A 144179-nucleotide genomic window follows, 5' to 3' on the forward strand; every position below is an offset into this window, starting at 1 on the left:
TGGCTGGTGGGCATGGCTTTGGCTGGTGGGCTTGGCTTGGGCGTAGTGAAGGTGCGGTCAATTTGCATATTACTATTTTACTAGGTAGAATTGATTTCAGAGAGGAAGGGAGAGGGAGAGAAAGAAACATCAATGATGAGAGAGAATCATTGATCCTGCATGCCCTCACACTGGGGATGGAGCCCACAACCTCAGGCTTGTGCCCTGACCAATAATCGAACTGTGACCTCCTGGTTCATAGGTCAACACCCAACCACTGAGCCATACCAGCCCAACCAAAGTGGGGCACTTTTAAAAGTAAAAGTGAGTGCTATTGATATTTATGCTGAGTCAACATGCATAAACTGAGCTAATCTCAGGTAAATTGGATGTATATAAACCTACATATGGGCAGAACACTGTGAAGCAGTCCTCTCTGAAAAGACTGCATTAGTGGTAATTTTAATTGCTGTTTGTATGGCTCTTGCTGATCAAGCTTAGAGTTGGCCCTTGAGTTATTAGAATATCTCGATTCAAGGGGCATTTTGTAGTCTATGTTTAGAAGTTTTCTTGTAATACTGTCTTCATGAAAACTAGGTCAAAGAATTGTGATCTTCTCATTAATTTTATCACCTACTAGAGACCCAGTGCACGGACTCGTACACTGGTGGGGTCCCTCAGCCTGGCCTGTGGGGATTGGGCTGAAACCAGCTCTCTGACATCCCCCAAGGGGTCCCAGATTGCAAGAGGGTGCAATACAGGCCAAGGGACCCCACAGGTGCTCAATTGGGGCCAGGGAGGGACCGTGGGAGGGTTCCAGAGCGTGTCTGGTCCATCTCGCCCAGTCCTAATTGGCCAGACTCCAGAAACAAGCTAACCTACCAGTCGGAGCATCTGCCCCCCGGTGGTCAGTGCACATCATAGCGACTGGTCGAACGGTGGAACGAATGGTCGGACACTTAGCATATTAGGCTTTTATTATATAGGATAATATGTTAGACATTGCCCTGAGTTAGAATTATAGTGTAGAATTATAGAATGAGCATTAATGGATTTCTGCTGATAGTTTGATCACAGATTATAACTTCTCCTTTCCCTTTCAAGTTCTTAAACATTTTAGGAAGTTTTAGGAGAAAATATTGTTTTTAATCTGTATCTCTTCTAGGAGAAAAGAAACCTTTTAAAAGGTTTTCAAAACATTGTCTAAAATGTTAGGCAATCTACTATGACCAATACTAATAACATAATGGCAAATTTTATCCTCCCTCCAAGAAGTTAATTTTATTATTGAGTGAACAGGATTTATTATACTTTTTGTTGTTGTATAAAGTCTTCTCAACTATCTGTGGTAAAGGACCAGACTATTTTACAATTCACTGCAGTCTGATACTTTTGTAAAATTTAAAAAAAAAAGAAAGAAAGAAAATCCATGGCAATGTCAAAGTGCTATAAAAGTTTCTAAATTCTTGCTCTTAATTTCTATACTTATGACAGACCAGCAATAAAGTTTTAGGATCAGTACCAAACCACAGACAATGTTTTAGCAATGGCTAGACTGTCAGAGTTGCAAAATAGCCTTATTTTTGTAACATTGGTTTTTATCGAGGTATAATTTACATAAAATAAAATTCAGAAATTATTAATGTTCAGTTCAATTATTTTGGACAGTTGCTGCTATGGACAGAATGTGTCCCCCCAAAATTGACATATTAAAGCCCTATCTTCCAATATGATGTGTTTGAAGGTGAGCCTTTAGGAGATCATTTTATTTAGATGAGATCATGACGGGGAGCCCTCAGGATGGAATAAATGCCCATATAAAAAGAAGAACTGACCGGGAGCTTTCTTTCAACCATCCCTGTAAGAACACAGCAAGAAGGTGATTACCTGCAAGCCAGGAAACGAGTTCTCACCAGGAACCAGGCATCTTGGTCTCAGACTTCTAAGCCTCTTTGACTTAGAGAAATAAATATTTCTATTTTTTAAGACATCAGTATATGGTATTTTGTTATAGCAGCCTGATCTGACTTGATTGCCATGCGCCTGGGTATCCACAAACCAATACAAGTTTTAGAAGATCCAAAATGGCTTTTAGACTCATCCATACTTTGTGGTATATCAATATTTGCTACTTTTTATTGCTGATTTTTATTCCATTGTGCCACACACACACACACACACACACACACACACGCTCACACACACACACACACACACACACACACACACGCACGCCATTTCCATTACTTGTGACTTAGATGCCTTCAAGGCCCATTCTTCCCATTATTCTACTATTTTATAATTTAAGAAGAATTCACCTTAACTGTAATATTGGTTTCTTATACTTCAAGTTGCTCCATACTACAAAATTAATACTGAGTAATTTAAGGAAAAAGAAATAAATCACACATATTTAACCTGGTACTTGAAATCTCTCATCCTCTATCATTAACCAGAAATCATATGCCCCCAAATCACCATCTTGGTTGTCCAATAGCTTATCCTGGTACCCATTTCTATCACCTTACTAGATTTTCTTCTTTGCGTGTCTACCTTTTATGGTAATACTAGAGGCCCAGTGCACAAAATTCGTGCACTCAGGGGGGTCCCTCAGCCCGGCCTGTGTCCTCTCACAGTCTGGGAGTCCTTAGGGAATGTCCAACTGATGGTTTAGGCCCGCTCCCCATGGGCCTAAGCTGTCAGTCAGACACATTCTTAGTGCTGCCGCTCCTGCCACCACCACTGTGCTTGCCAGCAGTGAGCCTGGCTTCTGGGTGAGTAGCACTCTCCCTGTGAGAGCGCACTGACCACCAGGGGGCAGTTCCTGCATTGAGCATCTGCCCCCTGGTCATCAGTACACGTCATAGCGAGTAGTTGAGCTGCATTAGCATATCATTAGCATATTCTGCTTTGGTTGGTTGAATGGATGACCAGTCGACTAGACACTTAGCATATTAGGCTTTTATTATATAGGATACTTCTGTTTTCTCCTGCCACTTCCTAGGCATCTTCTATTAATTTGTTTAAATCAATACTAAGTAACTGTTCTTTGTTAAGTTTTTTATAGATGTCAGTCTCAGAAAAATGGAAAACATGAAGATACTTATTGCCCTATCTGCTACTCACAATGACTGGAAGTTATTATAAAATGGTTTAGATGATGTAAATAATTTTTATTCTTTTTTTCACACAGATATTAATACAAAATAATATTCAACTATCATTTCTCCCCACAGCATTGAAAATCTGAATAATGTCCTATGAGATGGAATCATAGAGCTCCTTCTTCAAATGTGAAAGTAGCACTTGTGAAGAAGTATCATCGATACCCTCTGCTGAGACTTGCCCAGAGATGCAAGTGACAGAGATGATCCTTGGGTAACATTTGAACCATGGAGTCATTTATCCTTTATCAACGGACCTTCTGCATATTGTTTTTGATTTTATAACATGACAAAGTCTCTACAGAGTTTGGTTTAGGGATTGGTATGCTCATGATAAATATTAGAAATTATGAAACATTTTGTGTCATTTTTTCCTCCACATAGTATGAAATAATTGCCTTGATTGTGTTTTCCTCTGAGCTCCCACTGTAATTACTGAACCCAGGAACACTGCAGTAGCTGTGATCCGATAGAAATATGTCACTTTTGCCCTTGCAAATAGAGTGCTACTACAGAAAAATGTTATGTCCTCATTGCTTTGTAAGCCAGTAGAAATAGCTGGAAGCATGTGAAGATGGCCCCTATCTCCCTTTCTCTTCAACATTTTACACAGTTGCATCTAAATGAGGGAACCTAAATATTATTCAGAATCTTAGGTGCAAGGAACCCAGAGAAAGATGCTGTTCTGCAGGAAAAAAAGCGCATAACAGAAGGCTGAGTTGCAATTCGAACACACCAGTCTGTAATCTTTCCTATCGGGAGAATATAGGAAAGAAAGCCAGCGAGCCCAGGATTCTTAGAAGAAAGCGAGGTTAAGATTAGACAGTTCTAGTCTTTTGAATAAATAGGGGGAAACATGTTCCAGGGCTGAGAAACCATACTTAAAAGATTCTTAAGTGAACGAGGATGTCACATTAAAGAGACTTAAAGTAGTCTGGAATGCTGAGACAGTAGAACAACCAGGGAAGGGACTAAAGATGAGGTGAGAGAGATAAGCAGAGCCAGATGGCTAAAGGCCTGGCAATCATCAGCTCATTAAGAAGTGTTAACTCTTATTCTGTAAATTATGGAGATTCACCACAAAGTCTGGTAGTTCTCAGTTTCATCTCCTCCTCATTATGACTAGAACAGGAATTTCTTCTCTTTCACTTTTAATTTCTTGTTTTGGAATGAATTTGGAAAGATGCTCATGGCACCAGGCCCAGCGGCACAGAACCTAGGAACATTAAACGTTTATTCCTTCCAAGCCACCAAGAAAAATGCAAAAAAGTGAACATATTCCTACCAAACTGAAGCAAACTAAGGCCCTCGTGTCATTAGGGAGCCATTGATACTGAATTGTGCTCATTTAAGAGTTTATAAACACAAATAATATACTACCTTTTGCAAAATGTTGGTCAAAAGAATGATAAAAGGATGGGATGTTTTTCACATCCCCTAAGGTAGTAATAAAAATGGCCCAGCCAGCGTGACTCAGTAGTTGAGCATCGACCTACAAATCAGGAGGTCACGGTTCAATTCCTGGTCAGGGCATATGCCCAGGTTGCGGGCTCGATCCCCACTAGGAGGCGTGCAGGAGGCAGCAATCAATGATTCTCTCTCACTGATGTTTCTCTCTCTCCCTCTCCCTTTCTCTCAGAAATCAATAAAAATATATTTTTTTAAATGTTTGAATTTTTGCAACATTTCAACTGATTAGAAGGTCGTTAAGGCCACCAAATTTTTTTAAAAAGAGCTTATTAATGTAACAACTCCTAGGTGCACTCCTAAACAAGGATTAAATTGGAATGACCCAATAATATCACCTTCCTCTCAAGCTGAATGGTTATTTGCTGTAACTGAAAATAAGGGTACCAGTAATTACTCTCAGTTCCCTACCCTCAATGCCAGGCAGATCTTTCCTATATCTATCCTAAGTCCATGCTATGTAATTCAAACACATTTTACATATGTATGTGAATAATAAATACTTGCTTATCCGTGAATGAACAATAGCACTTCATGACCTGGCACTGTTATTATCACCTTAGCTTTCTTTTTCTCAGAAAATACCTCACTTTCATATCATTTCTCTAAATCCATATTGTTATCTTTCTCTAACATTTCTTCACAGTTGATTTTAAGGGTTTCATCTTGCATAGACTGACATTAATGCAAATCCTTTTCTTTAGAGAATAATGTATGTTAATAGGCCATTTAAAAAATAATTCTAAGTAATATGCTTATTCCCAGGAATACGGAAAAGTTAAAATCAACTGCCATTTTAAAAACATTTTATATCAATTAATAGAGGGCATATAAAAGAAAACGAATATGCCAAGAGGCTAAGTAACGTCTTCACGAGCCTCGCTTTGATTACAGCCTTATCAAAAAAGGGAATTGAGGCCACTTTTCTTCCAGCTCAGTCTTTTCCCTCAAACTCTGCTCTAACCCCAGGAAAAAGTGCTGATTTTTACCCTTCTGTATTCAATTCTTCAATTAAAATATGAACTTTTAAACCTAAAAATTTCAGCGGAGCATTGGTAAATAGCAGGAGCAGCACATATCCAAGGGTGTTCACGTTTCTGGCATGTGAAGGCCCACAGAAGAGGGCTTATTTTATATTGGTCTTTTGTATTTTTACATTTGACTGATTGAGTCAATGAAAACCAGCCCTAATTGTTGCTTTATAGGCGAACGATGTTTTCCATCACTGGCACATACTGAACTAAACCTTCGGGGAGTAAAACAGGGCCGGGCTGCTGTTTTCTGTTACTCTGCAAATCAGAAAAAGATTGGTAGTTCTGATTAATCTTTTATTTTGTTTAGTTGCCTACACAACACCCTGCCAAATTACTTTATAATAAATAATAAAAGTCACTGAGAACTATGTGTTTATTCTCACCACCAATCCAAATAAAAGACTTTCTGTAAATGAGTTATTTCTAATAAAGCACAAAGCTAGAAGAAAAATATTAAAAGCAAATTTGCTGCATGGTTTTCTGTTAACAGAAGGCACAAAACTGGAGAATATGTTCAACGAATGGTTATGTGGTTTTAAAGGTTCTAGAAAATCTAAAGGCAGAAAGCAATTCCAAATATATCTCTTCATCTTATAAAATGACATTTAATGAGTAAAATTTACTATTAGAATAAAATGCAATGCTATTCAGATTCTCCACAACAGTAGACCTCAGAAATATAATTTGTTGGGTAAGATAGAATAACATTTTTTTAAGTGCGCTAAAATAAAACAACCATTAGCCTCTAAATGAAAAAAGGACTGCATTTAAAAGCAAACAGAACGCAATGTTGCCATACAGACTTTCTCAATGGGAAAATGAGTTAATGAGATCATTCTTATGCAAGAACATGGTGAACATCAAAGTTTGATTACTACTAAGCACATGTACAATTCTTTGCAGAACACAGAATTGCTTATATTTATTTTTGTCATTAATGTGTCCTTAGTACCACCAATCGCTGCTCTCATTTTTACAGATGAGAAAGTCAAGATGTAAAATGATTATTTTTTTTTAACCCAAGATAGCAGATGAGTCCGCAGCCAGGCCGAGAGTCAGCTCATCACCAGAGAGATTCTTATATGGGACAACATGACTGCATCTGCCTGCGTTCCTAGCTGGAGGGATACAGCCAACTCACTGAAACATGATGACCAAAGGATTATTAGCAAATGTGACATCTGGAAGTTGTTTCAATAGTGCAGGATGTTAAAGCAACTTGTGGGGGTAATTAATTGATTTAGCACATTTAAGGGAAGTTTCTTCTCAATTACAATACTTACTGGGAAATAATGGTGTACTAAAGAAATAGCATTTTTTCCATGGCTAGAGTTACCAACATGCCATTTCTTTCTCTCTCAGTGGACGAGGTAGGCACTTAAGTTGAGGGTTGGAGCTATAAAATGTGTCTTAAAACACTGGTCAATAGGATATTGGATAACTTTCTGGAAATTTTCATAAGATCTGCTCCTAATACATTAAATTATATGGCTTCAGATGTATTTAGTTATTTTGCTTAACTGTTACAGTGACTTCCCTCACCTAATAACTCAAACACCTCTTAAACTACTGAACAACCATTAGGATATGCATTGATTCTATAAGCTGCTGGTTACAAGTGTATTTTACACAGTCAAGAATTTTTAGAACTCAAAGGCTTCCTCTATTATTTATTAAATGGCAACTTTGCTGAGGGACAAAATGGTGCATAGGGTTGAGCCCAGTGGCATTAAAGGCAACAAACCAAACCCAGACAAAACAAAACAAAGAAATAATAATCACGATACATCTTGTGGCGCAAAGAGTTATTTAAGCATGCTGTGTGGGCTGATATGTTTAATTGGAGTTTAAAATAATTGGGAGATAAATGAATGCTATAAAAAAAGTTTCTAAAAGCGCTTAGCTCTGGGTGAAATTAGAATAACTTCTTGACCAAATTGTAAAAGACTTATCGGATAATGAGATCAGTCTTGGTTCCTGAGAACTTATCCTACTTTGTGTGCAGGCTAATAATTAAAGGGAAATAAGGACAAAGAACTGAACAAAAGGCCTGATGCTGAATTAGTTGCTGAAGTGAATATTTTTGTGAGACAAAGATAGTATCACCTGGAAATGCTATCCTAGTCCTTCTTAATATTTTATCATCTTTATCCTGGGAAATTCACCATATTTTGGTCTAGACTCAGGGTTGCAGATTTAATAATTTAGTCTCTTTAGTGTTCCAGACTTGGTCAACATAAATTCAAACCAGCAAATCTCACAAAATATAATGTAAAGAGCTGGAATGTAAATTTATTCCCTCACTATAAAAATTCTAACTCAATTGGAGGAGATTCTTGTGCCATCTCTCCCATGTAAAAGACTAGATTGCCAAACAGATAGATGTGGATAAGGACAAGAAAATCAAAATGCATTCGAACCCTTACATTTTGATAAGATGATGAATCTGTCTCTGTGTTAGGGATGTCCAGGCTCACAGGACACCCTCTCCTTACACTAAATGTGCCTGTGTGATTGTTGTTAAATTTATTTCCTTTTGCTTCAACTCTTTCAGATAGCCCCCTACCCTCATCTTGCCAGTTTCTTTTGACTGGCCAATTTAGATATATGTAGTCTTTCAGTTGAGTTACAATAAAGTGGATTTCTACTTTTATATTGGATTTTGTACATGTCTTTTCAAAACCATTTGTATTAATTTAATTATTGAATACTTATTGGAAAACCAGTTTTCAGTGTTTTGGGAATTAGGAGAGGTTCAAACACCTGAAACATAATACGCTTGGGGAGGAATGGTGATCATTGAGGATGTAAAGTTGGGCAGAACTGGCTGATCAAGGGCCATTTATGTCTTGCTGCTAAGATAAGTCATATCTTATAGGCATTCAGGAAAGGAGGTGGGAAATGGAAGATTTAAGTAAAATGTGATTGACATAATCACAGAGAAATAAAAGAGAACAAGGTGGGAGGTAGCTGAAGACATTCATGGGCATATAAACATTGATTTTTTTTTTCACTCTGAGCAAAATATGCATATTCTGTGGCCTAAGGAAAAAAGCAAGGAGGAACAGGTAGGAGTCACATCATGAGGGTCTTGTACAATGTGCTAAAATAACTTGAGGTAACATTAAATAAGTTAATTATCTTAGCAGATTTGCCTTTTAAAAGATATCTCTAATGTCAATTTTAAAAAAAGGTATATTAGAGGGATGCAAGGAAGAAGGCAAACAGATGATTTAAACAGCTTCTATAGTATCTTACATTATAATAGAGTAACATGCAAATTGACCGCACCTCCGCTATGCCCATGATTGGACCTGCGAGAGGCAGGGGGCGGGACTCCGGGTGCCTATATGGCCATTGAGAAAACCAAGATGGCGGCTGCCAAATCCTCTTAGTTCCCCGGGTCCTGGGGAGCGATGGCAACCCTAGAGGGGCATGGTAGGGAAAAGCCAGAAGCCTCCCTGGGTCCCCGGCTGGATTGAGATGGGGGGGCGTGGCTGGGCACGGCCAGCAGCCTCCCAGGGGTCCCGGGACCCATCGCGACCCGGGGGGGCATGGCCGGGCACAGCCAACAGCCTCCCCGGGGTCCCGGGACCCATCGCGACCCGGGGGGGCGTGGCCGGGCAAGGCCAGCAGCCTCCCGCGGGTCCTGGGCTGCATCGAGACCCGGGGGGGCGTGGCCGGTCACGGCCAGCAGCCTCCCCGGGGTCCCGGGCCCCATCGCGACCCGGGGGGGCGTGGCCGGGCACGGCCAGCAGCCGCCCCGGGGTCCCGGGACCCATCGCGACCCGGGGGGGCATGGCCGGGCACGGCCAACAGCCTCCCTGGGGTCCAGGGCTGCGTCGCGACCCGGGGGGGCGTGGCCGGGCACGGCCAGCAGCCTCCCGGGGGTCCCGGGACCCATCGCGACCCGGGGGGGCATGGCCGGGCACGGCCAACAGCCTCCCTGGGGTCCCGGGACCCATCGCGACCCGGGGGGGCGTGGCCTGGCACGGCCAGCAGCCTCCCCGGGGTCCAGGGCTGCATCGAGACCCGGGGGGGCGTGGCCGGGCACGGCCAGCAGCCTCCCTGGCGTCCCGGGACCCATCGCGACCCGGGGGCGTGGCCGGGCACGGCCAGCAGCCTCCCCGGGGTCCAGGGCTGCATCGCGACCTGGGGGGGCTTGGCCGGGCACGGCCAGCAGCCTCCCGGGGCGGGGTCCCCGGCGATCGCCACCCTCGCCTAAATGGCTGGTGCTGAGAGGGATCAATGGGGCCAATGGAAGGAGCAGGTGGTAGTTGACCACGGAGGCCATCTGCAGCAGCTGGATGCAGAGTTCGGGTCCACGTTCTCCAGGTTGGCCTCCATGGGGCCCGTGTCGCACCCATTGTAGCCGAGTGGGCATGCTGGCATAGTAGCCCCAGCATGAGGCCAGCTTCCCAAGCCAGGCTGCGGAGGGAGGGAGGGCCTCTGGGCTGGGAGCACTCCCCGACCCCAGTGGACAGGGCACAGAGCAAGCAGCAGAGAGCTACTAGGGTTGGTGGGTGTGGTGGCCTGGCTTCCAAGAGGCTGGCTTCAGCTGCTGTGGCCTGCGCTGAGGTGGCTGGTGGTGGGGGCAACTGCGTGGGCGCATACGTGGCTGGGGCACTGGGAGACGTGGGACTGCAGCCCAGAAAGCGAGGCTCCGGAGGACCTGGTCACCGACCCCGGGCATTGAAGCCGCCTCCTACAAGATGGATCCTAGCCTAGGTGTGTGGGAAGCAGGTTCAGGAACCTCTCCCTTTGCGGCGCCAGAGCCCAGGCCTGCCAGCGCCCCAGAGGAGACCCCCACCAGGATCGGGGGCTTGACCGGTCTCTAAACCAGGGTGGCCATTAGCCCAGGCCTGCCAGCACCCCAGAGGAGACCCCCAACAGGATCGGGGGCGTGACCGGCCTCCAAACCGCCAGTGACCCTAACCCAGGCCTGCCAGCGCCCCAGAGGAGATCCCCACCAGGATCGGGGGCATGACCAGCCTCTAAACCGCCCTCAGCCCTAGACCAGGCCTGCCAGCACCCCAGATGAGACCCCTGCCAGGATTGGGGTCATGGCCAGCCTTCAAACTGTGGCGGCCCCTAGCCCAAGGAGGCCTCCTGGCCGACGCCTGAGTCTGTTCTTGACCTAGGGCCGGGCTCTCCCCGCAAGGGACTCAGAAGCCACCAGAGTCTAACTGCCAGTCTCTGGGAGTGCATCCACTGTCCACCAAAAAGTAGGGCCATCAAACCATTCAGTCGCAGTGCAGGCACAGGTCCGTGGCTGACGGGGTGGAGGCCAGACCAAAACAAAACAGCAGAAACACCCTGCCCACCTGGGCAGGTACTGCTGTAGTCCACGTGGCCTGGGCAGTGTAGAAAGCGCTACCTTCTCCCAGGTCCTGTGCTGGCACTGCCGCCTCGCTCACCCTCAAGCCCCCCTGAGTCCTGACAGCAAAGTGTGTGGGGCATTCTGCAGGAGTTGTACCGTTCTGAGTGCTTTTGCCCAAAGACACACTTTGGGATGAATTCAGAGCCACATCTCATTTCCCATGAGATTGGAAGAACCATGTGAAAGGATTTTGACAAAAGCTTTCCACATCTCTGTTTATTCTTTTGAATCCATAAAATGACCTTAAAAAAAGCATCCGGGCCACCTAAGAAAGAATGCACTTTCTGGCCAGAGCATGCAGGATTCTTTTGCCCAACAGGTTAAAGGGAGCAGAGCTGGCCCAGTGGGAATGGCCCTGGTGCCCTATGAGGAGACCGGGGGAATGGGGTTGCCGAAATTCCATAAGCCTCTTGCCACCTTCTCCTTTGCAAACCACACCATCCAGATCCACCAGGAGTGGAGGCAACTGGGAATCACAGCCGTGATTTGGGACATGGTGAGCAAATCTTGAGGGGCCTCTGAAAACATCTGCAACTGATTATAAGACTGGTCTTTATTTAAAAAGAAATAAAAGAACAGCTTTGTTGAGATATAACCCATATACTGTACATGTCACCTAAAGTGTACAATGAACTGGTTTTTTAAAGTAAATTCAGAGTGGTACAACCATCACCATGCTCAATTTTTAAATATCTTCATGACCCATCCCCTCCAAAAAAAACTTCTACCCATTGGAATCACTTTCCTGATCATCTTCCCCAAAATAGATTGCACTTTAAAGGTGGGTAAAGGAAAGTTGAGGGAAGTTAAAACACTGCACAAAGGATATTGTAAGATGACAAAGCCCAAAGTGAAGATGATGTGTTTTCTTTAAAAAAATATATATTTTTAAAATTTCAGAAAGGGAGAGGGAGAGAGAGATAGAAACATCAATGATAAGAATCACTGATCAACCGAAACCGGTTTGGCTCAGTGGATAGAGCGTCGGTCTGCAGACTGGAAGGTCCCAGGTTCGATTCCGGTTAAGGGCATGTACATTGGTTGCTGGCACATATCCCGGTGGGGGGTGTGCAGGAAGCAGCTGGTCGATGTTTCTCTCTCATCGATGTTTCTAGCTCTCTATCCCTCTCCTTTCCTCTCTGTGAAAAATCAATAAAATATATTTTTTAAAAAAAAAGAATCACTGATCAGCTGCCGCCCCAGGCCCCCTACTGGGGATTGAGCCCGAAACCCAGGCATGTGTGCCCCTGATCAGAATCAAACCTGGACTCTTCAGTCCACAGGCCGATGCTCTCTCCATTAAGCCAAACTGACCAGGGCCATGTGTTTTCTTCAAGTTCTGTGTGGTTGTAATGGTCCCCAAATCTATACTAATAAAAGGGTAATATGCTAATTAGAGTGGTTGTCTTCCGGACATCTTTCCAGACAAAGCCGCAGTGGCTACAAAGGCCAAGGCTCAGGCAGCCATAACCAACTGCAGTGGCAGCAGCATTGGGTTTATGGGGGTGGTGCCTCCAGAGGGAGGCCAGATGGGGGGCCAAGGCACAGGCAGTTTGGGGTGATCAGGCTGATAGGGGAGTGCAAGGTAGGGGCAATCAGGCTGGCAGGAGATCAAGGTAGGGGCGAGCAGGCAGGCAGGCAGTGGGGTTAGGGAAATCAGGCAGGCAGGCAGGTGAGTGGTTAGGAGCCAGTGGTTCCGGATTGTGAGAGGGATGTCCAACTGCTGGAAGTTGGATATCCCCTGAGGGGTCCCAGATTGAAGAGGGTGCAGATTGGGCTGAGGGGCACATCCCCTCACCCCCCCCAGTGCACGAATGTGCACCGGGCCTCTAGTTAGCAATAAATGTTGATAGCCTGGACTTGAGGCAGTAGTCATGGAAGAAAGGACACACATTTGAAAGATCCTAAAGAAGTATGGTGAATAGGACTTGATGTCCAAGGTTGATTGGAGAGGGGTAAAGAAGGGAATAGAGGATCGTTTGGGAAACTGGGTACACGATAATGTTTTTCATTGTCATGGAACCTGTAGAGTGAGCAGCAGGATGTGAGAAGATGCTATTTGTTTTGGACTTGTACTTAAGACACCAGTTAAGTATTCATTTGGAGGGATTCAGTAGAGAGCTGGAGTTTTGAGTCTGTCCCTCAGAAAGGATGCATTTTGTAGGTAGAGATTGAAACCCAATATTTACAAGGTTGTTGAAAAGGAGTGTGCTGTGATAGAGAATGTGCAGACTGAGAAGATCAAAGCATCAAGTGTTCCAGAGAAAAAGCTCATATGTAACAAAAAATTGGGTGAAAGAATGAGTGTCTGCAAAGGGAAAATAGATAAGAGTAAGAAGTAAATGCTGAAAAGTGTACAGTCATGGGGGGTTTAAGGAAAAGTGATCTATAGAAGAGATTGATAGGGATGAAGAATTGGGATGACAAGTGGTAGCTACTGTTTTAGAAGATAGTCAGTGAAGGAAATTATGAAGACATGACATTGATTGACAAAGAGACAGCTCTCCAATGAGCTTTAGCAATGCTTGTGTATGGCCACATTTTAGCACATTTGCCTGCAATTGCTGACCATATGCAAAGCTCCTTGAAGGCAAGGATTGCATGTAATCAGATAATGACCTTTGAGTGCATTTGACATATTTAAAGTGCTCAATAAATATGTGATGAATGAAGGATGCAGAACTGAGGAAACATTCTTGAAGAGCTGAAAGTAGTTAGTAGAAAAAGGCTACATGTAACTGACAAAGCAGTAACTGACAAAGTAGAAATGCTGATTTTCTTCTAGGATGGGATCCAGATCATAGTTGGAAGCTTTTCCTTTTGAACAAAATACTTTTTTCCTGGCTCTGAAGTACAAAAAAATTTTTTTTAAAAAATGAGGTGAGGTAAGGTAAGGTTGATATGTGAATTAAATGTGTAGATGTGGGGCCGGAAAGCCAGGAAATTTTTTTATTCTGGACAGTCTTGCTTATTTAGGGATATAGGATGCATTTATTGAGTGGCTAACAAATGCCCAGCATATTCATTTCTTCTTATTGATTCATTTGTGAATCTATATTCATAGTAGAGATCTGCCTTTACTTTTATATTTTTGTATAATGTTTGCCAGGTTTTGATGTCATAAAATAGATTTAATTGCTTTCCATATTTTTTCTATGATCTGCAACAAATTATATAGCATTGACTTTACTAGTTCCTTTAAAGCTTTAAATAATTCACCAGTAAAACAAACCCTGGAGAATTTGGAGTAATTTTTTGAAACGTTTTCCATTATGCCTGTGGTTATTATTCAATTCAGAGTTTTTTAATTTTTATAAATTTTTATTATTTATGTTTTTCATAAAAATCATCCATTTCATCCAGTTTTACATACTTAGTATATACATTGGGTCTTGCATATTGTAATCGCAATGCATTAAGGTTACATTTTATTCTATTTGATTTTTATACCCTTTCTCTTTCTAATTCTATTTATTTGTTTTCTATTTTTTCTTAATCACATTTTCTAGAAATTTACTTACTCTTAGTTTTATTGCCAATAATCCATGGGCTCATGCATTCTATTTTTTCCTGATTTTAATCCATTAAACATTGCTTTTAAAATATAATTTTATTTTATTCCTAGTAATTTTATTTTATTGTTTTGCTAATTCTTTTTAATAATGTGTATGTTTAAAGTCATTAAATTTCTTCTGAATGTTGGCTTTTGTCATCTATTCCTCCAGAACTACTTTCTATTATTTTGTTTTTTTCCAATAAGTCTTGGATCATCTTTTTATTTTAATCTATATCCTATATCATTGCAGCTATTATAAAGTAGCAAAAAAGTTGACTTTTTCTACCTTGATCTGAAAAGCTTTAAATATGAGAATTTAACTGGTTCATTTTCAGATTCACAGGTGATATTTGACATTTCTTTGTCATTACTTTACATGTTTATTAACATCTCCTTTAATTTTCATTTTTGCTATATGAGCTATATCTGATGTGTTTTTAAAATTCTTTTCCATGCATTTAAAAGTTGATTAGAACATTCAAAGTTTCATGAAAATTTATTTAAAAAAATATTTTTATTAATCATATAAAGGAAGGGAGAGGGAGAGATAGAAACATCGATGATGAGAGAGAATAATTGATCGGCTGCCTCCTATACATCCCACACTGGGGATCAAGCCCGCACGCAACCTGGGCATGTGCCCTGACCAGGAATCAAACCTTGACCTCCTGGTTCATAGGTCGACACTCAATTTGAGCCATGCCAGCTGGGCAAAAATTGATTTTTAAATTCTAATTATTTTTAATTCTAATTGTTTTAATCATCAAAAAATGAGCCTGTACTTTTCCTTCTAATAAAATTTAGAGTAAAATAATTAGATAAAATGCAAGGCGATACTGAAAATAGTTATTAGAATTTATTAGAAGTAATATGGGAAAAGTAGACTATTTTTTTTCACACAATTTTTTCTTTTAACCTCTTTTAACACTCATATATTAACTATAAAACTTTGTTAAAAAGAAAAAAGTGTAACAGCAAAAGAACAATATAAGTAAAATAAAAATATAGTGATTTTATTATGCTTACAACTACCACTTGGTAACCTTGCAAATAATATCTAAGATGATAGAACTCAGTTCTTCTTGTTATTAAATTATATTTTTATTTTACATATAATATTTTCAAAATGATTTTTCTTTGGATTCACTAATACTCTATTTATAAAACATGTGTTAGAGTTTTCATATAGGGTGTCCCACACACTTTGAATAATTAGAAAAGCAGTATTTATTAAAATACATTTCATTTTCAAATTTGAGCTATCAGCTGTTAAAGTGTGTATACATTTTGGGGGGGCACCCTGTATTTTGTTAGGGTAGTGAATGCAAGACAATGAGGAGGGGATAGATAATCACTTTTGCAACCTATGAGTCAGCTAATTATATTTTAAACTTCTTACACAATGCACTTAACTTTCTTCCCCAAGTTCTCTCATGGCACTGATTGTGAATTCACAAATTCCTTCATATAAAAAGAAATATTAATATCATTCCTTTGCCAAAGATACCTAACTGCCTTTTCCTAAATACTCCATTCTCTGATCAAGAATTTTCCCCTCCTCTGATGAAGAATGACTCTTTTTCCTGCCTTTTTTACTTTGGCTGCTCCTACCTTAGGATAACCTTTGACTCCTGTGCTTACTCCTGCCCCCTCTGGTCAACAATCTGTTTATCTTTAGGCTCTTAGAATTTATACAAGCACAAGATTTTAAAGAACCGAGAGAGAGAGAGAGAGAGAGAGAGAGAGAGAGAGAGAGAGAGAGAAACGAGAACCACATCTTCCAAAGTACTTGATTTGAACCTAACCATTAAAAAAATACTTAATTGCTCTTCTGGATTATGAAAAATGGACTAGTGACTATAGTTTGAATTTTCATGGACTATTCTCCTTGCCCATGTACACACACACACACACACACCACCACCACCACCACCACCACCCTGAAACATAAAGCCATAGCCATGTTCGGACATGTTACAAGGTACTTTTACCTATACTATATTACCTTTAGATTAACTTGTTATAATTATCCTACATTTACTAATGAAGGATTTGGTTCAAAAATGTCATGTGGCTTTTCTAAAGAAAATTTTATGATTTAATATATGTGACTTATAAGGTAAGTATAAAGGAGTTTTTCAAAAATTTGTTATATAATTGTGAATAATGTAGAGAAAAAAAATGATAGGTATGTATTTGGTAACATCTTTTTAGAATAATTTTGAAGTTCTATGGTTGAAGTGCTTAAAAAGAACACAGATACGGAGAAGAGAAGCATCGATCAGACCATCAAACATCAGAGGTAAGGTAGGGGAGGGTGGGGGTAAGGAGGAGAGATCAACCAAAGGATTTGTATGCATGCATATAAGCCTAAGCAATGTACACAGACACCATAAGGGTGAGGGCATGAGCGGGGTGTGGGGGGCAATGAGAGGATAAGGACACATATGTAATACCTTAATCAATAAAGAAAATAAAAATAAAAAATAAAAAAGAATATTGATCACTGTGAGATAAATTACTTGAATGAATTATGGAGACTAGGTCTGACTTGGTGCAAGATGTGCATTCTAAACTGAGGCCACGTTTACTGAAATATCTGAAATCAAACACATGCCCCTAAAACCGGAGGGCTGATTTCCTTCTGAAGACCACCATCTCATCTACATGAGGAATTCATAGTCCCTCAAGTAACATTACCTTGATCCTATATCAATGAAACTAGTAACCTCAGCCTTTGTTGTTGTTGTTGTTGTTAATCCTCACCAGAGGATATTCTTCCACTGATTTTTAGAGAGAGTGGAAGGGAGGGAGAAAGAAAGGGAGAGAGAAACATCAATGTGAGAGAAACACATTGATTGGTAGCCTCCTGCACACACCCTGACTGGAGCCAGGGATCCAGCCTGCAACCCAGGTACATGCCCTTGACCCAAATTGAACCCATGACCCTACCCTTCAGTCCTCAAGCCAATGCTCCATTCGCTAAGCCAAACCAGCTAGGGCATTTTTGTTTTGGGTTGTTGTTGGGTTTTTTTTTTTTTGTTTGTTTGTTTTTACCTCAGCCTTTTTATGCTAAGAGAGTTTCCTTAAGCACTTTTCAAAGATTCTCTACATTGACTATCAAATGATGTTTCTTAATTCCCTAAAGTTGGGAAAACAGGTGGTGAATTAGCAACAGCCAACTCTCTCTCTGAGTGCTTCACATACAGCTCATTTAATGCTTACAACGCCCCTGTGAGAACAAGCACTCTTTTTACCCCATTTTACAGATACAGTACTGAGGCATGGAGAGGTTAATCTGCCTTGGTTTACCTAGTAGATCATAGCTGAGAGAGACCCAGGTATTGTGGCTCCACCCATTGTCCAATGCCAGAGTGGGGAAGATCTGGGTTTGTTCTCACAGAGAAGAGGTTATTAAGGCCCAGATTGGAGAGACAACATAGGAATAAAGAGTAAACAAAAAATGCAAAAATCAGTTTTTTTTTTTAAATTAAGACAAACCCTGGAGACTGGCAACTTACATGAAGAGGGAGGAAGCCAGTGTTTCTTGTTTGGAAATGGGAATGATAAAGGGAACACTGATTAAAATGGGGTACAAATGTCTTATGAGGAAGAAAAGAATGACAAAACAGCTTGCTCCTCAAGCATATTTTGAGTATATTCTATTTCTCTTTTCATTAGAAGAAATTCAATCTAATAGATGAATGGAAGAGAGGGGAAAGGAGAATGTTTCAAAGAATAAGGTTAAAGTCATCACAGCTTGACTGAATCTTAAAAATCAAAAAGTATGCCAGAATAGCAGGTATTTGAGACTTACTGCTAGAAACAATTTTATTTTAAACACATGTGCTTTCTTAATGATACTGCTAACATGGTGGCTGTACAGCCCACCTTCAGCAGGAAGTGCTGATTTGCTTAATTTTATTAAGCCCGTAAGAAAGGTAAATCTGTCTCCTGAACTTAAGGGGCCTCTGCTCCAAAGTAAGTTTGACATTGGCCAATAATCGCTCTGACATTCCTGTGGCTTTGGCTGCTCTCAAAGCTGCTGAGTGGCACCAACAGCAGCGGAGTGAGAAAGCTTCCTTATAGCAATGGCCCATCCTGTCAGAGCTGGGAAGGGATGATATTCTTAAAACAGCACAAGCAGAGAGACTACACATTGTACTCCACCATGGTGGGTGCCCCTGTGGAGAGAGTTGGGAAAGTTCTCAAAGCCAACAGTGGCAGAGGGAATGATGTGATTCCTGAAGCATGTCTGTACCAAAGGAGTTAATTTTGAATGACCTTTGGAAACTGCATGCTTTACAAGAGTGCACTATGCAAACTGGGCATATGCAAAGAGTAGGGACTGTATTTTGGTCACCATTTTATCTCCAAAATGCCATAGGTCCTAGCCCTTAGTAAATGGTCCCTAAACATGATGTGCCATTGGAAGCTTGCTGGGTGGTCATCCCAGGTTGCAGAAGAGTCTTAGTTTACCTATTGATCCAAGGGCCTGTTCAGTTGGCATATGTCCCAGTATTTTATTTTTTCCAAGTATTATTATTAACTAGAGGCCTGGTGCATGAAATCTGTGCACTGGAGGGGGGGGGTTGTCCCTCAGCCCAGCCTGCACCCTCTTCAATCTGGGACCGCTCAGGGGATGTCTGACTGCTGGTTTAGGCCCCCACAGGGATCGGGCCTAAACCGGCAGTCCAACATCCCTTTCACAATCTGGGACTGCTGGCTCCCAACCACTCACCTGCCTGCCTGCCTGATTGCCCCTAACCACTTCTGCCTGCCAGCCTGATCACCCCCTAACCACTCCCCTGCCTGCCTGATCAATGCCTAACTGCTCGCCTGCTGGCCGGATCGCCCCCAACTGCCCTCCCCTGCTGGCCTGGTACCCCAAACTGCCCTCCCCTGCCTGCCTGGTTGCCCCCAGCTGCCCTCCACTGCAGGCCTGGTCACCCCCAACTGCCCTTCCTTGCCTGCCTGGTTGCCCCCAACTGCCCTCCACTGCAGGCCTGGTCACCCCCAACTGCCCTCTCCTGCTGGCCATCTTGTGGTGGCCATCTTGTAACCACATAGGGTGGCCATCTTGTGTGAGGGCGTGACAGTCAATTTGCATATCACCTCTTTATCATATAGGATTAGAGGCCCAGTGCATGAATTCGTGCACTGGTGGGGTCTGGCTGGCCCACCCTGATGGGGGCCCATTGGGCTGGGCCAGCAGGGGAGGGGCCGTGGGCAGTTGGCCAGCTGGCCCTACCCCCAATAGGGGTGTTGGGGCCTATCAGGGGCCAGGTCGGCTGTGGGGAGGGGCCACGGGTGGTTGGCAGGCCGGTCCTGCCCCCAATCAAGGTGTTGGGGGCTGATCGGGGGTGGGGTTGGCCATGGTGAGGGGCGATCGGGGCCCGGATCAGGCTGGTTGGCTGCTGCAGTGCACGTCATAGCCTCCTGTCATTCTGGTTGTTCTGGTCATTCCGCCCTTCAGGTAACTGGACTTGTATATATACATAGATAGCTGTATAAAAATGAAGTGGTATAGGTCTGATAGACCTCTATTTCCAGCTACTGTCATTTTCTTACTGGCAGTAGGTATGAGACACAAATTCACTAAAAAATGACATGCAATACCCCCTCTCTATCTCTTTTTATTTATTTCTTATCCTTCCAAGATCAAAGAGAACATGCAGGGCATTCAGGTCTGAGCAGTTAATTCCTTTAGTCTTGGGGATGGCATTAGGTGCTTCTCCCCCACCAGCCACTTGGTATAATAGCCAATTGTGTTGCAGCCTGTGGGGTCCGCAAATTCATGAAGTCATTAGGGTCCTAGAATAAAGAGTCATTGATAGGTGATATAGATAGATAGATAGATACTAGATAGATAGATAGATAGATAGATAGATATATAGAGATAGAGATAGAGATAGAGATAGAGATAGAGATAGAGATAGAGATAGAGATAGAGATAGAGATAGAGATATAGCCCTATATGTAGAAAATAGAGCCTGAGCAGTCCAGTCTTAAAAAATATAGTAAGTGGTTTGAATGCTCTTACTGCAGTGACGTAATCAACCAATGTAGATCTATAGCTATTTATCATGTTTGTTATTACTCTTTGAATTTTGCAATAAATCCTTCTGTCATCAATGTCCTTAAAATGAAAGTACATACTTAATTTTTTTTTAAAGTACTATTTTGCATTCATCACAATGACCATAGTGGTATCACTGACCAGGTGAAAACTAGAGGATGAAAAAATCAGCTAGGAAGTCATCAACATCAACCAAAAATTGTTATTTAGGAACACAGTGGCCAAAAGGACAAGTTTACATATGCAAACACAAAAAGTGTGCCTACATTTCACTCTTTGAAGCATGAGTTTTCATTTAGATCAATTGACTGTTGGTTTAATTTACACTGCTCATTTTCAATTCCATTTATTTTTGTTCATGCATAAAGCAGGAAGTGAGAACAGCAAATACAATGGCTTCTTTAGCAAAACTTCTCAGGTTTAAAGATGTCAGTTTTGTACCAGCAGATGCTCCAAAGTAAAAATCTGTTAATTCCAATAGCATTTATTTTTTCTTTTTCACCATATAGTTGCTGGAATCAAACTAAAACTTCAAAAATTTATTCTTTCAAGAGTAAAATATCTAATATCATTGTGAATGCTAAAAGTGCACCATTGAAGTTATAGCATTTGTTGTGGCGATAGTATGAGTAGAAAATTTTGTGGAGCACATCACCATGGTAACAACAATGTTGAGAAACCTACGGAAAAGGAATGTATATGGAATTGATTGTGGTGTACACAATAATTCATAATTTCATCCAAACAAACTGTACTAGTCTACAAGTTGAAATAGAAGCGATAATTGCCAAAATCTACAAAAATTTTAATGTATACAATTGGAATAACTAAACTGTCATGATAAAACTAATATTGAATTTTTAAAGTCTTCAGCTGGCAGTATACTCTTTCTCTCTTTGCATCCTCTGATCGGTAAGACTTTAGGAATGTCTGAGCCTTTGAATAACTACTTTATAAATCAACATTAATGTCTTACACTGAAAGTGATGTATTTTTGGTAAATGATTTCTCTAAATTTCTATTGTATTTTGTTTAAAGATAGCTGGAACTGTCTTTTTAAGTATTCAACAAATGGTTTGGCAAGAAAAGCAATGTTAGGTTGAAGCTTTTGTGAATTGAAATTGTTGAAGACAATATCTTGCAAACAGGAAGACATTTATCTCTACAAAAGCAATAGAGAGCTGAACAAATTAAAGGAGATCACAGACAGTGTATAAAATTTGGTTTTGGAATTGCACAACAGCTTTGGAACATCTGACTTGTGGCAAGAATTAGTTGATAAATATCCTATTTTTAATTAAATAAATTAAATAAATTTATATCCTGTATTGGAATGGAATAAAATCAAGAAAGCCTACAATTTTGCAACATGTAAATTGGGTGAAACTTTCAGGGAAATCATAAATAGAGACAACTTATTTGAGAAATGTTGTATTATAAAAATATTTGTTGAAGAAAGCAACTCCAAATGGAAGCAAAAAGGCAGTGCCTGTGAAAATATTTGGGCTGAAATATTTATCCATTTCAGTATAAAATGAATTGGAATTTAGAATATAGTTCATCTAACAAAATTTATTTGGAGATTACCAGTTATCTCACTGCATTTAGAGAGAATATTTTCTTACCTTTTACAAAGAAATATTTAATGAAGATATCAATTATTTAAAATGTTTAAACATAGAATTCTAATTCAAAAATAGTGCAGACAATTTCATAGAAAAAATAAAAATAGTAAGTCCATATATTTAAAAAATATACATCCCTCTGTTTCTGGACATGGTTTTAGAGACAGATTCAGCTAAGAAACTAACTAAAGTATGTGAATATGTGACAAGACTATTCCTTTTGTAATAGTTCACATGATTAATATACTGTAGTCTTCTAAACTTCTTTAATATGTACAAATATATATTCATTTTATCTTTAAGAAAAAAAATTTGTTTTGAAAGTCATTTTTAAAAATATCTTCACCCACGGAAATATTGTTTAGAGAGAGAGAGAGAAACATCGATGTAAGAAACATTAATAGATTGCCTCCAGCATGTGCCCAAACTGGGATCAAACTCACATCCTAGGTATGTGTCCTGACCAGGAATTGAATCCACAGCCTTTTGGTGTACGGGATGACACTCCACCAACTGAGCCACCTGTCCATGACTTGAAAGTAATTTTTAAATAAAATTGCTTTGTAGGTCCATGAACATAATACAACAATATTTTCAAACTATAAACTTTCCAAAAATTACATAAACTTGTTTTGGTACTTTCTTTCACTCAAATGTCTCCCATACATTTTATGGCCATCCTTGTTTTAAGCATCCAAGTCCGTTTCCTAAGCCTGAGAAAAAGCTATAAGTTGTCTTCTTACAGATACTGGTATTTAATTTAAATCTAACATTCATATTAATCTCTAAGAGAATATTGTGACCACGGAAGAGTTTCTAAAACTCCCAGAGAGAAGAGATGACCACATTAAGCCATGTTTCAGTCCATGAGAATTTAGTGGCCTCAATGTTGTGATAGAGGCATATTCATCACAGAAAATGCAACAGTTAGTCAGTATAAACTCTTGGTGGCTGTTGATTGTGATTGGGTAAAATTTATGAGGTGCTGTTTCCCCACTTCCTGTTCAATCTTTGTTTTTTTTTTTGTTTTTTTTTAGGACAGGTCACCAGTGCCCCAGCTGCTACCTTTCAGTGACTGCAGTGTAGTGTAGTTTTGAGCAGCAGTGAAATTATAACAGTATTGGGCAGTGATATAGTAGCGCACACAGTGGTGATGAATCAAAGTCTAAGATTTTTTCTCACTCTATCAGATTACAATGACTTCACAGAATTCTAAGATGATTTATTCCTTGGTGGGCTTGTGGGATTCCCGGAAAAGACAATCTTTTCACTTGCACAACTGTTTATAATAATTGAGGGGATAGTTTGATTCTTATTTCACATTTTAATGTAAGGAGTGAGACAAAGTTATTCTATACAGTAAAGAGCAATTACAGGCTTTGATATACTAGTATACCCCTTCCCTTTGCCTGGTGGGACGAAAGGGTACATTTACTAGGCTATCTCCCACCTCCCCTTGCCATGTTTCCTTAGTAAACACAATCCCCCTTTAAAATCATGGTGACAACGCTATCTCCAAATCTACCACCAGATTTTGGAAGCTAGCTCACCCACCATTTTATTTCCAGCTTTCCCAGTGAATTGCAAAATCTTACCCCTGAAGTGTACTAGTCAGTATATTATGATTGCAGTGAATCATAGGGCAGAGGCATGGATGTACCCCAGAGCTTTGATTTTGCCCATACTAGACTCAACCATGAGCCATGAATGAGTCACACACACTACCTACACTACCTTAAGGAAAAGCTTTCCTGGGCGTGTGAAAAGGAGAACATTGGAAGTTGACATATTTTCACTTATTATATAATACACAATACCTCTTTAACTTTTTGTATTCAATTGTTAATCAAAATAACCTAAAACAATACTTCAAGCAATATTACTATATTACTGCCCTGGAATAAAAATCTGACAGTGATACCTTCTGAGATTATTAAAATGATAATGATAGAGATAAATACTAATAACAACAATAATAGTAACAGTGCTACATACCAGGCACTATGCTTAGCATATTCCATATCATTTAATTTTCTCAACTGGCTCTCTAAGATCAATACTATTATTATCCCCGTTTTACAGTTGAGAAAAGGCACAGAAAGGTTAGTAATCCACTCAAGGTCACACATCCACTAAGTGAGAAAACGGAATGAATCAAACTGCCTGGATCCCAAGGTCATGCTGATGACCACAGGCTATACAGTCTTGTATTTCATCAGGTTTGCATCCCTAGAAGACATACTGCTTGGATATGATGAACTACCTTTTAAATATTTTAATTAGGTTTGCTGGCACTTTATTAATGTTTTCTCATTGCAGATAAATGATATTGCTCTCATTTTTGTGTGTTTTGCTTTTTTTGTGTTTGTACATGTATGTAATAATTTGTTTTCTTTCTTTTTTATTTTCTCTTTTTATCAGATTTTATTACTTTTTTACTTTCATAAAATAACTAGGAAATTTTCCAATTTTTCTATGTCCTAAAATAAAGAAAAAAGCATTTAACTATTAAAAGACTGAAAAAAATCTAAGCATAAGACTCTTTGAAGCTGAAACTTTTATTTGAGTTAGTGAGTACACAGCTGTATTAAGTGTCCTCTTACAATTTTTAATATCTTCTATATTCATTCATTCTATAAATATTTATTAGAACCTGCTACACCTATGAGGTGTTAGGTTATGGATGTGCTAGGTTATGTATAAATAAAATGAACAAGACAAAGCCCTGAGAATTAAAAAGGCTTACTATAAATTTGTTTTTATTATGTTCCCTTTTTGACTTCTAACTTTACTTGAGTTGTTTTTTTAATTTCTTGACTAGAATTTAAACAAAAGTTTGTCTATTTTTTATTTTATTTCAATTTCCCCAAAGAACAGTTCTCAAATTTATTTATTAATTGCATGTTTATACTTATATTTTTATAATTATACATTAAAAAGGAAAATAGAAAAGTATTTTCCTACTTTCTAAGTATTTGAATGGAATTGTTATTTTCTCCAAAAACAGAACATTTTTTAAAATTTCAAAATTTTGTTGAATGCTCAAGTGCCATTTTTTTAAAACAATACAATCCCTTAAGTCTACAAGATTATCTGAATATAACTTTGGTTGCATCATATATACCTTGATATTAATATCCTTATTTTTTATTGAAATTAGATTGCACTTATTTGCTTACTGAGCCATTATTATCAAATAGTCAACTTTTTGAACCATTCTGTTTTTCACATAGCTCTTGCAAGCAGCAAGGAGTTGAAAGTTTTGTTAAACAGATTGCCTTGTATTTCTGTTAATATGCTGATAGTTATATTATTTTAAACTTTTAAATATTTTTCTCATTCCAGCTTAAACTGCATGGCAATTAGCTAAGAATTAATTACTTCATGACATATTTTTATTAGTGTTCTTCTTTCTTTAAAGAAACTCTATTTACTAAAAACCCAAACAGGTAATATGTATTTTTCCATTTCCACAGGTAAACTATCTTAAGAGTATGATTTTCCTGAGTGTCATCAGGGTAATAATTAGCATCTGGCTCTATGAATATGGGGAGTAGAATTTAGAAATCTAATAATTTTTTACTTACTACTTTTATTCTTTCTATAAAATTGTCTGGACATGGTATTATTTTTATCTTAACACAACATAATGGTTTTGCTGCTTAATTGGATATTACCCTAAGAATTCACCAAAGAACTGAATTTATAAGAGGTTGACTAGGCAGTAAAACAATGTCAGGAAGTCAACTGGTCAGAGTTCAAGTCTCAACTGTGATTCTTTCTAAAATATATTTTTATGATTTCAGAGAGGAAGGGAGAGGGAGAGAGAAATAGAAGCATCAATGATGAGAAAGAATCATTGTTCAGCTGCCTCCTGCATGCCCCCCACAGAGGATCCGGCTTGCAACCCAGGCATGTGCCCTGACCTGGAATCGAACTGTTCATAGGCCGAGCTCAACCATTGAGCCATGCCAGCCAGACTCAATTATGATTTTTAACAATTGCGCAAATTGTGAAATTTTCCTATCCTCTCCAAATGGGGACAAAATTCACATCTCAAGGTGTTGTGAGTACTAAATAAAATGAAGGAATTTCCCAGCACATAATTCATTGTAATAATTATTCTTTGGGGATTCAAAAAGATACCTTATACTATAACTAGTCTAGTTCTAGCCTCAAAATTCCTCACAGTTCATTGTTAGAGATTAATTCTTTTGAATTAAGCATTGTCATCTCTAGTTACCAACATTTTTAAAGCAAAGCCTCCTGACGACTCAATACACCAAGTGCTAATAAATCACAACCTTCAGGGCCCATGGCTGGCATGGCTCAAGCGTCGACCTATGAACCAGGAGGTCACGGTTTGATTCCTGGTCAGGGCACATGCCCGGCCAGGTTGCTGGCTTTATCCCCAGTGTGGGGCATGCAGGAGGCAGCCAATCCATGATTCTCTCTCATCATTGATGTCTCTCTCTCTCTCTCTCTCTCTCTCTCTCTCTCTCTCTCTCCCTCCCCTCTCCTTTCCTCTCTGAAATCAATAATAAAAATATTTTTTAAGTCACAACCTTTGTGTAAATGTATCTCCTTGAAATATTTCCGAGCTGAGAAGAGTCTGAGGAGCGTGCATTCTGAGCCCACGGTGAGCCAGTGGGTAGGCACAGGAGACACAGTGTGGAGGAAAGGGTAAGAAAGTTGAAGAGCATGGATCGTGGGACAGGAGGGCAGCTCTAGATTTTTGCTAATAGAGCTTTAAAGGCTTTGGTAGGAAATAGAGCTGGAGGGAAGGACAGAAGAAAAATAGTGTTAAAAACAGTTCTTCTAAAAGATTGGTTAAGTGCTCAAACAAACCACTCCAAAGATGGAGACATTTTCAGATTCGTGGAATGTCACAGCATTCTGAGCCTCCAGTCACCCCTAAGAAGTCCCTGAATGTTCAGTATCTGAACTCTCTTGAGGTCTGAAGTTGCAAACCTCTGTGAGGGCTGGGGGGCATGAGAGCGGTCTTTACAGACTTGACTGTCCTCTTTGTGAATGCTCTCTGTTTTTAGATCCCCAGAAGAAAGTAAAAAACCAATGTGTTCACATTACAAGCATTTCCTCAAAACATTTCTGGAGTCTCTTGGGCGTGGAGGGTCAGAAGGCAGTACATGTGGTGGTTAGACTGCCTGGGCTCAAATCCCAACCCATCACTTACTAGTCTTGTAATTATAAACACATTGATTAGTTCTTTCTTGACTCAGTTTATTCATCTATAAAATAGGAACAATAGTACTACTTCATAGGATTGCTGTGAGGATTAAATAAAATATAACCAACAAGGCTGTGATCATTAGTATACATTTTTGTTGTTATTTTTTGACATGTGAGGCACTATGATAACTATAGGGGATATAAGAATAAATAAGACACAGAGCCTAACTCAATTCAAGTCCATCCCAGATTCAAGTCTGAGTCAAAGCTGTGCCTATCAGTGGGATTTAGACCTGACTGATCAGTTGGTGAGGGAGGCGATCCCAGAAGTCCATTTGTAGGAATAACTCCGGAGCTGCCAGTGTCACAGCCTTAGCCATTTCAGGGAAGGAGACTTTCTGAGTGCAGTGTTGTATCTGTGACTTGCACTAATCTTCGCACTAGGCTACCTTTGGAGAAATCTGTCCTGTGAGTGGAGATGAGGCTTGGTAGTAAATTAAAAGCCCTGATTGACACTGGGTTGGGGAAGGATGGTACGAGACACGCAAGCAGCTGCAGAGCACACCACAAACATGGGAGTGACGGTCTCTCCCATTGTTCTAAAGACTGCTGCACCACTCAGGACTGCCCCAGCTTGTCAACCCCAGTGAAGAGCATGGATGGTGGCAAGTCACCAGTGTCAGACAACCACGCTTAGCAGAAGTGGCAGGTTCTGCATAACAATTTACTGGACCATTGATCTGACCCGTTGATCAGTACTTATAAGACATTTTCTAGGACAATTAGAAATACAAAGGGTTGGGGAGGCATTTTCTAAAGAGTCAGTTTCCTATGTGAGCCAGCGGAAATACAGATATTGCTTTCAATGGGGTCCCATTTGAATCTACAGACTGGCGCGTATGGTCTTGGGTGAGTCAGTTTATACCGAGGGAGAATTTAATGATTAGAGATGTTTCAAAATAGCATGTGGCATCCATGACTGGAGTTGGTCAAGCAGAGCCTGATGAGCCCCTCAGTGAAGATGTATTCGATTCACGACTAGCTAGTTTGAAGTGTAGGAATAAGATCATTTCTTAAGATCATTTCTAACCTTGAAATGCTTGGACTCTAAAATTCTTTAAAACTTTAGAGAAAAGTTATTTCTGCTCCAAGATTGCCTGCTTCGTTTGCAGGCATTTTGCTGAGGGTGTTGTCAATTTTGTCCACAGATAGAGTTGGCCTGCATTACAATAATGGCCTGTTAGGATATGAGATGCTCCATGATAGAGACTAGATCTCATTCACTTTTTTATCCTCAGCAGTGAGGACCATGCCTGGAGCATGGTGGTGCAGAATTGAACGGAAGAATCTTGGCTCTTAATATTTTTTCTTCTGAATCCATATGTTAATGGTTTTGCTAGTTGGCTGTTTAGTGATGTTATTAAGGTCAGAAAATATTTTTTGATAGTGATATATATAAGTACTAAAGGAATAGACAAGTATTATTTGATAGTACATTAAAAACTGTCATATATGCTGTGAACTGACCCTTGCACATTACTTTATATATATAGGGCAAAATATACACACATATTTTTTTTAATGTAGTTCAGATATTTAGGGAATCTGACACTTTTAAGTCACTTCCATTTGATATGATGGTTAAAATAACTTATCACACAAATTGTTCTTTTTCTTTCCTTATCTAAGAAGCTGCTTTGTGACATCATTCTACAAGCGCAGAGATTTCTAACTTTCAGAACTAGAAAATCTGGATCCCCATGCTTCCTCGACCTCCTCTACACATGAAATCACTTTGGAGCAGGCACTTAACCTTTCCAGGCTTCAGTTTCCACATTTACAAAGTGGGGATATTTAACTGAGGGGTTGTTAAAAAAACTTTTTAGTGCTAGTATCTTATGCTACTTCAGTTTCACCTTTTCTTCTTTACTTTAGTTCATTATTTTCTGAAGGCATCAATGACAGAATAATATTCTTTTGCACATTTATATGCTTTTTATTCTGAACACTGGATAGTTCCTTACTTGAAAAAGGCAACAAAAGAGAGGAAAATGTACAGAGAAGCAAAGGAACAAAGGAGAAACAGAGTGGATGCAGAGGTAGTAATGCTTGTGAGTATGGTATTTTATCCTTTGGGTTTTAAAGAGAAATTAATCATTTTCTCTTGGAATGCTCATTTCAAACACATGTGAATTGTGACCAAATTTTATCTCCTGCCACTGACTCCACTGGGAAGCTTCTGGCAATAAATCTCATGTCAGTATACACTGTCTCCCAGAATTACAAACATGTCGGAATGAGAAAATCGGGGCACAGTGGAGATAATGTAGGCAGTTCAGGGTCATGCTGCATGAAACAGTTTTTATTCCACTGAAGAGAAACAGCAAGCTTTATGTATGAAATCAGAGACAGTGTTTTGGGGACTGTGATGATAGCCACTTCAGGTCTAACTACAGTATGGACCAACCGTATTTTAAAATTTTGTATATTTTGGTCATTCTGTCTTTAAATTGAAAGGGGAAGCAAGTGCAAATTTCTGTGAAGTGTTGATATTCTGGGGAACATTAGAGGGTACACTAGGCCTTAGAGGGCTCAGTGTCTTTTTGGGTGACAGACCTGGGAACCAAGGGGCACGCCTTGATTCGTTTTCTGCAGTCTTGTGCAGAGATGTTTACTTGATGTGCATGGCTGGATGCCAGTCTACTATTTAGGGCAAAAATGAGGTTTCTTGAAAAGGACCATGTCCTATGATGGCTTGGAGTCCCATGTTATGTATACCTACTTGGCAAATGTTATTAAATAATAATGATGAACCTCTCTGGTAAGAAAGGGCAAGGGACGGATATCTATATGTGTGTGGTACAAGGGAGTAACACACTGGAGATCAGTACAAAAACAGACTATCTAGAGATTTGCTCTAGGTCACGGGTATAACTGAAAAACTATCTCATGGAGTCAAGGCAAAATCATTTAGGTGACTTTTTGAATTTATTATAAAGTATTTAAGGCACTACAATGATCACTCATGGAGCCACCATCTATTTCAGAAGTGAGATGTCACTATGCATTTAAAATTGATACATAACCCTCCCCAAAAGCATTCTCCTCCATGCCTCAAGAGTAAGTATTATCTTATAGTTGGTGATTGCTGTTCTCATAGATTTTATATTAATGTACATATATGTGTGAATTATATATACAGATATATGCATATATATATACACATACACATGTATACATATATAAACACATATATGTTCCTTATTGTAATTGTTAAGGGCATATTCTTAAACAATAAATAATATTCATTGCAAAATTTTAAGCTATACATAAAATGTCCTTATATTCTTCTGCAACCTGCTTTTTAAAAAAACTTTCTGCTCAATACTATTCTTGACAACCCCACATAATCATTCACGTTTGTTTAGTTCCTTATTTTTTCACACATATTTCATTGTGTGAGTATATAGTAATCCATCTATCTATTTTCTTATTGAGAGATATTTGGGTTGCTGCTAATTTTTGCCATTGCTAACAATATTTCTATGAGCATCTGTATTTCTTGTGTATCATGGAACATAGGTTTGGAAACATTGCTTGATTCATAATTCCTTCTGTAAGAGTCATGCTTCAATTCAGACACATCAAAGCTTCAGGACTATTTGGCACCAAAAGATTTTATAGAAAGTCTTCACAATAAATAAGTAATATGTGCCTGCTGTAATTAATAGAACTTATTTTTCTGATCTGATCTCCTATTTCTGTTTTTTTATTTAAAAGAAGAAAAATATACCAGGATTTCACAATTTTGCAATAAGATAATATGAAAGGTTAATATGAAAACCTATGGCTGTCATTTTCCTAATATGAAGGAAGTATTCTCAGGCATAACATTTGTGCTGCCTATTTTCGAAGTACTTTGAGGCATGACAGCACTTGGAGAATTGATTCATTTATTCATTTAGCCATCAAATATTCACAGTTCCTGATCTCATCATCTCCCACATAAGTAAGTAAATAGATAACCAAAATGCAACGTGATGTATCCATATTTCACGGGACTATAAGAATAACATCCAACATGGATGAGAATGAAGTTGAGGCTCATGTTTATGGTGAAAGAAGTACCAACTAGGGTTTTATCTATTCCTTTTTCACCATCTCAACCTCACCCTGCTCTCATAAGGGCTCACCTTAGCAGGCTATTCCCAGCCTCCCAGGCTAGCTGATCTAGAGGCTGTGGACATTGGTTGACAAGAAGGGAGGGAAGTAAGAAGGCAGGTTATTGTTGAGACTCTGGTTCCTACCAGGCACTCTCTGCTAGGATTCCAGCTGACTAGTAATGCCACCTTCTCCCTTCATCTCTCAAACTTTTAAGTGTAGTTTTCTGCTTTCCCTAGTCTCAGAGTTGACCCACTCTGCCTGATTGGATTCTTAAACTCTTCCTTCATATGCAAAGTCAATTTCCTGTGCTAATTTCCTGTGTTTTAAATACTCAGAGGGTTTTGTATCTGTTTTTCTCTTTGGATCCTGACATAGAAGACTTCCTAAAGCAGGTAAAGTATGAACTGAGTCTTTTAGGGTTATTAGGCAAGCAAATAGGAGAAGCAGAGCATTTGTTCTAATTTAATGATAGTCTAATTTGGAGCATGTCATCTCAGTTTTTAAAAACTAGGTAGTGTTTAGTATATTGCAATGGCCTCACTATTTTCTCCAAATTCTACTCTGGAGAGCCGAATTAGCATATTCTAAAGGCAAATTTTATGTAAAATGTTAACAATAGAAACCTATTTTTAATTCCTTGTTATTTCTTTGAGCAAGATGGCAAATGCAATTTTTTTTGGTATTGTGTGAGTTTGAAATAAATTTACGATATTCTAATTGTACATTTTTATAGATATAAAAAGGAACTAGTTGGCATATTTTCCTGCCAGTTAATCTCATTAAAAATTCTCTCAATTAATTAAGCATTCCAAAATGTTCAACTATAAAGGGAAGAAGTCTTGTTTGTTTGTTTTTTGTTAATCCTCACCTGAGGATATTTTTTCCATTGATTTTTTACAGGGAGTGGAAGGGAGGGGGAGAGACAGTGAGAGAAACATCAATGTGAGAAAGACACATCGATTGATGACCCCGATCCTGGCTGGAGATGGAGCCCGCAACCAGTGCACAGGGTGATGCACTGGGCCTCTAGTGTTATTATAGATGCAAAAAGACAGACAGGCTCAGTTAAGGTAAAGGTTGACCTTGTCAGTGAAGATACCAGTCTAGGATGTAACTACCCACATAGTAAACGTTGCTTTTAGTTAAAGTTTAATTTCAGACCATCCTTTGTGGTTACTTTGGGTCTCTGAGTTTGTAAGACGGCCATGCAGGCCTTCCCTGAGCTTGTCAGGTACTACTCTTAATAAAATTGCCTTTTGCATCAGCCCTCACAGTAAGGCAGCTTTGATCTCAAGGAAGACCATGGACTCTGAATCCAAAAGAAATTTTGTTTAGAATTATAGCTCCTTTACTTATTCTATGTATGATCCTGGGCACATTTCTCAATCTCTAAGACTCTTTTTCTTTATTGGCGAATGAGAATAATAATGCCTACCTTTTGGAGTTTTGTGAGAATTACATAATGAAATATAGCACATAGTGGTAATCAATAAACGCTAGTATCCTTAATTTTCCTATGACAAGTGCAAGTAAAGTTTTTCAACATGTGATAAATGTTGGGAAGGCCAAGTATGTTTCCTGGGTGGAATGAAAATTAATGAGTGAAAAACAGTAGTAGTCTGTGTAACTATGTCAGATGAGAGAATCAATCTTTCCATTGATTGATTTTAGATTTATTTATTTATGTATTCATTAATATTTATTTTCTATTACATGTCAACATTATGCTTGACCCTAGGATTTTAAAATGAACAAGACATAGACCTTAAGGAGTTCAAGATCCAGAGGAGGAAAAGAAATTTAAAAAGCCATACAGGGAGATGTACTATGCTAGGAAAATGGACTAAATGACATGAAAAAATATCAAAGGACAACTAAGTTTTAGGAGTGAAGGGAAATCTTTCTGGAGATGTTACCCAGGCAGAATTAACCATATAAAGACAAAAGAGAAGGAAATTTTATAAAAGGAAGCAGAAAATGCAAAAGCCCAAGTGTGGGACAATAAGACACCACATTTAATTTTCACATGAAGTTGAGTAAACAACTGTAACTCTCTTGACAGTTCTTGGAGTAACCTTTTCCAAATCTTGCCAAACATGCTATTTTAAATGATTTTTCCTGGACATATTCTAATTGCTCTATATTCCTCTGAAAATAAGAAAACAAGAATATCTAAAAATCTAATGAGATAACCAATACTAATTATAATACCATGTTTGTTAGCCATTACAGTGAGAATTCTCTTCATTGAAAAACCATCGCATTGTTGGCAGATACTCAATTTATAATCAGTTGTATTCTCATTTGTTCTGTTGTGTGTGCCTACATTTTGCACACTGGTAGACAAGAAGCCTGATGTGATTCAAAGCTGTGTTTTTTGGCCTACACAGTTTAAACAAATGGAAAGAACATAAAAAATCTAGAAAATTCATGTAAAATATGAATTTATAATTTCTTGTGAATAGTTAAAAGTTCTAGCAATGCTGGATCCACATTCTTGCATGGCCAGGCTAGCAGGCCTTGAGGAAGTCTGACCTCTTAAAGCTGGGCATGAGCCAGGTTGCTGCAATCCCCAGCAGGTAGGGGCTGCAAACCCCAAACCTTATGCCCTGCAGGTTTCACTGGTTTATAAAAATTCTGCCTGGCTGCACAAGGCATTTTATTCAACCTTGGCCTACATTTATCTAGGGTGTTTTTGAAATCTTTTTCATCCATTTTTTTTCTTCAATTTACTACCTTGTGTTTATCTCTGATGACTTTATCCTGTTTCCGTCAGCCTCTTTTAAGTAAAAGAAGTTATATTGGCTTTTAAAATTTAGACATTAACTCAACCAATAAGGTAAATAATAAATAGCTTTTATATTTTAAATGTGTTTGTTTTAACGGGCATTTTACCTGTGTTAAAAATGCAAATTGGGGCTGGGATTATATATTGCAGAGTGTATGGGCACAAATGGACTTTTTACACAGTGCGAACCTTTTCAGAAGTATCATGTTGCACGACTCCTAATTTCTCCAAAGATAACATTACTGTTTGCCGCACAAAAAGGAAAACCAAGGGTTTGGTTTGTATAAGCAACATCAACTAAAAAAATCTATCTATATATTTGAGTTAGAAATGGTCTCAGTTTAGATACAGCTGTTTGATGGAATACTTGACTTATGTGATTCTCTTAAGTGAATACTTAAGCAACATGGGGATTTTAAGATTTATAAAGCAGATTCAACCAAAAGGAAACATCAAGTTAAACAAACTTTTAAAACATACAAGGTAAAAAAATATAATTTTCTCATCTAAATATTAGCTATCTATATATATAAAACCCTAATATGCAAATAGAATGGCGGAACAACCAAACAACTGGTCACTATGACATGCGCGGAATGTGGTGGGCATCGGCAGCAAGTGGCAGAGTGCGGAACATGGTGGGTGTCGGCCGCAGCAGGATGGTGGAGCAGGTGACCGGGGGCACCAGACCAAGGCTGGGTGCTGGTCGCTGTCATTGGGGTGAACCTCTGGGTGTTACTAAAAATTCTTTGATCCTGCGTGCTGCGGTCCCTCCCGACACTCGCACCTGCTGCTGGCACCGGCCCCATTGCTGGCACTGGAGCCACTGCTTGGCGCCAGCCCCAATCGCTTGGCGCCATCAGTAGGTGCGAGTGGTGGCTGCTGACCCCTATTGCCACTGAGGGCTTCTCCACCTCCCCCTGCTCCTGAGGGGCGATCAGGGCAGCAGCTGTTGCTTGCACCCGCTGACAGCACCGGCCCCAATCACTCCATGCCGTCAACGGGTACAAGCAGGGCTGGTGCTGTCAGTGTGTGGGAACGGCGGTGGCGGGAGTAGGGACCAGGGCTGTGGTGGGAGGGGCTGGGTGGGGGTGCGGAGGATGAGCCGAGATCTTCCCCTGTGCCCACCGCAGCCTCGTGGCCCTCAGTTCCTTTCAAGGTGCATGAATTCGTACACTGGGCCCCTAGTAGAGTAATATGTATATATAACTTAAAAGAGGCTGTGTGATTGTATTATTTCATTTGAATCCTAACAACCATAGTTGATTGGGTGGTTATATGATCGCCCATTAGCAGGTAATGAAAACCAGGCTTACTTAAGATGAGCCATCTGTCAAAACTGTCAAAAATCAAGTAGATAATAAGTAGATCTGGAATTAAAACCCAGGTTTCTGAATTTAAGTTAATTTATACAAGTACTATTTATTGAGCATATGCTTTATGCAGGCTTTCTGCTAAATTCTGGGGCTAGTGTAATGAATAAAGCAATTGCTGCCCTCAAAAAACTTGCAGATGCACAAATAAGTAAAATAATACAAATATTTATAGTGTATGAATGAATACTCACAAGGGCACTTAAGATTTCTTGGGGTAGTAAGGCCTGGTCAGGGAGCATGACTTCAAGAAGGTGGCAACTACAGAAAGACTTAGGGAGAAAAGGAATCTGATGAAGCTTCAAAGAACAAGTAGACTTGATTTAGACAAAATGGGCATGCGAAATGGTACAGAGGGCAGAAAGGGGCAAAAGAGAGAGGATATGGAGGGCAAAAGCAGAAAACTATAAGCAGTTCCAAGCAAGTTTGGTGTTCTTGGAAAGGAAGCCAGGAAGGCTTTTGGAGTGCTGACAAAGATACTTTCTTGATCTGGTTCTACTTGTATCACCATATTCATTTTACAATGAGTCATAAATACATTTGTGATATGCATCCATTTCTGTATGTTAAATTTTGAAGATATAAGAAAATCAGCATCTCTTGCCTTAAAAAAAGATGAAGTTATTGCTAAGGTAGTAACACAGAGGGACATTTTACCACATTCTTTGTTTAAACATATGAAGCTTATTTGGTCTCACTTGTCATCCAGACGGGGAAAGGAGTTTGAAAAAGGATGAAAATTATAGATAAAAGTGATTATTGTTCTATTTCTCCCTTCTATAGTAATTGCACTGTTTTTATTTGATGCATTCAACTAGAGAGCATCCAATGCTAGGGAACTAATTGGGAAAATACAGAAGAAGGCACCAAACTGACTAGCCACTTTTAGTATTGTATTTATACAAAAGACATAAACGTCATTTAAAATAATAGTGGGAGCCAAGGATGGAGAAAGGTCAGAAGATTAACACACTCATAGAAGAAAAAGCCAAAGCTTGAAATTGGCCAGATCCTTGAGTGGGCCAGATCTGTGTGAGAATGCTGTATCCTCCAAGAAAATTTTTTATTGCAACATATATCTTATTAAAATCCTAATTGTTTTCAGTCTCCAGCAGAGGAGTAATGGCATGACAATGTTTTTGTATTTCTTTAAGAAGTTTTTTTCCTAGATTTCTCTTGGAGAGCTAGTTGTCTTTAACATTTGGTTTACTTTTATAGTGGCAATATTTTTTCCATTGTTTTTGCATGCTAAGACAGCAATTGATTAGTATAGAATCCTTGGGCCAAGTTCTGCCCTAGGATATGTATGTGACCCCCACTAACTTCAAATAGAGTTGCATGCACATATCCTGGAGTGGAATTTGGCTTTCTTCCATGGTAGTCATGAGAGTCATTGAAGTCAATGGGAGCCATACATGGATAACTGACAGCTGAAGTTGGCCCTTAGGAACTGAAAATCAGCATTTTCTTTGGGGAAAAAATATCAAAGGCTAAGATGTATAATAAATCATAATTCCTTAAATTGAGTATTTTTATCAACCAGTTGAAATCTTACAGTATGTATCTATTAAAGCACTCTAATGATACGAAGTAAGAGAGGATTATAATTTATTTGTCCTATAATCCTTTGTTTATATAATAATAATTGAAACCAGAAAATAAGAGTCATTTATTTTCAGGTGATTTCACAAAAAGTACATTGATTGTAGTAAGAGGAACTGCTACTCTTTTACAACCACTCTAGAGAATATGTAAAAATTTCTATTTATTAGACTCCTAAATGTTTGTGACTGAAAAAAGGAGTAATTATAGTAGAGTTAATTTTATAAAGTTGGTTCAAGAAATTAATAAAAGATTAGCTAACTTCCCTTCTTATTCTCCTGTCTTGGTATTTATTTGCTTAGGAACACTCTAAAAAGAATACTGTGAGGAATCGACTTGATCTTGACTTGAGCTTATTTCATTACTACACTAGCTATTATAGACAAGGGCAGTATCTTCTGAAGGTAGCAGTTATTCTCCTAGCCTTGATTTATAAGACATTTTTTTCTCAAATTCTCATTGAAATATTTTAAACATTCAAAAAGTATAAAATAATGTAAAATATACATACTCCTATAACCTCCATCTTATTCTACAATATTTTATATTCCCATTCTCTTGCTCTTCTTCCCTTTCCTCTCTTCCCTCCCCCTTCCTTCCTCTCTCTCTCTCTCTCTCTCTCTCTCTCTCTCTCTTTCTTATTTTCTTCCTTTTCTTTTCTTTCTCTCTTTTCTACTGTCCTATTTCTAATGCAAAACTACCTGTAATATTTCTCTTAGTGTGTGTCAGCTTGTGACCAACTATCTTAGTTTCCGTTTGTATGATTTATCTTTATTTCATCTTCATTTTTAAATGAATATTTTAACTTAATATACAATTCTAGGCTTGAAGTTATTTTCTTACAAGATTTTAGGATGTAATTATGTTAGTGTCTGGCTTCCATTTTTTCTGTTATAAAGTCAGCGATTGGTCTTTTTGTCACCCCTGTTTATGCCTGCTTTTAAGATATTCCCTGGTGTTTGGTTTTCAGTAAATACTATAATGTTCTTAGGTGTGGTCATCATTATAGTTATCATTTCAAATTTTTGAATCTATGCTTGATTCCAGTCATCAGTTTGGCAAATTTCAGCCAGGATCTGTTCAGATAATCCTCCTTCATTTTCTCTCTACTCTCCTTCTGTGATTCCAATTATGTTATACCATTTTACAATGTTTCATGTGTCTCTTGCGCTCTGTAATGTTTTTCCAGTCCTTTTTTCTCTCTGTGTTTTAATCTGGCAATTTTCTACTAAGTTATAATATAGTTCATTTATCCTCTTTTTCGCTGTGTCTAATTTGCTGTTAAACACATTATTAAATTCTTAATTTCAGCTATTGCATTTTGCCTCAGGGTGATATTGCTGTGGCTCCTCATTTTCTGTTTTCCTAGCAGAGAGTGACTATTTTGAGCTCTAAGCAGCCACATGCATCCCTATGCCCTACAATCTGAATCAGCAAGTTCTCAAGAAGAAAATCAATGGCTTTCTTGGAGGATTTATCTAAATGCACTTCCCTCCTCTCCAGGATCTTGCAGCATAGCTGTCATAGATTTTCTCAATTGCCTTCAACAGCAGGAGGCAGGGAAGGAGGGTTTAGTGTGTGTTTTGTCCAAACTTTATAATCATTCTTGGGAGAAAGAATCATCTAATAATAATTTCTCATAGTTAGAAAATATAGTATGAAGACAGCATTTATATTTTAAAGATGAAAGCATTTAACTGAATTGAACCTCTAATGCATGGAATTTGGGGAATACAGAGAAAAATATTTTTTGACCACGTCGGTTTTTAACATTTTAGTGTCTTCTACGTCTCTGACCCCTTTACACACTCAGACTCAGTTTCCCTTTAGGTAGTCTAGATTAGAGGGAAGCAGGTGGACTCAGCATTGTTAGCATTTTGTCCTCCTATCTCATCCTTATTTTCAAGTAGTTCTGCATTTTTCCCATGATCACTTTTTTAGAGGAAGCAGGCTACAGTAAATAAATAGACTTATTCTTAACATAATGAACTTTAAATTTTCAAAGCTTGAATCTTATTCATAGTTTTGCTGAGTCTCCTTTCTAAGACTTTTCTTTTAACAGATTTCCTCAGTTTTGATGCTAGGCAAGAACCCTCTAGGCTTGTGTTCTTGATTCATAGATCAAAAAAACAAATGTATAACTTCTGTTTATTACAGTATTAGTTTTCAACCAACACCCCAACCAAAAAAAAAAAACAACTTTACTTAGTTCCAAAGGGCTATTTTCTTAGCTACAAACACATGCTTTGAAAATGCATCCCTGTCCAGGCCTTTGTTGCCTGAGTACATAAATGGCTGCTGCAGACAGTGCTATAAAAGAATTAGAGCCTGGGGCAGGCAATTATAGTTAAGACAATCTTGTTATATATATATTTAGTGCCTTGAGAATTATTTTGACTTTTTTTTTTTTTGCAGCTATACGACTATTTAAATGTATAGAAAAAGAGATCTTGTAACTCAAAGGATTTGGGATCTTAAACTTTTGTATTTGATTACATTTGAATGTAATTATGGAGGCTTGTAATGTAATATTTTCTTCCTACTGGATGAAAATTACAGATATGTAATATGGGTTTACTTACCTGATTGCACATTACCTCTAATACTTTCAGATAGCCTGTGGCATGGGCAAAAATAAAAAACAACAACTGTTGTTTGTCTTGGAACAAAGTAAGGTATATCATTGGTTAAACACTCTGCCTGGTTTCTACAAAGATGCAGCTTTTATGTAGAAATGGTGCAATATGTATGGTGTGTGTGTGTGTGTGTGTGTGTGTGTTGTGTGTGTGTGTGTGTGTGTGTGTGTGAGAGAGAGAGAGAGAGAGAGAGAGAGAGAGAGAGAGAGAGAGAAAATTTTAATATTCAGAACAAGAAAGAAATAATCCATAATAAATTTTCAGGTCTCAGATGTTGTCAGGAAAATTTTAACTTGTGAAGATTTTTCTTCACTGAAGCCCAAGTATTATACACACACACACACACACACACATACACATATATACTAGAGGCCTGGTGCATGAAATTCATTCATGGGGGTAGTGGGGGGAGTCCCTCAGCCTGGCCTGTACCCTCTCCAATCTGGGACCACTTGGGTAATGTCTGACTGCTGATTTAGACCTGATCCCTGTAGACCTAAACCAGCAGTCAGACATCCCTCTCTCAATCCAGGACCACCGGCTCCTAACCACTCGCCTACCTGCCTGCCTTCCTGATTGCCCCAACCACTCTACCTGCCTGTATGATCACCCCTTAACTGCACCCCCTGCCGGCCTGGCCTCCCCCTAACTGCTCCCCTGCTGGCCTGGTTGCCCCCTAACTGTCCAGAAGGAAGTCGGATGTCCAGAAGATGTCTGGTTGACCCAGTCTAATTAGCATATTACCCTTTTATTAGTATAGAATATATATCTCTCTATATAAAGAGGTAATATGCAAATTGTCCATTATGGCATCACAGTAATGACCATTCAACAGGCTGTGGGCGCATGGAGCACCTCTAGGTCCCCCACTCCTGCTCCCGCGGGCAGCGGTGGTAGGTCCCTCCCGGCTCCCATGGAAGCAGTGCGGATCCCTCCTGGCTCCTGCAGGCACCAGCAGCTTGCTCCTGCCTCCCGTGGAAGTGGCATGGCTCTGCCAGCTCCCGCGGGCCTGCTGCAGCTCCCACTGGCTGCCGTGGAAGCGGCAGGCAGCCTACTGCGCACAATATCGCATGCTGGGCCACTAGTGTGTGTGTGTGTGTGTGTGTGTGTGTGTGTATGTGTGTGTGTGTGTGTGTGTTTAAAAAAAGGCCTATGACATATTGAGCTAAACCTTACAAGTTTGAGGATTTCCCAAAGAATGGAAAACCTTGACTCATTATGGAAAACTCCAGTATGTGAATAGTCCTAAACTTATCTCCAGGACCAAAATTTAGAAACTAGAATTTAGGAAGTTCCCCTGGTGGTAAAACAAGCTGTAGTAATTATAGTATCCAACCAGATAATAGAAGAAACAATAGTTGGTGTAGAAACCCTTAAATGGTCTTATGTGACAGGAAAAAAAATTATTGGTATTTACTTTGCAGAAAGAACTATTTTAGGTTTTCTGAGAAATTAAGAATTGAGGGGAAAATGTGATTCCTGTCTTCTATTGGTATCATACTAGCTCTGATTGGCTGTTAAATTGCATTCTTACCTTCTTTGGTAATCCTGGCATTATATCTAAAACAACTAAAGGTATGCTTTCCAAGCATATATAGTCAATATTCATGCATTCACTTGATAAACATCATGGTCATATCACTGTCAAATGTCATGAATTGTGGATACAAAGACAAAGCATGATCCCTGCTCTCAGGTTATTATATCTAATCTGGGCCAAAACATCAGGTCGTTGCTGTGATAGAAGTTAGATACTCATTCTTGTAGAAGGCCAGCAAAGTAATACAATGAATCAAAAGGCCCTCATTCATATGCAGGATGGCACTTTTGAAAGGGTACTAACTATTAGGCACAGGAATAGTTTAAACTGTTGACATATCAGGATGACATTTATCTAGTAAAAGGGGGAGACAATTTCTATTAGGACAAAGGTGAGAGATGGGAGTTTCAGGGGTCACCTTCAAACAAGCACATGGACAGAGGATTAGACATAGCCTTTTCCAGAGAGGAAGCCACATGCAAGTTGGAGCCTTGGCCGGTTTTGCTTAGTGGTTAGAGTGTCGACCCATGGACTGAAGGGTCTGGGTTGGATTCCGGTCAGGGGCATGTGCCTGGGTTGCAGGCTGATTCGGCCCGGGTAGAGTTGTGTGTGGGAGGAAACTGAACTATGTGTCTCTTTCACATCAATGTTTCTCTCACGCTCTCTCTCCCCTCTCCCTCTCTTACACTCTAAAAATCAATGGGAAAAATATATCTTCAGGTGAGGATTAACCACACAAAAAATACCTTTGGAGATTTTGGAGCAGATTCACAGAATACGTGACTGTTTCAACACAGGTTTATTCAATATGGTATACAGCTGACAAGGCAGAGGGCTTTTGTGTGGGGAAAGGAGAGGGGAAATTAAAAACAAAGTGGAATTTGATTGTAAGCAAGTTGGGATGTACTTTTGATCTCAACATACATGAACATGGCTGCTTTTAAAAACTCAAAAAATGTAACCTGCTTCTGCCAGTAAGAAGTGAATGCATGTCTTGTATTAAAGCATGTTAACTCTGTCAACCCACAAAATTCTTATAGTACGCTAGAACAGCTATAGTAGAGTACTGCTGTTTTCAAAATATCACCCACACTTGTTCAAAACAAGAAAATTTGACAATGTTTTCACATATTGTTCTTTACAGAATAATGAAATTTTTCAGATTTTTAAATTAAATCTTACTTTTGGATAAGACTTGCCTTTTGAATCACTCTTTGTCTCTTCCCTCCTATGGTTAGAATGTTGGCATGCGTCTGTTTCCTGCCCTCATCCCCTGCTGCTGGCATTCTAGTTTTCCTTCTCTCCGAGTGTTTGGGTGCCGTTGTCACCCTGAGTATTGTGACATCGCATTCCCCTCCTGCCCAGGACTCTACACTCCACCAATGATGACTTTTCTCTGAGGATGGGGTAAAAGGCTAAAGACAAATTGAGAAATGAGAGTGTATCTCTCACACATGGCATCCCATCTGCACAAAATGAGGATATGTGAAACAAAATCATAAATGCTATCAGTGATGAAAAGCAATCATTTTTATAATTACTCAGTAATAAACATTCATATGCTTTCTTGTGGAAGAATAACCATGGAGTCATTGACTGATGTTGGTCCCTGAACTAGTGTTCTGGAAACTGCACTAAAATGGTGCCTACTGACTTTAGGGAATTAACAATCACTAAAATGCAGGTAATGTATTCTCATCTCAGAGCTCATTGTTCTCCAGTGTTTTCATAATCTACACTTTTCTTCCATTTCTTTATCCCTAATTCTGTGTCATCTCCTTTGCCTTCCTATGGTGCACAGTGACCTGGAAATAACCAAGGAGACAAAAGAAGGTGTCCTACTACGATGGCAAGTAAGCAAGTGAACATGCTAGAGCCAATGCCAGTGAGCCAGCTGGCCATGACAGAGAAGACGAGTGAGAAACACTGTGGAGGTGGACAGAGGTGAGGAGTAAGCTTACACATTGCGGCTAATGGAGGTTCAAGGAATAAGCTTGGTTAGCCGGACAGGCTTGTTTAGGTGAGTTCCCATGTTCCACAGCCCTGGAGTAGGTCACCAGAGTGAAGCAGCTTCTTCCCACAAGCAGATGGATAACATCTATCTGTGTGGTCATTCTGAAACCAAGAGATTTTGTTTCAACTGGGTAGACATTATCCTGGTGGCTTTGGCCTCTAGATGAATGTAGCAAAATATTCTTGAGCAGCGATCTATTTGTTTTATCATTTGCCACACAAGTGCGTATTGCCATTGTCTGAGAAAATCCTTTCTGGTTAAAATGAATGCTTACAAAGCAGCATTTTATATCTTTTCCCATCCGTGAGGAATTTTTCACATCTTGATATGAAAATCCCTGGTTGCCTTAAAGTTTTTAAGACCAAACACATTATAGTTCTAAGGGCATGTTTTTCCTTGTCCATCATCTTTTTTTTCCTCTTCATTTTTAAAACCATGTTTATTTATTTTTGTATCAGAATATGTATGACTTTGTTCTGACTTCCTTTTTTCTTTTCCCAAGATAGTCTGGAGAATCAGATATTGGATCTCAAGAGGTTTGCTCCAACTATTTTAGGAATGCAAGAGGAGAATGTTTGGCTAGCTCTCTCGTGTTGATTTGCCCCAGCGAGTGGGGTGGGTAATAATTGCACCTTACAATTCCAAGTGGAAGATAGGTCTTCGAATACCAAACTTATTCAACACCAAGGATCATAAATATTCTATAAGTAGCAGTTTGATGATACAACAGAATTATACGTTTCTGATCTTTTCTTCACATATAGCTTTTCTCTCATTTTTACGTGCTGCATTTTTATTTTGTTAAACTTCAATATGTTATCAAAACCATTTTCATAAAGTGATATAGTCATTTAGTACTTTGGGAAGAAAGGTTTCATATTTTATTTCTAGAATGTGATTTGCTGAGAAATCATAACCTTGGTCATTTCTTTTCACTTTGTTTGTGGAGTTTGACTAGAACAGAGAGAGGTAAGAGTGCTAGCAAGATTGCCTACAGTTAAAATGTGGGATCCTCCTACATATGGATTCACTCATGATATCTGGGCCTTAAACTTATTATTACATTCATTAAATTTAAACTTTTCTAAACAAAAGTTTAAAAATAAGTATTTGGAAGTACTTAAAATATGTTTAAAAGTCATAGGACTGCCACATTTTATATTGGGAAAGAGGGACTGGGCTTATCCTCCCACATGGGACAGAAGCCCCTTACGTGTAGAGCAGATCAGACATATGTCTGAAAGGCCTGTGGTCTATAAAGGCAGCATATTGATATGGACAACAGCTAATTATATAAAGGGCTCCACTGAATGAACTAGATGCCCTTTCTTTATAGTTTACTTGTTGGCCTTTTTAAATGATGTGAAGCAAAGCTGTATGTCATCCTTATCATCTTTCCCCATAACATGCCTGGGATAAAAATATTTATTTATTTTTGTATGGCATCTAGATGCCTAACCATTTTAGTTCTCAGGTTTGCACTGTGATGTATCAATAGTCTTCATAAGAGAATGCCCATAATTAAACATTTGATGGGGGTTTCTGGATGTTTGTAACAATCTAATGTGTGATTTTTCCACTTGAGGAAGCTAATTATTTAATGGGGTGATAGCATATCAGAACTTTATTGGTGTAGAAGGCTTTATATCTATGATGTACATTTTCTCTAATATCACACTCTTGTCATGTTAAAAATATACGTATATTTTCTCTAACCAGTCAATTTCACTTCTAGGAATATGACCAAGGAAATAATCTGAAATATTAAATTCTTATGCATGAAATTAAGCACAAAACTATGTGGATATAAACTATTTAATTTTCTAATTATAGACAATATTGATATAAACTCATTCATGGATATTATGCAACCATAATAATGGTTATGTAACATGACAATTATTATGATCCTACATTATAATAGAGAAACATGCAAATTGACCGCACCTCCGCTATGCCCATGATTGGGCCTGCGAGAGGCTGGGGGCGGGACTCCGGGTGGCCTATCTGGCCGTTGAGAAAACCAAGATGGCGGCGCCAAATCCTCTTAGTTCCGGGGGTCCTGGGGAGTGATCGCGACCCGGGGGGGCGTGGCCGGGCACGGCCAGCAGCCTCCCGGGGGTTCTGGGGAGCGATCGCGACGGGGGGGGGCGTGGCCGGGCACGGCCAGCAGCCTCCCGGAGGTCCTGGGGAGTGATCACGACCCGGGGGGGCGTGGCCGAGCACGGCCAGCAGCCTCCCGGGGGTCCTGGGGAGCCATCGCGACCCGGGGGGGCGTGGCCGGGCACGGCCAGCAGCCTCCCGGGGGTCCCCGGCGGGATCGCGACCCGGGGGGGCATGGCCGGGCACGGCCAGCAGCCTCCGGGGGGTCCTGGGGAGCGATCGCGACGGGGGGCGTGGCCGGGCACGGCCAGCAGCCTCCCGGGGGCCCTGGGGAGCGATCGCGACCCGGGGGGGCGTGGCCGGGCACGGCCAGCAGCCTCCCGGGGGCCCTGGGGAGCGATCGCGACCCGGGGGGGCGTGGCCGGGCACGGCCAGCAGCCTCCCGGGGGCCCTGGGGAGCGATCGCGCCCTGGGGGGGCGTGGCCGGGCACGGCCAGCAGCCTCCCGGGGGCCCTGGGGAGCGATCGCGACCCGGGGGGGCGTGGCCCAGCACGGCCAGCAGCCTCCCGGGGGTCCCCGGCGGGATCGCGACGGGGGGCGTGGCTGGGCACGGCCAGCAGCCTCCCGGGGGTCCTGGGGAGCGATTGCGACCCGGGGGGGCGTGGCCGGGCACAGCCAGAAGCCTCCCGGGGGTCCGGGGCCAGATCAGGGACCCGGGGGGCGTGGCCGGGCCCAGCCAGCTGCTCCAGGGCCGGGGTTCCTGGGCGATTGCCACCCTGGCCTAAATGGCTGGTGCTGAGAGGGATCAATGGGGCCAGTGGAAGGAGCAGGTGGTAGTTGACCACCGAGGCCATCTGCAGCAGCCGGATGCAGAGCTGGGGTCCACGTTCTCCAGGATGGCCTCCGTGGGGCCCGTGTCGCACCCATAGTAGCCGAGTGGGCATGCTGGCATAGTAGCCCCAGCATGAGGCCAGCTTCCCAAGCCAGGCTGCGGAGGGAGGGAGGGCCGCTGGGCTGGGAGCACTCCCCCACCCCAGTGGACAGGGCACAGAGAGCGAGCAGCAGAGAGCTACTAGCGGTGGTGGGTGTGGTGGCCTGGCTTCCAAGGGGCTGGCTTTAGCTGCTGTGGCCTGCGCTGAGGTGGCTGGTGGTGGGGGCAACTGCGTGGGCGCATCCGAGGCTGGGGCACTGGGAGACGTGGGACTGCAGCCCAGAAAGCGAGGCTCTGGAGGACCTGGTCACCGACCCCCGGCATTGAAGCCGCCTCCTACAAGATGTATCCTAGCCTAGGTGTGTGGGAAGCAGGTTCAGGAACCTCTCCCTTTGCGGCGCCAGAGCCCAGGCCTGCCAGCACCCCAGAGGAGACCCCCGCCAGGATCGGGGGCTTGACCAGTCTCTAAACCAGGGCGGCCATTAGCCCAGGCCTGCCAGCACCCCAGAGGAGACCCCCACCAGGATCAGGAGCGTGACCAGCCTCTAAACCGCCCGCAGCCCTAGCCCAGGCCTGCCAGCACCCCAGAGGAGACCCCTACCAGGATTGGGGTCATGGCCAGCCTTCAAACTGTGGCGGCCCCTAGCCCAAGGAGGCCTCCTGGCCGAGGACGCCTGAGTCTGTTCTTGACCTAGGGCCGGGCTCTCCCCGCAAGGGACTCAGAAGCCACCAGAGTCTAACTGCCAGTCTCTGGGAGTGCATCCACTGTCCACCAAAAAGTAGGGCCATCAAACCATTCAGTCTCAGTGCAGGCACAGGTCCGTGGCTGACGGGGTGGAGGCCAGATCAAAAACAAAACAGCAGAAACACCCTGCCCACCTGGGCGGGTACTGCTGTAGTCCACGTGGCCTGGGCAGTGTAGAAAGCGCTACCTTCTCCCAGGTCCTGTGCTGGCACCGCCGCCTCGCTCACCCTCAAGCCCCCCTGAGTCCTGACAGCAAAGTGTGTGGGGCATTCTGCAGGAGTTGTGCCGTTCTGGGTGCTTTTGCCCAAAGACACACTTTGGGATGAATTCAGAGCCACATCTCATTTCCCATGAGACTGGAAGAACCATGTAAAAGGATTTTGACAAAAGCTTCCCACATCTCTGTTTATTCTTTTGAATCCATAAAACGACCTTAAAAAAAGCATCCGGGCCACCTAAGAAAGAATGCACTTTCTGGCCAGAGCACGCAGGATTCTTTTGCCCAACAGGTTAAAGGGAGCAGAGCTGGCACAGTGGGAATGGCCCTGGTGCCCTATGAGGAGACCGGGGGAATGGGGTTGTCGAAATTCCATAAGCCTCTTGCCACCTTCTCTTTTGCAAACCACACCATCCAGATCCACCAGGACTGGAGGCAACTGGGAATCACAGCCGTGATTTGGGACATGGTGAGCAAATCTTGAGGGGCCTCTGAAAACATCTGCAACTGATTATAAGACTGGTCTTTATTTAAAAAGAAATAAAAGAACAGCTTTGTTGAGATATAACCCATATACTGTACATGTCACCTAAAGTGTACAATGAACTGGTTTTTTAAAGTAAATTCAGAGTGGTACAACCATCACCATGCTCAATTTTTAAATATCTTCATGACCCATCCCCTCCAAAAAAAACTTCTACCCATTGGAATCACTTTCCTGATCATCTTCCCCAAAATAGATTGCACTTTAAAGGTGGGTAAAGGAAAGTTGAGGGAAGTTAAAACACTGCACAAAGGATATTGTAAGATGACAAAGCCCAAAGTGAAGATCATGTGTTTTCTTTAAAAAATATATATTTTTAAAATTTCAGAAAGGGAGAGGGAGAGAGAGAGATAGAAACATCAATGATAAGAATCACTGATCAGCCGAAACCGGTTTGGCTCAGTGGATAGAGCGTCGGTCTGCGGACTGGAAGGTCCCAGGTTCGATTCCGGTTAAGGGCATGTACATTGGTTGCTGGCACATATCCCGGTGGGGGGTGTGCAGGAAGCAGCTGGTCGATGTTTCTCTCTCATCAATGTTTCTAGCTCTCTATCCCTCTCCCTTCCTCTCTGTGAAAAATCAATAAAATATATTAAAAAAAAAAAAAAAAAAGAATCACTGATCAGCTGCCGCCCACAGGCCCCCTACTGGGGATTGAGCCCGAAACCCAGTGCCCCTGATCAGAATCAAACCTGGACTCTTCAGTCCACAGGCCGATGCTCTCTCCATTAAGCCAAACTGACCAGGGCCATGTGTTTTCTTCAAGTTCTGCGTGGTTGTAATGGTCCCCAAATCTATACTAATAAAAGGGTAATATGCTAATTAGAGTGGTTGTCTTCCGGACATCTTTCCAGACAAAGCCGCAGTGGCTACAAAGGCCAAGGCTCAGGCAGCCATAACCAGCTGCAGTGGCAGCAGCATTGGGGTTATGGGGGTGGTGCTTCCAGAGGGAGGCCAGACTGGGGGCCAAGGCACAGGCAGTTTGGGGTGATCAGGCTGATAGGGGAGGGCAAGGTAGGGGCAATCAGGCTGGCAGGAGATCAAGGTAGGGGCAAGCAGGCAGGCAGACAGTGGGGTTAGGGACAATCAGGCAGGCAGGCAGATGAGTGGTTAGGAGCCAGCGGTTCCGGATTGTGAGAGGGATGTCCTACTGCTGGAAGTTGGACATCCCCTGAGGGGTCCCAGATTGAAGAGGGTGCAGATTGGGCTGAGGGGCACCCCCCCCACCCCCCCAGTGCACGAATTTCGTGCACCGGGCCTCTAGTATAATAATAAAAACAAGACTATGTATGATGAATATATGTATATATATTCATTCCAAAATATAGTTATCTTTGTATTGTATACTATTTCATTTTTTGCTTCTTTTATACATCTTCCCAGTTTTTAGAATTAGCAAATATTACTTCTAAAAATGAAATATTTTCAAAAAATGTTCATGTTTAACTATTGGGACAAATTGTTTTTAACAACATGGAACAAAGTTTTTTTCAGATGCTTTTATGAACAAATTCACATACTCCTTGCGTCACATCACTGGGAAGTTTGTTGAAACTTTGAGGTTAACGTCCTGTAGGACAGGGCAGCAGTACCACTTGCTCTAGTCCCCATCAGAAGCAGAATCCTGTCATGATGAAAAATGGATCTATTTGGGCTTGCAAGGTATCTCTCAAAACTCAAGTGTTCTGCCACTTTATTTTATATTTTGTATGGTAAAGAGTGATTTAGCAAGAAAGAGAGATTGGATAGAAAAAGGCAGAGGCAGATTGTGCAGTAGAAAGGATAAATAGAAAGTTAATTTCAATAGCTGCTTTGCTTATCTGAAAGTTTTAACTTGACTCTTACATCCCAGGTGACCAGCTAATAAAAATAATTTAAGCTTTAACAAAACAAGGGTAATTTATAATGTGAAAACTATAGTCTGTCACTTGTATCACCACTAGAAACAACGTTTGTGAACATTCCTTAGGGGAATGAAACTACCAGGGACATGCAATTTAATAACAACCTTCCTTCCATTCAACCACCCCATTGCAACCCCCACCCCTGCTGCCGGCTCAACATCAACATCAAAACCTTGAAGCAAACTTATGAATTTCAGTTTCACTGTTGGATTCTCTATATTGTTTTTAAAACAATCTTAAAATCATATTGTTTTTTCTCTTTACATGGAAATACTTTAAAAATTCAGGCCTTACTATTAAATGTTTTCAGTAAAATTACTGTCACCACAAGTCTATAATTATTCAAGAGACACGGTTTAAGGGGAAGTGATTCCATTTTTGAACCAGAATATCTATGCTATACTTCAAAATACATATTTTTCTTGGAATCGGAGCCTCTTGAAATGAAAACACCTCATAAAAAGGGCAGATTTTAGTATTTACCTACCCCATTGAATTAGAGCAAAAATTAATTTGCTAAATGGAAAGCTACTGTCATATAACATATTGCATACAATGACCATACACATGGAGATTACTCAAAATAACACATCAGCTCCATAGCAGAACATGCTTAAAATGAGCTTACATTTCCTTCTTTTTCTTCTAAACTTTAAAAACAAATCTTTATTGTTGAAAGTGTTAAATATGCCCCTCTTTTCCCCCATTGACCTCTTCTAGCCCACCCCCAACCCCGCCCCAGGCCTTCACCCTCCTATTGTCTGTGTCCATGGGTTATGCATATATGCGTACAAGTTCTATGAGAGGAAAGCAGATTTTAATCATCAGAATAACATCTATAAGGAAGGAGTTTAAAAGTGCTGGTTAAGCTAATGTTTGGAGGTTAGTCTGTCTAGTTCACATTGTTGTTGAATTCATTGTGCAGCAAATATTTAACTATTGAAGTCATTGTTTGCACATTACCTAAACCTGGATGAATGCTGGGCATCTCTGGGGATGCATTTTAAATGACAGGCATAGCTCACTTAAAAGAATTCCTTGGTAGAGGGAGAAATTAACTCTGATATTGGAAAGCAATACGTGTAACCAATCATTAAACACTCAGAATCACGTATGTTCTTGAAGGCATATGCGCTTTCACTGGTAGGCAGCTTGCCTTTCTCTGCAACCCCAACAGCTGAATTTAGAGTGAGAAGCAGACGATCAAGCATGTTCCTGTCACATAGCTGCTGTGTGACCTTCATGAAATCAGTTAACTTTCTGACCCCAAGTTTCCTCATTAATGAAATGGAAGTCATAATAATAATTGGCCTAATTCATGGGGCTGTCCTTGCTATCAAGTTAGATAATGAATGTAAAAACATTTTATAACTGTAAATAATAGGGGAAATGTTTTCACTATATTACGGGTGAATTCGTGTGCCTTTGTGCAGTATATTTTATGGATATCTGAAAGTAACAAGAAAGCTGGAATTCTGATTTGGAGTTGGAACACCTGGATTCAAATCCAAGCATTGATAATAACTAGCTCTCTTATGAGAATGAGCCAGTTAGTAACATTAAGCTTCTATTTTTATATACTCATTATGAAGTGAATAATAATTCTTGGCTATTAGATTATCTGAAGATCAAATGCCATCATATAAATAAAAACATTGCCTAACATTACTGTAAGTATCGTCACTGCCTTTCAAAAATTCTCTTTTGATGATCAAAGGAAGATAATTTCCACCTGAAATGGACCTCAATAAACTGGATTTACCCTCTTTTCTTTGTTGCAGCTTTTTTTCTCCATACAAATTAATTCCCTTTGGAGTTGTAATTCTTCTACCCAGAACTTTGTGTTTTGTTTAATCCTTTTCTTTATATGTGGTGGGAGAATCATTTTTAGATGATTTTACCAAGTTGCCAAGGATAATTCAAGAAAACACAGCAACTGACAAAACCATATTTTCATGAACTACAGAATCAAGGGATTGGCAGAGCAGAAAAAACGATGGGAACAGCGAGTGCTCCTGAGATGCCATCCTCAAAACAGCGTGATGCCAGAGCCTTGGGTGGGGGCAGAGGAGAAAGGCGAACTGGGTTCCAGCTTGAATTTGACACCAGTTCATGGGAGTTCTTTTTTGTCTATTTGTAAACTGGGAGAATTGGAGTAAATAGTACATAGGACCTCTCCTACTTTAACATTTTGTTTCATTCTTAAAATCGAAGCTGTTTGAGGATACTTAGGGATAAAAGGGCCCTGGCCATGATCGTATTTATCAGTGTAGTTCAGCCAGAAGGCAGAGCTATTGGATTGGGAGCTAAAAGTGTTGTGGCTGCTGTTTGATATTGTTTTCGTTCTGACTCAGAGAATTCCCTTTTCAATGCTGCTTAGAAAGTGACAGCTATTTATTTAATAATATCCTCATGGTGAGAAAAAGTTCATGTGGGTTTATTCTAGAAAGGAGCTAAAGTCCTGGCAGAATCTGGTGCAATAAGTGAAGAAAACATAAGGGTCCTCAACTCTAACTATATCATTCAGGATGAAAACGTTTTCTTTTATAATGTTTATCATGAATTATTTCAAATATCTGGGATCAAAATATATATGTGCACATGAGCTTACTTAAAAAACTGTAGATATACAAGGGTTAAACTCTGCAAATAGCTTCTATTTCTTCTTGACATATTAAAAGGGGTAGAATGCTGGATATTTGTCATCTGAATACAGTACCCTAATTCTTTTTTTTTTCTTTATTGATTAAGGTATTACATATATGTCCTTATTCCTCCCTATTAGCCCCCAGTACCCTAATTCTTAAATCACATAAATATGTTAGAAATATTTAAAAATAAAATATATTATGATGTGAACATTTTGTGAAATGAACAAACATTTTTGTATTTTATAATTTTTAAATACTTCTATAGTTTCTTCTTTTAATTTAAACTTTAACTCAATATCTTATTTAATTTATCCCAAAAGCCTAAAACTCAGATAGCTAACAATACTAATTTTTAAGGATAACATTGAGAGCTGGTTCTCATGTGTAAACTAGGAATAACAACACTCTCTGGAAGCAGATATTGAAATAAATCTTCCCTTGTGAGCTGAGCTGGAATTGCCCCTTCTCCAAATTAAAATAAATTATTTTAGTGTTTTAATTCATAATATGAAATCATTAATGAGTATATGTAGAATGTCTTGGTCATTTCATATTCAACATTCAAACTTCCAGACTCTTTACTAAAAGTTAGATCATCTAGTATGGAAGATTATGCTATTACTAGAGGCCTGATGCATGAAGATTCATGCAAGAATGGGCCTTCCTTCCCCTGGCTGCCGGCACCGCCTTCTCTCTGGCCAGAGCCGCCTTTCCACCTTCCCATGCTGCCCAGAGGCCCGGAGCAGCTGGGGCAGTGTGGAACACCTGCATCATGCCCCCAGCCACTCAGCGCCTGTGCATGCAAATTAACCCACCATCTTTGTTGGGTTAATTTGCATACTCACTCCTGATTGGCTGGTGGACAGCATGAAGGTACAGTCAATTTGCATCTTATTCTTTTATTAGTGTAGATTTCACTTTTTGCATAGTTTACAGGAAAAGACAGTGAAATCTTTAGTTACCTAACTTAGGTAAATATTGAAAAATTCAGAGCAACATATTGGCTGTAAAAATTATATAAGACCAAAAATTTTAAATGAAGGTAAACCTTCTGAGTTAATATTTATGTATTCAGTTTCAAATTTTTCCTTTTGGGGAAATGTATGTCATACCATGTTTTAGAGAAGTATTGTATATTTATTGTATATTGTCTCACCAGTTATTATGGTGAGACAATATACAATAAATTATATTCTTTCTTCTAACACTTTCATCCTCTTATTAGGTATGGTATCTAGGATAAAATCATGTTTGAGGCATGATCTAGAACAATGAGAAAATATTTGAGTTGCAAAATATTCCCTTTTGATTCCAACTGAATGGGGTTTATATATTAACTATAAGTCATTTAATTTCATTTAACCAGGTTATTAGATGCTTTAATTCCATTACAGTCCATTCTAATTGTATTTATACTTGACCCTTTACTGTAAATTTAGTTCAGGTGATTGATCTATCAATCACTTGATGGTTATCAAATACTTCTCTCTACACTGGTCAGGTATTGGATCTTGGATGGGTTAGACTAGCTATTTTCAAACCATGTACTGTGACCTTTTGTCCCTTAGACTGTCAAATAAATGACAACAGCTAACATAACAATAGCTATCCAGTGTGAATGAATCAACATTATACCTTTTTGTTTTGGTCAGATATATATATTTGGTGTGCTGCTGAATTTTAGTAATTAGTTTATGTTTGCCACAAGATGAAAAAGATTGAAAATTGCTGGGTTAGACTGACTGACTGGGTAAGTGCTAGAGGAAGAGAGGCTTGCTTAGATCTTTGAAACTGAGCTAGATTTTCTCTTCTCTCTTTTCTCTCCTCTGTCTTCTCTCTTTTCTCCTCTCTCCTCTGTTTCTTTTCGCCCTTTCTCTTTCTCTCCCTCCCCAATGTAAATAAAGAGACATATTCTCCAGCGCCTGTGGGCAGCCATATTATTATGTTGAGGGAAGCAAAACTTACACTTGAAAAATGTTATGATATTTTTTGGGGAAACACACAAAAAATTATTAATACAATGTTATAAGAAATAAAGAAGAAAACTGCAAACATGTTTGCTGTTAGTTTTGTAAGAATTTGTGTTAGATGAAAGCTTGTATTGTTTCCTACAAAATACTTCTAATTTGAATAATGAATAAAAAGAGGATTTAAACTAATCCTAGGAAAGTGGGAGATGAAAATTGATGCAGACTACAGGGTAGATTGAAGATGGTGAGGAAAATGGTTTGGTTCAAGCCATGTCTTTGTGTTGAAAAATTTAAGTGGATTTGAGGGGAGGAGTGCAAATGATTAACAGCCTTCTGAATTCCCAAGTTCATTAACTGGACTGCTAGTGCCCCCGTTGTTGGCACCTGGTGGTGGTGGTAGGGGAGGCTGTATGTCAATTATGCTTCGGTATCACTTCTTTGGAGAAACCATCCTCTTCTGGCCCGTAGAGTTCTGGTAAGGCTGTAATCATTAAAATCTGCCAACAGCTATAGGAATGAGCATGTATATGTGTCACTGAAGGTAGATCCCTTGTCATTCTGAATTATTTTGGATGCAGTCATAGTTCCAATGATGGCCTGCATCTCAATCAGAGAAAGATCAAATATTTTTCAGGAGTTGTCGCGCTGGAAGAAAGAACCACTCTTACCAGAAAAACAAAGGCCTAGTTCTTCCAGGATCCACCTTGTTTGGGCGACAGCCAGCCTACAGAGTGAAGAAACCGGTTTGGCTCAGTGGATAGAGCGTCGGCCTGCGGACTCAAGGGTCCCAGGTTCGATTCCGGTCAAGGGCATGTACCTTGGTTGCGGGCACATCCCCAGTAGGGGGTGTGCAAGAGGCAGCTGATCGATGTTTCTCTCTCATCGATGTTTCTAGCTCTCTGTCCCTCTCTCTTCCTCTCTGTAAAAAATCAATAAAATATATTTAAAAAAAAAAAAAAAAAGCAGGAGAGCGGCGAGATGGAGAAAGTGAGACAGACCTAGTGCTCCCCTTTGAGCTCCTCGTTCCAACAGTGCCTGCAGGCAGCTAGTTCTACTTTGACTTCCTACTTCCTAATTACATTACGTTTTCATTTTTAAGCCAAATTCAGTTTAAGCCAATTTGACTTGGGAGTCTGTCACTTACTAGTACAACCAATTAAATCTTGATCAGTACTGGGGGAAGACTTGAACCATCAACAGAAGCACAAACACTGGTCATCACAAGGTTGTACTTTTATTTGTATTCTGATGTTAACATCCCACAAATAACAATATAAATGAAAACAAGACAAATCAGCCTATTTACATAATTGTCTTCAGTCTCACATCGTGACTAAGAAAATTATCTTTTTAAAAAGCTACAGGTTTTAGGAAATAAAAATCGATCTTTTAAAAAATAAAGCTATTCCAGAAATACAGAAACTAGCCAGGGAACTTAACTTTGTTATATAAAATCAAATCCTACCTCCTCATTTCTTGGCTGTATCTATTCACCATCAACACACACAGGATAATTGCAATGAGTCCACTGGATGGGTGGAAAACATCAGCCAGTCTGGCTTTTTGGCATCCAATAAACAATGTTGATGGGACAAACTTTCCTCTTTTCAATAAGTAGTTGCATCGTTAACCTAATAGCTAAATAAAAGATGCAGCAATTTCCAATGACAAGAATATATAAAACCCCACCTGGGAAGGTTGGATCTCTTACGAATGAAACTAACTCCTACAGACCTGAGCTTCAGGTGCACTGTGCATAACGCCTACTTGTTTGTGAGAACAAATTTCAAACCCTATACTTCTTACTGATGTGCAAACATGTACTACATAGCTGAGGAAACGTTTAAATCCAAGCTGGGAAAAAAGCCTCCTCGTTGCTAATGTACAATTAAACTACCCAGTCCCGGCGTTGTTGTAATCACAATGCAATTCGATACCAAGTGTGGAAAGATCTACTTTGGGGGATGGGGGCTTGAAAGCTGTCAGGGGACTTGCTCCTTTGGCAGTGATTAACAGTTTGGTAATGAGGGTCTGTTGTGTGGGGGTGAGAATGCAAACACTGTGTCAAATGGTTAGCTGCTCTTTTAGTGACCCCAAAGTACACAGCAGTCCACGAGCTGAGGAGAGGGAAAGAGAAGGAACAGAAGCCGGGGGAGCACGGCTAAGGACTCCAAAACTCTTACCTTTACACAGAGACAGAAGATGTTCTCTGTCGTGATCAATCCGCCCCCACCCCACCTACCCTCTCCTTCTACCAATAAATTCTGGAAGCATCATCTGATAGTAACAGAAAATAAACCAACCAAACAAAAAACATCATACAGAAGAAATTCAAGAACTTGTTGAATCTATTAACAAAATGTTTTTAGCTGAAAAATGCTGCTTGAAAAAAAATACCTTAGTTAAATGTGGTTTTAAAAATAGCTTCACAATAGATTCAACCATCATATAAACTTTCTCATTTACTAATCAGTTTTATGCCTTAAAAAAATGATCTCTGAACTCAGCTTTGCAAGTAAATAAAATGAAAAAGAAACTAACTTCTCTGGAAAAATGAAGGAAAACAGCAAGCTTCAGTGTCTTTATATTTGTTGGCTTGAGGTCAATCTGTTATGAGATGTCTTGAGTATTATGTCCATAATTATATCCATAATGCCTGTGTTTTCCCTCAGCTACACATCAAAGCTGTGTTGTGCAGAGGGAGACAGAAATACCTGGGTGTGAATTTCATACCTGAGAATTAGTGCAACCAGGGAAATTACTTCTTCGTATTGGTTTTCATAATAATATTGTAATAATACCTTCCTCTCAGGTTATTGTAAAGATTGAATGAGATTACGTAGTGTCTTATACATAAGAAATGAGGAATAAATGTTAGGACCATTTCTTTCCCCATTTTTGTCCTATTCAACTTAGTTTAGCTTTGCAAATCTTATCAGTTTGGTTAATTTTGAGATAGAATGTACACTTTTCAAACTATAAAATCTTTCAGTATGATGTTGCACAGTTTATTTACAACTGTATTCTGATGTATTTCAAATTTTAATTAAACAACGAGCACATAAGTCAATTTCAGCCTCAGCAACAACAACAAAAGGGGGAAAGTAATTGGAGGGCTATTTCAGTCAACAAGGATCTTTTGTGAAAATATCTGTCTGTAAACAATGTTTAGTGTAAATTTTAACTTAACATAAAATGTTAATGAATAAAGTACAAGACTCACATGGATGTGTCAACCCCAGAAAATGTCCAAAGTGGATTTTGGCCGACAGCATCTGGACAGTTGCCTCGGTAATACAAAGCCAAAGCAAAGAGATGCTGGGCCAAAGGAAGCCTAAGTACATAAACATGAAACTACTGAACTCTGAGGAAATTAGTGAAGGAGTTAAATACTGATCCAGACGCTCTCTGTCCATGTTTGTCAGGGGGGTATTCGACTGCTCCAAGCAGGCATCTGGTTTTTACGTTTTTCAGAAAAAAATCTAAAAGCGGGTGAGGGTTGTAGATAATGAGGGAGGCTAGGCATGTGTGGGGGCAGGAAATATATGGGAAATGTCTGTAGCTTCTCCTCAATTTTGTGAACCTAAAACAGCTCTAAAAACTAAAATCTTAAATTAAAAAAAAAGTCTAATAGCATGAAGAAGGTAAGACAAGCATGCGAATGTTCCAACACTGGCTTCCTTTCCCCTGTATAAAAAGTTCTTATATGAATTAAACCTTATTACATTGTATGTGAATTAGACATTTTTCCTAAGGTGGAGCAAATAAATCTTGAAAAGGAAGTTTAAGTTATTGTTTTTATACTAATTAGGTTTTTTGTTTTGTTTATGATCTAACCTGAGCTTTTAATATCAGGTCCACAGATCAGTTGATCTGTACATGGAATCCAGATCTATGCTGGGAAAAGCAATCTTATTTTTGTTTTTACTACCTTCCACTGAAATTTAGTGTTTTTCTGAATTGTCACTGCGATATATCACAGCTTTCTTTATAGCATATATGGCTGTTGTAGATAGCTTGAAATATCACTTTGTAGGTATGGTAGTTATTAGACTGCCAACGGGGCCCACAGCAAAATACTACGACTCTTACAGCAGGCCCATATGTTTGCATCTGTTTCCATTCATGAAATATGTATAAACTTGGTGGATGTATCAGGTTGGTAACATAAGGGAATTTCTCTAGCCCTTCCTCAACATCTTCTAATCGAACACACTTAAAAAATGCATTCACATAGCAATATAGTCCAATAACAAAGATCCTGAGGCTTGCAACTGCGTCTGCATTTCAAACCTGATAGGGCTGACTATAGGGTAATGGCAATAGCTTGCCCAAGCATCCCTGCAAATTGATTCTGTTCCTCCAAAACTCCTCTTTCCCATGCCGTGCACTCTAGAATGCCAATCAAAACTTGTAGAATAAGAATGAAGAAAGTTAGGCACTCATGCCAAACCACAGTTGTCTTCATGATGTAAAACAGAATGATAAATGAGAAACTTTGTCTTAGCCTAACTTTGCCAAGTAGATAAAAGTACATAAATGAGATTATTGTAGGGATACTAGAGACTGAAAAGTGTCATCCCCTAAAAACTGAAGAAAAACTTTGTCACACTGAGGTAAAACTGTCCCCTCCAATCACTGAATAACTTCTGTGTTAAATGTGTTATAACTTTAATCACAATATGATATATTTAGCATTACCTTTCACAGTGTCAATAAATATATTCTCAAATCCAATCACTAACTAATTATATGCTCAAATACCCAGTAAATGCCCCCATGTCTATCTCATTGTGGAAAATTAAAGTGCTTTCAGAACTTTACATGGGAAGGAAACATCATTTTCATCAGATGAATTATTTGTAGTATGTGCATTTTAGTTAGGAGCAATGCTTGCCAAACAATGAAGGGACCTGACTGAGAACCTCAAGATTGGTTTCATTTCCAAATAAGTGTCAAATTGCTGACCCACTCATCTGTGATGAGGAGATTGAGCCCATGAAGGCTTATTCAAACTCCAAAATTATATTATTTCTATGACATTCAAAATAAGGGTACTCAAAATCTTCATTATAAATCTTCATTCCCATGAAGTATTTTGATTTTAAAAATCAAGGCAACTAATATAGAAATTTACTTTTCAGCCGTGTATAAGATCCTCAGTCTTACTCGATATTATATGGTCCTTTCCTTATATTTGGATGGTAAAATTTCCCCTTAAAGGAAAGTTTTTCTTTATAAAGGGCTAACAGGTAGCATGGCAAAACGAATGCTGTTGCTGGTCCTTCTCTGGAGACCAGTTTAGCAACACTTTATTTTTTTTTTTTCTATGAGGAACTTTGAGATTGGCCTTAGAAGCATTTTCATTTCCTCCATTAAATGTGGAGAAGAAAGTATGGTGAAAAACACCCCTGGAACATGTTTCTATTTCAGCCCCCCCTAATAATATAACCGTGCAAAAACAACTTTTCACTATTTGTTCTGAATCAGCTCTCTGTAAAACAAATATATATTACTAGTTGGTTAACTCTAGGAGTAAAAAAGACCAGCTTAAAACCAATAGTCATTTGAGCAAATTCATAACATTGAATTACTGTGATGCAGCCTTTTAGGTAGTGACTTGTTTGTGTTTCTAACACTGAAAATATTGTGTGCCACAAAATTCTATAAATCAAAGAAATGCTCTAGGTTTTGCTCCTGCTCAGCATATCATTGAGGATATTATACCCATGAAGAAAACAAGCAAACAACAAACTTAGCTAAGATGATGAATATTTATAAAGGAGCAATGTTCGGGCATGTATTTTCAAATGCACCCTTTTGTTAAATGGGGATTTGGATGCCCTGAAAAAAATCAAGTACTATTATGCAATTAAGAGTATCACGAAATATCCTGACTTTAATAACTTCCTCATGCTATAAGTGATACAGCACCTCATTCATTCTTTCATTCATGAGATCTTGTCATGGACTCTAGGTGCTGTGATAGAGAAATGAACAAGATAAACAAATTCTTTGGCCTCACAGACCTTACAATACAGTAAGAAATGGCAGACATAAATTAATAAATATCCAATATAAGACAGGCAATGATAAACGCCATAAAAAGTAGAGCCTCCCAGGATGATAGAGATTGAGTACATGTGCAAAAGAGTGGAGACAAAAGTGGATCAAGATGGTGGAGGAGGGAACATTTGAGCAAAGGGATGGACAAAATCAGGGAAGGAGTCAGGGGAAAATCAGGGAGTGAGAGAAGAGTTCCAGCAGGAGACATAAGAACATGCGAAGGTCCCGCGGCTTGTACAAAGAAAGTTCAGTGTGTCTAAAGAAAATAGGATAAGTAAAGTTTCATTAAAATGTGTGCAAAGTAATCAAGTGAAGTAAGGTAGGGGATAAACCTGAGAAAAGCAAGGGACAGGTCACTAAGAGTTATGTGGCCATCTTTAGTGTTTGGCTTTATTGTAAATGTGATGGGAAGCCAATACAGGGTTTTGAAGAAGGGATTACTATTATCGTATTCATGTTTTTTTGTGTGTGGTTTTTAAATATATATATATTTTTTATTAATTTCAGCGTGGAAGGGAGAGGGAAGAAAGATAGAAACATCAATGATGAGAGAGAATAACTGGTTGGCTGCCTCCTGCACGCCCCACACTGGGGGTGGAGCCCAAACCCAGGCAGGTGCCCTGACCAGGAATCGAACCATGACCTCCTGGTTCATAGGTCTATGTTCAACCACTGAGCCACACCGGCTGGGCCACATTCATGTTTTTAAGAGAACACTCTGCATGCTGAATTTAAAATGCAATTTGTATTTTCATAAATATGCTATACATCTATAATATATACTATTTTTTGAAAAAGCAGTATAATGCTTTTTATTTTTACACTAGAGGCCCAGTGCACGAAATCTGTGCACTGGTAGGATCCCTAGAGGCCGTCGACTATCAGCTGCTGGCCCGGGCCTCCCTCCCTCCCCTCGGTGGCCTGCTGGCCTCCTGCCTTCCCCTGGCTGGCCCTGCCCCCAGTCAAACTCCCGGAGAACTCCCAGTCGAGGGGACAATTTGCATACTACACTTTTATTATAGGATGGTTGGTATCAATCATGGTACAATTTCTTAATTATAAAAAATATGTAGGGTACACCTATGGATTGAGATCTTAGTGACACTTTAATTTCATCCTTCAACTCTCATCTGTTCTGTTTCTTTTCTTTAAGGTCTGTGCTGGTTTTATGAAATCGTGAAGAAGTGTATTTCTCTTCTATAATGCAAATGATAGTAAAGTATTTGTTATTATAAAAAAAACTCAGTTGAAAAATGGCTTTACAATTATTGTAAAAATTCCAAAGTTTGCCTAGCTTTAATAGTCTTGAAAATGTTATTATGTAGAATACATGTTATTATGTAGAATGAATGAAGTCAGAATATCAAAGAGTAAAAGGGATCTCTGATTTTATTAGCTTATCAAATCTCTTCTGACTATCTAGTATGTGCCAAACATGGAGCTAAGTTTTGGAGGTTTAAATCAATGAAGATATTGTTCTTTGCATTGAGGTATTCATGATCTATAAACACAGTGTGTGAAATTAAATTTCAACCTGAGAAAATAGGATAAAGTTTTATTAAAATGTGTGCAAAGTAATCAGGTTACCTGCCTCATCCTGTCTCCAGTAATTTAAATCATTTTGCCCTTTTAACATATGACAAAGATGTTCCAATCTGGCCATGGATCAGGAAGCAGTGGTGAAGAGGAGTGGCAAAAGGATGTCAGCCCGAGGCGGGCTGATTAGTTGGTTGGAGCATCATCTCATACACCAAAAGGTGGCCGGTTCAGTTCGCAGTCAGGGCACATACCTAGGTTGCTGCTTCTGTCCCTGATCAGGACTTATACGGGAGGCAACCGATCAATGTTTCTCTCTCACATCGATGTTTCTCTCTCTCTCTCCTTCTTTCTCTCTCTCTCTCTCTCTCTCTCTCTCTCTCTCTCTCTCTTTCATTCTCTAAAAATCAATAAAAACATATTCTCAGGTGAGACCTTTTTTTAAAAGGATGTCAAAAATGTGTCAGAGAATCCTTCGGGTTTCGATACATTACAACACAGAACTTAGGGCCTTGAAGAGGCAGTGTGAGGCCATGCAAACTCAAATTTCACAGCCAGACATACCTTCCCCTTCCATGAAGTACTTGAGTTTGACCTGAGGCCTTTGACTCTTGTGGGAAGTGACAGTAACAATAAATTCTTTGCCAGGTTGTTATGAAGTATACATAATTAACATAGTTCAAGTGCCTCACACTGTACTTGCCTCACAGTTTCTTAGCTGCCCCTCCAGCTGAACAGTAACAACAAGCTTCCTTCTGCTGTGGCACCAACTAGTTTAGCATTAGACAGCTCTATAGCTATTCCTATGCTCACAACGTTGCAATGAATACTAGATCTGGGTTATATGAATTGCCCACCCCACATGGGTGTTGGGAGGATTCATTAACTAATGCTTGCAAGGCGCTTTATGATTCATAGGTCAAAGGCACCTGTGAGTGCAAAGTTCTCTTATTAAATGTTACCGCCTGCAGGCTCCACTGCTTTCCTTCAGAAACACTGTGTGAGAGAAGAGATGCCTTTTACGAAAGCAATTTTTCTCATGATTTTCTTCTGCCACCAGTGAAAGAAAAATGCAGTATTTTCCATGAGAAATATTACCACATTGCTGGTTTTTGAGTGATTTCCAGAAGAAATACCACAAAAATGCTTTTCTTTAAGGGTATTCAGACTAAAATTCTTATATATTGAATATATATCAACAACATAACTCATGTGGGTAGTATATGTCTGTTTTTGTTGTTGTTGCTCTAGAAAGAATGCCATGTAGAGGAAATATAAGAAATTTCTCTATTTGATGGAAGATGGAGTGTGATTAGCAGGCTAACATGAAAAGCAAATCTCTCTGGAAATTCAGGAGGGGGGCAGGGGGAAGAATATAGAACTCCCATTTACAAGGTAAAAAAAAAAAAAAAGTAACTTGCCCTAGCTGGTTTGGCTCAGTGGATAAAGCCTTGGCCTGAAGACTGAAGGGTCCTGGGTTCAATTCCAGTCAAGGGCATATGCCCGGGTTACGGGCTCCCTCCCCAATAGTGGGTGTGCAGGAGGCAGTCAATCAATGATTCTCTCTCATCATTGATGTTTCTCTCTCCCTCTCCCTTCCTCTCTGAAATCAATAAAAATATATTTTTAAAAAAAGTAACTCAAGAGATAAAGCAATATCACTTTCATAATTAATCTATAAGCATAACTTTCTCAAAGGAGATTTTGTTACTTTTTGAATGCAAATGGTGGCAACAAATTTTATATCTTCTTTCTGGAATGCTTCTTTCCAATAAAAAAATGGCATTAGGCCCTGTCCGGAATGGCTAAATGGTTAGAGCCTCAGCCACCCCACCCCACCCCCAACTGCCCCCGAAGGGCTGTGGGTTCCATTCCCAGTCAAGGGCATGTATGTGGTCTGCAGTTTCGATTCCGTAGCAGGTTAGAGGGCAATGCAGGAGGCAACAAATTGATGTGTCTCTCTCACATTGATGTTTCTCTCTCTCTCTCTCTTCACCCTCTCCCTCCCTCCCTTCCACTTTCTCTGAAAAATCAATGGAAAATATATACTTGGGTGAGGATTAACAACAACAACAATGGTACCTGTAGCTTGTTAATTTGTGAATTTAAAAAATGCTTCATGCCCTAACTGGTTTGGCTCAGTGGATAGAATGTCAGACTGCAGACTGAAGGGTCCCAGGTTTGATTCCAGTCAAGGGCATGTACCTTGGTTGTGGGCACATCCCCAGTGGGAGGTGTGCAGGAAGCAGCTGATCGATGTTGCTCTCTCATCGATGTTCCTAACTCTCTATCCCTCTCCCTTCCTCTCTGTAAAAAAAATCAATAAAATATATTTAAAAAAATGCTTCATTAATTTGGGCACAGTTATGGGTAACTGTTGAACAAAATTGTTTGCAGTAACATTTGAAAATAATGGAATCCATCAGTTTGCTTGCATCCTCCACTGAGCTTGGCAGTAAGAACTGCCAATAGGCAGAGTGGTAGAAGTAAGTAGAAAGAGGATTGTCTGTAGACACCTGAATTCACACTCTAGCACTGGCCCTTAGTTATCATATGAGATTGGACAGGTTGCTTAACTTTTCTGACCTTCAGCTTCATAGTGCAAAAGAAAAATGAAGGAAATAATACCATCCGTTCTGTTTGTTGGGAGGATTAGTATAAAGTGGACTTTATTTAGGAACTGCCCCCAAACTGGTAGTGCTGATGCTGCTGAAGGTGAAATAATATGGTTGCTCAGAAATTTAGTTTCTTTTGCAAACCCCAAAAAAGACTTTTAAAAATTAGGGGTTAAATAAGTTAACAAATTGTAAAGTATTAAATTAATTTCATGGATATGATTACAGATATAAAATTTTGTGATTAGTTATACTTTACAAAACCAAATTTGAAACACTGACTTGTAGCATTCCAGCAAGCAATATATATTTAGTTAATTATAAATTCTGGGTATTTGACATTTCTTAATTGGTTGAATTTTTGCTTTATTTTATCTTCACTACAATTTCAGTAATCTGAGTAATAATGATAATGTAGGAAATTATGCTCATTCTCCTCAAAAATGGGGTCTGATACTTTAATTCCAGCTACCAAAATTATTAAGACTAATTTTTGAATATTCATTGAGTTAAATTTCTTCTTTTTGCTTATCAATGAGAACTGACATTTAAGCAGAACAAACGATATTCATTCTCCCACATTCAGAGAACATCATATTCTAGGTCTTTCTAATGCAACTGTAATGCCATATTACTCAACTTTGGTCTGTTTCTTTAAATGAGAAGGGTGTGTGTGTGTGTGTGTGTGTGTGTGTGTGTGTGTGTGTTTTCATTTGAGTAACATTGACTTTCAGCATTTATAATCAATTTAAAAAGCAAAACAAATGTCTTAATTTTTCTCTGAATTCATGTTACTAAAAATTCCTCTTCAGAATCTGAAGTGCAACCTTTCTTCTCTAACCCCAGCCTTGTTAGTACTGCCACCTACAGGAAGATATGGTGGCAAAAAAGAGAAGTTCATGTGAAACCCTGTAAGTAAATGTACCTCCTTCCTTCTGTCCCTACACTAACAAACTTCTTTAAGCTGCTCCTAACCAACAGAAAACAATAGGGGCACCCATATGATACATGTACACTTAACACACCCTCTCCCCAAGTTTGAGCACCTAGGCATCCACGTTTAGATGGCATATAATGATTTAACTCTACGAAAAGTCAGCACCCTACATTATAATTGTTTATTTTCCCTTTTAACCAAGTCTCTGTAATTTTGAAAGTAAAAAAATCGTCTATTGTCTGTCATATGGCTGGATTGAATTTTTATGTCTACTTTTACTCAGACTGAAATGTTAAGCTGGACACGTTGTAATTATATAGCATGGAGGGGAAAGGTTGGGTGATCTGGTGAATAAAGCATTGGCTTTTTGCCAGAGAGATGCAGGTTTCCATCTGACCTGTAGTTCTATACAAAATTAATAGTCTTGGTCCTGTCTCCAGGGGACAGAAAATCTTGTGTATATAATTCAACACAGTAGGCAATCCTGTTAAATGGAGAGCTGGGACTGCATTTGCAAAGAGGATTAAATACTTTCCCACTTAAAGAGTGAGAATCTTCTTGTTAAGGTTTCGATTCATTGGAAAGATTCACACCCAAGCTGTTTGTAACTGTCACAGAGAAACATTGATGCCCATTTTCAAAATCAAGTTACAAATGTCCATATTCTCAATGTTTTCACATCATACAATTGATCTGGCTATACTTCTGGTAATGAGGTTGAGCAATTCCCACAAACCCTTAGGCTAATATCACCATCCACAACAATGTAATTGCCCCAGATGCACCAAGGGATGGACCAGGGTGTTGCATGTGTCAACTCAGATGCCTGTTCAGTTAAATTGCTGGTGGTTTCCTGGAGAGCTCTGCTGAGAACCAGTCTCAGGTGAAGCCCTGATTAAAATACTAGCTGCCAGAGGTAGAATCCATGGAGGTATATTACCTATTTGCTATCTTGGGACTAGGTGCTGTAAAAATAGAAAGGATTAGCCTAAAATGTATTCCCTCACTAGAGAAAAGTTTATAGAAAAAAAAAACAGAAATATTGAAAATGGTGATAGAAACTTAAGTGTAGAATACATTTCTATCATATATAGACAAGAAAGCAATGGTTCCTGGCAGGGTGTTGAGTGAAAACAGAATGGTGGGTTTTATTCATTAGATGGGTGAAACTTCCCCAGAGAGTTGGAAATGGGGGAGTATGGAGCAAGGTTAAGGAACCACATCCCTATTTAAGCCCTGCTGACAGATGTGCCAGCACTCTAGCAGAGTTCCTTTGTTCACACTGGTAGACCCTTGCAAACCTTCATCCTGATACTCTACCAGTTTTCTTATCTGAGTAGAAATTATTTGAGTCTTCATGCCCCTTTGGTACTGACATTTTATGGCTACTGACTTGACTTCCCTTTATTTGGGCCTCTGACACTTGTATATCCTCCAGTTCTGTGCTCCTCACTGGGTCTTGACAACATGCTCAAGTTTTTTGTATCTCTCCAGTGATCCACACAGTGCCCATGGTCCCAGTCACCTGCCCAGAATCAGTGCAGAATGTGACAACCTGGGAGGGGAGAGTTGCTCTAATAAAGAAAAGAGTTGAGGAAAGAGGAAGAGACAAAAATAGGAAGAAGATTAGCTTGGAGAATGTGGCCAGGACAATCGAAGTAAAATCTCAAGGGCAATGTTCTGTGTGGTCCCATAAAAAAAGTCCAAGCAGACAATTAAGGAATACTTTGGTCAGGTCCATTGTGGGAAATAGAGAATATTAAAAAAAATTTTTTTTTCTCAAGGAACTTGGAACTTTGGTGCCTTAATGAACTGTCAAAGGAAAACAGTGATAGAGTGTCAGGGGGTCGGGGGCGGGGGAGGCAGTGAGGGAAGGAAAGGGAGGCATGATCAGGAGCCAGGAGGGAAGCACAGAGTCACATTTGGTAATGTGCCATGCTAATTCTAGGCTGCAGTTCCCTGGGGCTCTGGTGACCCACTCCTGAGTCTCTAGATGATTATTTTAGTGGCAATTAAATCAGGGCTGTGTGTGTGCGTGCGTGCGTGCGTGCGTGCGTGTGTGTGTGTGTGTGTGTGTGTGTGTGTTTTAATAAAGTAGGCTTATATGAAATTGTTTCAGGGGAAAAAGCCATCCCCGCAGCAACATAGATTTCATTCCCAGGCTTTTTCTTTTCTCCCCCTAAAACAACAAAAGACCCTGACCATAAGATCCAGTTTGAGAACGTCTGGTGTAAGCCCTGCTGTTAGGACCTCACACCTTTAGAAATTAATTGGGGCAATCAACATGCCAGGAAACAGCAGAACAAAGCTCCGATGGCCTTAGCTAAGTCCTGAATGTGAAGGTGCTTCTGAAATGCACTGTTTCTTGCTTAATGTGTCTACACATAAAAGTACAAGACTCTTATCCATTTCTCTACCCATACATTTTTGAAGGCCCAGAAAGAGTGAGGTATTCTCCTCAAACAGAAAATGTAGGTATGTCTTGGTGGATGAAGCCGCCAGTAAACAAGACACACTCCTTAAAATAGTTCTGGAAAGGCCAATTTTTTCTTCTTTAAAGAACTTCTTAATGAAAATTAAACTAGAAAGGCATCCAGCAGCTTAAATATTTCATAAGTGAAGGGTGTATTATAGATTGTTTTGCTATTAAATCAACTTGCAAGAAATATTCAATTTTAATTGTTATTGTAATTCATTTTTTGGGGTTTGAAACTTCTTTTTAAATGATATGAAAAAAATTATGTGCAAGATTATCTCCTAACAACTCACAGATCTCAACAGACTTGGTATTTTCAATCAGTGAACAGAGAGTACAAAAAAATTACACTAATTATAGAAAAAAAATCTTCAAAGTTGTTTACACATATTTTCAACTTAATCTGAAACTTCCTAGAATGAGATACAGAAAAAATGCTTGGAATAAAATCTGAGGCCATCCACAGTTTGACTGAGAAGAGTCCCCAAATTAGTGTATTATCGTGCATCAAATTTTGGGGTCCTCAGATCAACTACAGAGCAACATCCCAAGTGCTGGGAATCGCAAGGCCCCACAGAGCCTTGAAGACTCACTTGACACTTACCCTGCTTTACACACTCAGCTGGCACCAGGCAAATACCTGAAAACTGTATTCTCAAAGGAAGAAGTGCAACATCAAGGGATTAGGTCCTATTCTCCGCAAAGAGGGAAAGGACTGGCTGAGAAGAAAAAGACCCACATGTGCTCTTTCAAAGGAAGGAGAAGGGGCTCCTCAAGTTAATCTTAGGGAAAGCACGGTTGAACTGTTTTTACTAAATCATATAGTTTACAAATGTCACCGAATGTAATAAGCTAGGCACCTGTGTCATCCTGAAGCCACATCAAGGTAAAATCTTTACAAAAATCCAAGTAGATTACTGTGCTGATTAAGGTAATTATTACAGTGGGCAGCTGGTTAAAATTTTAATTGTGGCAAAATAAAAAGAGCTTACGGGAGAAGGGAAGACTGAATCAGAGTAAATTTCCTGCTCTGTTCCTAAGACCAAAGTAGAGTAAAGCCAAGTAAATTTCAGATTTCAAAATTAAATGTTTCTGTTAGCTCAAAAAAAGAGAATGTTTGCAGCTATTTTTTTATTTTTTTTTTTGACTAATGGAAAGTGATAGCATTGTTACTTTGGATAGACAGCTTTCTTTTATACTCACGATGACTTCTACTGTGAAGATCATCGGATATTTAGGGCATTCCTATGCTCACAGAAGTACAGGTTGGCCATTGAAACAATCCGTTTTAATCCTCGGCTGCTATGGTCTATGGTAACTGCCTGGCCCAGGAGCAGGAAAGACTACACGATCCCCAGAGGGCACCATGAGTGGAGTTTACAAGGGGTCAGGGTACTGCTTTGTCTGGCCCACTAAAGCAAGCATTAAGTTCTTTCCAAGGTCCTCTTGTTTCTGGTATTTTGTTTCTCTCATTCTGACCACCTCCTTAATGATAATTTCATACCCCATATTTCACCACTAGCTTTTTTCCTCTTGCCATCTACTTATCTCTCCATTCCCTGGTTTCTATAAACTTTGTTTTTCTGTATTAACTTTCTATTCACTTCAGTATCTGCCTTGGTTTTGCCATTTCTACCTTATGGCCAAGTAACCTCAATGTTTCTGGGTGGGGAATTATTCACAGCTCTTATCATAGTTGTAACAATGAAACTGTTTTACGGAAGCAAAATTTCTAGATGAATTTTCCCTTTAATTTCACGCCTCTATATTTTAGAAGTGAACATTGAAATCATGAAATTGACTAGAATTTTGAGAAATTTCCCTTTTTAAAGCAATTATGTAAATTTTTTTTTCAGCTCCATAAACTCACACTCCTAACTTACACATATTGTAGAACAGGAAAAAATAATCATCTTAGCACAGACAGCTACTTATTTCACTATCGGTACTCATAAGAAAGGTGCTCCAAATTCAAAAGAAACAGCCACAAGAACACATTCTTGGTTACAGAGAATGGGTAGAAATTGGGGATAAGGTGACTGCTTAGGTTTCTAATGAATACACAAATTATAATAGAAACTTGCAAAAAGAATTTTAATATAGCCTTGATACAATTGAAAATTGCTTAATCTTAAAAACTTATTTAAATAAAGTATAGATAAGTCTTTCTGCATATTGATGGTAAAATTAAGATTAAAAGTTAAAGTATAGAGCATATATTTCCTTATATACAGTTGCCCCCACTTATCCTATGGTTTCACTTTCCCCAGTTTCAGTTACCCGCAGTCAGTTGTAGTTTGAAATATTAAATAGGTAAGTTTCAGAAATAAACAATTTATAAATTTTAAATTGCATGCTGTTCTGAGTAGTATGATGAAATCTCTTGTCATCCAGCTCCATCCTACAAGGGCTGTCAATCATCTCTCTGTCCAGTGTATACAGGCTGTATATGCTCTCTGCCTGTCAGTCACTTAGTAGCCTGCTTGGGTATTAGAGCCACTGTCATGGTATATGCTCAAGTAACCCTTATTTTACTTAATAAAGGCCCCAAATCGTAAGAGTAGTGATGGTGTCAATCCAGATATGCCCCAAAGAAGTTGTAAAGAGCTCCTTTTTGCTGAAAAAGGTGCAAGTTCTTGATTTAATAAGGAAAGAAAAAAAAATTATATGCTGAAGTTGTTAAGATCTACTTTAAGAACAAATCTATATGTGAAGAAGGAAAGAGATATTTGTGCTGTGGCACCTCAAACTGCAAAGTTACAGCCACAGTGCATGAGAAGTGCTTAGTTAATATGGAAAAGGCATTACATTTGTGCGTGGAGGACATGACAGAAAACGTGTTTCCAATGACAGCAATATGTTACACCAGAAAGCAGTGAGGCTATATAAAGATTTCTGTGTAACCATCCCTCCTTGCACTAAATGGCTCGAAACACATGACACCAGGCCATTTACTGCAAGGAAGGAATGGTTCCACAGATTTAGGAAAAGGGTTTGACATGTTATCATCTCACAGTGTCACAAGAAGAAGGGAGAGCATAGGATAGTAAGATATTTTGAGACATACACACGAAGAGAAAGAGCCCACATCCACATAACTTTGATGATAGTATATTGTTATAATTATTTTAAGTTATTACTGTTAATCTCTTACTGTGCCAAATTTAAAAATTAAACTTTGTCATAGGTACGTACATATAGGAAAAAATAGTATATAAAGGGTTTAGTACTATCCATAGTTTCTTAAAACATAACTCCAATGGATAATTACTATTGTAATTAATATATACATTTAGCTTTCATGCAAAGTTTTCAATGATTTGGTCATGAAATTACTTCAGATAAAACTTGTATTATAGATAGTAAAAGAGAGGACTGTTAAAAATTATTTTTATTATCTGTTATTTGTCTATGTGTTGTTGACATGTGGTTTGGTTGTAAAACCAACACAGCTTGCACTGTACATGATTAGCTTCTGTCTCTTTTCAATGAGTAATTAATCCCTCAACTCGACTTCTCACTTCAGTTTCGAGGGCCCTGTGACTGTAAACCACCTTCCTTTTTAAAGTAGTTAATGGTAAAAGATAATCTTTTGAATTTTCTGGTTAAATAAACTTTAGAGTGAATATATTTTAATCTACTTGCATTTCTAATATTTAGATAGTTTTATTCACTTTTTTTTTAATTTTAGAGACCACCATCACATATATATCTAACATTTGGGGGTACATCCTAATATATCTCATTTTACTTCTACTGTCAGTAATACATATTAACCAAAAAAAAAAAAAGTTTTAGAGATATATTGAAATGACTTCCAGTGGTTTTTCAGATAAATCACAACTCCTTAGTATAATCAAATTGTCTTCATGATCGGCCTCATCAAATGCCTAACTGCTCCCCTGCCACCAATTGGGGGCCTTTCTGTCTTTTCTTGCTTTGCACCAGCTTCTGTCTTTTTGCTCTGCCTGGAAGGCTGAGCTCCTTTTTACCGCCAGGCTATTGGCTGTGTAGTTTCCTTTTGATTTTCTTTGCCCTTCACAGTGCCCCTCATCCTCTTCTTGATCACTTCCTACTTATTCTGAGTCAAGCCCTTCTGATATGTCAGCTCTTGTCTTTGGACAGTATAAGTATCCCGAGTAAAAATTATTGGAAAAATTCCTTTTTCCTCTTTTATAACATGGGCTCTGTAAAGGCAAGAACCATGTTGGTTCTGTGCAGTCCTCTATATTCAGTGCTTAGCATTGAGCCTCATAAGTAGTTAGGACTCAACAAAAATTTGTTTAATATAAAAAAAAGAGCAAATAGGGGAAAGAATAAATGGAATAATTTAAATTCATCATTTGTCTGCTAATGGAATTATTGTTTCTCCCAATGCTTTTACCTTCTATGTCAAAGTGTAATAGGGGCTGGGCTGCAAGATGTAATTTGTGTCAAAATGAGGTGGTGATAGATGCTTATTGAAAAGAAATAGAGAAGCCTGAAGATCTAGTCACCCTTCCCCATTAGGCTCCTAAGGGAAACATGAGTATAGAGGATATGGCTAATCCAGGGTTATGACCCCAGGTTTTGGTGAGAATTTGAAAAACCAGGCTATATGCAGGGAAAACTCCTTTTAGGTCAGACTAAATTGGCTTGAGTGGCCTAAAATTAAAGCTGGCTAAAGACCTTTATTTCCCTTCCACGTCTTAGTATTCCAGTGCCAGAAAACATCAGTTAAGAGTTAGAAAATATTAGTTTTTGCTTCTTCCTCATTTTGCTGCCTTGATGATTAATATACCATATATACCACACACACACACACACACACACACACACACACACACACACACACACGAGGCCCAATGCATGAAATTCGTGCATGGGGGGGTGTGTCCCTCAGCCCAGCCTGCACCCTCTCCAATCTGGGACCCCTCGAGGGATGTCCGACTGCCCGTTTAGGCCCGATCCTGGTAGGATCGGGCCTAAACGGGCAGTCGGACATCCCTCTCACAATCCAGGACTGCTGGCTCCCAACTGCTCGCCTGCCTGCCTTCCTGATTGCCCCTAACCGCCTCTGCCTGCCAGCCTGATCACCCCCTAACCACTTCCCTGCCAGCCTGATTGATGCCTAACTGCTCCCCTGCCAGCCTGATTGCCCCTAACTGCTCTCCCCTACAGGCCTGGTCACCCCTAACTACCCTCCCCTGCAGGCCTGGTCCCCCCCCAACTGCTCTCCCCTGCAGGCCTGCGTCGCCCCAACTGCCCTTCCCTGCAGGCCCGGTCGCCCTCAACTTCCCTCCTCTGCCGGCCTGGTAACCCATAACTGCCCTCCCCTGCAGGCTTGATCTCCCCAACTACCCTCCTTTGCAGGCCTGCTCCCTCCCAACTGCCCTCCCCTGCTGGCCTGATCGCTCACAACTGCCCTCCCCTGCTGGCCATCTTGTGACGGCCATCTTGTTTCCACATGGGGCAGCCATCTTGTGTGTTGGAGTGATGGTCAATTTGCATAGTACTCTTTTACTAGATAGGATAGAGGTCTGCTGCACGGGTGAGGGCCAGCTGGTTTGCCCTGAAGGGTGTCCCAGATCAGGGTGGGGTTCCCTTGGAGCATGGGGCAGCCTGGGTGAGGGGCCTGTGGTGGTTTGCGGGCCAGCCATGCCCCCTGGCGACCCAAGTGGAGACCCTGGTATCTGGGATTTATTTATCTTCTATAATTGAAACTTTGTAGCCTTGAGCAGAGGCCTAGGCCAGCCAGGGTGTGCAGGAAGCTTGGATTCCTCCATTGCTGGGGAAACCCAAGCCTCCTGTTCACTCCGTGGCCACAGCCATTTTTGTTGGGATTTATTTATCTTCTATAATTGAAACTTTGTAGCCTTGAGTGGAGTCCAGGGCGGACCAGGGTGTGTAGGAAGCTTGGCTTCCTCCATTGCCAGGGAAACCCAAACCTCCTGTTTGCTCCGTGGCAGCAGCCATCTTGGTTGGGTTAATTTGCATACTTGCTCCTGAGTGGCTGATGGGCATGGCTTGTGGGTGTATGGGGAGGTACGGTCAATTTGCATATTACTCTTTTATTATATAGGATATTGAATGGAAGATATACTAGTATATTAGCATCTGAGTGTGATTTGGGCCTTGCCTTTAGAAATAAAAACAGACAAACATACTGTGTCTGGACATTCCTGGTCTGCCTTCCTACTGTTATGCATAGTAGAATCTTTGAGAGAAGATGAGCAAAAATCCTGAGCAGGCACATGGGTCTGAAAGCCTAGATGGATGGAAGGGCTTGGAAAAGGAGCTGCTGAATGAGAACTAACCTTTGAGAAACTGCTGCTCTAGTCCTCAAGTAACTTTAGAGAATAGAGATCTAATTTAGCTCTACTTTTCATAGGACTCTGCTGAAGTCTGTGTAGTTGTTTTGTTATGTTGATTTCAGAGAGGAAGGGAGAGGGAAAGAGAGATAGAAGAAACATCAATGATGAGAGAGAATCACTTATCAGCTGCCTCCTGCATGGCCCCTACTGGGATCAAGCACACAACCCAGTGCCCTTGACCGGAATCGAACCCAGGACCCTTTCAGTCCACAGGCCAATGCTCTATCCATTGAGCCAAATCAGCTAGGGCAAATCACATGTAATATATGGAAAGGATAAGAATGCTGCTGATACTTTTTGATTCTATACTACTATATATTTTCTTTATTATAAGAATTTGTATACCTCAGTCACATGGTTGAGGTTTTAGATTAGGAAGATTTTGAGTGTGTTTACAGGCCCAAATAAGTGACTCTATGTGATAACTTGGCAGCAATATTTTCAGTTAAGGTCTATCTTCATGTATTCCTTTATTTAATGAGTATTTACTGAATTGTTCTTTTGTCCTAAATGTCATTATAGGTACTGGCCTTGCCAGTTGTGACTAAGACAATGTTCTGCTTTTATGACCTTATGTAACTTAATTTTTAGGGATAGAGACAGAGTTTCAGGAGGTAATAAGTGTTAAGACACAATGATGGTGTGTAAAACAGGGTAAAACAACTAGAGGTGACTGTTGAATAGGATTCTAGTCAGAGTGTTCAGGAAAGACTTATCTTACAAGATGATATTTGAGAAGAAACCTGAATAAAGTGAGAAAGCAAGTTGGGTGAAAACCTGGGGAACAGTATTCCAGACAGAGGGAACAGCAAACACAAAGTTCCAGGGGTAAGAACAAGCATGGGACGTTCAAGACATAGCGAGGAGGCCAGCACAATTAAAGAGAAGTAAAGGGTAATATGTAGGAGACCACACTGAGGAGTTAACCAGAGACTAGATCATGCACAACCCTGAATGCTGGAAAGCCTTTGGACTTTATAAAGCAGGGAAGTAACATGATTTGAATTGTATTTTTAGAAGATTCCTCTGGCTCTAGGGAGAAGAATGTACTGACGGGAGTAAAAGCAGAAGCAGAGGTCAGTTATGAGGCTATTATAGAAAGGAATCAAAAATGTTCCCTAGAATTTTGTCCTGAGCACCTGATGAATGGCGGAGCTTTTTACAAAGTTTAGGAACATTAACATTGATTGGGGTAACAATCCAAGGACTCTATTTTAGTCATGTTAACTTTGAAATACTCATTAGATAGCCAAGTGGTTAATTATATGAGATAAAGGATCAGGGGAGAAGTCAGAACTGAAGATATACATTTAGGAATCAACCACATATAGATGATGTTTAAAAGCATGAATCTGGACGAGATCACTTAGTGAATGACTGTAAAGAAACCAGTCTTTTGAGGAGTGAGCCATGGATATTCCAATATCAAATATGAAATGAATACAGTCCTAAAAGCTAAGAAAAGGAAACATTTCAAAAAGTACAGGCGAACCACATAAATCCACTACATTAAATGTTATCAAGACAAAAAAGATTGAAAATTGACCATTGGATTTGGTAAATTAGGGACAGGATTAATTTCAGTGTAGGGCTAGGAATAAAAATCAGACTGGAATTGTATTCAAGACAAAATGAAGGATGAGGGAGTGTGAGCAGAAACTAAAATAGTTTTTTATCCTCACCTGAGGATATCTTTCCATTGATTTTTAGAGAGAGTGGAAGAGACAGAAAAGACAGAGAGGAATATCTATGTGAGAGAAACACATTGATTGGTTGCCTCCTGCAGGCACCCTGACCAGGGCCAGACCAGGGCCTGGGATGGGGAGGAGTCTGCAAACGAGGTCTGTGTCCTTGGCTAGAATCAAACCCAGGATCCTTCAGTCTGCAGGCTGAGGCTCTATCCACTGAGGCAAACTGGCTAGGGCTAAAATAGTATTTTTAGAGAAATTTTACCATAAAGGGCTGCAGATGGAAGTATCTAGCTAAATGGAAGCATGAGGGTATGGGAGGATTGTTTTACTATCAAGATTGGAGATATTACAGCATGTTTATATGCTGATGGGAATGATCCAGTGGAGAAGGAAAAAGTAATGATGCAGGAGAGAGAAGGAGAGCACAAGGCAAAGATCTTTGTAGGTAAGAGGAGGGAGTCACTGCCCAAATTTAGTGATTGGCTTAGAATAAGAGCACAGAAAGCTCACAGGGGGTCCTGATGCATATAACATCCTAGATTCGATGGTGGAAACATGAGGAATGGATTTTTAAATTAATTCCATTTTCTAAATAAAATTAAAAATCAAGGCCATTATTTGAGAATGAGAATGGAGGTCTGAAGAGAGGAAATAGTTAAGCAGCAATCAGAGAGCCTGAGAGGGTGAGTGTCTGGTGGACATAGTTCCACCAGGCAATGCTGACATCCATTGTTTGGGACACCTTCTCTGCCATACCTCACACTCACTGGGTGCACTTCCCTATTCCAGATGTTGCTGACCATCCAGTGGCACAAGGGTGGATTCTGAAAGCACCTGCCTTAGCAGTACCACCTGTATCTTCTTCTCAATCCTAAAGCTTCTCTGCAGCACAGCCACTGTGTGGGTTACCTGCTGACTGCCTCAACCGTTAGAATGCATGTAAATCTGAGAGTTCAAGGGAGTTTTAACCCCACTCCACCCTGTTATGCAAATCTTGATCTTGAGGAATGAAAGTGGTGTAAATATACCTACCCCTTCTTAGTTCTTCAAGCAATTTTGAGGTGCTTTCTACAAAGCTCTTCAGAGGATTTCCAGCTAGAGTCCCAGAGGTGATAAGCTAATTCACAGCCCATATTTCATCTTTCCCTTCTGCCTTGTTTCACTCTTCCCAAAATATAATTTGCCAAAATAAGTTACCCATTCAAAAGCTCTTGTCCTAGGCTCTCCTTTCTGGGAAACCCAAGTTAAGTCACTGCAATATTGTGATTTTTATAAATATATATTTTGTTTTTCATCCAAGGTTCCTGGCTCCCAGGTCTCAAATCCCTTAGAATTTCTTGAGGGATAAGAGCAATGGGACATCTTTTGTTACAATATTTGGTCTTTTGTCCTGAGTTCTTGAAATCCTGACATTACTCCAAAGACAAAAGAAGTGAAATGGGTATCTTTTTATTCCACGAACCCCTTTCAACCACATGAGTTATGTTAATGAGTTGACTTTTGGAAATCCCCCAGGTAATTTAAGGATGGAGGCTGTTTGCATGGGGAACCAACCATGCAATTAGAGGGTTGCAATTTCAAACCCCTACCCCCACACCACCAGGGAGGGGAGAGGGGCTGAGGACTGGGTTCAAGTGGCCAATTATTTAATCAACCAAGCCTCCATACAAATTCCTGAACTACAGGATTCAGAAAGTTTCCAGGTTGGCATACCCCAAACTCCATGGGGATAGAAGCTCCTATATTCAGGACCCTTCCAGACCTTGCTTTATATATCTCTTCATCTGGCTGTTCATTTGTATATGTCATTATCCTTTGTAATAACCCAGTAATCTAGTAAGTAAACTGGTTTCCTGTGCTCTGTGAGCCACCCTAACAAATTAATAGAACCCAACGAAGGGGTTCCATGAATGGAAACCTCTGATTTATAACCAATCAGAAGCACAAATAACAATCTGGACTTGTGACTGGCATATGAGGTGGGGGCAGTCTTGTAGAATTGAGTCCTTGTCCTGTAGGACCTGATGCTATCTCTAGATAGTATCAGACTTGAGTTAGATTTTTAGGTCGCCTCATCAGTGTCCACTGAGAAGTGGAGAAGTGCTTGGTGGTGTTGAAAAACACACATTAAAGTCATCTACCATAAAAAGATACACACTAAATTGTTTGCTCCAGAATAGGCAGTGTTTTATGCTTTTCTTTTACCATTTTTTCCTTGGTTATTTTTCTAACCAACTCCATAGCATCAGAGAAAGCTTGCCAGATTTAGGGATAAAGCCTCCAGCCATATAAATACTAAGGTCTTCTCTGGAGAATGCTGACAGACCCTTCTAGGAACTAGTTATTTCATCCTCTCCACTTAGCCATATGCTTTAACCAAGCAAGCTACTCAAGTGAAGAAATGAAAAAGAAAATATCTAAAAATTAAAATTACAAACAAAGTCCCAATGACAGCATATCTATTTCCACCAGAATGATAGATAACTATGCAAAGCCTGAGAAAGGAGGGAAATTTGTTGTAGATGCCTGAATCCTCTTTCAGCTCTCCTCCCTGGAGCCTCTCTCTCCCTCTCCCTGGGGCAGCCTTCTGCTGTTCTTGGCCTTCTGCTCTCAACCAGCTCCAGAGAGCAGCTCACCAGAGAGAAGGGGAAGTGCTTCTTGGCTACCAATCTTTTTTTTATTTTTTGGCTAACAATCTTTTCAGGTGGTTGGCCTCCAACCTGGACTATTGGGAAGGGCGCCTAGGAATGATACTCCTGATTATTTTCCCAAGCAGCTGGTCTCTTCCCACTACCCATCTGGGGGGATTTGAGAGGAAGCAGTCAGAACAAAGAGGAAGACCACAGAACCCTGTCAGGTGGAAGATCAGCAGATCCCACTGTAATCCCTCTCCAGGGCTCAGCCAACTCCTTCCATTCCTTGGATCTGCCCACTAAAGGCCAAACTATCTCCTTGGCTATCTGGCTTGCTTCATTATTCTTGGAAACGCATCTGTATCTTTCATAAAACATTACGGGGAACATCCAGAACATTCATAACATGTTCATAAATATAAATCTTTAAATGAAGTGATTTTTTTCCTTGGATGAAATGAACTTGTTGGGGGGAAAAAAAAGCATTTGGCATTCCTCAAACAGCTTTGGATCATGTGCTGTTTAAGTAACTGTCAGTTCACTGCTGGGTTCATTGACACTTGGTTCTTTAATGGTGCTTATAGTGAATAATGCTGTCTGCACAGGAAGGGTAAAGAAAACAGTCATATGAAATGCAAACCGTTGTCTGGTGGATGGTGAGAATGAATATTCCTGATATGCTTATTAAATCTGAAGCCTAAATTCTCTTCACATGCAATCAACAAGAAGTCAAAATAATTATTTTACCCAAATGCTGTGTATACAGGTTCAGTCTATTTTTATAAAAGAAAAAAAATTTCAACAGATGGCTAGAAAAAATAGTTGAAGGCATCAAAAACAGCTGAATAAACTTTCAATAATCTGGGTGAAAGAAAAAGAGAGAGAGAGAGAGAGAGAGAGAGAGAGAGAGAGAGAGAGAGAGAGGAGAGAGAGAGAGAGAGGAGAGAAATAAGCTTACATTTTAACATTCTAGCCCATTATATATTTATATGCATTGAAGGTTCATCAAGTTTTAACATATATTTACTGATTTTTAAATAAGAAAATGTAATTCAAAAGGATGAAATAGACCATACAATTATAATCATACTTCTAATACATATATAATCATACATATAATACAATATTAAACATATAATCAATTAATTTTAATATCATTTTATTTTTAAAATTAAATTCTTTGTTAAATAATAAATTTAGCCATATGATAAACAAATAATGTTAGAATGTTGCTTTTTTAGCCTTACCATAGAGTAGAAAAAACAATATCCAGGGAAAGATATTTTTGTATTAAAGATTATATAATAATAGTATGAAGAAGAAGAAGGAGGAGGAGGAGAAGGAGCAGGAGGAGGAAAAGGAGGAGAAGGAGGAGAAGAAGGAGGAGGAGGAGGAGGAGGAGGAGGGGGAGGAGGAAAAGGGGGAGGAGGAAAAGGGGGAGGAGAAGAAGGTCTCTATCCTATCTAATAAAAGAGTAGTATGCAAATTGATCATCACTCCAACACACAAGATGGCTGCCCCCATGTGGACACAAGATGGCCACCACAAGATGGCCAGCAGGGGAGGGAAGTTGGGAGGGACCAGGCCTGCAAGGGAGGGCAGTTGTGGGTGATCAGGCCAGCAGGGGAGAGCAGTTAGGGGTGACCAGGCCAGCAGAGGAAGGAAGTTTGGGGCAACTGGGCCTGCAGGGAAGGGCAGTTGCGGGAGACTCAGGCCTGCAGGGGAGGGCAGTTAGGGGTGACCAGGCCTAAAGGGGAGGGAAGTTAGGGACAAACAGGCTGGCAGGGGAGCAGTTAGGCATCAATCAGGCTGACAGAAAAGTGGTTAGGGGTGATCAGGCTGGCAGGCAGAAGCAGTTAGGGGCAATCAGGAAGGCAGGCAGGCGAGTAGTTAGGAGCCAGCAGTCCTGGATTGTGAGAGGGATGTCCAACTGCCTGTTTAGGCCCGATCCTACCAGATGATCCTACCAGGATCGGGCCTAAACGGGCAGTCGGACATCCCTCGAGGGGTCCCAGATTGGAGAGGGTGCAGGCTGGGCTGAGGGACACACACCCCCGTGCACGAATTTCATGCACCAGGCTTCTAGTTGAATTATAACAGCAATCTGGGCTTGTTAAAAGTATGGAGAATATGAGCAAGACAAAATTTTCCTGGAAATTATGGACTCAAAACAGATTACACTGCACAAATGTCCTGTATAGCACACAAATATGAGCTTCAGGAAGCCTGAGTCTCGTCCTTGTGACTGGACAAAATTTCTTACCTTTCTGGACCTTTATTTCATCAACTCTAAAATGAATAGATTGAACCACAAAATATCTCCATTTTCTTCTGCTCTAACATTTAATGATTCTAACAGAAAGAATCAGCCTTTTTGATATCATGTGATGCAGCTTAAGAGGAACAAATCTCATCCTCCCCACCCTTTTTTTCCATTCCTCTACTTCTATTCCAAAATATCTTTCCCACCACATGATTGTTATAGGAAATCATATTGGAAACGGGACCCATTATTATATCTTAACACTTTATCTGAAATTAGTGCAACTATGAGTTGCATGGAAAAAATACAAACTTAGTGAGAAGCATGTGTTGCCAGCATGCTTTAGCCAGGGAATTGCTACCTGAGGTCAGAACAGTGCTGGGGACCAGAGTAGAAAACAGGAGCTCCAGAACATCTACCAGTAAAAAGCAGGGAGAAGAGCACACTTGATGGTTTTATTTTCACCATTTTATTTTTGTAGCAATCACCATGAACATGTGTTAGATTTCTCCAGCCCAAAGGGATATATTTTGGAGGGAGCCCCTAATACCCAGTCCCACTTATACCCACTTTGTCCATTATGAATTGGAAAAATAAAAATAACTTAATTGGAGTTAAGATATTCCTTTCATGTTTCTTCTGTTATTCATACAAAGCTCTAATACCTTCCCTGAAAATAGCCCAGCTAAAATTGGTGTTAATATTAAAAGCATATTATTTAGTTCATGTAACCTACAACCAATGTTTATATTCATCAATATTTACATTTGGAAAAACCCAACAATTTCCCAAGCATTGCCATTACTCATTTAACATCATTAAGATACAAATACCTCTGACTCTTAATTATTATAGTCAAGGAAATATGTTGGTTTAATCTGAAATTAATAATTTATTTACCCTTGATGTTTATGATTACTCATCTGTACATGAGACCCAGATTGACTTTGTTGACGTGTTAGAGACCATCCAAGTATCTGAATTCCTGCTTTTCTTATTCAAAGATGATGTTATCTTGTGCTTTTAAGCAGTATTCTAGGCTTAAATTTTTTAAACAATGTTGTTTTTTTGCCACAAATGTCTATACTTTATACTTATCTAAATTTGATACCCTTTTAATAAATCCAATACATAAAACCCTAGATTTATAGAAAAAAATTAGGAAGTAATTTAGGCATGTCACAAAAGAGGTATTTAGTTTATTGCAGAAATTTTAAAGTATCTTTTAAATAGCAATTGTTATTCAATTTAGAGTAAGCAACTGTAATACTTTTCCAAAATCCAGTAATTGCACAAAATAAAGTAATTTTGAGATACTAATATTTTTAAGCTTAAGTGCTACTAACAACAAATAAAATAGTTCCAGCCACATGATAGGTAAATAATTACAATTAATCCTTATTAATGAATAATATGACCATTGGGAATGTGGAAATCACAGGATTGCCTCAAGTGTAGGAGTAAGAAATGTACTATTTCCAGCTGAGCTCCTTTCTAATTTTAGCATATTTATTCCACCAAATCTGTTTAATTAACACATCTCTTGGCAGTTTATCTTATATGAACATTTGTTAATTTTTACTGGATTCCATATGTAAAATCCTAAGTGATAGATTAAATGTGTTAATTGTATGAAAATTAATCTATTAAATCTAGCTTTCTCTTTACTTTCTCCACTCGTCGCATCTTTTAAGAAATCTGTTAGGAAAAAACAATTTCTAGCGATTATTTTGGAAACAGAATTCACAGTGTAACTTTTTGGAATATCCTAGTCCAAAACGTCTTTCTTCACTTCTTTAGTCCATTATGCTTTTGAGTAGACAAGAAACAGTAAGTTACGGTCTACATGTGAACATGGATTCACATTCCCCATGAAAGTGATAAGGAAAGAGACGATTCCCATATGGCTTATATATGCCTAAAACCTGAAAACAGGCTTGTCTTATTATGCTCCTTATACAGCATACTCCATAGCCTACTACTTGGCCTATTGGGACACTTATAATTCTTTCTGGTCTTCTATCATGTCTCTCCTCCCCCCTCCCCCCCCCCCCCCCCCCCCCCCCGCCTTCCTGTCTCTCTAAAGCTTTCAGAGATCCAGGGCAGACATTCCTATTGACCCAATGGCACAGCCAGCCCTGGCCACGTGCAAATGAAAAATCTGCTAATTTAAAAGATAACCCTCTCTTCTGGATCTTCACACTGGCACCTCTCTTTTCCTGTTTTTCCAGACAAACCGGGGAAAGATATATACAATATTACCAAGCCAAAACCATTATGGAGGTTGCAGAGTTTTATTTCCTGTGAAGAACTAAGGTTTAATTAGCTAAAAAGGAAGTGAGCAGAAGAATGATAAGTAAAAATTGGTCTCTGTCTCTCTAGTGAGATTATCCTCAGTACCTCTGAACTTTGTTATCCAAACAATGAGGGAATGGCGTGACTTGGAGCCTCCGATAATTTCATACTCATTATTGCTCATGTAAAGCTGTGAAGAGGCTGTCAGCTATTGCAGTGGCTTTGGACTAAAGAGAAGCAAATCTCAAAAGATTTGTGATTTGGAGGAAGTTCAGATATGCTTCCAGAATTTGGCTGCTTATCCAAAGCTTATCCATAGTATCTGAACCTTTTAAGCCTTCAAAACTGGCCTGGACATGTCTGGCTCTTTCTTACTGGACCTGGCTCACAACTACAGGCGAATGGCCTTTTATGAAGATTTTTGGCACCTCTGGTTCTGATGCTGCTTACAAATTGCAAACAAGAAACTAGCAAAGAAAAAAAATGTACTTTAATTGTTTTAGCACATCAGTAAGAGTTTGGGTTTTTGTAAAAGCTATTTTTCATACTAACATGCATTACTGGTCCTTTTATAATAATTTGACAATATAAACTAGAGTAACAAATTGTCTCAGTTTGTCAAGGACTGAGAGGTTTCCCTAGATGTGGGACTGTTTTCAGTTCCAAAATGGGGATTATAGCAGGTAAATTAGGACAAGTTAGTCACCCTATATGAACTTTTCATCAGGAGACTAAATTTTGGCTGAAGTTCTAAGTAGAAAATAATGGGTAATATAGCTCTTCATTGTCTCTTAATTTATATATTTATCTGTGTTAATCCTAATCTCACTCATTTATGGATAATAAAGAACATTATAACCTGATGAACAAAAAGATAGATACAGAGGAGAGAAGCATCGAACAGACTGTCAAATTATAGCTTGAAGGCTGGGGAGCTGTGGGGGAGTGGGGGGAAGATAAGAGATCAACCAAAGGACTTGTATGCATGCATATAAGCATAACCAATAGACACAAGACACTGGGAGGTGAGGACATGTATGGGAGTGGGGTCGGGGGAAATTGTGGGATATGGACACATATGTACCATATTTTCCGGCGTGTAAGACGACTGGGCGTATAAGATGACCCCCAACTTTTCAAGTTAAAATATAGAGTTTGGGATATACCTGCCCTATAAGATGACACCCAGCGTATAAGATGACCCCCGACTTTTGAGAAGATTTTTCTGGGTTAAAAAGTCATCTTATATGCCAGAAAATATGGTAATACCTTAATCAATAAAAAAAAAAATTGAAAAAAAAAGAAAAAAGCCAGGGGCCATCACGACCAAACCAACCAGATGAAAAACTGAACAGCAAGCTGTGTGGGGCAACCAGGCTGGCAGGGAGGTTAGTGAGGATGACCAAATGACTGAACAGCAGGCTGCGTGGGGTGACCAGGCATGCAGGGAGGGCAGTAAGGGGCAACCAGGCTGGCAGAGGGGGACAGTTGGGGGCAACCAGGTTGGCAGAGGGGGGCAGCTGGGGGTGATCAGGCCAGCAGGGGGGGCAGTTAGGGGTGATCAGGCTGGCAAGGGAGGGCAGTTAGGAGGGACCAGGCCTGCAAGGGAGGACAGTTGGGGGCGATCAGGCCTACAGGGGAGGGCAGTTGGGGGGGACCAGGCCTGCAGGGGAGGGCATTTGGGAGGGGACTAGACCTGCAGGGGAGGACATTTATGGGGGACCAGGCCTGCAGGGGAAGGCAGTTGGGGTAACCAGGCTGGCAGGGGAGGGCAGTTGGGGGTGACCAGGCTGGCAAGGGAGGGCAGTTAGGGGTGACCGGGCCAGCAGGGGAGGACAGTTAGGGGCAATCGGGCCAGCAGGGGAGCAGTTAGGTGTCGATTAGGCTGGAAGGGGAGTGGTTAGGGGGTGATCAGGCTGGCAGGCAGAAGTGGTTAGGGCAATCAGGCAAGCAGGCAGGCGAGTGGTTGGGAGCCAGCAGTCCTGGATTGTGAGAGGGATGTCCCAGATTGGAGAGGGTGCAGGCTGGACTGTGGGACACCCCCCCTCCCCGTGCATGAATTTTGTGCACTGGGCCTCTAGTATTCATATTAAAGTCAGAAGCAATCAAGGATACCAACTATACCTATTCCTCTTGACCTTGTCCCAGAGTTATCTCCCTCTGCGCTTCTGTAGGGCCTGAAAGAATCTGGGTTATGAGAAAATGAACCAAGTTTGCTACTAAATGAGCCATTGTCTGCACCTTGCCCCACAACTCAGTGTCTACCACATTGAGCAGGGCTCGGCCATGCTCAATGTTTCATTTTGTGTGACCTATCCAGAGGTGAGAAGCACTGGGTATCCTTTCTTATGGTTACATTTGACCTGAGGGAGTGATGATCAAGACCAAATTGTGTGATAACTGGTGCATTATCCATGGCCTGGGCTTACATCCAATGACTGTTGTCAAGCAAATTCTACTAAACTTAATGTTGCATTTAGAGCAATTCTGTGCTTAGCTATGTTATACAGACCTTACACACTCTCAATCATGGAAAAATGCTGCCTTTTAGCCTGGATAAAATGGCCAGGCATATCAAGTGAGCTCTCCAACCCTTAATTGATAATGGCAACAAGTCATGCCAATCATTCAGAAACTCCTCATCCCCATCTCAAGTAACCTTGTGGATGAGGGCTGGCACAGCCCCCTGCCTTTCAAACATTTCAGATACTGTTTCTTGCTTTTTGGCGAGAACTCTCACTGATTCTGGAAAAAGACCAAGATATATCATGTTGTTGCTTTTTAAATCCTGACTTTGCTTTGCTTTTGAAAAAACTCTGCTTGACGTGCTAAGAGTGGGGGTGGGGGGATATCCCCCTTCTCAATTTTCCTTCTCATGGGGGGCTCAAGGTGATGTCAGAAATGCTATTAAGTGGCACCTTTTGAGATGGCATGCTAGACACATGGTAGTCAGATCCATTTCACTTGCACCTGAGTTAATGGGCTTTTTATGGTACACTTGTGCACATAGAGTTTATGGCTCATTTCCTAAATAACCATTTGGAGGAGGGGGAAATCCCTCAGTACAGCATGATGTCCTATTGTGTTTAGGCAGGGATGTTATTTAGAAAATGTAGCACACCATTCATTTACTACAATTCATTAAGATATCAAATTTGAACCACTATATGTACATTAATTTATAATTTCACAAGGAGTGAAAATTCACCTAGGAAGCATTGACATAACAAGCCATCCTCCCAGGTGGTTTCTTATCACCCATATGAAGCTGCTGTCACCCACTAATTTACCCTGGAAACCTTAGAACCAATAGTAACACAGCACAGTAACCTTTCTGATGGCCCCAAATAGGCAGTTGTTTACCTTAGGTGGTTTCACTTGTCTTTCTTGGGCAATCTGAGATTTGATCCATTCTAAAGCCAGATCAAGTTATACTTCTTTCCCCTCCTACGATCCCATTACTCAAAGAAATAAAGATCTCCTATTTCCTTGTATCCTCAGTCCCCAGAAAAATATTTTATTAATGGTACAGGTAGAGATAAAGGAAAGGGGTGAAGCCTCTACCTCCATCTTTGCAAGATCAGAAGGAGCTGTATACTTCCCAAAGCATAGCATTAGGGCTTGTTTTTTGTCACCTAATGACTAAATTTAACTCCAGCTTTCTTTTATTTTCCTTAATAACTATAAAAGAAAACTATTATTTTATTTTTAACTAGTGGCCCGGTGCATGAACTCATGCACATTGAAAGGAAATTAATTAGAAGAAATATTTTAATATTGCTATTTGTCCTTTCTCCTTAATAGAAGTGTCAACTAAATTCACAATCAACAGTGACAGATTGAAACATGCGTGCGATTGGTGCCAGCGAGAACTTTATATGTATCTATCATGCATGTGCAAGTCAACTTAGCCTTTTACATATATAGAATAGACTTGCTTAATTAGATCTGCTTTCTGATGTAGCTTAACTTTTTCCAGCCCAGTGAAGCACCCCAACTTCTATTTCAGGTAATTAGCAACACAGCAGTAAATATCAACACGAAGCAGATTATTATTGTAGATCACACAGGGAGAACAAAAGGTAAAATATTTAACTGCAGCAGTGTTTGACTATATTCTGCACAGTGAGAAAACCTGAAGTCATTTTCAAGGTCCACCATTTCTTACTTCTTTTCAGTCAGGTCAAGTTTCTAAGCTTTCTAAATTTCTGTTTTCCGATTAATGAAAAGAAAATAGGATTCCACCTAGTCTCCTATCTACGTACTCCAGGACTTCTGTGAGGATCAAATGAGATGAGGCATGGGAAAACGCTTCACAGACATTTGGTTATAGTGTGAAATGTTTGCACCTGGCTATAAAGCAAGTCGTGTTCCTGGGCTGAAGAAACTGCAAGGAGGCTAATTGTCCTTAGGGAGAGGAAGCCAGGCATTGCTATGTGATGTTATTACCTGGTGCCCACAGTGACCATTTCAGGGCTGGGCTGGGCTGTGGGCCTCATTTTGTGCCTTGGTATCTTCACAGCATCAGCTGTGATTTGGTGGGCTTTCACTCCAGGGTGGTGGCAGGGCCTGTGTCCCACTTGGAGGAATCCGAGTGTTGCTTTGTGGGCACCAGGTCCACGGTGCCCTTTCTCTGTGTGCATCACAGCAGCTCCTGCATTATGTGCCTACCCCCTGGTGGTCAGTGTGCATCATAGCAACTGGCCAAATGGTCAGACACTTAGCATATTATGTCTTTTATATATATAAATGTTTTTCGAATTGTTCAGTTTAGACACTATTATTCTTTTAGGAGTCAAAAGATAAGGCAAGTAAGCCTTTCCTTAAAGCATAGAGTATGGAGGGAAAGAAATATTGGACTTTTAAGTAATAAAGAGGTGAGTAAAGTAGTAAGATTATCAGAAATAATACAACAAATAGAAAATCACCATAACTGAGAAAAAAGAGTGAACAAGAAGAAGGGAAGGAGGCAAAAGACCAATGATCTGTTCATTGTATTTCCAAATAACAAAACAATTTGTCTAGAAACTCTTTGTACCCAATTAGAAATTCAAGTGTGCAACAGATGGGCTGACTGCCCAATGTTTGGACTCCACAGGCCTTTTTAATCATTAATATTAATACTTAAATGTCAATTCAAAAGAACTGTACATATTTTTAATTGTTTTTTTAGTATGTTGAAATTTAAATAAATAGAACCAAATTACAAATGATAAACAGTCTTGTGTACATCTATTCACTGTGCTTCTATTTTTATATCGGCAAGTATTTATATATATATAAACCCTGAAAAGAGGTAAAAATTTCTGAAAACTTTTGCTTAGATTCCTTGAGTTTTAAAACAAAATATAGTAGAGTCATAAATACCATTGAGGGGGCTGTTGACCAGCTGGTCTCCATCTCCATTGAGGGAGTATAAGGAAAAATAAGCTAATGTTCTAGGGAGATGATTTAAATTAAATAGGTAGGAAATTTATCTTGCACCAAGGGCTGTGGAAAACTAAAATAATATAATTAGGCAGGCCTTAAATGTCCTTCTGAAACTGATCTTAACCTTGTTTAGTTTGCATTTGTGGTGAAGTGTTAAGGTATGAGGAGACTACCTATGCAACCTCTTGGGCTTTTTCAGTGAGAGGACTTAAACTTCTGTTTTATATACCAGGGGCCTACTCAGTGGGAATACTGTTTTTTCCCTCTTTGTGTTACAAAATACATGGCCTAGTCTGGAAGACTAAGTTTCTTCATTCTTTTTGTTTGTATTACTGGGTTTAAATGACTCACATGGACAAGTTCTGAAGCAGAATTCTTCAAATGGTATTCAAGGCAATGTCTCCAGCTCAGGGGGTAAGTTTCTACTGAAACTTATCTCCTTTCACCCTAACTGCCACCTGCCTATCCTCATCTCTCCTGGTGTCTGTATCTGGTGAGATCAGTGAACAAATAGTATCCTCTGAAATTTTTATTAGGACTTTCCAATTTTATATTATTATATTAGAACTTTTAAAAACTGAAAAATGACTATAATCAAAATCATGATATTGACTTTTTCATCGAGAGATAGACTGAATATTCTGCCTGTAACATGTACAAATTTTTTTAAAAATATATTTTATTGATATTTTACAGAGAAGAAGGGCAAGGGATAGAAAGTTAGAAACATCGATAAGAGAGAAACATTAATCAGCTGCCTCCTGCACACTCCTACTGGGTATGTGCCTGCATCCAAGGTACATGCCCTTGACCAGAATCAAACCTGGGACCCTTGAATCCACAGGCCGACGCTCTATCCACTGAGCCAAACTGGTCAGGGCCAACATGTACAAATTTTAACAACTATTGTAGTAACTGCTAAATGTAAAGTTCCTGGTTTACCAATTCCCCTAGCCAAAACCTGCTATTTTAAAGAAAAAGAAAAACTGCTGATTTCTGCAAATGCTGGCAAACATCTCCTGTTCCCTCATCAAATTTCCTCATTCACAATACTCTCTAACTTCTCTCACTGTCCAAAACTCAAACTTGGTAAATATTTCTTTTTTTTTTCTTAAGAAGTAGAAACTATGACTTAAAAACAAATCAACACAATTTTTAAAAAAATATATTTTTATTGATTTCAGAGAGTAAGGGAAAGGGAAAGAAAGATAGAAACATCAATGATGAGAGAGAATCATTTATCAGCTGCCTTCTGCATGCCCCCTAATGGGGATTGAACTCACAACCCGAGCATTTGCTCTTGATTGGAATCAAACCTGGGACCCTTCAGTCTGCAGGCCGAAGCTCTATCCACTGAACCAAACCAACTTTAACAATCAACACAATTGATTTGTTTGTAAAGACTATCCTGATTATAAAAGAAAACTCCAAAAGGAAGCCATCAATTAAAATATATAATAAGAAGCCCTGGCTGGGTGGTTCAGTTAATTGGAGCATCATTGGCTCATACACCGATTTCAGTCCAGGGCACATAACCAGCTTTCAGGTTTGATCCCCAAGTAGGGCACATAGGGGAAACAACCAATCAATGTTTCTTTTTCATATAAATGTTTCTTTATCTATCACCCTCCCTATCTATCACATATGCGTGTGCTTCCTCCCTCTCTAAAGTATCAAAGAAAACATATCCTCAGGTGAGGATTAAAAAAAAAGAATAGATATCTAATAAAAATAACATCACTTTAACATTTTTATACTGGTATCAGTGTGTTGTAGTATAACAATCATTCATGTCACTGAGGAGCTTATTAAAAACACAGCCGCCAGGGCACCATCAATGGGAGATGTTCATTCCAGAGGGCTGGGAGGGACCCATGATCCACCAGGTTTGGGAATTGCAACACTTCATTAGTCCAGCATGTGCTGTAGAATTTAAGCTCTTAAAATCAGTAGTTAACAACTCAGATAAAAATAAAATTAAGATAAAAAGTTTTTTAAATTGTTCTTAAATTTTTGTTTTCTTCCATTATACTGTTCCTCTGGACCTTTCTGACACATTGGAAGGCATAAATTAGGTGTTTATAAAGTGAGAGAGACCTGCTTTTGCTGTGAGATTAGCCAGCAGACCAATCAACAATCAATTGATGTGTTTTCCTTCTTTTTCTGTTTGCATTCCAGGCTTGTTCATGTGATTAAGTACAATTTGAACTCTGGCCGGGAAGTAAAGTGATGACAGGGCATGAGGAGAAATAAGTCACCTCAACACAGAGCCTGTTATAGAATAGAGCAGTGTAGATGTTTACTTGCCTGTTTTAGTTAAAGGAAAGCATTACGCTTCTGATTCCTTCAAGTTTAAATGCAGACTAAACAGCCTTTGATCATCATGTTAATTCATGGAGTGCAAAAGTTCATATTTTGTTGATGTTCTGTGAAAGAATTTATAGTTTTCTGTATTTTATGAGATTCTACAGTTGCACTGATTGTTAGTTATAGCACTTATATGTGAGGTACAATGGCACCTAACAACAATGGAAAGATGCAAAAAGAAAAAGAAATCCGAGATTTGACAGGAGGTGTTACCCAATAGGCAAACAGGATCAGAGAACTCTCCCAGCTGCAGAGATTGGCTGTGAATGTACTCAGATAGCAATGGGATTTGGGTAGGAATTACAGAAGAGGTGGGGTGATAGGCAAGCAAGATCCCTTTGCTTGTAGGCAGCAAGGCCATGGGCAATGGAGTGGGTTTTAGGAGTGGGTACTAGGAGTGGGTTTTAATTCCAAGGCTGGTAGGGGGCAGTGACAGGCAGAGCAGCTGGCAATACCCTTCCTGGGTCAATGCCATCATAAGGAACTGGATTCTGGGTGTGGTTGGCCAACAGAGAGCCCAGTAATAAACACAAAGACCATAAATTTCAGCAGATAAAGAAAATGTGAGTCAGGAGGCTTATTTTATTTTAGGATGTATTGAAGATGAAGGATAGGATATTTTCTTGGTAGAAAAATCAGTGAGCCAAACCGGGAAAGACAGAGGCTGTAGAAGAGTCAAGTGCTAAAGAGACAAGATGCCAAGTGTATCTAAACATTCTATAGAACACTTTGCCAATGGTATTTATATCTCTATTGGATTTTTAAATGTTAGGAAAGAATGTTAAATTCAGTTTGAAATTTTAAGATGAAGGAAGAACTCAGCAGACTGAACCAATATAAAAAAAGTATGCTTCATCATTTAGAGCCAACACAGTGAATTACATTTCCACTGATACATTAATATATAGCCCTAATTATCTCTTCTTAACCATAACTATATACACCCTCCCCCAAATGACTTGCCAAGGCTATGGGATAAAATTCTGACTCCTCAGTTGGCATTCAGATATTTCTAGGTTATGATTCCAATCTCTTTTCTTCTTTATCCTTCTATGGACCCTATGCTCTGGCTACCCAAGTTCATTCTTTACTTCCTGAACAAATTTCACAACTTTACAGCTTTGCTTCAGCTGTTCCATTTATCATAAATATCCCATTTTCTCCCTGTTTAAACATATTTTATGCAACTCAAATAGCAATAGCCTTTCATGATCACCAATCAGCAATGATGAATGTTTTTTTCTTCAGTGTACCTTAATTTGTTCACCTAATTCTGTCTTGCAATGAATTTTTTTTCTCTCTCCTTTTCTTAGTTTATTTAAGGCTTTGACCAAACCAACCAGAACTGAACTCCTTTTATGAATATCATTTTTTGTTCATTGTTATAATCCCCAGTGTCTAGTACAGAGTTTTGCACATGGCAAGAACTCAATAGACATTTTAAATGAAATAAACATATGGCTAGAATAAATGTAAAATGTGTATTCTAATTTTATTTAGTGTTTAAGGAAAGGCACAGACCTCTTATTTAAAATTCAAGGAAATATCCTAATCTCTAATGAATTACTTCCTTGTTCCCTAATGAAATATTTCCTATGGATTGATTCTCAAACCACGTTTTCATTATAACACATTAATTATAATTTGGAAAATGTTTAAATAATAATATATTAAATCAAAGGAAAAATCACCCATCCCAAATAGAGCAGTCCATTCTAATTTTTCTAATGCATCGCAAGTAAACTATGTGGACTTCAATTAAGCTACTGAGAGTCAAAGATTAAAGTAGTCCTTTGCTTCTTTTTCAATGAAGGTTTTATTCTCGCCCCTCCTTTTATTCCTAGTCTAACATAGATTAGAAAGGGAACATTTCTCTCTTCCATGCTTGAAGTCCACTTTAGAATTTTTAGCTTCGTTATCTTTTATCTCTGGTTAAAGTACTCTGGAAGCAGTAAGGCCAACCCCTAGGAGATAGAAGAAGCATTTTGAGTATAACCAAATCTATATCTTTAGTTGACAAAGGCTCCACATTAAGAGCTCTAAGCAGTCCAGATCTAGTCCCAACTGGACTGTGTGCTGTGGGGCCAGGAGAGGGCAGAGACACCAATTGAATGATAGAGTGTCTTGGTGACAATGGAACTTTTTTCACTCCAGGGACAAGAAAGCTCCATTAAAAGCAAATAGCATCTAATTAGAAACTTGTCTTCATTCAGGTTTCTTCTGAAGATGAATTTTCTTTCATTGCATAATGGATTATAGATCCATCATCTGAATTCAAAAAGCAATTGCTTTGTGAGATTGAGATCAGATGGATAACACAGGTTTCTTATTCACTGGAGTCTGCACTAAAGAGTGATTAGAGAGCATATACACAGAGCAGTTTAAAAAATGGTCATAAAATCATTTTATTTATGTTTAAAAAATACATTCTCTTCAGAGAATTCTGCTCAACTCGCAGGCAACAGCTGTTTTAGGGAGGTCTTTCTTACTCACATCTTCCAGCTGAGTTGAGCAAAATCTTGGGGAGACAAAGTTACTCCTCACAGGTTGACAGACTTTGCCAGAATGACTCATGAGAGAAGAGTCAGAAGAGATATTATGGTTATTTATTTATCTATCCCAGAGTTGAAACTGGGAGAAAGTAAATAATCAATTAAAACTTTTAAATACGAAACCCATGAGCTATAAAAACTATATATGGCACTAAACAAATAGTTCAATATCAATCTGCATGGGTGTTGCTAATATGAAATGCAATTCTTTTAAAGCAAGTCATCTATTTAAAAGGTAGCTAGTGATTTTGAGATGAATAATAAGTGTTTATAATGTGTTAGGCACTTTACCTATATTTTAAATTTTAATTTTTGGTGTAATTCTCAGAAATAGATATTAATATCGCCATTTTAGGAGAAAGAGAGTGAGTCTTAAAGAAATGAAGCAAATTAACCAAGGTCTCACTGCTTCTTATGTGCTTAGAAACTGGGTTCACACACAGGTTGCCCTTTCTCCAAAGCCCGTGTTTCTTATAATTTACCATATTGCCTTCCTAGGAAAAATGCAGAATTATTGACTAATTCCATATTGCCTATATATGAGAATGAAAAATTATATTATAGCAAATCTTCTCAGACTCAACCAGCATGTGGAAAAGAACTAATACAAACAGCAATTCTGTGAACAGAGAACTTTAGATAAATCTCCCATTAATACTTTCTAGTAGGCAATTTTTTAAAAATTGTAATCCTATTTAACATGATCTTGACATTTATTTTGAACCAATCCCTTGGCATCGTGTTTGATTAAAAGGCAAATGAAAAGGCAGATCCAGTTAATTACTTGTTCCTTAAAATTCTGTCTTCATTTGGCTTCTGAGACAGTACACTCTTCTTTCGTGACTAGCCATTCCTTCCTCACACTCTCACTAACTCCTCCTTATCTCCCTGATATTTTAACAAACAGGCTTAATCCTCTAACTTCTGTATTTATCCTCACTCCCTTGGCAAGCTCCTGAGTCTGAATAGTCCCCAGTAATAATTTCCATTTATGAATTCCTTTCTAATCTTGATATTTATAATCCAACTGCCTTCTCAAGATTTTCCTCTATGCATAGGCATTTCAAACATAAGTTCTCAAAGGACAAATTTCTGATTCTTCCCATCAAAATGTCCCTTTACCATTTTTTTCTAGTAAAGGGCAATGCTATCTTTCAGATTTTCAGACCAAAAAATCATACAAGCTTTCTGTATTTCTTATTTTTTTTTGACACTCTACATTCAATCTTTGTATAAATGCTCTCATCTTTACCATCAAAATATTGCCAAAATTTGATAACCTCTCTTGACCTAAGCCATCATTTATGGCAAGGATTTTTCTTCAATAATATCCTAACTAGTATCTCTGCTTCTTCTACCTTTGAGCCTTCCAATTAATTATCACAAAGTGGTAAAAATATTTGAAATATAACATTTAATTTTTTTATGTATCCCTCTACTCTAAACCTTTTGATGACACCTTATGTCACTCATCCTAAACATGGACCACAAGGTTTTCTAAGTCCTAGCTCCCTTTGACTTCTCCACTCTCCCCATGCTTTTCTATACCTTGACCATGCCAAGCACAGGCCTATCTTAATTCTTTCAATTTACTGTTCCCTTAAATCTCTACGGAACTTCTTCCTGAAATGTCCCCATAGAAACCTTCCTTGACCACTGTGTATAAAACAGCAATCCCTCCCACCTCAACACCGCTTAGTCTTCCTCAGCTTCATTTTTACCCTATACAGTTTCATACCTGACATGTTATATTTTTTTGTACATTGAACATATCTCCCATAAGCTAACTAGAGATATAAGCTTTTTCTATTTTTCAATAGTCTTTCCCCAGCTCTTGGAACAGTGCCTGCCACAAATAAGATGCTCAATAAATATTTATAGAATGAATAAATGAAGAGTAAACAGTGAGATAAGCAGGAGATCAGAATAGCTTAAAGTTTTTATTGGGAGTTGCAAGGATTCTCACATGGCCAGAAAATATAAACAATTTAGAATATTTGGGACACAAAAGGAAAAATGTATCAAAAGAGTAGTTGAAATACAAAGGTGGAGCATTTTATACAGTTTCTTTTTAGAACAATAGCTTCAAATCTAGGAACTCAGATAAAATCATAAGCAAAATAACTTAGCTCGTCCATTAATAACTATATTCATTTGATAATGAATATAGCAGTTTATTACTCAGTTTTCTTAATGCAAAATTAGAAAAATAATAAAATCTTTCAGCCCACTGAAAGCTATAACTTAACAAAAACCACATTAGCTCTATAGATCTTTAAGAGATTTAGCTAATACTCATTCCAATAAAACCTTCACAGATAACACAAAGATAAAATGAAATAGCCCAGACGTTTCTTGGTAGAAATGTAACTGCAAGCCTTGATGACTTTCAAAACATGGATCATGGACTGAGTACCAAATCAAATTTTGATCTTAATAAGCTTTGAGCCTCTGGATGGAGTGTCATGAAACTCCTTGAAGCCATGTTTCCTGCTTAAAAAAGAACTATAGACAGCAATTCCTATATCACATGATTATTATGAGGATCAAATAAGATACATCTATTAAGACTGCATGGGGTCATACAGAAAATAATGATTCCTGGTATTTAGCCCTTACTCTCCATGTACTTTGTGTGTGGCTTTAGAGAAGACAATTGAGCTTAGGGGGTTTAATCTCCTTTCCATTCCAAGTCAGGGCACATGCCCGGATTGCGGGCTTAGTCCCCAGTGTGGGGCATGCAGGAGGCAGCTGACCAATGACTTCCTCTCATCGTTGATGTTTCAATCTCTCTTTCTTCCTCTCCTCTCCTCTCTGAAATAAATTAAAAAATTAAACACACACACACACACACACAACACAAAAGGTATGCTACAAAATCTTTGAAAAATGTAAATGTGACAATGAGGTACTAATACCAATAGTTGCTACAAAAATGACAGTGATATCCTCTGTATTAATTCAAGGACAGTTTCCTCTGTGCTAAACTGACCCTGCCCCACAACCTCTGCTCCAAAATTATCTAGAGCAATCAAGCTGGGCCAGTCACCCATATACCCACCAACCTAAGAACAACAGTTACTCTGAATATTAAGATGGTAAAGCCATAAACCCACATTATGATGATTAAACTAGTCCTTTTGTATACAGCCCAGCACCGACCATCAAATGTATATCAAGTTTTTTTGTTCAGGCCACTAGATCTTCAACAAATTGTTAAAGCAGTGATAGACCACAGCAGCTTCTTAAAAACTTCATGATTAAAAAACAGTTACAAATACAGGAGACCAAAGCTTTTTATTTGATAATGAATATAGCAGTTTATTACTCAGTTTTCTTAATGAAAGAAAAAAAAGGATAAGTTGTCATGCCTTATCGGTTGTAAGGAGATAAATATTTCAAAGTTACCTTTGTGTCTTGAAGAATAATTGTGTAAGTGACCTTTTATCTCACATTCTATCAACTATAAATCTCTTTGAAATATCTCCAATAAATTGACAATTGAAGCTCATTTCTACTCAGGTTATTTCATGAGCTTGAAAAAATACTCTAATAATAAAAAGAAAAATAACTTATAATCAGCAGGTTTGGCACTACATGCATTTTATCCTCTAATTATTAAAAATGTAGCTCTCTTGCCCTGGCTGGGTGACTCAGTTGGTTGGAGCATCATCCCGTACACCAAAAGATTTAGGGTTTGATTCCTGGTCAGGGCACATACTTAGGTTTCAGGTTTGATCCCCAGTCAGGGTGCAAATGGGAGGCAACTGATTGATGGCTCTCTCTCTCTCTCTCTCTCTCTCTCTCTCTCTCTCTCTGTAAAAAAAAAAAAAATTCAATAAACATATTCTTGGGTGAAGATTTTTTTTAAATGTAGCTCTCTTATGCATAACAAAGGATCTTTCAAAATGTACCTTGAATTTTCATTTTAGAAATAGTTTTTGAAGTTAATCACACCTCGAACCATAGAACAATAAACACCCAGGAGTTAATCTTTATAATTTGCCTAATTATCTCATTTAAATAATCAGTGAAGATGCTAGTTTTGGAAGTACAATAAATTTTACATTGTATAGTAAAGCTTGGTATTAATGTCTATTAAGATTGGCAGTGACTGCTACAGTTTTCGGCATCACCTGCTGTGAGGTTTTACAAAAGACAAGGGTTGTAACAGATACTTCCCTTCTTGTTCACCCTCATCTCTGAAAGTTCTTTTATGACTACTAAATAATAACAAAGAATTAGTTCTGCAATATGACTACAGCCTTTAATAATCCAAATAGCCTAAGCACAATCTCTATCAACAATGACCCCCTGAAATAGAATAAAGTTATGCTATTTTTATTGTTATAAATCATTTGACTTACAACAGTTACTTCTTTCTTTAGCTGCATATTAAAAAGGAAACTTCTTTGTTTTGGGACAAATCTCCTCAAATGGAGGACAATAACATCACAAACTTTTTGGAAACACTCAGAATGGAATCACATGGTTTTTTTCTTTTGTTTCCTGTTCAAGAATTTAAATCTTCTTTTATTAAGTGTCATGTTTATTGAGTGACATTGTGGTTTTCCTTCCCAACCAGCCAGCCCTCCCTTCCATCCTCTTTTCAATTCTCAACCCACCCTCCCAACTTTCACCACTTTTCTCCTGTGTTAATTTGCACACCTCACCTGCTCCCCTGTAATTGACCGTTGCTATGTGTGTGGTATTTGGAGGGGCAGGGAAAGAATAATGAGAGGAATGCACGTGTCAGCTCCCTTTGCCTGATTCACAGCCACTGGAGCTAGCTGGGTTTCTGCCCTCTCCTTGAGGTTAGAGAAAATACATAAGTAATTCTTGCATAGCACTTTGAATATCATCCAAAGAACCCAAAGTGCTTTATAAATATGATACCCTTGACACCGACTGCCACTCATTATTCTCTTTCTGAAGAGGCGAAGCAACCCCCAGCCCAGAGCCACGCCTTTGAGGACATTCAGTGCTAGACCCTTTGACTCGCGCATCTGGGAATGTGAACTGAGAAATCGCTACCACTCAGGCTCTGGAAGTATCCTGGACTCAAAAAGTCTGTGTGATTAAGCGGGTGAGCAGCAGACACCACCACCACCACCACCCTCCCCAGGCATTTCCCCTGATTAGCCTGAAATCCAGCCCATATTCTTAATGTGACTATTTTGGTCTGTGGGTTCATATTAGGTTCACAGATGAAAATAAGCAAAACCAAGATCCAAAATTCCATTTGGAACCAGGAAGAAGTTGAATTTCAACTTTAGAATAGTCTTTTGTTTCTGTGCTTACCAATAATGGGTTACCTGGGAATGTAGTTGAAACGAAAGTATCTTGAATAAATATTGCCTACCAAAAAAAAAAAAAAATCTTAAAATGAAGATTAACTTCCCTTGACTAATATATTGCTTTCAATTTTGTAATTTTGGGGAATAATATCTCAAAGTAATATAAAAGTATGTCACCTATTTGCTAGCTGATAAGTAGAGGGTCATCTCTAAAATTCCCAAACTGTTTGTGACAAGCTTTATTCTTTATTAGAAATATCTAGTCATCTATTCCTCAGCCAAATATTATGTACTGTATATTTACATTTATATCCAAAATCCAGATTCAGAGTCTATATCCTTAACCACTAATCCTTGATATTGTTTGTCACATCTTGGGAGTATTTGAAATACCCACTTGAAAAAGATATTGTCAAGGATATTTAGAAATCATGAAATTAGAATATCTTTTTCAAAAGCAAAGAAATAAAAGACGCAGTTATGAATTAATAGTGGCTAATATTTTGACTTATTTGAGAGATTTTTAAATGTGTTTCCTTATTTACCTGAAGTGAAGAACAAATACATTTATTTTAAAAGCAAAGCATAGTGACATTGCATTACAGCTACTCTTCAGAGTAAAAGGAAATAAAAGAATGTGTTCTTTAATATATTAGAGACTTATAAAGACCCATTACTTTATTCCATGGTAACTAGAACTTTGACAATGGATGTGGTCATTAACCATCTGGTGTACCATGAAGGTAACTAAAAATGTGTCTCTGAAACACTCAAACTGGCTTCAACTCCCAGTGCTAGTTTATTGCTCCACGGCACTCGAAGCCTAAACTCAGGGGAAGGCCATGCTGGACTGGAGTGTTGCACAGCAAACACCTGGAATATATTCTCCAGAATGAAAACAGCAGGGAACTGACCAGAAATAACCTCTCTCATATTATTGCTTCAATTAGACCAAAACAACTTTCCCTTTGAAAACTTAATAATAAACACTGCAGGTCATTCACTTGTTTGGAGCCCCTTTGGGAGAGAGGAGCAGATGTATCCCCTTAGCCAGCCCCCTTGCTGTCATAGAGACAAGAGGCACAAATCAGGACAGATATTGATTTTAATTGGAACCAACAGCACCTACATGCCATATTAATTTTCACATCTTCCTGCAAAAAAAGAAAATTAAAGGTTGGATTTGGTTCCATCGGGTTTGATTAGACAGAGTGGTATAATTAATGCATTCACAGATTGAATAATACCTAAGCAAACTTTGGCATCTCTAAAAGCCTTACTGCATACCAAAAGCACAGAAGGGAACATCTTTAGTATGTTAGATTTTTGTTTCTAACCAGTGCAATGGCTTTTTCCTTAATAACTTTCACTGGAGTCTCAAAAGACGCCACCCTATAGAGAGACCAAACAGTGAAAAGGAACTTTTATACACCTAGATGGTTTTTCTTCTCTTGATTAGAACTGCCCAATGAAATAGTTTCCACACACTAAACAACTGTCCTTCACACGTAACTTCTTTACCCTCACTAGATTCTCACCATTCTCTAAACATAAAGGAAAAACCATAGTCTTTATGGAAACACAGATTCCCCCACCCCCTCATTCTATCTTTCCTCCTGGTATGTTAATTCCACACATTTGTTATATACTTATTCTATTGGCAGATATACAATATTGAGTTGGTTGCTGAACCCACCCCAGTGTTGTTTTCAAACTTTCCTGGGCTCTAAATTTTAGACATTCTGTATCAGCAGTCCTAGGGTGGGGCCCAGGAATCTGCCTTTATAACCAGTGCTCTAGTTCATTATGATAAAGGTGATCCACATTTTGGAGAACACTAACCTGGCAAATCTGAGCCTAGGTAATAATGACACCTAAAGAGATAGGGACTAAAAGGGAGCAATTGTCAATGTCAATTCATTTATTCCCACAGTGGCAAGACAAACAGAATCATAGATCTGGTAAACCTGCAATCATAGGTCTCACATGATAGTATTTGCTTATGATTTAACTTCACTTGATTCAACTATCCAGCTAATATGTACTGAGAACTATTGTTTGAGTAGCACTGTGCTGAGCATCAAGAGAGGAAATGTTGAACAAGACAGAGAAAAATTTTTATTGTAATTCTAGGTTACTGAGAAAATTACTATAGTTTACTAGCATGTGTGCCTGTGCTTATTTACAAGAGAAAAAAAAAGTAAGAATAAAGTGAGTTATTTGGCAGGAAAAAAATTATAACTACCCATCCTTTTCTTCTTATCTACCATAAAAATCCATATCTTCAATTTTTGCTCAAATATATAGATTTTCCATCACATTTGCAGACAAAGAATTGCTTTAATAGACAGTGATATACTGTATCATTAAAATTATGCTTTTCTGTTTAATATAGGAAAATATATTTTATTAAGTTATAAATTTAAAAATGGATAATATACTATATATTTAATATACTATAATATCTTTTTTGTGATAATAATTATCTATTTGTATGCTAGAAAAAAGTTGTACATAGTGAGATTACCAGTTATTTTTCCTTTATCCTTTTGCTGTCCCTATTTTTAAAAATTTGCTACAATGGCCACATATTACTATTTTTTTACATATTACTTAAAAATGGGTAAAAAATATATTTTCAAGTTTACTATAACAACTGGAAACTTGAGAAACAAGCAGGGTGCCAGAAAAAGGAACAAATGAAGAACATTTAAAATGACTAGTCATAAGAAAATTCTATAGAATTAAGAAAATATAAATCAAACTTAAAACAAAGTGAAAAAAGGAGCAAAGTAAAAAGCAAAGAGAAATTATACTAAACCGAAGAGTCATAATATGAGTTGACTTGCAAAAGAGGAAAGAAAAAAAATACTGAAGATAACAACAATAAAACAATAACTGCAATTTACTGAGCATTTGCTAAATGCTGGACACTGCTGGGAAATTTATATAAATCATCTCTGATTGTGATACAACACTAAAATGTAGATAATAATAACCATGTGTACGTGTGAGGAAGTGGAATTTGGAAAGATTAAGTTAATTGCTCAAGGCCATTTCATATCATAACCCCATTTTATATCATGTTGCTTCCAAAATGTTTTGAAAATTACTATATTCATTTTTTCATCCAGTCAGTCATTGAACAAACCAGTGGAAACAAATAGACAAAACTCACTGCCTTCATGGCCTTTCTAATTGGAAGAGATAACAAAATACTACAGATGAGTAAATTATACAATGTGGTGGATGGTGGTAAGTGCCATGAAGGAGGATAAGGTAGGGGAAAATGGTAAGTAATGTTGGTGGGGAGTGGAGCACCGCCTGGAGTACTTTGTCTTTCAAAATTCAGTTCATGCTAAGTGAAATAAGCTAGTTAGAGGAAGACAAGTATCACAGGATCTCATATGTGGAATCTAATGAACAAAATAAACTGATGAGCAAAATAGATTCAGAGACTTAGAAACATGGAACAGACTGTGGAATCTCAGAGGGAAGGTGTGGGTGGGAAGAGATAAACCAAAGAACTTATCTATATATATAAAAGGCTAATATGCAAAGTGTCCCCTTGGGAGTTCGACCGGGAGAATGGGAGTTGGATTGCTCACTATGACATGCACTGACCACCAGGGAGCAGCAGGGAACATGGTAGGTGACCAGCGGCAGCAGCAGGGCGCTGAGGGAGCAAGGGAAGGAGGAGGTGGGGAGGTAGGAGGTGGGGAACCTGATCAGCCCTGATCACAGGCCAGGCTAGGGACCCTACCAGTGCATGAATTTTGTGCACTGGGCCTCTAGTATGTATATATGCATTACCATGGCCACAGACAATAGGTTGGTAAAGGTCTGGGGTGTGGGTACTGGGTTGGGGGTGGGCTAGAAGAGGTCAATGGGAGAAACTGGGGGACATATATAATACTTTCAACAAAATAAAGACTTTTTAAAAGTCACTTATCTTTTAATAATATTTTTGAGAACTATAAACGCTATAGTATATTGATTATTTTCAAAGCAAGCTATACACAATTTTTTGGAGAGAGTGGGGGCTAGGGAAAGCTTTTTTTCCCCCCTAGTCTAAAAATAAGCTACCTGTGATCTGATAATCCTTTTCCGTATTTTAGTCTTAAGAGTACAACATCATCACCCTAGCCAGTGTGGCTCAGTTGGTTAGAGCATTGCCCATACACTGAGAAGTCACAAGTTTGATTCCCAGTCAGGGCACATACCCAGGTTTAGGTTCCATAGATGTTTTTCTCTCTTTCTCTCCCTCTTCCTTCCTCTATCTCTAAAATAATTTTTTTAAAGTGTCATTTAAAAAAATAAGAGTACAGAGTCCTCAAGAGGAATTCATAGATCTTTCTACACCCTCCCCCCCCCCCCCCAAGCTTTTTTGTTTTTTTAGTAGTCCTTTTTCTCTCACTTAGGTCAGTTTTGGGAACTTAGCAAAATTTGTTTCAGCCAAAGCTTCCTTATTCTCTAAAGCAGGTTTTCCCAAGCTTGGATTTAAAAGACCCCCTGGAGAAGCACTACAAGACAAACACTAATTAGCGTAACAATTTATTAAGGAAGATCTTTGATCTTTTCTCACCTACCCAGCTGCCTAGTTCTGCTTTGTCTCCACAATTATAAAATGTGTTTATATAACTAATTAACACAACAGATTGAGTTTTACTGGGTACATGATAATAAATGGTCCAAATGGTTGATCTCCTGATAAAGGAGGAAGTGTTCGGAATTAGCATTTCCTTAGATATCCAAATGGAAGTAACTATTGTCAGTTCCCATAAACCAAAAGTTCTTAATGTTCCCAAATAGGACATTCTATTATAGTAGACTACAGCATTTGATCTCCTACTACAGAATGTTTTATAAGTAAAATATGTAAATATAACAAATCCTCAGCTATTTTCAGAGATGGAACAAGCTTTTAAAATATTGTGTTTATTTTCTCCTTGTAAATTCTCCTATTTGTAACATAAACTAATTTTAGATAAAGTATTTTTTAGAAAGAAAGTTTGACATTTGCTTTGTTAAACTCACATCTAAGAGATAAAGAGGTGGTAGTTGTAAATAAAATTAATTGTGGGAGTTATAAAATTTAAAATAAGTTTTTTTGTTATAAAGTAAAATTCTCATATTAGTCAGTCATATTTATTTACAGTTTTAAAGAATTGTAATAATCCTGCTTCATTTGTCATTTAGCACCTTCTACTGTGTATTTTGAACTCTAAAAATACACTTACTTAAAAATATATAAATAAAATTACTTTTACTTGGAGAGATGACTAACATATTTCCAAGGGCAAGTGAAAGTCTACATCAAAAAGTTTGAGTCAGGGTCAAAAGTCCAAAAATCTTTTTCTCTCCCAAGAGCAGGTGAGATACACACATTTTTGCCCATCCTTGATTTTTGAATTTTAAATTCAATTCATTCTTCTGAGTGGTTATTGTTTATACACACTTGAAAAAAAATTCAACTTTCTGTGGAAAGGGGAAGATAGAGACTTGTGATTACAAAACAGTTTGACAACTTAAGTGCAAATGAATCAGAAACATGTGGATTAAATTTCCCTTGAAACACACAGGACTTTTAAAAATTAAGAGGAAAGGGGCTTGGCAACAAGAATTTTAGTTTTTGCCAAACCCAAAGCATTTAGACAAATAATCCAGATTGTGGTTGGGTTCTCTTTTCCATAGTCAATTCTCAATTTCCGTATGTCAATATCTGAAGTTTCTAATCACCAATTCAATGTGTAGAGATATAACTTTTGAGCACAACTATTTTTACTGTTTTACTTCCATGTTATTTTAGGGTCAACAGAAATTAAAAATGACTGTGAACAAATCGAATTGGGGGCCAGGAGAGATTCCTCATTCAAGGCACACATTCCCAAGATAAATGACAGCAAGCTTATCATTCTAAAGCATACTGGCATATGAACATCTCACACTTTGGGAGAAGCAAATGCATTTGGGGAAAATGCTAACATATATATTTTAGGTTAGTCAAGAAAGTGAAGGTCCTTTAGGTCACTAGATGAGGGCTTACCTTTAATGCATAATATTTCTTTTTAATATGATTACTAATCTGAACAATATTACTGAATGAAAAAGGCCCTCATTTACACAGTCTTACATGTATATTCACAGAAGATATACTATCCTAATAGTGAGCATTTTCTCTTATAAGTATTTTCCCCTTATGAGGTAATCCAGATAGTATAAAATATCCTGTTTAAAAACAATATAATTGAAATGACATTTTATTCTTTAATGTTTTATGAGCATGAGACTTTTGGATTCCCTTACAGTAAATATTTTAAAATTTGTTGACTATGTAGGCATAGAAAAGGAAGAAAGGAAATAGGAAGGAAGAAGGAAGGAAGGAAGGAAGGAAGGAAGGAAGGAAGGAAGGAAGGAAGGAAGGAAAGAAGAAAGGAGAGAAAGGACAAAAAAATGAATTTCTAGGTTTCCTTCAAAAAAGCACTAAGTATCATCTTTGGGGTATTTAGGAGCCAAACTATAATGTTAGCAAAGTGTAACAGTGGCAGCATAAAACAAAACCATTACTGTCTATGAGTGATAACTCTTTTCCAGACTCTGTGGTAGGTGCTTCACATGCATTACCTATTTTCATGTCAACATGAATGCACAAGAAAATGAGAATTATAGGTTAACTAACTCACCTACAGCTACAGAACTAATTCAGGCAGGTCCTGCTTTCTAGAGCCCAACCACTTAATGGCTTCATCTCCTCCCCTCATGTGTTCCAAGGACTCTTTTGCACATTCAACCCTTTCACTAATAATTAGGAAACTGCTAACTAAACTGTTATTACATTCAGTAATGTGTCCTTCCCGAGGGTCCTGAAGTGAATCTTTTCACACAGGGATCAACTGCCCCCCACACTTTAAATATGAGCACATTTTCAAATTTGATAAACCCTTTTCTAGTTATTCAAAATCTGTTTTCGTTTTATAAACAGACATTTCTCTTTTAGGAAATGCAAGCTTCTTGAGTAAGCAGACATACATTATGTTGGTATGTAATAGACCTTCTTTGCAGAGAACTTAAAAGATTTTAAAAATCATACACGTTAAAAATGAACTTGTTCAGAAAACTTAAAAAGTTTATTGCTCTCTTATAAGTGACATATATTATTAATCTCCAATTGAAAGGTAAGTGAAAATATAAATAGAATCTCAGATATTTAGCTTGTTTGATCAGGCCAATAACCTTCAAATGTACCTACAAATCAACAGATACACCTTCATAGTTAGGTTGGTTTTATTAACAGTTAATTACTAAGGTCAGTTTTTTAGATTCAACTAGTTGCTGTTCTAACTTACAAAACTATTCTAATTTCCATGGGACCAAATTTTTAGTAAGCATATTATCATTTAAAGAAACAAATGTATCTCTTGAAAAAAATAATATAGTTAAGAATATTTTCAAACAAAATGATCTTTGATTACATTCCTGGTCACTGAATATGGTCATTTTTTTTCTCCCTTAAATATTTAAGACAGCCAAATAAGTTCATGGAACTTATACTTTCTCAGTAAACACTATAAATAGAAAATAATTATTTAAACTCATCAGTTTAACATTTATTAAGCATCATTATTTTCAAGACATTGTATTCTGCCTTTAAGGAAACTGAAGCAGACCCAGCTACTCACTTATTATTGTGTGATAAAAGGATATACTCCCTAGAATAATATAAGCATTCCTTTCCCCAAATTTTATCCTGTCCTCACTACAGCATGAAACTTTAGTGCAGCCCTTAACCACTTGAGTGTATCTATGAACTACTAGTCTTTAATATTCCACTTGTTTCTCCTTACCTATGATGAACCTGTTGATCTGAAGTTCAAACAGCAGAAAAGAATTGTTGATAATGTTAAAATAGATGTCAGATTCAGAGACAGAAAATATATTTCCTTGGAAGTTAAAATCATTTTAAGGCATTTCCTACACTTTGACTTCATTCATTCAATAAATACGTCCTGCACACCTGTTTTAGGCACCTGGGTATAGGGATAAATAAAACCAGGTCACGACTCTCTAGGAGCTTACATTCCAGAAGCCCTTAGCTAACCTCCCCGTTTCCACCCCATTTGACTTGGACATTGTCACAGAGCCAGAAGCAAACCTGGGGTTTACCTGGAAACTCATTGTAATGTTGCTCTCTTACATTAGCTAGTGTAACATTTAACTCAATATTTAAAAAAAAAAACAACACTTCACGATGAACTTTATCCTATTAAATCATCAACTGCGTTTTCTCTGAAGAACCCACAACAACTAAAGGTAACTTGTGAAGGGCCCATTCTTCCTTCCTGCCACGTGAAAGATAAACCCCTTCCCAGTTGCCACCTGTGGGGTAGGGGATGACCAGCCCCCTTCTCCCACCCTCAGACCACAAGGCTCATTCTTGCCATAATGAAGAGGCTGATTGACGCAGTCACCTTCCCACCTCCGACACTCTTATCTTTCTCAGCTTAGCAGTAACAGACATGACCTGCTCCCTACCAGCTGGGCCCTGTGTGAGGGGCCCGTCCATCACGCTGTTCCCCCACTCCATCTGCTCTCCCCTCCTCCTCCAAATTTCAGCCCATATGCCTACTGGCAGCAACCAATATGTCTGTCTGTCAGTAGCTCTGTAATGAGACCAATTTATAAGGTCACATAATCCTGACTTTTCAGGAAGAAAAAAAAAATCCCCTGCCCCAGTTACTGAAAGTCACCTTCGCCTCTAGTTCTCATGACTGTGGGAGGTCATGTACAAACCACTAAAAAAGTAACTTGGAATTAATTTCAAGTGGTCTTTTTCCCCCACCAAATTTCCTTAACAAGTACCCTCTCCACCCCCACCCTCAACCCCACCCCCGTCTTGCTTTATTTGCCAATGTACTTAGCTAGACGTTGCAAAATGAAAATATTGACCTTGAGGGAAGAAAGGAAGGTCTAGAAACAATTTAGCTTCTTCTGTCAAATAAGGGAACACTCTCCTTCAATTCCAGTAGTGTTTGTGGCTATCAGCACACCCTCCCTCCCACTCGCATAGGAAGTTTATGCACAAGATTTCCAAGGATCTGTCAGTGAGCCTTTGTATGGCACAGCAGAAACTTCCCCAGGAACATTTTGTGCCTTCAGCTGACGAGTGCACATTAAATTCGGTGTCAGTTTTGCCCAGGGGCTAAGAGCACCTCATTACATTTCATTGAATTCAAATAACTGCAATCAAAATATTTGTAAGGGAAATGCAACCAGTGAGTCTGGGTCTGTGATATAAGCCATCATGGGCAGTATATTACATTTCTTTTCTATAAAGCATGGCACTTTATTTTTTATTTTATTTATTAAAAAATATATTTTATTGATTTTTTACAGAGAGGAAGAGAGAGGGAGAGAGAATTAGAAACATCAATGAGAGAGAAACAACGATCAGCTGCCTCCTGCATACCCCCTACTGGGGATGTGCCCGCAACCAAGGTACATGCCCTTGACCGGAATCGAACCTGGGACCTTTCAGTCCGCAGGCTGACGCTCTATCCACTGAGCCAAACCCGTTTCGGCAAGCATGGCATTTCATACCACTCAATTCCCTACGTGCGACAGCTGTCAATTAATGATCACGTGTGGATATTGCTCTATGTTTAACAGGAACAGATGAAGACCAAACCCCAAGTGAATTTTGAAAAAGCATTTCAGGACATGTAAACTTTGAGAATGACCAGTTTGGGCTTTTTTTTTTTTTTTTTTTTTTTTTTGTCACTTAGGGACTCAAGCTGGCTGGTCAAAAAGCCCCTGCTGGATAGTCTCCATGGAGCTGCCGGGCAGAACTGTCATCTTTCTCAATGGAAAGACGTTTCTCCCTTGGGATCCCGTTTTAAATCACCGATACTATCAGCCCATGAATCCGGAAACCTGCCCTGGGATTTTAGACCAGGGGAGGGCTCATTGTCTAATTCACAATGACCTAGGAGGCTGGTTCATCTGGATTGGGAGTTATACTTGTGCTTAGCTCCAGCTGTGGGCCAGCTAATTTCCTGCATGTTCTCTCATTTAATATTGTAATTGGAATTTGCAGGATCACTTGAATCTTACACAAACATCTGGTTTCTTGTCACCTAGAACCGTCAGGATTTCCCTGCAACAGTGTGGGGCCTCCTAAGTTGCCTTTTGGTGGGTCCTATTTCAGGTCTTCGAAGCCTGAAGCCTGTAAGAAGCAGCCTGCCCTCTAGGATTCATTGGTCAGCCTGGCTGCTGGGTTCAGAATTGATTTCCTGGCTACAGTCACTCCTCTCCCCCCATCTGCCAGCCACTCCCCACCCCTGCTGCCCCTTTCCATCACCAATTCAACTCTGAACTAAAAAGTAAAAGTGGGTAGAGAAGGCCGTCAATGAAATGAATGCCAAACCTTGCCATGCCTCAATGTTTAAAATGTTTAACTCATTTTATTGTCTATGCTTCATTTCTATATTCCTGACTTTTCAAATCACAATTTTCTATTGGTAAAAATCTTAGCTGTGTCTTAAGAATTAAGCTTAATTCTAGTATTAAGTGTTGACTATGTGGCTGATCATAATAGCAACAAATAAAATATGCAATCTTATGTAGAATCATGCAGCAAATGAGGTTAAAAAAAAAAGCCTACACATTCTTAATGTGTTAATCCTGTCTCTCTCGGGGTTTCCTTTGGCAATTATTAATCTGTAGACAATATAAGAAAATCCAGAACTGGTATCTTCAAAGTCTGGGCTGTTTTTAGTAGCTAACAAATTTAATACTAATTAAGTGTATTTTACCTAAAGTTAAATATTTTGTTTTCTATTATTGAAGTATTAAGCCCAGTTTATAAGTATCCTTTTTTTTCTTCCTTTGTTGGGACATTGAATACTACCAGGCTTTAAGATTTTGTTCTAATTTAATGAAAATAGCCTACTGTTCTTCATATATGTCATTTTATTGGCCTACCATTAAAAAAGAGGCTTGGCTTGAATTTTCAGTAATGGTAACAGACCTATATAGACCTATCTCTATTCTTTCACCTAATTTCTCTTGATTGGCATTTTCAGAACCACTGGCTGAGCTTGTTTTTTAGACTACAGCTAAAAAACAAAATTGATCAGCCTTAGGTTTAAAAGCAAAAACAAAACATAGCATATTCTAGTCAATGAGGTTCGGTATATTTAAATCTCATATTTTAATAAGAATGGGACTTTCCTAATTTATATTTTAAAATTATTCATCATTGTGGTATAAAGAATTTAGGAGTAAAGTTTCTAGAGATGAACTGGTGATTAGATAATTAAAAATTGCTTTGAATTTATACTTTTGACTCTAATTTAGAGGTTGGAGAAAATCAACAGGGATGTGAAAAACTGACCTATAGCCTTTGGGGGTCTAACATTGAATTACTGAAGTATTCGGATACATGTAGGCCAAAGCTGTATATGAAAATGGTATTCCAGAAACATAAAAGTGGTTGATTGGTTTCACCATAACATCAAACTTCCTTCCTGAACCACAGCATTCATCAGGCACTTTGCAGGAGGAAAAGGAAGAATCCAGAAAAGTTGTGTGAGAGCTGAAGAAAAGGAAGGAAGGAAGGAAGGAAGGAAGGAAGGAAGGAAGGAAGGAAGGGAGGGAGGGAGGGAGGGGGGAGGGAAGAAGGAAGGAAGGAAGGAAGGGAGGGAGGAAGGAAGGAAGGAAGGAAGGAAGGAAGGAAGGAAGGAAGGAAAAGAAAGAGCCTGGATGGCATGGCTCAGTGGTTGAGCATCGACCTATGAACTGGAAGGTCCAGGTTTGATTCCCAGTCAGGATGTATGGGTTACAGCTGGATCTCCAATGTGCAGCCGATCAATGATTCTCTCTCATCATTGAGGTTTCTATCTCTCCCTCCCTCTCCCTTCCACTCTGAAAGCAATAAAAATATTTTATTTTATTTTTAAGAGAGAGAGGAAGGAAGGAAGGGAGGGAAGGAGAGAGAGAAAAAGAAAGAAAGAGAGAAATAAAGAAAGAAGCAAGGCTCCTTTCTGAGAGTGAAAGCCATGCAGTGCTTCTGGAAAGCGGTACTGGGACTCTGAGCAGACAACCAGGGTTAGGGAGATTAGCAGAGGTCAGATCAGGAAGGTCCAGCTAAGCAGTTTGGAATGTATCCTAAGGGCAACAGCTTTTTAATAGGGGATTAACATGGCAGTGTTACAGGCTATGAAGACACCTCTAGTTGCAGTAGAAAAAGTACAAGGGGGCAGGGGCAGGGAATGGAGGTGGGAGAACAAGTGCAATGATGCAGTGTTGGCATGAAATGTTGACGGCTGAAGCAGTGTGAATGGAGAAAGTGGGCCCATTTAAGACTATGATGGAGTCAGAATTATTAAGATGTGATGACAGACTGGGTTTGGGTGTTTAAAAGAATCAGGAGGCAAAGAGGGAATCAGAGTTTCTCACTTGAGTAAAGGGGTTAGTTACTGTTCTCAGGCAAGCGGGAGGAGAAATGAGTTTGGGGAAAATATGCTAAATTCTTTTGGGATGTGGTGCCTTGAAGTGTGTAGAGAGCATGGATGTGGAGAAGCTCAGTATGCAGTTGAAGCACTGAAAGAAGAGTGTATGAGATTTGGATTTAGAAGTTTCAGGGAGAGATCAAATTGGAAGCCACGGAAGTACATTACATAGTCAGAATTTCTTGTGTACTTACTATAAGGTAAAACAGGTCTCAAAACACGCTTCCCTGAAAGAGTCAGAAGCCCTTTCTTCTACTAATCTCTCAGGTATTAATCCTGAGTCACTTTTCAGGTTTGAGGTTGAACTGAAGCAAATGTCCTAAAGGTCATTTCCCTAGTATGATATCAAAGGCACCATGCAGTGTACCTATCATTTCTGGAGCTGCAGTCCTATAAAGTTGCTCACACTGTTGGGCAGGTAGAAAATGTCTTTGTTGTGGACTAAGTCGGACATATTATCCATGGGAGGTTTTCCTACCTGAGCAACTGTACCAAGCCAACCATATCCATGAATATTTCTCTGGAAGCTACCCTTCTATCCATCCCTACTATCTATACTAATAAAAGAGAAATATGCAAATTGACCATCACTTCACAACACCCACCAGCCAATCAGGAGTTAGTATGCAAATTAACCCAACAAAGATGGTGGTGGCCCCGCCCCCCAGCCACTCTGGGCCTCTGGGCAGCACGCTTGCAGGCACGGAGCACGGCCTGGGGACAAGGTGGGATGACTGCTATGAGGGGCTGGGCAGGGAGTGGAGGGAGCTACAGGAGCAGCGCTCCGGCTGGAGCAAAGACTGAAGGCTCCAGCCGCAGCAAAGACTCCGGCCGCAGCAAAGACTCCAGCCGGAGCAAAGATGGAAGGCGGTGGCCAGAGTGAAGGCCTGGGTCCCTGGTGCCTGAGGAAAACCGGTGCCGGCAGCCAGGGGAAGGAAGGCCTATTGCACAAATCTTCATGCAACGGGCCTCTAGTAATATTTATAGACAGTTTATCAGTCAAATTTTCATGTATGCACTTCCTCAGACAAGTAAATTACAAGAAACTAGACATCAGGGACTTCCATATACTATTCACTATCTCTGCTTCTTTTTCTACAGTTTCCTCACATTTAGACTTTCCACATTTAATGGTTTACTATCCCCTTTTCCGTGTTAACACCTGCTTGAAGCACAAAGAATGTTGGAGTCTTCAATTACCATCAAGAGGAACCCACCAAGTACAATTTATGGGTTCTCCTTGATAGTTTCTTCAAAACATGGTGCCTTAGGACTGGCCTTTGGGCTCCCAAGCTGTGCTGAGATTCAACTTCTTCTCATTGATGCTCTGATATTAATGATCTAATTCTTATTGGCAAGAGCCCAAGTAACACTTGTCCTGTTGCCCCAGTTTTCAATGCTAGAGATGTAATCGTATTTATTTCTAAGTTTCGGTTTAGTCCTCTAGTTCCTCTTGATGGAACCACTCTTAGGATTGGAGCTCTGGATCTGTCCTTTACACCAATTGCTTCCTGAAGTCTTAAAGCTTTGAGGACCTTTGACCTTCCTACATTTGTAGGAATCAATGTGGCCATCAATATGGCCAATAATCTTATTATCCATCAATATCCACTCCACCTCTGCCCTGGGAGGTTTGGACTTTACTGCTTCCCCTCAGCACTTGTGACTTATCTAGTGATATGTGATTGGAAGTGTCAGTTATGGCCCAGATTTTGGAAACTTCATTCATCTGGATCCTCAGTCAGGATGATTTGGAGCAGAATCAATACATTATATCCTGCAAAAATCAATTAAAATGCAGCATGAGCCCAGCCAGCATAGCACAATGGTTGAGTGTCACCCTATGAACCAGGAGGTCATGGTTTGATTCAGGTCAGGGCACATGCCTGTCTTGCGGGCTCAATCCCCAGTGTGGGACTTGGCAGGAGGCAGGCAATCAATGATTCTCTCTCATCATTGATGTTTCTATCTCTCTCTCCCTCTCTCTTTCTCTCTGAAATCAATAAAAATATATTAACTTCCAAACCATTTTCCAAAGTGACTGCATAACTTTAATGCTCCTTTGGACAATATATGAGAGTTTCAGTTTATGTTACTTTTAATTTGTATTTCCCTGATGACTAATGATATTGAACAACTTTTCATGTATCACTGTGTGTCTGTGTGTCTAAATGTATATGAAGTGTTTTTGAGTCTTTTGCTCGCTTAAAAAATCCAGTAGTTTATCTTTTTATTAGTAAGTTACAAGAGTATTTTTCATATATATATATATATATATATATATATATATATATATATATATATATATATATGATTATTTTCTCCTAGTCTGTGGCTTACATTTTTGTTTCATTAATGATGTCTTATGAAGGAAAGTAATTTTTAATTTATATGAAATTCAATTTATCATTTTTTTCTTTTTGTTTTGTGCCATCCCTTATAAGAAAACTTGGCCTATATCAAGGCTACAAGAAAATAATTGTCATTAAGAATACTCTTCTATATTTTCTTCCATAAGTTGTGTTTTGTTTGGTTTCTGTAATATGTTTCTAGTCAGGTTTTATAAAAAAATGAAAGATAGAAGCAAGGTTCTTTATTTAAATGAATATTTAGTTATTCTAGCACCATTTGTTGAAAATATTATTTCAACATTGAATAATCTTGGGGCTAATCAATTAACTATAGGTACAACTTTGTTTTTAGACTTTTTTGAATTTTAAAGTCCTTCTTTATTGATACATTTGTTTATTCCTATCCCAATAACACACCATCTTAATTAGGTCAATAGTAAGTCTTAAAATCATCCAACTTTGGTATAAATCCTTCAACTTAGTTTTTTAAAAAGTTGTATTCTGCATTTGTTGGGTATAGGGTTCTATAAATTTCCACTAGATCAATTTGTTTGATAGTGTTGTTTAAATCGGTACCCATAATGATTTTGTTTTTGTTGGCATGAACTAATTAAAAAACTATGCAAAAATTTCTATTTTCCCCTTTAGTTCTGGGTGTTTGGTTTTTTATTTGTTTGTTTGCCTCATGTTTTATCAAGCTATATTTTAAGATTATAATTTTTTGTTATATCTTTTATTTACAATCTACAAGGCTATTACCTTTGTAATATTTTTGACCTTAAAAATGGCTATCTCTGTATACATGTTCTTGAGACAACTTTGCTTGCTTGATTTATTTTTTTAATCCTTACCCGAGGATATTTTTCCATTGATTTTTAGAGAGAGTGGAAGGGAAAGGGGAAGAGAGAGAGAAATATTGATGTGAGAGAAACAATGATTGGTTGTCTCCTGCACATTCCTGGACCAGGGCCTAGGCCTGGGAGGAGCCTGCAACTGAGATATGTGCCCTTGACTATAATCAAACCCTGACCCTTCCATCCGCAGGCCAATGCTCTATCCATTGAGCCAAACGGCTAGATCGCTTGCTTTTAATATTATTAATAGCTTGCTTATTCTTAATGTCTTATGGTATATAATTTTCAAACCTTTTATTTACAACCAGTGCTTTGATTTTCCTTCTTTAACTAGTTCAACGTCTGTCTTTTCACAGGAGTGTTAATCCATTTACATTTAATGTGTAACGAAGTCTACTATATTGACATTTGTTTTCTATGTGGGCTCTCTGTTCTTTGTGTCTTTTTTCTTTCTTTTCTGTGTTATTTTGTATTTATTGCTTTCTAGTATTATTACATTCTATCTCTTCTATTGTCTTTTAAACTATACTTCATTTGCTTATTTTTAGTGATGGCTCTAGGAATTATAATAAGCATCCTCACCTTATCACAGTTTGCCTCAAAGTTACATTACTTTCATTTAATGTAAGAACCTTATTATTCTTTCTTGTTCTTTGTTCTATATTTATCATCTACTTACCTCTACATATATTATAAACCCCACAATGTATTGTAATTGTTTTACTTTAATAGTCAGTTGACTTTTTAAAAATTAAGAAAAGAAATTAAAAAAAATATTTACTCATATTACTGTTTCCAGTGATTTAATTCCTTCCTTTGCATCCTAACTTCCTTCTGGTATTATTTCATTTTTACCTGAAGAACTCCCCTGTAGCATATCTTGTAGTGTGTATCTACTGGCAATAAGCCTCTCAGATTTTTTTTATATGAAAATGCTTTAATGTACTTTCATTTTTGAAAAATATTTTCCCTAAATATAATGAACGGTTCTCTTTCTTTGTCTCTGTAAATATGCTATTCCATTTCTGTCTAGCTTCTGTTGTTTCTGATGAAAGGACTGACATTATTCTTATCATTGTTTTCTTTTGTGTAATATGACTTCTTTTCTGGCTGCTTTTGAGATTTTATGTCTAAAATACAGCAGTTTGACAATTTTGTGCTTAGAAGTGGCTGCCTTGGTAATTATTCTGCTTGTGGCTCACTGAGCATCTTGGATCTGTGGGTTTTATGTTTTATCAAATTAGAATATTTGCAGCCAATGATTCTTCAGTTTTTCTGGCACATACTCTTTCCTCTTCTTCTGGGAATTCTCTTTAATACTGTTAAATATGTCATTGAAAGCTTTTTAAAAAATATTTCCTTTGGCTTCAGCTTACATGAATTCTATTAACTTGCTTCAGTTCAGTCATTCTTTTCTTTCCTCTTTTGTTCAATACTTTATTAATCATATCTAGAATTTTTTATATTTTGATATTATATTTCTTATTTTAGCATTTCTATGTGGTTATTTGTTTCTCAAAAAAACTCTCTATCATTTGCAATTACCTATCTTTTTACCATTATATGCCTCTTTCCTATAGCTATTTAATACATTTGTCATAATTATTTTAAATTCTTTTTCTAGTTATTTTAACATTTAGCTAATTTAGAGTATTTTCCTCTCAAATTATTTTTTCTTGACCACAAGTTATATTTACAAACTTATTTGCATGGCTTGCATATTGTATGTTAGATATTGTGTCTAAAAGAACATTAGGTGTTGTCATAGATTTTTTTTGTTATTTACACCTAAAACACATATTATGTAATATTATTTTATAATATATCATATTACATATTATATATCATGTACATTTTCTCAATAAGGAATACTGATTCATGTGTTAGACAGATTGTGGAAAGGCTGATCAATTTGATTTAATCATGATCTAGCTACTTTGGGGCTGGGTTGTGGCTTTAATCCCTCCAATAAAACCTTAGAATTTAAGCAAGACAAGGGTAACATGCTGTCTCTTTGCTTTTCATTCCAGCTCTAGCGTCCTGCACAGATACTGGGGTGATTGCTCTCAATCTTATCAGACATTGAATGAGGTGGGGTTTTGGTTGAAAGTCTGGTTAAACTCAAGTTTCCTCTAGCATCAGATACTTTGCAAGTGAGTTCAGGCGCTCCAGTGGCGCAATCAGTGCGCGGTACTTATACGAAAGTGAGTTCAGGCCTCCTCTCTCCAGGACTACATACCGGTACCAAACATCATCAGATCTCAAATCTGCAAGACCTTGAGTCAGCTTGAACTGCAAAGGGCTAGACTATTCAACTTGGAGATAGAGGTTTTCATAATATTAGAAGTCAAATATGGCCCAATAGGAGACTGTAAGACCTTGAGAAAATGAGGCTGTGGAATATGAAACTGTTGGGCTTGTGAAACCACACGCTTTCCAGACCACAAGACTTCTAAACTGTAGGACTGCAAGACTTCACCATCAGCAAGACTGCAAGTCTGAGAGATTGTTACTCAGCAGAATGATCTCTAGATGTGGAGCTTCTCCAGATTCAAATCCAATAGGTCAGACCCTAGGATTAGGAAGAGTTTGTCAGATTTCCCATTGGAGGAAAGATCATCATTCTCTGGCAAGCTTGCCTCTCTAACTGCTTCCAACCTCAGTAATCTTCTGTTCGCTGCTCACCCATCTCTCTGAAGTTTTGACTAAACTTTAATAGTTGTAGATTTTTTTTTATGTCCAGAGTGCCTCATTAGTAAGAATTTTTGGCTTATCCCCTGGATTTCTTGTTGTTTTGGTGGCAGCGAAGATCTTCCACATCCTTCTGCATTTAACAAGAAGCAGAATGCTGCTGAAGCTCTTGCCGGAGGTGGGAGATATTGAGGATGGGTGTTGATAGCCTCAGTTTTTACCATCCTCTACTTTTCTCACCCTGCTATTTTCCCATGCCCTCTGGCCTCTATTAGTTTTAGCCTATAAAGAGAAGACAGGATCGTTATTCCCCTGGCTGCCTCCATGCTGAGTTGCCAAAAGCTAGATGAGTTTATCAAATGTCAGAGTTCTTGTCACACAGACATTTTAACATTTCCCTCCCTGCCCCCATATTTAGGGAGCAGCTCCCTTCTTCACCCCATGGGATGGTGATAGCATTCTGCTGTTACTAATCCCAGGGCACTACGCTCTCTTTTGTGGTTGCCTATACTTTGTCCACACATTGTAAGTAGTCCTCACATCACCCAATTTGGAATTGTATGTATGGTGAAAAACAGACTCTTCAAAGTGGAACCTGGAACTTGGCCATAGATGTGACTTTTGAAACCAGGGTTGTAGAAATGACAAAACACTTATAGTAGTGTCAGTATAGTTCAATTGAGGTTTCATTTTGCTCATAACTTGTGCCCAGGATAGTACTAAATAATGACACAAAACCAGGATGCCTGCTCTCAAGAAACTCAAAATCTAAAAGAAGAGATGCCATTCAAGCAAATGCCACATACAGTGTACTACACACACACACACACACACACACACACACACACACACACACACAAAGTGGCACTTGCATCAGTACTAATTACACTGAGAATTGTCCAAAGGATCTTTTGGAGTGCAGACCAAATTTTGATTACTCTTGGGATTGATAACATTCTTTTCAGTTTTATTACTTAATGATGAGAAACTGGGAGGTAACCTGGATTTATATACTCCTTTTCTACCTGCGAACTAGACTCAGTTTAAGAGATATAGCAGATGGGTGAATTCCCAACATCATACTTTTAAGTCAACCTTGAAAATAAGTACAAACAGTTCACCAGCACACATTCATTTTTTTGACTGGTGCCTCCCTCCCAGGAGGTACACAGGTGGGAAAAATGAGTGGGATCAGAACTATTTTCTACTCACCCAACATAAATTATTACTTTTCATTGGAGAATGGCTATTTGCAAGGTTGCAGTAAATCTTACAAATGAATGTTTGTAAGGCAGCAGAGAGCAGGTTCTCTTATTCCCTCAAAAGGGATGGGGGAAGGGAGCCTAAGAAAATCATATCTAACTTCCCAGATTAATAGGCAGAGGGACTTCATAGCATCAGCTCCCAAAATAGCAGAAGAGGAAGGAAAAAAAAATAGGCATGTTGATTGCATTGCTACAACTTAAATTGTACTCAGATGCGAACTCTGACGTGCCAAAAACAGTGAAGGCCCAGCATGAAAGATCAGAAAAGTGACATCTGGTATTGGATGCCCCAGCAGACATGACTAATACCATTGGTATTGTGTAGATTCTGCCTTCACTAATTTAATATTCAAATATGAGGGTCAGCCCCACAGTGCACTGCAATAACAGAAGACATAGGCTTCTCAGAAATCACCCCCTTGCCCCCAACAGGGCTATTTAAGGAGGCTGGATGTCTATCTTGCAGGCTGACCAGGACAAGCTCTGCTATTTCCACATGTTCGTTAAGATCCTTTTGTTTCATGGCTCTCACACATGGTTGAGCTATGAGGGAACCCTGAGAACTCATCCATAACTTGTAATAAATAAATAACCTCCTCATAGTTTGCCCCTTGGATATTTGCTTTATGCCAGAACATTTTAGTTTTACACATACACACGCATGCAAATGTATTTCTCCACTCAAAATAAAAACCTGATGTCCCCCCACAACTTTTACTGCTGACACTCGAGAATACCACATTAGCTTGAGGCTGGGGGAAGGGTTCTGACTAAATCAACAGAGTTACCCTGTACCCCATGTGGATATTTCCAATTGTCAAATTTATCAGCTTGGCAAATAGTACTTATTGAATACCTACTGAGCACCAAACATTGTGCTAGGTTCAGTGGCAGCTACAAAGATAAAATTTAAAATGGCAATAATTAACAGTGTAAACTGTCATTTAATCATGCTTTCATGATTTAAATGGCAATTCAGAACTTTTGAGTAGATCTGTGCTTCCTGGTCACCTCCAAGTGCCATTAAACAATAATGCCAGATTTATTCTTGGATGCAAAATAATGATCACTGTTGATTGACTGTTTGCTATAGGTAAAAACATTGTACTAGGCCCTTCACATTCAATTCTCAACAATCTTACAAGATAAGTATGAAAAATCATCCCTGTTTTACAGATAAACAGATTCAGAAAAAATGAAGTGACCTTTTTAAGATCATACAGGTTAGTAACAACTGTGTAAGAATTCCATATTTAAAAAGTATTTTTTATTAATTTCAGAGAGGAAGGAAGAGGGAGAGAAATAAAGAAACATCAATGATGAGAGAGTATCATTGATTTTCTTCCTCCTGCACATGCCCCACACTGTGGATCGAGCCCGCAACCCGGGCATGTGCTCTTACAGGGAATCGAACCGTGACCTCTTGGTTCATAGGCTGACACTCAACCACTGAGTCATGCTGGATAGGCAGTAATAATTCCATTTTAACTCCATTTCCCTTCAAGCTCACACATTTTTGTCTAGTTTTTGTTTCATCATAATCTTCAGTGTAGGAACAGAAGTAGTTAATACTTCAAGAACAGAAATACTCAACCCTTAACCTAAATGTGAATGTAAGAATCCACAAGTTTGTAGAACTATATTCTCTGTGATATTACAAAAAAGTAATACTTTGTGTTCAATTTCCAAATATAAAATTCTACTTTATAATTCAATTAATATCCATGGTCTTTCCTCTCCTTACCCCCATGATTCTCAAATGCCCATCATCTGTCTTCTGTCTGGAGTCATTCTACCTTCCACATTGTCTTGAAAGAGCCAATTTTTGTTTGTTTGTTTGGGGAATTTTTTTATGATGTATTTAGTCTGTTACCCAAAAGGCTCTTCCATTTAGTTTCCTTGAATTCTTCTACAATTTAGAATATAACTGTTATCTCCATAATTCCTAAAGAAAATGCAAATACCCCTGAGAGAGTTAGCGTATTTAACTTGATGCTTCTTAACATGTTGGCACAGTATGGATTTTTTTGAATAGCCAGTCACTTCTGCAAAAACCTGAGAGATCTGAGCTAAATAAATTTTAACTGACAGTGAATGCAGAAAGCTCTGGGTAAGGAGAATGGATGCCACTTGGAGAGAACCATTAAGTTTGGAAACTCTATTCAGTCTCCTGGATCCACAGGGGACAGTCTGAGAACATTGTGGGAGAAATGAAGAGACATTGGCTACTTAGGCAGAACAATACAGAAGGAAGAGAAAAATCAAAGGAAATTTTAAGAAATTATATTTTTGTTTGCAGATAATTTGTATCCTCTCATCTTTGATTTATAATATTTATATTGCATTTATAATACAGTTAGTTCTTATGAACTTGAATTTAACACTTTTTTTTTGGTGGGGGGAGTGTATTGCTCTCCTTTAAATTTTTTTCCTGAAATAAGGAGTATAGACTCTTTCAGGGAGTCCAATGACTTCCCAAGGTGCATCTAAAGAAAGTGATACATCAAACAACTCAAGAAATTCAAAGCATTCTCCTGCAAGAGGATCCCCAAGAGCTCCAGACACAGTCAAGCCTTTGGGCAGCTCTAGTGTGCAGGCTGACCACAGGGACAGAGCATACCACACTGGGAGAATCTGCCCGGGAGAAGAATGAGTTCTCTACTCAGAAGTGAGGCTGAGAGGAGCCTGAGCTATTTTTTAAGTGAGTGTTGGAGGAGAAATTAGAGGGAGGGGTTAGCAGATTGAAGCTTAGCTTTTAATTTTGCATTGAAGAGTCAGTTAACAATGGTTACAAAAGGAAATTAAAAGTCTGGAAGCAGTTGAGGTTTTTGTTATTTCTGAAGTTACGAAACACATCAATATTGCACAGGCCTGTGTTTAATGTGGTATAACAATGTGACAGCCTTTGTGGATAGGCTCTGGAACCCTTTGAATGGCTTCCATGAGCAAATCAGCATTCTCTTTATTGCTGTGACCCTTGGATTGTGTGTGCCCATTTTTCTGGTTCTTAGAGGGCACAGTTCCAAACTTGTCATGAAGTGCACTCAAGCAATGTGTGTTTGGGGATTTGAGGGAAAGAAGAAAGGCCTGGCTGGAAATGTGGCTGTGAAGTTGAGGATGGGAAGAGTCCAGAACAGAATCATCAAGTGACAGTTAAAAGCAATGAAGTGACTGCTGATAATTCTTGTGATGAAATTGCCATTCAAATTCCAAATGGTAGCCAGGATATTAGCATACATTCCCACGTAACTTAAATGCACAAAGACTGCTCTTAGCGATGGTTCTGGAAGGAGGGTTTCTTCACAGGCTTGTTTAGACTGAGTGTCCTAAAGAAAGACCCAGTCTCTCAAACTCATTCAACTAACAGGTGAGTGTCCTGGAACTACTTTAAGTTGTAGAAATGAGCTTATACTAACATTTATTAAGTTTGTATCATTTGTATTTTTGTGCCAGACACGCTTATATTTAAATTATAATTAGTCATATAACCCTCACAATGACCCAATCAGGTAGATGTCTTAGCCTCATTCAACAGAAGCAAAATGGAAGCAAGAGAAGGAAGTAATTTGTCCATGTTCGCATAACTAGAAAGCTATGAATCTAGAATTCATTCCCAGGCAGACTGACACCAGTTCCTACACACTTAGTCGCCACCTCTACTCACACCTTTCTCATATCCTACTGCTTAAAAAGAATCCATTCTTAACATAACAGAAAAAAATAAAGGAACTTCTCCTCTACCATCCATGTATTTGTTGGATGACATCCATTACAGTTATAAACAACTTCTATAATTTTATTTGAAATAATGATTTTCAAATAAACTTGTATTTTGTTATCTATACATATTTGAAAACCCCACCTCGATCTGCATTACACGGGGCATTTGGTTTTCTAGAAACCTTGCATTAATCCAAAGCTCCTCTGGCTCCAGCCATATGTTAGGAGGACAAAGATAAGACTTCGTTCCAGAGCCAGGTCCCTGATGATATATCAATGGGTCCTTCCCTCTCAGACATTCTATTAGTTTATACTTTCTGATACTCAACAAGAGATGTTTTCCTTATCTTCTAAACTTTGCTAGGACTTTCTATTTTTCTAATAATCCAGAAGGTAAGCTCCTTTCAGCAGTTTTAGATCCCATAAAAGGCATGGGATAAACCAGTGTGAAACAATGAAAGACAAAGGTAGACTCTAAGGAAAGCATTATTAGCCCGTGTCAGCATTACTTTTTTTTTTTTTTATTCTCTATTGGATTTCAGTTAAAAGAGGAATTTTTATTTTAAGAAAGAAAAAGGATGAATATGTATCTCCTTGGAGAATGGCTCATATTATATAATTGAAAGTTATTATATTGTTCCCTCAGAGGGAAAATAACATTCCTGTATATTCGAAATCTAAAAGAATTTGGCTTTAGTCTAATAAAGATCATGCACAACCAACTTCATTTTTTTTCTATATAAATGTTAGTTTCTTTGTTTCTTATGGGGGTGGGAGGCAGATAAATTCCTAAGCCATATTCTGAGGACAAACAGACAGAGAAACTTTAAAATATATCGATTAGTTGAACTATTTGCTGAATACCTAAAACCTATTTGCTGAAGATAAATAATAGGAAAAAATGTAAAACTTATTTATTTTTCCAACAAGTATTTGCTAACATGAGATTTTCAATGATTATATAAAAAACCATATTCCTTATGTAAAAAATTGGTGAGTGTAATTTCTTTATTCACTAGAACATGTCATCTGTCCAAGAAACTATAAAACCTTACCAGCCCATTACAAGGCCCTTTTAAATAGACCTTCTTTTTCACCATCTGCCTAGGGTACAAGAGCTTCTGCAGCTACTTGTTTTACATGAGCATTTTATTAAATAAGCATGCTATATTCCTCATTAATAAATGTTTTGGTTATCATTGGTTAAATGTTTTCTATTAGGTCATAAAAAATGAGAGCTCAAAGTAAGTTCAATATTGGCAAAAGGCAGAATTAGCATTAAAAAGGGTAAGTGAACAAATAACCTTTTTTGTTCTACCAATTCATTTCAATTAATTTTTTAAAAATATATATTTTTATTATTTTTATTGATTTCAGAGAGAAAGGAAGAGGGAAAGAGAGACAGAAACATCAATGATGAGAGAGAATCATCGATCGACTGCCTCCCGCAAGCTCCACACCAGGGATCAAGCCCATAACCCGGGCATGGGACCCGACCGGGAATCGAACTGTGACTTCTTGGTTCATAGGGAGACGCTCAACCACTGAGCCATACCAGCTGGGCTTCAATTAATTTTTAAAAGAGAAAGACATATGAGGATGTCAAGGAAAGTTTACAACATGACAACGGAAGGCCACAGCAAAAATATGATCTATTAAGGGCAAGAAAAGATAAAAGGAACGGAGGAGTTGGCAGAGGGCATTCCTTCTGGTCAGATGCTTGGACATCCACAATGTTTTAGAGTAACAACTAAAAAGATTGATGATATTAGAGAGACCAGAGGAAGAGACTGACAAGAAACATTATTGAAGAGGAGTGACTAGAGGGTCAAATTTTAAGTTACCTATCTTAAGTATGAGAAAAATAAAACAGTATTATTACTTCCCAATAGAGGAGACTTAGCTCCATTTTTACCTATGCCTTTTCTAATCTATGTGCAAAGTGCTCTGAGAATTTGAGGCATAGTCCATAGTGTCAAAGAGTGCATTGATACAGTAATATCTTTACTTATGAATAAAATAAATGCTTCAATCCTCAGGTAACTTGTCTTACCATGATTTAAAAAATCTTGTCACATTTAGGAAACCACACATAGGTCAAGTGGAGCCCGTATGACATTTAGGTTTTGGTTAAAGAAACCCCATCCACGTCATCCTGAAATTCCTACAGACTGTATCTGCACCAGAGTGTCCTCAATGAATCTATGTTCCAATACGAGTTTCAAGCAAACACTCACAGAAAGCAGTGTGGCATGCAGAACAGATTATGAACCTTGGAAGCTGAAGGCATGAATTTAAGTTCAGTCCCTAACATTTACTGCTTGTGTAATTTTGGGCAAGCCATTTAAAAAATCTCTGCAACTGAGGTTTCTTATCCTTAAAAATGATGTCTTCAGGTTTCAAGGTGATACTGTACTATATCAAGCACATGGTCCATTCTACAGCTCTTTTTACATGTAGATCAGTGAATGGCAGCTGCTACTGCTCCTCTAGTTTAATTAGTCCCAGTAAAGACATAAAATTGGCATCTATGAGATCACTGAACTTACCTAATTAGATCATATTCTTAAGCAGTAGGATGGCTATAATTTACAGGGCCCAGTGCAAAATGAAAATGTGGGGTCTCCCATTCAAAAACTGTTAAGACTCAAGACTGCAGTAACAGAGCATTCAGCCAAGCTTGGAGCCCTTCTGAGAATGGGAACCTGTTGTGACTACACGGGTCACGTGCCCTTGAAGCTGAGCTTTCTCTTAAATAATCCTTGAAAATATGAAACTTTGCTTCAAAAATAGGAATAGACAAGTAACCAATGCCTGTTGATAACCAATATTTCTTGCCTCAGTAGATCTAATAATATATCAGTATGAATACTAACAACCATATATATTACAAGGAAGTTGTCAGTGAGTTTTTCTCTCCTAGTTCTGTTTAGTGCTTTGGGTCATACTTCCCAAAGAAATATATTTAAGACTCAAGTTCTGATTTAAAAAAAAAAAAAAAAAGCTTCCATCAACCCTTCTTCATTTTGTAGTATAATTGACCCTTGGAAGCAGAAAATGAATGAGGAAAAACAAACAAACAAAATAAACATTAGAAAACCTGAGGCATTCTGGACAATGATCAGAGAGGAAAATGTGTTAGCAAATGCAATTCTGTTTAGGACTACAAAATGAGAATGCAACTTTCATTAATACTCTGGGCTGAATCCAGGCTTGTGTCTGCTTGATATGGAGAATCCCAACTGTGAGGTTGGGAAAGAGGCTAAAATTTATGCATACTAGTATTTTTCATAGTCATGTCCACGAATCCAGAGGCTCAGGCAGATTTAATAAATCAAGTAAATAAATAAGCAAAAGAAGACATCTATGATCAGTTCTTCATGCAAAGTTTCCACTGTTGTCCAAGAGATTTCCACACGCACAGCAAGGACAGGAGATGACTCTCTTGTTACCCATTATTTGAAGGAAATGTCTAGCTTTGATACTGATGTAATATGGCTTTTACCCCTGACCTTCATAGAAGTCTATTTAATCTTGGCCAATATCCCCTTATGAACAAAGACGTATTTTCCGCTTTTAATGTTGGTTGAATAACTTGTGAATACTTTACAAGGGATATGTCACTGCTTTGGTTTGGGGTTTATATGTGATAAATAATTTCAGCTGTGAGAGAGTCTGGGAAATAACTGCACTACTTGGGGAATCATTTTATCTTTGAAAGAGAGAGAGAAAGAGGAAAGGGGAGACAGAGAGAAAGAAGACCAGGTACTCCTGAATCCAGCAAAAGTCAACTGACAAAATTCACAATTAAAGCTTTTATAAAATGGTTATTAAAATTCTATCATAATTTATGAAATCATAATGTTTCATATGATTTTGAACTGAGAATGATCAAAGAAACCATAAGCCAGAGCTTTATTTCATAGGTAAGGAAATAAAACGCAGGGAAGTTAATTTACTTACTAAACGCTGATCGTTTATACATGCATTCCAGCTTTCTAGCTACATTCTTGTACTTTTCCTACATGAACTCCCCATAGAGTTCATTTCAGGAAAAGCTTTAAACAGAACCTCCTCTCCCAGAAAATTATGTCCAACCAGGTTTATAAACATTTGCTAACTCACATGGTAACTCATTCATTTATTCTTTAAATAAATTAGATAGGTCTTGCAAAGACAGTATCTCAAGCCCATACATTTGGGAATGAAATAGAAACCCTGCTCCTGATTATATGAGATGAAAACAATGGCAAGAATAGAGATATAAAAACAAAATACACAATTAGTAACTAGAGAAGCCCATGAGTTTGGGAAGAAATACAGTGTGTATGGTCAATGCACAGTAACCACACAGTTAATGACAGAGAGAAGTTATCCTACAATTGAGGCACGTTTAGAAGGATCTCACTTTTCAAAGCCTTAACAATCCCCTGGTTTCAAATCCCAGCTCTGCAGTTTACTACATCTGAACTTTTAGAAGTTATGCAACATTTTGAGGTCCCAGGTTCCTCCTTGGTAAAATGCAAATAAATAGTAGCACTTCGCTCACGTGGTGGCTGTTCTAAGAATTAAGAGTTGATCCAGTCAGTGGCACTTAGCACAGTGGCTGTCACATAGTAAGCACTGGATGAATGCTAGCCATTATTTTGGCTAAGAACCTGAACTTATCCACTGCAATAATCTATATTCGCTCTAAAATTGGTTGCATCGTATTTTAGCTAGCTTCAAAAATACATGAATGATAGCATTTAAATTATATTGTCCTAAGCTGAAGGATAAACAGCAATTTTTTTAAAAAGATATAAATCCCGGCTTTTCTTTAGGATTCTCTACAGTCTATTTATCAGCCCTAGACCATGAGTACTCTATGTAGTATTATTTTCTCAAAACACACATCAGAATGTCTTATCAATTGTCCCAGCAACTACTTTTATAGTATAAAAGATGGTGCACAGGGCTTACTGGATGGTACAGCACTCAAAGAGTGAAGTTCATTGAAAGCCACTGTGCTCCCTCCTCCATGTATCTATCTCTACCCAGGTCCCAGGTCAGATAAATTGGAAGCACCTCTTGTACTGGCCCTGCCAATTCCTTGCTTGCTAGATTGGAAGCAAGTTGCTTAAATTGTCATCATCCTAAAATTTGGGATGATAACATGAGAGTGTAAGTTTATGGCAAAGGTGAAATGATAGAAGGTATGTGAAGTCATAAATTTGTGACAAAACTATAAAGCAGTGTAATCACTTAGTATATTCAACTTAATTTCTGATAAGTCATTTTCTAGGCTTGGAATAGGGCAAAATTTTTAAGTTAATAAAGGAGAGGAAATGAGGGAGGAAGGAAGGGAAGGAGAAAGAAAGAGAGTAGGAGAGAAAGAGAAAGAGAGAGAGAGAGAGAGAGAGAGAGAGAGAGAGAGAGAGAGACTAGTCTTTTCCACCTTTATTGCTTCTCAGTTTCATCCCAAGCCTTTCTTCTAAAAAAGCAGAAAATGATCACATATCATTTACATTTTGATTGAGCTTGATTCACACTCCTGTGTTACCTCTCTTAGGAGTTTGCATTGTGACACCAATGTGTGACCTCCCTTATGTATTTGGCATTTAATCTCCATTTGAAAACATTAAATGAAGCCACAGATGGATTTGCTTTTGCATTTTGTGGTGTGAAGGCTTAATTCAGAATGGACTTAATTCAGAAGTGGGGAAGGTGTCACTTCCTTCTCTCCCTCTTCACATTCTATTATTCTTTAGTCTCTGAATATTCTGGCCAAACACCTTCTCTGTCCTCACAGTCAGCTCCTTTCTCAGGATGCTCTCTCCCCTCCTCTGTTCTCACCTTTCTGCTGCAGGTACTCCTCCCTATAGGATACAAGGATTCCACCTCTTACCCAAAGTTTCTGCTGCTGAAAATCTCCAGAATTTAAGGTACCCAGCACAGAATGAACCTACAGAGGCAACAAACAACTCTCTCATTTTGGACCATGAGAACCTGAAACAGAATTATGTAGAAAATAGGAGAAGAAAGAGGAATTTATTGGCAAGATTAGAGCGGATGGGGGTCTCCATCCACTGGAGCAGAGAGCAGGTAGTGAAATAGTAAAAATAGATGTCATAATTTACTTTAAGACTATGTGATACTGTGATAACAAATAGTACTAAACATCTTAAAATTGTCTTTAATACTCAACCCCAAAGTAGTGTTGGGTATTGAGTGTGGTGCTCGGTATCTGGTGGCTTTTCCCCACCAGCTAGTGTACACAGTCTTAGGGGAAATGTCTACATTGAATCACTGGTTTCTGAAGAGTCAACTTCAAAATGTTGGGAATGCAGTGTTAGGGGCTGATAGTGTGCTGGCTGAGATGAGGGAAGTAAATTCATTTTAAACTAGAGTGAAAATAAGTCCTCTATGGTACAAAGACATTGATTACCCAGTTCTGTCCCTTGAGTAGCAGAGGTCTCATGTGACTTGTCTTAGAGGCATGATTTCTAAATATCTCTAAAGTTATCTGGTCCTTCCTGGTAGTGCTGCTCTTCACCCACAATTCCATTCATGGCAGTCAAAAATTCTGTTTAAGCTTGTGGTTGGTTGGTTGGTTTGGGTGAATTTTTCCTCTTTATTTATCTAAAATTTTCAGAGCTGAGAGTTTTTACCTAGTTGACATTTCTGTGTTGTTACTTCACTGCTTGTTTTACTGGTTAGTTGTTTACTTTATTCTAAGTTTCTACATGTTTACTTGATTGCATCTCACATTTATCTTCCATCTTAAAATGAAAATAGAAAGTAGTAGCCAGGAGGAAACTGCTCTCTCTCCATGGGTCAGAGGATATTTGCTTTTCCTCTTGGTACAGGCCTTACTGAGCCATCTTGAAGATCTTAAGTGATGATCCCAAAGAAGGCTTTTAAAATCAGAAAATGAGAAAAAGTGAACAGCAATTGCTAAAGGTTACTCACTTCAGAAGTCAGAATAAATGGAGGTCAAATTGCCAATGGAGAAAAGCAGTATAATTACCCCCAAAAGTAAATTTAAGAGAATTAATTATTCTTCCTAGATAATTAAGGGCCTCTATGAGATGATGTCAAATTAAAACTACATAGTCTCCTGAAAATCTTCCTATGAAATGACATAATAGGTAGTTTAACTATGGTGCTTTAGTGTAATATATAAAGTTTAATGTTCAAGTAAAAGCAGATTGGTTGAAAAGGGGAAGAATAGTCAGGAAATACATATTAAACTAAATTTTTCATCATTCATTATTCACCTTTAAGAGATTCAAAAAAGTAAAATAAGTTGTTCAAGGCCTGATAACTAGTAAATAAGTAATCTGTATGATTCCAAACCAATGCTCTTTCTACCATGCCAATGATGCTGGTAGAGGAAATTTTTTTAAATCTCTTTAAATCACTGTTTTAAGAACAAAGGACTATTAAGGCAGGTTGGAAATCATCAATCTGAGGCTCTTATGTTAATTTACCCACTTTACTAAGCAAACTTTCCACCCATTGCTTGAGGGATTCTGTTTCATTGGTCATGTCTATCCCATTAAGCTTCCTAATTGGGATTAGATGTAGTCTCAGATGCTGCTTGTGTCCACTTCAGCGGCATCTCCTTTTCCAGCCACTGTACTCCACCATTGCAACATAGATGTTTTATCTGCTTCCAATGGGTGCTTTCAGCCACTTGCCTCATACAAAACTGGCAGCTTCTTGTTTTCTACACTCAGCTTATAGCAAGACTTCAAGTAGTTCTGGAGGCACATATTCTATTTTTTTTTTTTTATGAGGTATGGGCTACTTAGTCTGAGTCTATAATTGAGTAAAACTTAATCTTGTCAGAGGTATCTAGATTAGAGTATCAGTGCATCATAGAAATCTATCACAAATTTTAAATGTACAAATAAAATATTGAGAACTAACTGGTAAGATAAAAATTACATTGACTTATTTAAATTATTTTGCCTTTATGCCTCCTTACTCAGCAATAAGGACAATGCATATCATCAAATATACATCAGTTTAACTTTGTAATAAGTTTTGTTGGTTTCAGCAATCGATTCCAAAATGTACATAATACATTATGCTGAGAGAGCACTACTATAGAATTATCTGAATAAAGGGTTAAAATATAATTGTTTAACTATATAATTTATTCTAATTTTCCAGTGTTCTAATTACTACTGCTGTATAACCAATTGCCCAAAACTTGGTCAAAACAACTATTATCTAATGTTCACAAATTCTGTGGGTTAAAACTTCAGGCTGGGAATAGCCGAAATGACTGGTCTTTGCTCCACAATGTCTGGCGTCTCATCTGGGAACAGTCTGGATTGAAGGTGATTCAACAGCTAGGACTGAAATCTTCTGGATGCATCTTCACTCGAAGGTCATCTTCACTCATGTGCCTGGTGGTTGGTGCTGGCTGTTGGTTGGAACCTCAGCTGGCTGTCAACCAGAATGCTTGCATATGGCTTCTTCATATAGTTTCTCTCTGTGGGTTATGGTGGACTTTCTACAGAACTGAGGCTATGTCCCAAGAGCAGGTGTTGTAAGACAGTAAAGGGGAGATGTATGGCATTTTTTATGATTTAGCCTCAAATTAAGTTAGTGCCAATTTCTCCATACTCTTATTAGTTGAGATAGTCTGTCAGATACAAGGAGAGGGAACATGGACTTTACCATTTGATGGGAGGTGTATCAAGGTTTTGAGAGCAGTTTGAAATGTGACTTTTATCTGATTGTCAAGGGAGCTTGCAGGCCATCTTTGGAAAACACACCATATTACGGTCCAAACTATGCTACAAAAATTCACATTTCTCCTATGCGCCCACATGCAAGATGCACTTTCTCTTCCCTGAGACTTCCAAGTCTCATTCTATGTTGGCATCTGCTTAAGATCTAGTAATTCTTCATCTAAATTAGGTCCAGGTAAAGACGAGGTTCAGTCTGTCAAGTAGAGTTTCTTCAGTAGCACTCACCTTGATCTGAAGACATGAAGACTCAAGAGTCAAGTTATCTGCTTCCCAAATACCCAATACTTAATAATGGGACAAGCATAAGATGGTGTTTTCCACACTCCCATTCAAATAGGGGGGAACCAGGAGGCACATAGCAGTTACAGAGCCACAGAAATTATTCTCACTTCACTTCTTTCGAATAGTTTCACCTGTACAAATAGTATAACAATACTAATTTTTATAATATTTCAACATTATATGAACACTTGTAACTCAAATGCTAGCATTTTTAATTACATAAGCCAGAAAATAAAATGCAGTAAATAATTTCTATATTGTCAATTATAGTTTTCCATATTCACTATGTTAGTCCCAAATATTTAATTATGCTATCCTTAAAATGTCTTTCTCATAGATGCCATCAATTGTATAATCATGTGACTTAATAATATACTTAAAATTTGAATATATGCCTTCTGGATACATTTTTCCATGTAAAAATATTGAAATAATTTTAGATGATGTCTCACTATGATGGCCCCCATGATTCCTACTCCAATTCCTGGGATGGTGAAGAAAATACATTTTATTCTGCTGATTTGGTTATGTCATGTGGTTCAGATGAACTTAAGAAAGAGAGATTATCTCAGTGAGCCTAACCAAATCACAGGAACTTTTTAAAAACAGAATGTTCTCTGGCTGGTAGAAAAAAAGAGGAAAGAGACCTCAAACATCCATGCTGTGAACTGTCTATGGAGGCACTCCGAGAGGACCTGAGAGGAACCTATAGGAGCTGAGAGCAGCCAGCAAGGAAATGGAGACATCAACTACAACTGCAAGGGCCTGGATTGTGCCAACAACAAAAGTGAACTGAGAAGATGTTTTCCCCAGAGCCTCCAGACAAGGCTCAGCCAGGCCAACACCTTGATTTCAGACTCAATGATGCTCTGAGTAGAGAACCCAGCTGTGCCCTGCAGACTTCTGGTCTGCAGATCCATGAGTCAATAATTGAGTTATATTTATGCTGTTAAGTTTGTGGTAATTCCCTACAAAGCATTAGAAGCTAATACAGTCACCCACGAAAGGGGAGTTTTAACTGAGCAAGGGGTTGAGAAGGAGCTTGAGATAAGTAAAGAATATGATATGGGATAAAGCAGAACTCACACTGGACTGACTCTCCTTCCCTGCCCCTCTCTCCCCCTTTGTTATACACACAGGTAAATTCCTTCAGAATGCGTCTGTGGTAGAGAGTGGGCTGTACGGAGCAGGATATCCATGGGTTTGGTTCATTCAGACCCAGGATCAAAGGGTGCTCTCCCATGTGACTGCAAGCCAGTTACTTAGCATCCCTGGGTCTCCATTTCTCCAAGTGTAAATGGAGACAGCATCTCCTACAATGTGTATTTGGAGGGAATAAATGAGGTAATATATGACAAACATTTAAATATTAATTTACTTAGAGCATTCTGTAGATGCTTTAACCATACGTCATTTAACACAACACAGACTCTGAGAGAGACCAGGATTCCCAGATCATATGCAGAACATCATCCTTATGACACCTTTCTCCATTTTTACTTCCTAGGATTCCACTCGCTTAAAACCCTGTAGTGACCTGGAGATAATCTTCCCAATGAGCCCTTGAAACATGTAGTGATAAGATTGAGTTCCTAGGAAAAGGGGTTCATGTTTGGTGGGCAGTTAGAAGGTTATCTGACTTTTGTTTGACCTGAATGAAGCACAACGATAATATTCATGAACACTAGGTTTTCAAGAATCAAACACAGTTTTAGAAGCTTTTTAGTTCACTTGTTTTTAACAAGGAATTTTTGTTGTTGTTGGTGGTGGTGGTAGTTATTCTTTGTATTTTAAATAAACATGACATTCTATATCACAGCCCTCCCTCCCATGTTCTGTTAGAGAAGTGCTGGCCCAGTGTTAGAATTCAGATAAAGAAGAGACCATCGGAGGAAAATGCTGGACTTTAAACAGTCTGATTATGTCCTCTAGTTTATATTATCTTAGATTATCTTATCTGTGAAAATGAAAATTGTATCCTTTGGCATGAAATGAAAAAGAATAAGAGAAACATGGAAAGTGTAAATTGAACTTTTGCCTTGTGGTACATTGCCGCTGTTTACCAGAATCAACTTATTTCTGTTTGTTTTACTGTCTATCTGCTGAAAATATATCTGAATGCAATGAAAATGTAAAACATGTGATTTAAAATAGTTTGAGAAAGGAAAAAGGAAGCATGCTGTTAAATGTTAAAACAGGTTCTGGGGTAAATTGTATACATGCGCCACATCAAAAGTAAATTGAAGTTAAAATAAATAATGTTACACTGAAAGTTAAAAGAATATAGCAAATCATAAAGATGCTTGTGTACTAATTGAGAGTGTTTTAATTGCTAAAAGATTTAGAGGAATAAACATTGTAGATGGGAACACAGTGCTGAAAGATCAGGGCTGGCTCTGGCTTTCCTTTCTAGTGGCTTGGCACGGTGGCTGCGCTGAGCTCCAGCCTTGCCTTCAGAAACAGAAGCAATGCTGTTCAAAGGATTAATCAGTGGCCCATGCAAAGGAGGCCTGGAGAAATACATCCACAGTCTCAAAAGCCGGTACAGAAAACGTGGGCCCTTCGTTCTTGCTTTGCTACTTTTCCGTGAAGACAGCAGTTCCTGGCAGGCGTACCCTGTAGGGTTAGAGGTGGTTGGTTTCTGTCCCCCATGCCTGCAGTACTATTGACCTTAGCAGCTCCTCTGTTCCTCCCTCTCTTCATTCTGTTGCTATGAGTCACAATTTATGCAATACAGCAGTGAAATAACAAATACTTTTTCTTCCAATCTGGTCCCATTTCTTATTCATGTTGATTTACATTATTTAGCTAACATGGCCCAAGAAAAAAATACCATCTTCATGAAAGAAAGCATTTAGTTGTGTCTCCTTCTCTCCAATTCTGTTCAATTCATATCAATTGAATTGAAATGCTTTTTACAATATAAGCTACTAATTTTTGAATGGGGTATAAAGGCCTTCCAAGACTCAATGGAGAAATATTAAGGCTTATATTGGGATTTTAAGAAAAAAAAAAAAGGTTTAGATTTGTGTGTCTTCTAAATTTATATGATATTAATTTTGAATCTACCTTCTTTTTTCTTCATTATTCAAAATTACCTTATTTTCACCTTGAAATGGCACATTGTTACACATTAATTGTTAAGTAAATTTAAAGAAAGTACCAAATGGAAAAAATTAAACTATTTCCTATGTAAGTAGATAACCTACTAAATAAATAAATACCATTAAACATTTTAAATATCCACCTATCATATGTCAAGAATTACTCCAGGTTTTATATATAATACTAGAGGCCTGGTGCATGAAATTTGTGCACGGGGCTGGGGGTGTCCCTCAGCCCAGCCTGCACCCTCTCCAATCTGGGACCCTTCGGGGGATGTCTGACTGCCGATTTAGGCCTGATCCCATTGTAAACTGGCAATCGGACATGCCTCTCACAATCCGGGACTGCTGGCTCCTAACTGCTTACCTGCCTGCCTGCCTGATTGCCCCTAACTGCTTCTGCCTGCCAGCTTGATTGCCCCCTAACTGCTCCTCTGCTGGCCTGATTGACGCCTAACTGCTCCCCTGCCAGCCTGATCGCCCCTAACTGTCCTCCCCTGCTGGCCCAGTTGCCCCCAACTGCCCTCCCCTGCCAGCCTAATTGCCCCAAATTGCCCTCCCCTGCCGGCCTGATGGCCCCCTACTGCCCTCCCCTGCCAACCTGATAGCCCCCAACTGTCCTCCCCTGCTGGCTTGTTCGCCCACAACTGCCCTCCCCTGCCAGCCATCTTGTTGAGGCCATCTTGTTGAGGCCATCTTGTGATGACATTGCATGACACCACCTAGGCTTTTATTATATAGGATCATATTTAGTCCTTAAAGTAACACTGTAAGATAACATTAGTATTCTATTTTATAAATAACAAAAATAAAATTTAGAAATATTAGTTCATTAACTTTATAAAATATATGATTTGAATACTCTATGCCACTTACTGAGGAGGCATTGTGAGATAAATAATCAAAAATCCTCATGGTTCATTCTCTAATTGGTTTTACAAAGAGCAATAATAATGTTTCAGTTAATAAGTAGCAGATCTAATATACAAGTCTAGGTCCTCCTGATTCCAGAGCCAGAGATTCGCCAGATTTTCTTTATGTCTTTCTCACTGAAGGAGAATAAAAATGGTATCAAGAAGCCAGTCAGTCTTTTTACCTATGACCACCAGTTGTTGCTGATATAGTAGATTCCAAGAGGGAAAACAATGTGTTTTCCTTATTTAGAATCTACTCTAAACTTAGAAATACTAAGTATCATCTTCAATGGTTGGTCATTATTCAATGGAGTGGTCATTTCAGCTGAAATATCCTTGGTTAAACATTTGGTTACCAAGTAAATAGGCCCAGCAGTATATAGATTCTCAATGTACTCAGTAATTATGGGTGCTGCTGGTAAACACACTTGTTAGTGTTATTTTTTTTATTGAATTTATTGGGGTGACATTGGCTCGCCAAACCATGCAGGTTTCAAGTGTACAACCCAAATAAAACATCGTCTGCACACTAATTATTTTATAAATAATTCTTAGTTTCCTTTTTTTTGTCTGTTTATTCTATATCTTAAAAGATTATTTGCAAAATGTATAGATTTTTAAATAGGATTATAAATCTAGAACTTTTGTGTAACTTGAGTCCTCTCCTGCATCATTTATTTTCCTGACAAATAAATCAATGTCATACATAAGTCTGAGTCTAATTTAACAAAATATGTCAATAACTAATTTATCATTTTTCTGCTCTCTGGAATAAGTTCAGGGTAGGAAATAATTCTATCCCAGTTGGGGCACACACTGGTCAAGAATCAGTAGACTCACACATTTCTGGGTGATATGATCACTTAACCACTCATTCACGAGTAGGTAAAAAAGAAAAAGAAAAAACTACACATACACCTAAAAGCAACTCACAAAGAGAAACCAGAAGGTTCCAACTTTGATTCTATTTTCTGTTACTAGTACAGAACTAGTGCTCTAACATGTCAACACTTCCTAGAGACCCAAACGACCTTTCATTGTCCTAAAGATGATTTATTAGTGCTGTGTCTTGCTTACCCAACCCCTAACAAATGATTACCTACCTTCCATTGATAATAGCTATTCTATATTTCCTTGGAGATAAACTGAAAACAGCACTGATGGAATTTAGAAAATATTTATGCATGCAGTCTTTTGATTCCAGAGCTTGAATGGTTTTGTTTTGTTCTTGAAAAGATTAAACATTTTGGAATGAAATCTTGGTGGTTACATGCACGTCAATTTACTTGCTGCAAATAAGCCAAGTGTATATTGCAAGGACTGTATATCTCATGTACTGGTTCAGCGTGTTTTTCTCCCCATAAATATAAGAAATATTGCTCTAGTCTCCATTGGTCCTCAGTTAATGTTGTTGCAAGACTGAAAGCAGCTCTCACTCTCCAAGCCATGCCAATTACACTAAGCTATATCGGTAGACATGACACCCTATGAGTGGTACAAAATGCTTTAGTGCACTAGGAGTGCCTATAGAGCCAGGTTTGAACACATTATGAAATATATGCCTCTCTTTACTAATGAAAATGGAGCCACATTTTCCTGTTCTTTCAGCCAGATGGGGCTATGATTGGTGTGTGCTGGCCTTTTACATTACTATTTGATTCCATAATAAGAAACACATGAAACAATTTTACTTTATTAGTTCTTCAGTTGCCAATATGGCTTTTGTACCACTAGTAAAATAAATAAAAATATTTCCCCTGTGTTTTTTCTTATAAAATACACTTTTTATATAAAGGATAAGCACATACCAGTCAAAACTTGATCTGGCACAAGCAATATTGTCTTGCTTTTTCTTATTTAATAAAAAACAAAGAAGACATATTTATTAGTTTCCTAATAGCATGGTTGGCTCACACTGGCCTATACCTACACATCAGATATTGGAGACATTTATTTAGAGAGAAATGGTTTATGTTGGTGTCTTGGTAAAAAAAAAATCAAAACCTAGGTGCTAAAGAAAATATATTTCCAGGGAAGACATATAATGATGAAAGGGAAAAGAATAAAAAAACTGCATATTCTCTTGGTGGCCATGGTCTCCCTCAGGGTCAACCCCTAAAATAGCACAGCTGGTGCTGGGCCTTCTCTGTTGCACCAAGAAATCCAGGCATGTCTAAGGTCAATGGTCTACCATTCATTGAACCTAGACCAAGATTTTGAGACCTGAAATGTCACCTTTTGAGTACACCTTGTATGTAAGTCACACCTTTTTTAAACCTGTCATTAGTCACCACTCCACATCAGTTCTTATACTGTGGAACATCCAAGAACCAATTCATAAATATTCCTCCTTAGTATATTAATGGACAACAGAGCAATGGCCTATGTAACAGATCTGCAGTTAAAACCAGTTTTCTTCTGGCCACTTTCTGAGGAAGTACTTATGGGCAAAGAACAATGAGGGACCACTTTACTTCTGCTAGACATCACATTTCTATGAGCTGATCTTGAACCTCCACCAACCTCTTAAAAGCCATCAGAGGTCTTTGTTTCTTGTTTTCAGTATTCAGAGATCCTGAAGAGAACATTGCAGGGAGTCTCATGTTCACTGGAGCTGCACTGCCGAGAACATTTGAGAAATGATTCTTTCCCCAAAATAGCGCTTTCTTGCAAAGAAGAGCCTACTCTACATAAGATTTGAATTATACTGCATAAGACTTGAATTTAATTAAATGGTTGCAAGAAATCCTTTATAAAGCTCACTTTACCAGTCATTTTTAAAAGAATAAAACCTGTCCATGTTGTTTCAATAAATTTTGACAAAGAAAATTCCATTTGCTTAAACTCTTCCATTCCCTAGTTTGATCCCTTTCTATCATTCTATCCTGAGAAATACAGAAGAAGAAGAAAAAAAACAACAACACCAAAAGCATTCTTTTACCTGGACCTTATAAAACCTAATTATTATATCAGCATGAACATCTGTCTTAAAAAGGGGAAAAAAAGAACATGTACTCTTGAAAGAAGTCAAAAAAATATTGTTAATATTATTATCAGATTTACAATTGATAAAAATATGGAATATATATGAAAAAAATATTAATTGGTGCAAGGTAAATTTAGTTTGTTCGAGTAAAAGAATATTGATTTATATGTATTTACATATGTACTTCATTATTTATCTAAGAGAATAGAGCAAGAGGTATGAAGCAGAGTGTATTTGGGTGAAATATCTTAGAAGAAAACAATCCTTTCCAATAGATTTTAAGACTGAATAGAAGGGAGAAAATTGACTTGAGTTATTTTCCCACTGTTTTATGGAGCAAACTATAAAGTGAGTTTGATGGGCACTGAGGATTAACTTTGACCCCTCTATGGCTTCAGAGAGTCCAGGTCAAATTGGAGAGACTGGAAGTATTACTACATAAGGGAGAGCAATGTGATACAGGCCCAGTGTTCAGAAAACTGCTGTGTCTCACATAGCCAGCCAACACAGCCTTTCACAGTTACATTGCTTCTCTTTCTATGTCAGGGTTAAGGTCATTTTTAGGGCACAGTGAGGAAATGTGGAGGCCAGGACTGTCTGCACCACACCTGGGCTCAGAGAAACAGGGGGTTTCAATTTCCAGCCCCTGGATACCACACAAACTAGCCTTTACCTGCCTGCCTTCACAGAAGTATACAATAATTACAAAAATAAAATCAGACATTTCAGAGTAGTGGACTAAGCAAGACCAAGGGTGGACATTCCCAAAATGCATTACAATCTTCAGAAAAAAGATAAGTAATAAAGGCAGAGCTTTATTATTTAGCTATAGTCCTGGTCTCCTAAGTTTGGTCATTTTTTTTTTGGAAGGGGGGCGGAGATTGATTGGGAGGTGAGTGGATAGAAATGAAATTTCAATTATTGTTTGGTACATGCGGGGGTAGAAATCTTAAGCTATTTATTAATATACTAGAGGCCTGGTGCATGAAATTCATGCATGGGGGGTATGTGTCCCTCAGCCTAGCCTGCACCCTCTCCAATCTGGGACCCCTCGAGGGATGTCCAACTGCCCATTTAGGACATCCCTCTCACAATCCAGGACTGCTGACTCCCAACTGCTCGCCTGCCTGCCTTCCTGATTGCCCCTAACCACTTCTGCCTGCCAGCCTGATCACCCCCTAATCACTCCCCTGTCAGCCTGATTGATGCCTAACTGCACCCCAGTCAGCCTGATTGCCCCTAACTGCCCTCCCCTGCAGGCCTGGTCACCCCTAACTTCCCTCCCCTGCAGGCTTGATTGCCCCCAACTGCCCTTCCTTGCAAGCCTCGTCCCTCCCAACTGCCCTCCCCTGCTGGCCTGATCCCTCCCAACTTCCCTCCCTGCTGGCCTGATCCCTCCTAACTGCCCTCCCCTAATGGCCATCTTGTGGTGGCCATCTTGTGTCCACATAAGGGCAGCCATCTTTGACCACATGGGGGCAGCCATCTTGTGTGTTGGAGTGATGGTCAATTTGCATATTACTCTTTTATTAGATAGGATAGAGGCCTGGTGCATGGGTGGGGGCCAGATGGTTTGCCCTGAAGGGTGTCCTGGATCAGGGTGGGGGTTCCCTTGGGGCATGGGGCAGCTTGGGCGAGGGGCCTGTGGTGGTTTGCAGGCCAGCCATGCCCCCCAGCAACCCAAGCGGAGTCCCTGGTATCTGAGATTTATTTATCTTCTATAATTGAAACTTTGTAGCCTTCAGCAGAGGCCAGGGCAGGCCAGGAACTTGGTTTCCTCCATCGCCAGGGAAACCCAAACCTCCTGTTTGCTCCATGGCCACAGCCATTTTTGTTGGGATTTATTTATCTTCTATAATTAAAACTTTGTAGCCTTGAGTGGAGTCCAGGGCCTTCCAGAGTGTGCGGGGAAGCTTGGCTTCCTCCATTGCCAGGGAAACCCAAGCCTCCTGCTTGCTCCATGGCTGCAGACATCTTGGTTGGGTTAATTTGCATACTTGCTCCTGATTGGCTGGTGGGCATGGCTTGTTGATGTAGCGGAGGTGTGGTCAATTTGCATATTACTCTTTTATTAGATAGGATCTTACTAAGAACTAAATTTACCTATATAAGTAGTTTCTTATCATCTATAGCTTATTCTTATATTTCTTTTATTAATGTAATGGCCAAGTCACTCTCTTGGAATACAGGATAGAAGCAATGAAATTGCCATTGGTAGAGAAGTAAATATAAGAAAATGCTTTGCTTTAGGATTCTGGAACTAATGATCTATCTCAGAGAATAGAAAGTTGATAACCTAAGTCATAACTATAAATACAGCATTAATAAAAGCTAATATTATTTCACACTTATTCTGTGCTATAAACTGTTTTATATGCTTAACCTATAGTAGCTCATCAATCTTTATTGCATACCTATGAGTCATTATTATTATTGCCATCTTTATATGATGAGAAAATTGAGACAGTTTCTTTATGTTTCATATAATTTTCCCACACTTGCTCACAATGTGGCTGAATATTCCCAGTGTGTCCATGGGATTCAATCACAGCAATGCTATTGTCCCTTTCACAATGAAGGGAACATGTTACTAGTAATGCTTGTGAGACCCTTGGGCTTCTCCAATATTTCATAATGTTAAGCTTTTGGATTTACTATGCTACACCAAATTAGAAACCTTTCAATTGAAATATTAGAGAAGGACCAAATATCCATTAGAAATACTCCATAAATTGGTGTAGAGCCATGCTGTGTGTAGGAAAAGAAGACAATTATCAATGAGGCATGGCTTCAGGGGCACTAAAGGTGTGCTTACATTCCAGAGTAAACAATTCAACCTTCAAATCAGGCAAAGCTATAATCAAACACTAATTTTCTCATAGTTATTATGACCTTGAGCTGAAGTTTCTTAATTCAGTCCAGACTTGTGAGAGTGAAATGAGGCAATAGATGTCAATGCTTTGAATATGACAAATTTATCACATTTTTTCCCTTTGTCTCCCCCTTTCTTCTTGGTCTTTCTTATGATTTAACATGTGAGAGAGACATTTTTATACTTTGAGTGATAAAAATATGTAAAAGTCTTAGAAATTGCCTTTGAGGAACTCACAATCTAATGTCATATTTTATGACCTAAAAAAGGCAAGGTGAGCTTTTAAACAATTTTTAGTCACGTGGGTTTTGTTTTTCTGGCTAAAAATAGAAATAAAACTCAGGAAACTACTCAAATATTTAGCTTATGTAAAATGGCACCTCATTTCACACTGTCTTAGGGAGGAGAAATTGCAATACAATATCGGTCTGTGATATTTATTATCTATTGGTCTTTCTGTTTCTCACCATGTGCCTATAAGGCTTCTGATAGTTAAAGAAAATCAGGAGATCTTAGAAACTGACTTTCATTTATAACCTGCTGATTCACCTAGATCAGGTTACTGGGAAGAAATCCAAGTCAGACCTCCTGACCTACCCAAAACAGCATGAAGTATGCCCTCCCACTAAATCCTGATTCCTGTGTACCTCACCCTGTCACTAAATATGATTTAGAGAAACCTTTAGAAAGTCAGGTATAAGGATTTAGTGCTTTACATGTAGGTTACAGCTGCTGGACCAGCTTTTATAGTAACGTAAGTAAGTAATTTATTAAATGGTGCAGTCATTAGATATACCAGACTTTGAAAACATTCTTGCGAGGGAGGCTACTTTGGGTAGTGAGAAGATTAGCATTTCTCAGCAGCAAGTATTTGTGACAAGATTAATGAGGCACAGGGCAGATGGATGTGTTTCCCTCTTTGTGTCTGCTCTCCTTGCTCTTTATTTGGTTGTCCTTTCCTCTGTGGCACCTGCTGTCACTGACATGGATGAGATGCCAAAACAGCATTCCTTTACTTCAACACTCCTCACACCTTCTTCTCCCCCTCCTCCTTCTCCAAGGAAGCTATTCCTTTCTCCTTTTCTGGGATTGGCAAGGACATTATTTCAGTTTCTGCAAGAAATGCCTCTCAGGCATTTTCACATGAAAAGAAATCATGAACAAGATCAGAAACACTTCTCAGTGGTGTCTTTTACATAAGAAAAATGTTTGCATAGAAGATTATTTTAAAATTATGTATCTATTCTAAATGCATCCTGCATTTTGCTTCTGGTGTCCATTGTGTCTTTTAGGAGGGTGTGATTCGCTTCATGTACTGGTCATTTGATAGAATGTTTATGTTCCAATTTTCCAATTTTCTTTCTCAGGTTCTCAAGCACAGGAGACAGACACTCCCCTCCTTTTGTGAGTTTACTTCTCTTCAAAAAGATTTATATAATGCAGACTAATAACAAGTGTACTTTCCTTTAACAAAGCCTCCAACTTTGCTTCTGTTTGTTCTTCTTCCAGCTCAATTTCCCCTGGTGCCTTCCAATAAGTTACCATCTTTGTAATCCACATAAGTTGCCTAAGTGTATCCTTTACTTTGATAAAACACGTGTCTCGCATCTTATAAAAGTTAATGTAACAGAATTTCCTATTTGTGTTTTTAGTATCTGCCAGCAAGTTTTTTCAATAATCCAAAGCACTAGTTATTTTTAGGTCTAAAGTAATGGCCATGATATTAAAGGCTAAAGAGATGGCAAGGTCTGTGGCTATCTGATGGACAAGAGCCTGGGAGTCTATAAAGTTGGGAGGTCAGCAAAAGCACACAAAATACTGAATATACAGTTACCAATGCTGCTTCATATGTATTTTTTTATAATCTAATTTTATAATTTTGAGTTCAAATTTTGTTACTGACTTTATCATCTTGATTTTATTATAAAACTTTTTAATATAAGCAATTGTTTATAAATAAGAACCACAAATTCCAAGAAGTTATTTAATTGCAGTAATCATGAAAAACAAGTTTCAGTTTCTAAGAAGAGTTATTATTTATTGAGCACATCTATGAACCTCAGTAGAGCATCTGCAGATGGGGTCATTCAGAGGGCATTTAATGAGTACTTGGCCAAAACCACAACTGGGGTTTGTTTACATGGTTGTAGAACCCAGAGTAGAAAAAATAATAGACAAAGTAAAAGTGGAGTTTTCTCACTTACACTTGCCAATGGGGCCATAAAGGTAAAAATGGGGGGAAAAATCTGTAAGTTCCAGTCTCATCAATACAATGTATTGGATAAGAAAACCAACACTGAAGTCAAATTTTGTGGCTCCATTGTCAATCCTCTCAGATTTTTTCACCTGTAACTTGTGAATAATAGTAATAATCATTTTATTAAGCTATTGTAAAGATTTTTTTAAATATATTTTATTGATTTTTTACAGAGAGGAAGGGAGAGGGACAGAGAGCTAGAAACATCGATGAGAGAGAAACATCGACCAGCTGCCTCCCTCACACACCCCCACCGGGGATGTGCCCGCAACCAATGTACATGCCCTTGACCGGAATCGAACCTGGGACCCTTCAGTCCGCAGACCGACGCTCCATCCACTGAGCCAAACCGGTTTCGGCTGCTATTGTAAAGATTTAATAAAATAATGTATCTACAGTTTTTTGAAATAATGATTATCAATAGTTAAATTTACAATTAACCCAAAAGGCACTGGTTACT

At 38.9% G+C, this 144179-nt stretch overlaps 1 long non-coding RNA gene across 1 annotated transcript; it reads left to right on the top strand.

Moving 5' to 3' along the window:
• Positions 1–42972: 42972 nt before the first annotated feature.
• On the top strand, positions 42973–109496 carry LOC114230620 (uncharacterized). The gene is made up of 4 exons (XR_003616556.2): positions 42973–43261; positions 43379–43521; positions 49626–49793; positions 108950–109496. It is a non-coding gene; the product is annotated as an uncharacterized LOC114230620 (long non-coding RNA).
• Positions 109497–144179: the final 34683 nt, after the last annotated feature.

The sequence above is a fragment of the Eptesicus fuscus genome, chromosome 10 (assembly GCF_027574615.1).
Source record: "Eptesicus fuscus isolate TK198812 chromosome 10, DD_ASM_mEF_20220401, whole genome shotgun sequence".
In the NCBI taxonomy this organism is placed as follows: domain Eukaryota; kingdom Metazoa; phylum Chordata; class Mammalia; order Chiroptera; family Vespertilionidae; genus Eptesicus; species Eptesicus fuscus.